At 36.0% G+C, this 144179-nt stretch overlaps 3 long non-coding RNA genes across 3 annotated transcripts; 2 read left to right on the forward strand and 1 right to left on the reverse strand.

Moving 5' to 3' along the window:
- The first annotated feature begins 27657 nt into the window (after positions 1 to 27657).
- LOC118681577 (uncharacterized) lies at positions 27658 to 28613 on the forward strand. Its single transcript, XR_011396926.1, has 2 exons — positions 27658 to 28075; positions 28132 to 28613. It is a non-coding gene; the product is annotated as an uncharacterized lncRNA (long non-coding RNA).
- A 1239-nt stretch (positions 28614 to 29852) lies between these two features.
- LOC118681582 (uncharacterized) lies at positions 29853 to 57873 on the reverse strand. Its single transcript, XR_004977292.2, has 3 exons — positions 56940 to 57873; positions 56659 to 56824; positions 29853 to 29946 (listed from the first exon to the last, which is right to left on the reverse strand). It is a non-coding gene; the product is annotated as an uncharacterized lncRNA (long non-coding RNA).
- A 34255-nt stretch (positions 57874 to 92128) lies between these two features.
- LOC138857787 (uncharacterized) lies at positions 92129 to 94725 on the forward strand. The gene is made up of 2 exons (XR_011396969.1): positions 92129 to 92905; positions 93914 to 94725. It is a non-coding gene; the product is annotated as an uncharacterized lncRNA (long non-coding RNA).
- The last annotated feature ends 49454 nt before the right edge of the window (positions 94726 to 144179 follow it).

Genomic DNA, 144179 nt, shown 5'->3' on the forward strand with positions numbered 1-144179 from the left:
CATTAACGTAGGCATTAACAAGAAGGAAATTATGAAGCGCAGCAGCAGGAAGCAAAGGATATGCACCAACACAAGCACACACACTCATATATATATATTTATGAATATACATATGTGCTTGTGTGCGCACAATAATTGTAGCACAAGCCAAGCCGATCGGCTGATGCGTGCAATTGACGAAAGGATCGACAGTAGGTGCAACACACAGAGAAGCAGCTGTCATAAAAACAAAGGAAGTGTTCGAAAAGAATATGAAGAATGCTTACAAAGACAATGCGAAGAAGTTACGCTTTTGCCCCTGCAATCGAGTAAAAAATTGATAAAGCGTGTTTTTCGAACGCAAACCGTCACAACGTCACTTCGCGAAGACCTGTGAATTCTCTGGAATTGCTTTTGCTGTTATTTTAATCTTCTTGCTGTACGTTTCCGTTGAAAAAAAATCCTGGGGTGCCTATTTTTTCATAACTCCACTGCATATGCTCAATATTTTTTCTAGCGAATTAGCTCTTAATTCGTCTGTACATAAGTATGTATGTCCATGTTGCCCCGCGTTGCACCGGTTGCACCCTGCGGGTTTTTCGGTCGTCAATGACGCCGTCAACGCGAGTATTCATAACTTTTGTTTGTCAGAATTGTTGAGTTATTGAAAAATCGAGAGCAAAAGTATTGTTTCGATATTTTTTGGATACTTGAGCTATATATTCCAGAGTAAAGAAGCTGATAGATTTGAAATACCGTTATACATTAAATATATGTGGCTGTGGTCCATGTTTAGACAATTTTAACTGTATTAATGTATTGCGTCATGAATAGCGCTAGATTCATATAGGGTGCTAAACTACTATAAATACTATACCTCAAAATATTTATAAAAAAGTATTTGGTCCTATTGAGATTTTCAGGAAAACTCAAACTTTCACTAGGTTAGGTTACTTGTCACGCCACAAGAGGTCAACGCTTTTGGCGAACTTTAAAAGAGACTTGATATCTAATTTTGATACTTCGTCTAGTCCTTTAAACTGCAAAGCATATATTTCCTGTACAATAGAATAAGGCACCAACTCAATTAGAAATTTATGATCCGTCTGGAAAAAAAGGAAAATTCACCTATCGCCAATCTTGTAGCTGATTTTGCTTTATCCGCTCCAATGTTTATTCTCTATGAGGTTTTGCTTACAACGGTTCAACATACCACAGCAGCGCAATGCAAGATTGAATCTTCAAACAATCCTGAGAAGTTTTCCCTGCTTGCAGCGAAAGCTATGGAAACATTAGTTTAGGAATTTCAATATATTAATGTCGTATGATTCTAATGATGCTGTGAAAACACGATATAGGTTGATGTCTTCATGTGGGATCTAAGTGAAAAACTGTTTTGCTTTGCTTGCCTGAACACATAGTGAGGTTATGGACGAGTAATTATGAGAATTTAAGGTAAAACTAAAAATTAAAAGAATTTTAGGATTTTACATATTTTAGACTAAGCCTCATTTAGCAATGGTCAAGCACAATTAGTTAAATCCATTCACAGTGCAATATTATTTTTTCAATATATGCTTACATGAGCTCTTTCATGCCAATTCGTGCTTCAGTTCCTTGCTAAATACACAGATTAAACTAGCGTTATGCCACCTAGAAATTCGCGAAATGATAATAAAACAAAATGTACTTCGACTTGAAAACGTACTAAAACTAAATTAATTTATTATTAACAAGATACTGGATGTGCAATTTTCAATTAAACCACATTGCCTCTTTTACTTTCACAAATTTATACATTCTACTATATTTTTATTTAACACGATCATGCAATGCATATGCAAACAACTAAAGAGAACTTAGACCCACAGGTATAATGGCACCTGATAATATTGCGATAATAATCTTAAAGCCCATTCTGCCACATTTACAACATTCTTATTAATAATTGAAACTAAAGATGCATTTAATAAAATAAACATAAACATTATAAACTCGTAATTTCTTCATTATAATTATGTTGCGCTATGCACCTATGCATTTCTATGCGGTCCTATGCACTCCAATATAAATTTTCGACATTTATATAACAAAAGGGAGAGTGCACAAAGGGTGACCGCATAATGAGACTCGTTTTTTTTTCTTCATAAAAATTATAGAAAATGGAATGAGGAAGAGAAAGCATAGACAAATTCTTACAAACGCTTATGAGTACATGAGTATGTATAAACATATGAGTATATACCAAATATGTTTGGAAAAGTAAAATACATATTATACTTAGAGATGTAGCAACTTGCCTTTGTATCCATATTTTAGAAGTAAAAAAAAAAGTTGCTTCATCTACATTGTTAAAACTACCCAGCAAGCAATTAGGAGTTACTCTGGACAAATATTATTTCACAACTAAATATAATTGGCCTAAAAAATACCACTAGAAATATCTAACTGAAAATGTTCAAGTCCGAAATATAAAAATTTTGTACAGATTTATGTGTTATAGATAAATAAACTACATATATTGACGATAAGTTGTAAATCTCTATTACTTCTAAGCTATTAGGCTGAAACCATTTCTAATTTCTAGTTTGAAACTGATATACTTTAGACTGAGCAATTTACAATTTAATGTGAAGTGTGAATTCGAAAAGTATGCATAGATATGGAAACTAAAATAATATTATAAATAATATATGTATAATATTTTTAAACAACAAGAGAGAAAAAACATTACTTTCGGCTGCAATGTAGCTATAATATTCTTCATTCATGCATATTTTTGTATTGTAGGGTATAAAAGGTTTTTGCTTTGATTTTCGTCGGTCAGTTTACATGACAGCTTTATGTTATAGTGGTCGGATCTAAACAATTTCTTCGGTGATTGCAGCGCTGTCTCGGAAAATAATCAAAATTTCATGAAGATAACATGTCAGAAACCAAAGTTTTCCAAACAAAGACTTGTTTTTGTCAGTTTGTATGGCAGCTACATGCTACAGTGGTCCAATACCTGTACTTCTGACAAATAAATAACTGCCTGGGGAGAAAATGAAGTGTGCAAAGTTTCAGATCGATATCTCAAAAACTGAGGGACTAGTTCGGGTATATACTTACTTTATAGCATCTCCGAAATTTCATTCGTATAAATATGGTAGCAAAAAAAAAATAGTAGAAAATGGTTTTGTGAATTTTCCAGAAAGTTCTATACTTTTCTCAGCCAATAATGTTCGCTGGGTTACGCGTTAACTTTCCATTCATTTCTAAGGGCATTTGTGTTGTTTTTGTTATTCATTGATTGTGCTAACATGGCATGGCACAGTAGTAAGCAAGATCAGCATTGTCGCTGCACAAGTCGTTGCGCATGCGCAGATACATATTTAGTGCACGCACATCGCGGCTAACCTTTTCACTCACCTTCTACGCTCTGGACGAATACATGCGCATATTTCTTTGACTGCGTTCACGTATTTGTTCATCTGTTCGCAGGCAGTGGAGTGTACGATGATTAGGGCCGCTTAGCAGTGTAATAAAAGTGATGGCAACGCCGTTCAAAATGTTGCACCCGGCCGATTATTTATGAGCATGGCCCCACAAACACACTTACGCGCCTACGCCGGGCACATATGCACACATATTAGTCCCTCGATGTATGTATGTATGTGTGGGTGTGTGTGCGTATTTGTTGTAGGCCAACAATGCATGCATCAATGAGCTGTGTTGCGCGTTCCGCTGCTGCTCTTCGAACGCACTGCTGCATTTTTAGACGCTCGCTGGTGTTGTTGTCAGTGTCAGCGGTGGCGTCAATTGCGTAGGTAGTTCGGTATTTAGGGTTTAGGGGCAAGCGGCACAATCAAGGGGAAAAAAATTCATAATAAAGTGGTTTTCTTATGCTACAGAACCTTTTTATCAAAGAAATACTATCATATAGCGCTTGCATATGTGTGTTTCTGCTCATGTATGTATGTATACATGTTTGTTTTTCTTGCCTACTTTGGCATAATAAACAGTTAGCCACTATATGACAGGTATGCCGACTTAGTCAGTTGTCAGTCAAAAAGGTGGAAATCGAACTGAACTCACCGTACTCCAACATCATTGTAACGCTACACGCGCTGATGAGCCAAACGCGCACATATGTATGTTTATATATATAGAGTTAGATCGGGGGAAATCATTCGCTTTCTTATGCGCATGCGCAGCAGTTTGTATGCGTTTATATAATTAATTAATAAATTTCCGCTCAAAAAGTGCTACGAATAAGCTACGCTTGTGTACAGCTGCTTTATTTAAATTTAAAATTGACCATACTTCATATTAATAAGGCTAGTAATTGCAGTTAAAATATATGTATAAGATCATCTTTGTATATTATGTATAAAAAATAAACCTTAAGGACAAGGTAATGGCAATAAAACCTTATTACCTCACCTCACCTTATATAAACGTTAATGTACAGTATTGACAGCGTATTTAAGTCTAGAAATTGGAAAAAATCAGCTATTCAAAGATATCCCTCTGAAATATTTTCATATTAATTAGAATTCAAAGCAATATTGTAAGGAGCCCACCTAGTGTGAAATTTCGAAAAAGTGTTTCTTTTTGGCATATTTCGATAGCCTATAGCTATAAAATTAACATACTAAAATGTTAGAAGAATAAGAGAAATTAATACTTTTTTATATAGCTCTCTATCACATAAATTTGTGAAAACTAGAAAATTCTAATTTTTAATATTTTTTTAAAAAAATAGTGAAAACCCAAATTTTTATTTTGGAAGAGCCACCAGTTTATAAAAAAATATTGTTTTTCACTTTGGTTCATACGAAAATGAGATTTGTACTAATTAAGAATCTCAAATTGTTTTTTTTTTAATTGACCACAAGAGAAGAAATCGCAACGACGAGGAGGCGCTTTTTCCCTCCACTTCTAAGACGCATAACTTTATGAACTTTGTTAAATATATTTTGTGTACTTTTAAAATATACATAAATAAGCGAGTGATAAAAAATTTACAGTATTTCTATTGTTCAATTTCTTTTTTATCACTTGAAACTCCTGGAATAAGCCCTTAATACATATACACAATATAACCAAAAAAAGGCTGATATGAATAACTTGAACAGAACCAGTGTTCACGGTGGACACAGTCGGTAGTTAAAAATTCAATCGAAGGATGTAAAGTTAGAGACTTTTGTAGTAGAATAAGCAATTTAATAACTTCGAAAGCTCTTTTCGAGGATTTAGGAAATTATTGATTAATATAAAGTCAAAAAAAATTAAAACTTTTTGTTAGCAGCCTTCTGATTAAATTATTGTATATATCTATTGCTTTATCATTATGTCTACTTATGGAATCAGGATGGTGCTTAAAAGCTTCATAGGAATCAGAGTGATATTTGGACTATGAGCGTTGCACCACGAAAATTAAAATTCTATATCTTAAGAACTATTTGATTAAGTTCAATAAATCTGATCGATAAAACTTTGCACTAAGCTCACGTCTAAAAATTGTCGAAATCAGGTCAAAAATTGTATGCCGCCAAATCCCGAATATGTGGACCCCAGTGCTTATGGCTGACTTTTTATTGAAAATATCAATCAATCTCTGAGATATATTATTAAAATTCAGAATTAATTTTTTGCCGATAATAACGCTTATACCAAAAATGGGTAAAATCGGGTCAAAAATTCCCTTAACCCCCATATTCCTAATATAAACATTTTGGAACTTCCGGTTGCCGTTATATCGCATATATCGTTTAGTATCTTAATAAAATTCAGAGGCCATCTTTTTATAAATAACTTTATTGTTATTTTTGCTAGAACCTTATTCTCCTGCACTTTGCACTAACTAATTTCATAACCTCAAATCTGTATTTAATCAGCTCTGCCTTTCTTGAAATGCCAAACTTTCGACGATAAGCTTGTAAAAACGGCTCCCCAGCAATTTCCAGCATATCACAAGCATCGTAACCCATTTACACACAATTTTCACTCAACGACGTCACTTTTCAGCTCCCAATTCCAGTGAATGGCACTCAATTACAGTTACAAAGCGCGCATACACTCTCCAACACCCACAAGGAGGCGTAGAGCGTTAAATGGAACATTGCGCCTGCAGAAGAACATACGTTGAATGCAACAACAACTACAACTAAATAGTACAGCATCAAACGAATCGAAAGGCCATCCTCTTTCGCCTCTTGGGCAAGTGTGTGTGTGTGGAATGTTGAGAAGCCAAAAGGCACAAAAGAGCCTTATCATTCCAGCGCATAGAAAATTGTCAACGAGACACAAATAGCAAGAACAACAACAGCACAGCATTACAAAAACATGGAAATTGTACCTGGAAAACGGAAACAAGATGCTTTTATCTCGCTCTCAGTTTGAGTCGGAATGTATTAGGCGCCCATAAATTGGCAGCAAGCGGAGCTGCCAGACTGAGTGAGCAAAAATCAAAAGAAGAAAAAAACAACAACAACAGCAACGGCAACAGGCGGCACAACAGAAATCAGAAATTGAGCTGTGGAGAAATGGCGAGCTGAGCAGCCGTTGAGATAGAGTAATGTGCCACTAACAGCAGCAGCAACAACACCAACAACAAAACCGTCAGTAATAACGAAATGCGACGAGACAGCAAATGATATCAGAGCGAAGTATGCATTTATATGTATATATACACACGCGTTTATATTAGCAGGTGTGTGGAGTGGTATTAGTGAGTGCCTCTGTGTGTGTGCGAGTAAAAGCAGCAATCAAATTTCAACGCTGCACGACAAACAAGCCCAGAACTAAACTCAAGCGATTTTCGCAAATTTACCCACAAACACACACACACACAGTGGCGCTCATCCGTTTTCGAACTGCAGTCACAAAGAGTGGGCCTTACTCGCACAAACGTCACTCGCTCGCTCAGAGTGAACCTCTGCTGCTGCTGCTGCTCACAGAAGCTGCCGGACTACAATAAACAATTGAACAGGCAACAACTGCAACAAAAATCTCATAAATGAAAAGCAAATCGATAAAAGTAACATTTCCAGCGAAGAAACTGCTCGGCGCGAGTATATTTCATCTGTGGAAAACAAATTTCGAACAAATCCCTTTCAACAGCGTCAAAACCTCTCATCCCTAGCGCTGCGCCGTCTAACTTTATTCCTCTAACATACTTGCCACACATAAGCGTAGTGACGACTTCTGGATTCCAGCGCTGCCCCACAACTTTTGTTGGCGCGTCTTCGCCTGCGAGGCGGCATCGCACCTCCGCCTCCAGCACGTGCGCCTAACCGAGTCAAGTAATAGACTTCCATACTTGACTCATATTTACAGCCGGGCTGCCACTCAGCTTTATTCGTGCAGTCTTCTCTTTGCCACAAAACACACACACACATATATATATATGTACATGTGAATGAACGAATATAAGTGTGTGTGGTTTTAATTCGCTGCCGTGGTCGCCACTCAGTGCGCCACTTTGAGGCACTCGACTCACTTCTTCACACTTGCCACACAATGCAATAAGCAAAGAAGCCTCCTGTTTGTTGTATATGTGTGCGTATGTGTGTGACCAGGTGTTTGGCGCTGAGCGCACTGAACGACTTGGTTGTTTGCCACCACATTCGCAGTTATTTGAAAATGCTACTTAATTGTCTGTGCCGCTGGCTTGTAGCTCACTGCAACTTGTGGCAATAAATTATGAAGCTCTTAATTTATACGAGAGGAAGCCACAGAAACACAAATATCGATATCTCAATTTTATTAGCGTCAAGTTAGATGAAACTAATATTGAATTCGAGTGAGCTGAGTGAATCAGTACTAATTGCGGAGGAGGAGAACTCGTATGTTCGAAAACCTATTTTTGTAAAATCAAAAATATTGATTAAGTAAGTATTTTAAAGAGATCGTACCTGGGGGAAATAATGTCCTATGTCCAAGTCTTTAAAAATTTAGTATCTATTCGTTAGCCTCCCGAGGTTTGATAATAAGTTCTTTGTTTGATTTTAGACCGAACTTCTATTACGAGAGGTGAAATGTTTCGATTAAATTTAGAGACCAACTCGTATTGAGAACTTGTATCACCTGAGCTTTTCTGGTGTTTTTATACAGAATATTTCACAAGTATAAACAGGGAATAGAAGTCCGTGTTTGGCTTCTACTTTTACCAAAACTTGCTCGAGAACTACTTCCTTAATAAATACAAATGTCCGGTTACTTAGTCAGAAAGAAAATACCGAACACAAGGTCCACGCATTAAAATAAATATAATATAAAAGTTTAGCTTGTAAAACACTCCACTTCAGCTTAAAGAAAATATCATAACAATAAATTTAGACTTAGGCCCCGCAGACTGCCACATAGTGTCGAATTTAAAATGAATCCAGAAAGTGAAAAGGAATTAGTATAAAATAATAAAATCCTGGCGAAAGAAGTAATCGAACACAACGCTGTTTTCCGATAACTTATTTTCATGAGATCGATGTTTCGGCGGTGGACTTATTTAGATCTCTTGAATGGATAATTCAATAGTTTGATTTAAAACAATATTTTGCAATTGGTAATACAAAATCGATTGATCGCACTTGGACAGATATGCGCTCTTTGTGTTACACATAAACTTCTAAAAGTGGATCACTAGATCCTCATAAATCGACGAAGAGTTTTGAGCTTACCGCAAATTTATTAAGGCAGTTAATATTAATACCAGCCACTTCATAAGGTTCACCAAAAGTTTGTCTACTGAGATATTTTAATTTCAATCTGACAAAAGCCGAGCAATAAAAGATAAATTTAATCACCTTTAGACCTCGTCTTCCTCCATACAGCTTTGGTAAAGAGCGTGCGACAAAATACGTCTGCAAAATCTTGGAAAAATTTTCATCTATTCGAAAAACACTCCATTCATGTTATTTTAGGAAAGCAACGTAGCAGAACTTGAAGGGAACAGCGTAGTCTGTCGAACTGTCCAACTTCCGGTTGGTTTGAAAACAATCTAAAGTGAGTTCTATAACACTTGTAGAGTGCCGAGAACAGAAATTGTAGAACATTCTTTCAGTTATCAAGATATGTTGTTAATATTTCTGAGGATTCTAAAGTCATTTTGTGATCTATGTATCAGTTTGGATAGATTCGATCAGTTCTTATTTGTTGATTATTTAGTTTTGGTTCCGGTCAAAATTGTTTTAAACTCTTAGGAGTATATTTAACAAGTTGGCGCCTTCATACGACAATACCTTGAATATTTTTATGAAAAATCCTAAGTAATTCCACTAACATTTCCTACCACTGACTCTTTTAGAAGTTAAGCAAGTGCTCACTACTCTACTCACTCAACACTGGTATGAGTAACGGTCTTTTTTTATACAAATAAATTGAACACGCAGAAGAGTAAAAGTTTCGAATGCTCCTCCTTGTCTAAAAATTCAGTGATGATATGATGATGATGCTCTCGCTTCGGCGTACGAACGCAAATAGCTTCGAAATGGAACAGGGAATAAGCAAGAGCAGTTGGCTGGCGAATGTCACAAGCAATTCTTAATAATAACCGCCAAATAAAATCTTTGCTTATCAGCGTTAAGCGACGCCAGTAGTATTTATAGCTCCAGCTTGCTATGCACTCACACATACACACACGCACTCAGGCACACACATTAATATTTGGAGCGTGAGAAACTGTGTAGTTGAGTAGTACCATATCTGGAGAGAAATATGCGAGGGAGATATGTACACACACATGTATGGGTGTATGTATATATATGCAAGCGATTGCATAGCGAAATTAACTGCTTACGCGTTGGAGTTGTAGAATTTTGACAATAAGCAAATCGCTGCGAAATTTCGTCATTCTAATTGAGTAAACAGGTTTCATCGTATATAACTGTGTTAAATGGGTTATTTGCACATAAGTATGTACATACATATGTAAATATATACCTGTGAATGTGTTAATCTATATGCAATTTATAATTAAAGTATGTTGCTAAATAGTTAGATCTGAACATAAATACATATGTATCTACTCATTTATGTATGTACGAAAATGATTGCTGATGTGAACAGTTCTTCAGAAAAACGGGTTTAGAAAGGTTTTATCTGTTCTTAAATTGGTCTTCTTTCACGGTGAAATATATACATATATCTCCTTGGTTTTTACACCTATATTTTTTTTACCCGAAGTTCGTGCGCTAGATTTCTTCTACTTATTATTACCTTCTGGAGAATTTTTTGACCTAAATATTACAGGATGATAATATGGTCCGATAAACATCTACAGAAAATTAGTAAAATGAAATTTTGTTATCAATCAATCCCTCGGTAGACTCACCACTTTTTTTTTTTCAAAATAACTTCTCCATCGTTTTGGAGGGTTTTTAAAAGAGAAAAATCGGTTATTTAATATTTAAGCAGACTTCGATGAGCCTGCAAACTTGTTTTGGCGCTCAGAATAAGGCCAGTTTATACGTTTTTTCGCTTTTTCTGAATTGATTTACTCTAAAGTCTTAACATTATTGATTTTTATTTCTTTCTTCCACGAAATATTTGATTTTCCAAAGGGCGAACTTTAAACATTTTATACCTGGAGTTAACCAACGATATTTAGTTTAAAGAAGGTAATTTCCGATTTTTTTTTAAGATAAGCAGAAGCTACTAGTGAATGGAACTGAGATTTTATTTAGAGATATAACTGAATATTATCTCCATACTATTGACGCTGGAAAGAGTCCACTAACTTAGATTAAGCCTAAGGAGCTTAATGATTCTTAATATATAACTCTATCTACAACTACATTATCTTCCGATTTGTCTGAGTGTACGTGTGTAACATATTTCGAGGTGAAAATCTTAAGCTGCTTCACTGTTCCGAAATCACAATTTATTCAAGCTAAGGTATTATACACATAAGTATATCGGTTTATGCTAGATTTGGAAGAAGCTGAATATATGTATATATATACTAGTTCATAGGTATGCTTCAAATGCACATAAGAGCTTTCTGCTGTTTACCCTTCACATTCCACATTCCATATAGGTATATAGAAAAAGAATCTCTATGTGTTCGGCCATATTAGAAATCTGCTGGGCCACTATCAGAACAACAGCTTTGCCGTCAAATAGAAATAAAATTCAGTCTCGCCACTACGCAAAGATACAAACTTACACACACAAATATAGTTGTACATATGCACATCTCAATATATACATATGTACAGATCTGCACAATTATGCATTCATTCAGCGGCATTCGTCGCGAGTTTCCACGAGAATCCGTCAGAACTCTATGACAGCCAACCACCAGACTCTCACACCCACAGCGCGGACCCTTTTTCGCGATGGTACATCGCCATCTCTGTTGCTACGCGTACGTCATCCAACAGCACAATAGTGCACAACAGCAACAAATGCAGCAGAAAAAGAATTTCGTCGCGACAACAGCATCACGAGTTCTTCATCATCGCCAGCGTCGTAGTCCTCTGCAGCCAAAACGTCATCGGCATTATTATCATCATCGTAGTCGACGTTGTCGTCGTCGTCGTATGACCGAACAAAACGCATCTCATCCAAGTGACTACAGTCGAATTACATATTAGGGACGAGAGTACAATGCAAGTGCTGCTGCTTGAGTTAGATTTAGTTGGCTATCGTTGTTGTTGCTGCTGAAATCCGCAGCAAGTGTTATGATGGCGGTAGTAGTGGTGCTGCTGTTAGTTTATTGTGCTTTCGCTGGGCATGATGGCGGGAGAAACGCATCCACCAACTGGCAGTGCAAATGCACCAACAGCAAGAGTCTGTTTGCCTGATTCCTGAAACGTCGCCGATGCAGATGCTGCGCAGTCTGCAATGGAGTCGATAACAATGGAACGCATGTGCCAATAGAAAGATGCTGCTATGGTGGCGGCGACTTGCACGCTGGCTTCACTTCCGGTAACGCTGATTAAACCAGTTTGTTTGTTGGCGTGTGTGAGTGTTTAAAAATGGATGCGCTGGAAGTGCACTGCGAGATCTGCAAGGAGAACTTAGAGTATGAAAACGCTGGTTAAAATGATAAGAAAGAGTGAACCAAATGAGGCAAATTTATTTGGGGTTAAAATTATTTTCATATTTACTTTCTTTGAAGGACCATCAAAGATAAATCTTTAAAATGGTAAGAAGAGAGTGAAGCATTGGCTTTATATAACGAAATTGGATTTACAAAGCTTGGTGAGACCATACAAATCTAGATTTAAGGAGACAAAATGGAAGCGAAACTTTCTTACAATAAACTCTACGTAATCGGACTAGACTAAAACCAATCTAAGGCGGACAGCTCAGCACCATACTCCAAAACTTTTCGAACCTAGTTGCTTCAGTAACATTGAAAACACTGAAAAACACAAAACGAAACACTATCAGCCAAGAACCGAAACTGGTTATAAAAGACGAAAATGAGAAAGACGAAAATGAGATCACAACGTCGAGGATAGCCTTGGTTAGAAACAACGAACTCAAAAATAAGAGACTAGTTATGCCTTAACAGCATAAAAAAGATATATCGGTAGCATCGACCCGAGGCAATATCAGTTACTAAATATTTGTGGATATAAGACTAACCTAGACGGGACAAATAGAAACTAAATATCATACCACTTTATCTTGTCTTTCCAACTGTTCTATTTCTCGCTACGCACTCTGAACTTTGGCTCGCATGACCAGTCCTGAAAGTACTCAGAAGATGCCTTCCGTGAACTCACAAAATATTTACCGTGTAAAACACACTATCGCAAAACAAAAATGTTGCATGGATGCAGTGTAATGAATATCTACGCATATGAAGCCTTGCTGACTCCCACTCTGCATAGATTGGGTGCCGGGCACACATTTTGGTGTTGCAACAGATATGAGTACATTCGCACCAAATAGCGGCCAGGGTTCATATCTGCAGTGGCGAATGCAGCAACAATGCGGTCATTGGCATTTGTTGCAAGCAGGAAAAAAGCAAATGCACACACACACACACATCAAATGAGAGTGGAGAGCTTTCGAGGCTACAAAAACCCTCACCACGCTAAGCTGCCTCTGCATCCACAGCTGCAACATTGCCACACTGAGACTTTCGCGCTTTGGACACCGTGACTTTTGGACGACGGTGCGGCACAACTGCTGCCAGGCGGCGGCGGTGTAGTTAGCACCAACACGGTCCAGTTGAGGGAAATGCGGGCATGTGGGGCATGACTGCGGCTGCAAGAGAGTGCCATGGGGTAGGCGTTGCAGACTTGGAGACGGTGGGGTTCGGTTGCACACGGCTGTGTTGCATTATAAGCCAGCACTGCTGCTCGTGAGTGCCACAATTGTAAAATTACCAATAACAATGCGGCAGTGGCAAGTAGGAAGAGAAAATATGCTGCCGTTTCGGCTGTGTCGCTGTTGCTTTGCTGCAATTCACTGCAAATTCACCATTTTTCGTTGCGAATTTACTGCTTTATTTTTGCAATTTTTGGTGGACTGTGTGTTATTGTTGTGTTTTTCTTCGCTGTTACCGGCTGCTGTTGCTGCCTTTGTTGCAAATCATTTTTGTTGCAATGCCATTTTGGCACACAAAACTCACTTTGCTTTGGCCGTATAAAGTGTGTTCCGTGTGAGTTTGTTGTTGTTGTTGGTTTTGTTTTGGTTGGCTGCTCTTATTGCTACTTCTCACTGTTTGGGTACATGCATTTGTCTGTGTGTGTATGTATGTGTATGGATGTTCGTGTTACCAACATTTGGCACTCATAAATGCAACAGCATTTACCGCTGTTGTTGTTATTGGTTTTTCAGTGTGATTGTGGTTAGTGTTGTGCCAGATTTTTATAGTTCGCCTGCTAAATATTGCCACACATTCGAATTGCGCAGTTTTTGTCTGTTTACTGTATGTGTTTGTGTGTGTATGTGTGCCAGTTGCGTCCTTTCCCACGCTGTCACCTTAGTTCTCTTGTGTGGTTTTACATATGTTTTATTTCGTTGTTCCTTTTTTTCTGACATCTTAAATTGGGTTTATTACTGCGCTGACAAAACTCTTTTTAATGACTCATGTAAACAAGGAAATCAAATTGGAGTCTCATAATGTCGTGATTTGAATAGAGTTGGAGCAAACAATGAGATAAATCAATTATAATAAATGCCGTTAATAATATGATATGGCAGACTCTTGGGAAAATATTTATATCCGATCTATATATGCTTATGTGTAACACATACCATCTGATCAAATTTTACACGGACTGACAAAAAAAATACATTTTCACGTATTTTAATACAAATATTTATTATCGCTTTCAAAGTAGGCTTCTCTTTTACGTCTTCTACTCAACGTTGTTTTTGCAAAAGACTTAAGTCTTTTAATTCGAGTATTGACAATACCCAAACATTTACCAAAATATGTTGAATCGATCCGTAAAAAATGTTGAGAGCCTCTGCTATCTCTCTGATGCCGACACGACGTCGACGTTGCATTGACTTTTTCGGTGTGGATGGACGACTCGCATGGTGCAAGTTTTCGATGAGTTCAAGACCTCAGATGTGTGATGAAGTAGACACACCAAAACACTTCAGCACCCGGTCCGGGTGACATTTGGTCAGTTGGAATATGGCCTGTTTCTAGTAATGAAAGCGACTTTGTATTGCTTTATTCTTTCAAAAAAAAATTTTCATACTCATGTTCTTACTCAGGTCCAATGAAACACTTTTCTGTGCTTGACGCATGAATATCTTAACGATATGTGGAAAAACACCTCCATGCTGCCTCCATTTATTGGTTTTATTACACATAGCACAGAACATTTTTCAATCTGGAAGTTCTTCCGTTATACTTGTTCACTCATTAACCAATGCATTTATCTTTAAAATCTCATAAAAGTAAGTAATACGAGTTTTGGTATTAAAGCAATGTGTGAATTTTGTTACTGTAATATTGAAATTGATTTCTATAAAAAACTTATTAAGGCTTAAAAAATTTTAATGACAGTCTTGCTAACAACTTCTTAAAAATATTGGAAGTTGTGTAAATTCAGTTTGTAAAATAAAACCCCAAGCTTTTCCTGACAATTTTATGGTGTAACCACAAAATTTTCAAATTTACTCGACATTTCGAAATTACTTGTCGAGGACGACTCCACCAGTACTTATTTCTCTTAAAACCTAATGTCTGTTATCAATGTTTTCCTTTGCTTAATTTTTAAATGCAAAACTCTCTTCCTTGATTACGAAAGTATTTGCTTTTTGTTTTACTATGAATATAAAGATTTATGCAAATACATATGTCTCAACACTTTTACTACCCAAAAACCATGAAATTAAACTTAATTAAAATGCTCACGACAACAACAGCTTTGTGCTCTTAAATCTAACTGAAATCATTTGGCGCAGCAGTAAATGTTCTTCCCAAATATAATGAAAATTTAATTTCTGTTTATTCAAATTGCTTTCGCTATAAAAGTGTCTGCGAAACGATCGGCTAGATCAATAACTACCCGAATATACTCGTTTGTTCGGTTGTAGCCCGCATTTGACGACCGCCGCGGAACTTTACGACCAATCCATTAACTCACATTCGGCGCATTTTTATCGACAACATTTAGGTACTACTGTTGCAAAATTAATTAAGAGTGCATAAATTTGCCAAACAGCAGCAGTCGATGGCGGTTCTAGCTATTGGACCTAACATAACCCAACATTAATTGTTTAAGCGAATGCATGCCTGCATAAATATGTATTGGTGTTTTTTACTTCTCACATTTTTGGGCATTTTCGCTTAATTCCTTGAGCAATTTGTCTTGTATTTATTGTTATTTTAAATTATTGTAGTTTGCAGCACCTGGTTTGAACAAATAGTCACATGCATTTACTGATTTGCAAATCTAAGAAGCTATGCTAATCGACGAACCTGTTCTTTGTTGACTGTAGACCACTTAAGCGCACCGAAACTTTAAGAGAATTAAGTGTATAAAAGTATATTTTTTAAATATTGACTAATGGCGACAAGTTCTTTGTTTTGCGCGAGTTGATGAAACATTAGATAAAAACTGGAAAGTGAGGTGATAATTCTTTTGTATACCAACTGTGTTGAGCAGACAAGTTTGAAAATTTTTAGAAAAAAATTTACTTTAATATTATTATTGGTAGGAGCAGGTACCAAAAGTTTCTGTCTAAATCTAGAAATAGGGTTCGACTGAGAATTGTCTTCTTAGTAGCATAGAAGTATTTATAATTAAATTGTTTAAACCTGAACCCTGTTATCGAATTTGTCTTGAACACCTCTGCGAGGCTAAGGTCATTGGCTCTCAATTCTTCAGCCATCCAATTAACTTATTTATTATTGAGATTTGTGATGATTCCAAGACGTAAAGCTGATATTTTTGTTTTAAATACAAGTAGCTAAACTGATTTACATAAGTGCATCATCTGGGTACAAATTATCCGAGATCGATAAACGCAATTCTAAAATTACTCTGCATCATCGACTGTGACTCGAAAAAATTACTTCGGAAACCCTGAAAATAATTATCTATCTAAACGAACTAAGATATAATATATAGTATATCGATGGTTCTAAATTTTGAATCGAACTTGTCGAGCTTCCTAAGTTTAATATCTTATTTTCTATTTATTACATATTCTAAATCTGTACAGATTGAACCACAAAAAGTTTATTGAACAATGCGCCTCGACAGTTGCTGTAAAGTTATATCCTCGACTTCTGTAGGTTAAAGTTCGGAATTAAAGCCTGAGGGAAAAATATCCCTTCGAGGAATTATAGGAAACAGTTCAGAATTTTATTGGATATGCTCGTATGCGCCGGTGACTAATTACAAAGTATTGAAAAGATATTTGATTTAATTTCGTAACAAACTCTTTCACATTTTATTATTATCAGAGATTTATTAATAAATATCAGTATATACTTGTATGTATGTATGTATGTGTACCTTTCCCATACCAAACCACTAAAAATAAATGTGGAGTCATAGGTTTGATGGAACGGCTGTGCAAAATGAAATTCCCTCTGTGTCATGCGTCTTTGTTGTTGCTGTGCTTAATATATTTTTAGTCGCGAGCATAAACGCCTCACTATCGCCATAACGGTATATACAATTTCACAGCAATTGACGATTGATGACCGACTGACGACTTTGACAGCGATTGCTGGATGATGCTGCCGTTTGTGGCGAGGAAGGCGTCGGCGGCGGTTGACGATGACGACAGTGCAACCAAGCAGCTTAAATACACATAAAGTAGAAACATACACATATACATGCACCTGAATAAGTACGTATGCATAAATATAATTATGGCATTGACAATATTGAAAGCTTCCACGGCACAGAAACAAGCAAACATACTCATTTACGTATCGCATGCAAGCTCTGTCTGGGCGGAGGGCGGTGTACGGGGGAGTTTCGACAGTCAAGTGAATAGCAAAGCAGCTAAGCGCGCATTCGTGTACACTGATTCGTCACAAGAAGCTGTCAACTGCAATTGCCTTCATCGTTGACTCGCAGATATGCACACACACACACACTCGTACATAAGTATGTATGCAGTAGAAGCACACCTAGTTACTTGCGGTACGTAGGCACAAGTATGTCGCCGCAAGAGCTACTGTAAAATTGGAAAATTGTGCAAAAATATACAACTGCAACAAATAATGCTAAAAATAAAATAGAGAAAAATTGCAAAAAGGAATACAAAAAAGGCGTAACGATAATTGCCGCATTTCATATGCCAAATGAGAACAAATGCAACAATTTAGCTTAGATTTTCTCGTATTTTTTAAGCGTTTTGCGGTTTTGTCATTTGCTTGCTGGCTTTTTTATAGATGCAAGATTTTTGCATTTTTCTACACAACGTTTGGATTCGATAGTGTAGTATACTCGTAGAAGAGCAAATTCAGTATAAAAATTAATTTGTTGCATAGTGGCAAATTATCTGCTTCTTCCTATATGCATATGTATTTATATGTGCATTTATGTACATATGTATTTTTATAATAGTAGTCTACATTTTATTAGAGCTGTTTAATACTCTCTCGCAAATAGTAGGGCCCCACAATTTCTTAGATGCACACGCGTTTGGTTTAAGACAGTATTTTATATCCAAATATGGATTTCTTTACTTGCATGAAATTAATTTTTCCATCACTTGCTTGCATGGCTATGTATGTGACGCTGTATATGCATATATATATGTATATGCCCAAACACTTGCCCATCTGGGTCAGTTTTATGCATTATGAAAAGTCAATAAGCTGTTATTTCTGCTTCATGATCCGTATTTTATTTAATAATAGGTTGCATTGTTTTATAATTAAAATTATTATTTCTTTAATTTATCATTTTCAAATATGTTTATAATATATATGTACATATATGTATTTTTAGGCTTCAGGATTCAGAATGTGATTATTCCCTGAATATAATGCACTTTAATAAACGGTAATTTTGACAAAATTAGGATTCTCTTGAACCCGTAGCCGAGCTCCAGGAAGACCACCCAAAACAAGTGTCTGGCGGAAAAAAAAGTTGTTCTGCTTAAATAATTTCAAATCCAAAATTTTATTCCTTCAATAATTTCCTGACGAATATACCTAAAAAGATTGTGTGAAAATTTCAAGTCGATCGGTCCAGCTGTTTCGAAAAAAAATTTCTCACCTACTCTAAAAACAATGTTTCGAGAAAATGCGTTTAATATATTGTGAACCCCTTGTACTAGGTCAAATTATTCTTACAAGTACGCTCATATCACCGAAACTATATGCTGAATCAAGTTCAAACTTTCGGAGAATTTTCTTATATATTTGATATATATGCAAAATTCGATTTATTAAAATTCACTATTTTTCAGAGCCGAAATGCGCTCAGACATTCGATATTACAAGTCAATGGGTGTTTTTCTAATGAATTAAGCCTAATTAAGCCACAACTCCAATTCACAGAAGAAAACTCATATATGGTTTAAAAGCTTGTAAAAAGTAGAGGGTTCACCATAATCTAAATTATTTAATTTATACATTAATTGCATAATCCTGAACTATGCATCAGACTAGGTCAGAACATTGCATTTCTGCTGTTATTACAGGGAATCAGGATAAATAAGCTCACTTGCTATATTGAAATATTGAATAAGAATTATATGAAGATTTATTGTAAAGATGACATAGTCATCTGCATATGGCTGTGGTTAAAATGCAATAGCATTTGGTTATAAATAGATGAAATCGATTTTTTAAATTTCATATACCGAATAAAATTACATCGGTATCGTCTTTTCTCTTTATATTTCAAACATTCCGCTATAAAAAGTATATCTTCTGTTGTTCCGGCAAATCGCATGTCATATATGAAAATTTCATAAAATTAAGAGTGAATATTAGACTTAGTTTGAGGTCATTTAGCACCAATAACGGATTAAATCTATAAATATCTTTCCCTAGCTCACATACATATAACTGGTAATCATAGTTCGTCTGGGCAATTGACTTCAAAACGGATATCTTAAATAATACATGAAAAATGAAATCAAACTAATGGTTATTGGGAAGCCATATAAACAAGGTAATAATTGTTTATATGTGCAGATACTGTAATGTGTAATGTGTGTAATAAATATATTGCCACACTTTTTAGACGTTTATCGTTTGAGTGAGCATGTAATGTACGATCCCACTCGAAGTAGTATTCATTCAATTCCTTATTACAGATTAAAAACTTTTCACACTAGTTAACTACGTTTTGTCTCCAAGACTTCTTTTTTTGACGGATCACAATCAAGTTCTTGTACGAAAAGCTTTTTAATTTGACAAGGTGTCTTCTCGAGATTTGACATAAATTATTGTCTAAAGCAACGCTACAATCTCTGAACCTATTATTCAGATCGGACCACTATATCATATAGCTTTTATACAAACTGTTATTCATCTTGTCTGTTTTATTTTTATCTTAAATGTATAATAATATATATAAATATATTTAATATGTTTTTACAGTTATCGATTTTATTTCGTTATACTAAATTATTTTTGCTTATTAACTTTAATTTTTTAATTTTTGTATACTATGAATTCCGTTGAACTGATGTCCTTAACTTAGTGCCCTCTTGTTACAGTTAAATTACCGTTACCACTTCAGCAGTCAATCTCGTGATTAATTTCTCACATCACTACCGTTGCAACCTGAGACTCAAAAATTTTGCCAAAGTTGCAAATAAAAAGTGAACTGTCAATAATTACCTTTAAGGTTCTTGCAGCCGCAACAGCTCTTGCCACTCGAAGACGGGGTCACAAGAGCGAGCGAGTATAACCAAATACTATACCTAAAACTATTGTATATGTATGTAAATATGTGTGTGTATTTAGTATCAATAGCTCAGCCAAAACTCGAACTAATGCCGTTGCAAATAAAAATATGTATGTGTGTATGTGGCAAGCAGTCTGGCAGTCGCAGATGCAAAGCGTCAGTCCGTCAGGCGGTGAACTCATTGAGTGTCCAATACATTGACAGATTGCGCGTTTAGGTGACGCTTTGAGTGACTGTCAAGATTTAATATGGCCGTTTGTGCACTTCGGTGTTATTGACGCTTAAATTAAACTTTATTTCATTTTGCCGCCTGTGGGGCCCAACAACAATTTGCCCCACAACAGCATGCATAAACATTGCAGTAGCAACTTGGGTATGACAAAAAAATCGCGCAACAAATCAAAGCAATGAATCGCAGCGTTTTGGAAAATTTGGAACAAGGTTGCGGAGCGTGTGCGCTCGGTTACACATGAACATGCCACCACACATACACACACACACATCCACACATGTACACCTATGTATATAGTGTATGCTCAAATAAATTGTAATATTTGTTTATTTGGACTTTTAAAGTACATACATTGTATGGGTGCGTGCATGTGTGTGTGTGTGTAGGTGAAAAATGCGGCAACGTAACAAATGACATCAATTGTTGCACAGCACATATCGCTGCGGCTATTTTTGCCTTTACTGCCACGTTACTCGCTGTTGCTTTGACGTTGCTTGTTCTTATTCTAAATAATTTATACTTTTGTTGCAAGTATGAAAATTTGTTGTTTTTGTAATTATATGACAAACTTAGTTTTTATGTAAAAATAAATATTTGTGTTTGAATATTTTCAGGTAGTTTTTTATACAGAGAAAGTACATTAGAAAAATAAGATTCCATAACTAGATTTGAAATCAATCTCAAAATACAGCACCATTTTCCCACATTAAGCTTTCACTGTATTTTAAACACTTTCATATTATCTTGCATTTTCCGTTATGGCTAGTGAGTTCATGCACTTCGAATAAACTGAATAATTAGCAAATTGTGACTACGCGTCTGCGCATGCGTATTTCTCGCACTTCTTATCAAGGGAGCATCACTGTCAAAGTTCCGCCCATACGATCGTGTTAATTGAATTATGCGCATAAAATAAAGTTTTTGACGTGATTTAGTAATTGCTGGAGCCCGCATAATTCGCAAGTTTGTACTTACACAAGCTAGGTCTAACAAAGAATTCTCGAAGATTTATAGCTTTACTTTAATTGGCTTGCTAATTCTTATTCTTTTCACTAATAACAGGCGACACGCATTTGAGTTTCCAAGAAGTTTTCGATTTAAAGAGACTACTAAATTATGAAAATTTATTCAAGAAGTCAATTTATTATAAGGGCCATAAAACTTTAGTAAATAGTAATATATTATTATATTTAAATAATTTTCTTACATTGTGAAGTAATATGACTGAAGAAAGGTGGTCGAGAGTTGGTTGCTGAATTTTGAGCGAGAGAAAATCCTTGCTACTTTGTGCTCATTTGCTTAAAATAAAAGAAAATGGATAGAAACTAGATGAAGTTGAAGCTTCAGTTTCTATTATGCATTGTCCCTGAAAGGTACACATTTATTTAAGCTAAAGACTAATTACTGCTTAAGAGGTTATATCCACTTGCAAGTCAGAAAAATCTCGTTTTTTTTTGATATTTTTTGAAGTGGCATTTTATTTATAAACAAAAAAAAAAAACAACAAAATTTCCACAATTTAATGTACTTTAATAATCGGTTATTTCGAAAAGTTTTGGATTCCCTTGAACCGCTATCCACACCTCTTACCAAAGGTAGTTCTTTGGCGCTATGAAACCAAAGTGAAGCCTATAATATTCTACAATATTTTTGTTCGGTAGAAGGCACTGGAGAAATCTAAGCTCGCAAAAAAATTTACGAGTGTGCAACAAGCCGCTCTCATCAGTATGGTATTCAACGTCTAGCTGAACCGGAACCGGTGGATATAGCCGCGAAAGCTGCCCTCAGACTTAAGGAATCTGGATACTCAGTTGACTACGAGCCTGTGCACTAATAAATCCTTACAAACTTTGATTTCATTACAAAATCCTTGGATTACCAGCTCGCCGAGCGTAACACTAGCTGTCGCAAGGCTGATGATCTTGTTAGGACAGGTACTAAAGCCTCAATAACTGCCGAATGGGAACGGGTAGGAGCTCCGTGTGTTTCTTGTGGATCACTACTGGACGGTTGTTGGACCTCAGACCAGCTATCGTTGGTCAACTACCAGGAGCTGTGCAGTCGCAAGGTCCGTCTTGCCCATAATAAATCGCAAAAGATCTAGGGAACTCTTGGCACTTAGTAAAGATCACCGTTCAATGGTTGTAGGAGTTCTAACTGGTCATTGTCCGATAGGGATTCACGCAGTAAGATTGAACATCTTACCGTAAGCCAGAAACATTAGCATTAAGAAGATAAGATAGAATCATCTCAACATTTTCTCCTCGATTGTTCCGATTTTGCCAGATCAAGGCTGGATCTCATACATACAGGTAAAATAGCTGAAATATAAATAAAACAACTTATCAGATTTTTGATAAGTTCAGGGCGTTTTGCCGATACATAGATTATAACCAAATACAGGAGTTTTTTCGTATGGCTTCACAAACGCATTACAGTTTTAGTGTAATATCTCGCCTTGATAAAGGAATCACCCATCCTTAACCTAACCTAACCTTGAAACCCTAGCCCATCTCCAGCAGGATCTCCGAACAAAGGTGTCGGGGGGTGAGGAAGATTTATCTGTTTAAAATTAACTCAAACCCAACAAAAACAAAATATTATTACTATAGATGAATATAGTTAATGTTCGAAGGACTAGTCAAATTTTCGGTTTCAGACCATATGGTGTGGTGATATGTAATATATGATATGTAATTGAAATCTAAGATGGCCGTGTGAAAATTTCAAGTCGATTGGTTCAGCTGTTTCGTAGAAGTCCTCAAGAACTCTGAAAGCAGTGTTTCGAAAAAAACGATTAAAGTTTGGAAAGCAGATTACATAAAGAAAAATTCTTAAAAATTAACACATATTTTTGAAAATATTTTTCGGTTTTACTTCGAATTTCAAGAGAATATTCTAAAATTTTCAGGGAATATTCTCCACTATACGCAGATTCGTTATAGGAGCAAAAGCAATCGATTTTTGGAAATTCAAAAGTAAAATTTGAATGACAATGGTTCCGATTTTATGCAGCATTTTAAGAAAGATTGAAATTCGCCACCTTTATTGCTAACAGTCACATTATCGCATGTAACTACTTGAGAGCGCGCAAGAGCGTGAAGCGTCTGTAAAGCGTTATTATGCTGTCATATTACCTACGTCTAGGAATTTGTGTATTTCTACTTGTAGAGTATTACTACTTACAATTACAACTTATTTTGTGTTAGTCGGTATGTCTAAGTAATTGCTCTTTCAAAATAAAGGGTGTCTTTGTAAGGTAACTTAAACTAACTTTTGTATAAAAAATCACTCAAAGTAAACGATAGTTGATTAAGGGTTAATATATCATATCATAAAAGGCTAAATTTTCAACACCCACAGCTACAAAAAATGTTCTTTTATTTTATTTTAAGAAATTAAACACCTGTTGGCACACTCTTCATAATCAAACATGTAAAAATATTAACATACACAACCATCCAGCTTATCGTTACAGATCGACAATTTTTCAAGCCATTTTCGTGCTCATCGCCAACCCTAGTCGTCAGCCAAAAGTCGGCAGTCGTCGGCCGCTGGGTAATTGTGTTTGCTTTATGTGTTTCAGATTTCAATTTATGCATTTTATTTGTGAAAATTGTGTGAGAAATGTTTATTGTACTCGATTTGTTGGCATTGCTGCACTCACTATCTTGTAATATCACACACATATTAATTTGCGCAAGTGTAGATTTGTATGTATGCATGTGTGTGCTGTTACACTCGTGTATGCGGACAGTAATCTCAACTATCAAGCATGACGCCTTGGAAAATCACTTGAATTTTGAATAATGGAACTAAAATCTCCATAAATAGCCATGCAAGTCGATTTGTGAGTATGCATGACTGTGGATATGTATGTATGTATGTGTAGATGTATATATGTACACATGCATTGAGATATGAATTCAGCATTGCTGCATTTAAAACCCTGGAGCTTTCGCTTTTGATTTATTTGTGCTCTAGATACAGATGTTGTGCTCACTAGATGTATCAAATAACTATAGTGAGTCCAATGGGCTGCAAAAAGAGAAGTCAAGGTGTGTAGACCTAAATACAAATTGGATAATGTTTTTTTGCGTTATTGTTGTTGTGAACATATTTTTCCGAGGATTATTTTAATATTATATTCGTTTGACCCTAGAAGACTTTACTTCCGAAATAACTACAGAGTCCATCTATTTTTTAACGAAAGTTTTTTCTACAATTTTGTAACTTTTGATGATGGGTTCTAATTATACAAAATTGTCTACAACTTTGAGCCTTCGACCACCGCTAGTTTTTAACCAGATCTTGTTAAAGAGCATATCATTTTTGAACACTAGATATTCGTTTTCTCTCTGAAACCTCATTCGGAAGTGAATCTATCGGAGAGATTTTAACCAATTATAATGGAGTTCAGTCAGTCTCATTACCTATAACCATTTTAGTTTTCTTAACCAGCTAAATTTATATCAAGCTCTATAGACTTCGTCGATCTAAGACCTCAATCATAGGTGCAAAATTTGCCTTGAACACTTGAATGAAGCGAATCTTAACCTTAATATTTTATACCCTGAACAGGGTCGACCACGAAAATTGTAAACCCAAATGAAACGTCGGAGAGCCTATAATACATAGGCATACATAATGATCAGCATGACGAGCTAAGTCGATTTAGCCATGTCTGTCTGTCGGTCATTCTGTCTGTACGAGTTTATACGCGAGATAATGATCGGATCCTTTACTCCCCAAGAAGCTGCTCATGTATAAGATCACTATAGCATATAGCTGCCATACAAACTGAACGACCGAAATCGAGATATCTTTACGAAATTCGGCATTGACTATTGTCCAAGGCACCGATGCAATATCCAAAAAAACTGTTCAGATCGGTTCACTTTAGCATATAGCTGCCACACAAACTGATCGGCAAAAATCAAATTCCTTAAGGAACATTTTATATTTGCGAACGGTTAAATTATAGGTCGTATCTAGTAGCCAATATATACATATGTATACAATTAAGCCATACCTTAAATAAAATTCGTAAACTAATAGAATTCTCATATTCAATAAACAGTATGACTTCTCTTACTCTTCACACATACTAAGGCAGAACTAAACTTGAAAAGAAAAAATAACATGCAAAAGTCAACGAAATGTTATGGAAATCATGAAGACAAACTGATTTGGTTGCCAAGATGATTTCCGAACAATTGTTTGCACTGTCTGTGAATTAGCAGATAAAGAAAAATTATGCATTCACTCACTGGAAAGTGTTTGCATGCGTACAAAGAAGTAAGTGAGTATGTACTACAAGCGCATTCATACATATCTACACGGATTGGTTTGTTTAGCAGCGACGTTTATAAAGTATTATGACGTTTACCCACAACCGACTCCAGACACAGCCAAGCATAGTCTTAACACTCGTTTTTTGCACGCGACTTTTCTCAATGCTTTCTGTAGATTTTGCGAACCCTTGCTGGCCAATTCGCGCAAGACGCCTACGAAGCGCAAATGCAAAGTTCGGAGGGCCCTACCTCCCCCGATTTTCTCTCGCTCGAACCAACGTCTCGGCGTTTGCTATTTGCAAAAAAATCAAAAATTGAAAATACCGCACTTTTTATGAGTGATGACGCTTCACCGACTCTCTCCCGTGCATGGCCTGGCCACCTCGTCGTCTCATGATCATTGAGGCAGCCATCCACCTTGAATTCCACGCTTGGTTATTCAATTCTTTGACTGTTCGGTGGGATTGTTGGCCCGTTTCGCTGCTTAAGTGGTTGACTGCTTGGTTGGCTTTGCTGTTGTTTTTGTGCCTTTCGGTTTGCTCTCCGATGGAACAGTTTGTATTGGTCTGGTTGGAGGATTCGCTGACATTCAAATGGGGGCGCGATGTTTTTCTTCATATAGTGAAATTAATTTTCTAAATATTTGCAAGTGTTTGTATGTATATATTTATGAATGCTATTATGAGTGCCTTTTGTGTTGCATGGTTGGACGACTGTGAAGGTCGCTGCACTTTGCGAACCAATAGCTTCCCTTTCGAGTACCTGTAATTATGTTCGTATTGTAAATGTGTAATAAACCCACGCAAAATTATTCAATGAGAGAGAAATAATTATGATTTGCATTCTTCTGAATTTCAATAAATAGTTTTGTAGTCAAACCAAAAGTGGTTGGAAATTATGTACTTGTTGTTGCAGCTTTACATTTTGCCTTCAAAACCCATAATGCTTCAACTATTTATTGTCAATATAATTGTATTAAAAACTAATATTATTATTATTCATTTTTATATTGGTTGCACCTTGCCGCCCAAAGTGAATTGCTATTAGAACAATTTCAAGCATATTTGTATCATATTCCATTTCATACTTCTCACACTTGGTAACTAAATTTGTATCCTCCCAAAATAAATCCTATCAATCAATGATCTATGTTCTTAATCTTTGACCAGTTTATAGCACTTTATGAAAAATAAAAAGAACAAACTTCACAGCTGTCCAAGTGAGATCCAGTTCCTTTGATTTGAGGATCAACCCTACAACCTTGCCTAACCTAACTATTTGAACTGATTAAAATTTAATTTGAAGAAATTTTCAAACCAGTTCCCATATTTCATTTGTTATAAATCTTGTCTGTCTTACAAAAATTTAAAATTTTATCTGAATCATTTGCATTAAAATTTAAAATATTTCAGGGTTTTCTTCTAGAGTCTGAATTGGAAAATAATATTAGTTGGACGTGAGCTTTACTGTAACAGCAACCTGATAGTCAACCACCAGCTCAGCCGACATTTTTTTCTAATCATCAGAAAAATTTACTTTAATTATTATCTGGTTATATAAGTAATAAAATCCACTGAATTTAATAAACATTTTTTTCGTTATTTTCACAGAAAAAAATCTTGAATTTACCTGCCTTTTCGAAGCTTTAAATGCTCGTCGAGATTAAAGTCGGGAAAGATTCGTTTTTTAGTAAATCAAACAACAAAGCACAATCGATTTGTAGACAAAAAAAAAATATAAAAATAGTTATTTAAAAAAACTAATGAATAATTTATTTTTTTATTAATAAAATATAATAATAATTTGAAGAAAACTTTATAATTTTTGCATAAAGTATAAAATACCTAATTAAATTCTCAAACTCTTTTTCAACGAAACACAAAAACATGAACAACAAACACCACTTTGATGTAAAACACGATTGCTCCCGAACTACTAGGCACTCATGAAAATTAGGAATGATGAAAAAATGCAAAACTATAAAAAATACCTTGACGATTTGTTGTTTTCCAAACATCAATAATTACTTGCAATAACAAGTAATATGTGCCGCTACATGAAAGTACTTTTGCCATTTACATGTTGCCATAGCGGCAACCCACAATCACATTGTTGTTGCGAAAATGTTCGCTACTTAGGACTGGTTTGACAAACGAAACAATTAGTCATATTTGAGAAGCCAATGGTTGGCCATTGAAGCTGGGTGAACGCTGATTTCACATACGTATTTATATTAACGAGAAATATTAAAAATTGTAACAAACTGATATAAACTGGTAAATACAATACATCTCTTTAACTTCAAATAATGGAATAACAATTTTATTTGCAGTTTGCGATATTAACTGATCCAGTCCAACTAAATAAAGAACATATGAAGCTTTAAAATATTTCTCATTTGGATTTGGCACTGACATAAAGAAAAATTTATTTATATTAATACTACAGAAGAGCGGGAAATTGATAACAAAGATTTTTTAAGTTAAACATGATAATGTAAGAAAGCTCATAACTACTATTTCGTGTAATTGTGAAATAAAATTTCTTTATAATTACTCTGCTTATATTTGCATATTACAATAAGTCTTAAATTAGTTAAAGAAATCCAAGTGATACACCCTGTGCTGGAGAAGTTTCAATTTAAACTACTTTGACTTAATTGTTGATTTTCATGAGGGCGTTTAGTTAGTTTTAACTTTAAGGTACCTCAACTTGGAAGAAGTAGTTGTTAAAGGACAAACGCTCTCAAATTTGTATTTTAAATAAAATTAAATTAATAAAATATAAATAGTTATATCAAAAATAAATATATAAATATATAATAAAAAATAAATAAAGTAGAGACACTTAAATTGAAGATAAATAAATAGTTTGATTGGGTGGTAACTATGGCGAACACGAGCCAAAACAAGCGTAACGGAACGAATATTTTTATTTGTAGCATTAAGCACATTTAAGATTTTATATTTACCATATGCCTTTACTAGACATTCTGCTTTTTTTTCATGTGCGTCTGGTATTTCCCTGCAAAAACTAAGGCCGCATGTGACATTCCTTTTAAGGGAAAAAATCTAAAATTTAAAATTTTTTTTTTTTTTAATTATTTAACGCATCAGTTGAGCAGAGCAGGCAAGCAGTAACCAATTTTACCATTAATACTTAATTTCTGCCCTTTTTCGACTAACAACATTGCTTTGATCACTTATTAACGTAAATGATTCGATCATCTAAAAACAGTTGTTGGGGATAACACGAAAATTTGAACGAATATTTTGTTGTTAAGGGCGTTCTAAGTAAACATTATATGGCACAACAATAATTTTGCAAGGCTTCTCATAGCCTACAGTATCATTTTGTGCGCCTGGTATTTAACTCTCTTTTTATACCCTGAAATGGGTATTAAATTTGCCACGAAGTTTATATATTATATAACACCCAGAAGGAAACGCCGGAGACCCTATAAAATATATACATACAAAAATTATCAGCATAATGAGCTGAGTTGATTTAGCCAGTTTAGTCTGTATGTCCGTCTGTCTGTCTATATATATGCAAACTAGTCTTTCAGTTTTTGAGGCATTGATCTTAACTTTATTGGTCGGAATGGCCGATTTCCCACAACTATAGCATACAAGTATAGCTACCATAAATACTGAACAATCGGAATCAAATTCTTGTACGAATATTTTTTTATTTGACGAGATATCTTCACGAAATTTGGAACGGACATTATCTAAAGCAATAATGGAATCTCTTAAGAAATTGTTCTGATCGGATCACGATAATATATTGCTCTCATGCAAGCTGAACGATCGAAATGAAATTCACGATCGGTTTGTTAATGTAATTTAGTGCGGAACTGTGACAGACACTTTCGTCCGGCATTGAGAGGTCGAACTTGTTTATTTATGAGTGACTAATAGAATAATTTTAAATGTATATGGTACTTACGATTATCTTGCACTTAGTTTTTGTAATTACTTTTATTAAAAATTCATGAATTTTACAACTAAATATTTATTTTCATATTGAATTTTGTTTTATTACTTCGCACCTTAACAAATTACATATAGTTCGCAGAATAATATTAATGACAAATATCCGCAGAGAAGTCAAATCTTCACACACAAAATATCACGAGGCGTCACTGGAAATAGAAAATACAGCATTAATCGAGGTTTAAACAATTTTAAATAAATTTATCGATAATTAAAGCAATTTCAATAAATTCTTTAATCAATCAAACATTTTAGAATTTCTTTTTTTTTTTTTGTGTTATTAACATATGAAGAGCTGATATAAAGCTGGACAATACGGTTTTTGAGACATACTGCAGACAATATTTGAGGGAATATGTTGCATTAACTTGCAAAGTGGTAACGTTTGAACTTTACATCACTAGGGATATACATATGTATGTACATTAGGGTGGAGCGAATATTTTTTTTTTTTGCTTAGCCTGAGGGTAAAATCTATAGATTATAAAAATAGAAAATTTTTGGTAAAAAAAAAATTGGTTGTGTACCAAGTTTAATAACTCGATTTTTACTCACGTTACAGCTTGCACGGACGGACAGACAGTCACCCGGATTACACCTCGTTTTGTCATCCTGATCATTTAAATATACATAGCCCTATTCTAACTCGATTATTTTTAGGTGATACAAACAACCATTAGGTGAACAAAACTATTATACTCTGTAGCAACATGTTGCAAGCGTATAAAAAGTTAATAACTCTAAACAAATTATGGTTTATTTAATTATGCTCAAATATATATGTAAGTATATCTCAAACAAATATTAATTTTATTTTTTCTTGATACCTTTAATAATATTTTCTTTTTCCGACAGCTGACAATTTTCTTAAAAATATAAATACTTGGAGCAATAAAGTTCAGTATTTTCGTAGCCATATGGGATAGGATACAAACATTATTATATATGCAAACCTATATTCATATGAATTATGGATCTAAATTCATCAAATTTGTAAATTCTGAGCACGTTTTGATATTTTTCAGGAGCTCACAAATATTTGCTTTTTCTTAGAAATGTTATTTTTTCAGAAGTTTTAAGTATATTTTCCAAAGAGCCATATTTGTTTGGGCAGAACGGTGGATATACATTTGTCGTACGACATGTAGCGCAGACTGAGAATTAAAAAATAAGAAATTATACGAAATCGAACCCCTCCATAATGACGACCAAAAATAACTATTTTGAGAGAAATCGTTCGGGGGACAAGTGGGGTTGCGACCTATTTTTAGAAAAATATTTGAATACACTTCCTTTTATTGGCAATAATGACGGCAGCAGCAGCAACAACAATGCCAAAGCTACAACAGATGTTTGGGCACAGCGAATAAGGGATATAGATTCAGCTGACGAAACGTGTGACGCACCAATGACACGCCCACACTCACCCACACGCGACAGGCGAGGGTGGCATTGATTTCAATGAATATAAAGTGTCGCTTGGAAGCTGGAAACACCAAAACAAAATAGAATTAATCACAATGACAGGGGGTGGGGAACGATGCTATGCGAGTGGGTCCTCGGTAAGTAGGCTGCTTCTTCAGCTCCGCAACACGTGTGTTGGAGTTTGTGGTATTTGAGTGCTGCGCGATACACGGAGGGGAGGGGACGAACGCCGCATAATATTACACTAAGGCATTCTTTATTGCCCCAACTTTGCACATGTGCGCGCGGCAATCACTGCTGATTGAAGAAGTTGGCGTGCATGAATATGTTGCTGCTGTCGTTGTTGTTGCTGTGCCACAGATGTGGCAAAGTGCGAATGGAAACGGCGACAGTGCCACACACACTCAAATGTGTTATTACGTAAATGTATTTTGGCTTTGGAGTTTTGTGGGAGCACATCAGCAGTTGCATGCCACACTACAACTATGCGGAAATGTTGCAAGCAGACTTTAACTGAACTGATGATGCATCAAAAATGCGGCGTGATGAGTCGCACACATGCAGAAGTAGCTGTAAATACACACATGCGCTTTATTGTTGCAGCGATGAGGTGCTGAAGGCTGAAGGCTATAAATAACGATTTTGTGTAAATATGTATGCATGAGTTTGTATTTGCACATATTTATCAAATACTTTGGGTGAGGGGGAGTAAGCAGCAGTCGCCGTTATAGGTAGCATATTGATACCAACAATGACACCACACAGCAGCCAACATGCATATGTGCAACATATTTGGGGCAAATGCAGATATAACATATACATATATTTTCTTGTATATATCGCAGGAATTTTTAAGCAAAAACATTTTGATTTAAATGCATTGAAGTTTGAAACAAAGATCTGCTTCATATCTAAACTTGTACAATTATTTTCAGACAATTCATGGCTTATTTAATCAGAAAAAAAGTGAGTAAATGTATATAATATTTTTCATTCAGAGATACCCACTTTATAGACCCCACAGATTTGCTCTGATTCACATTATTCGAAACATGAAGTTTCATAAAATTTGTATATGTAATAATATGAGTTTTTGGCGAGGTTTTTCATAGAATTTTATCAATTAATCTACTTCAAATATGAAGTTATATGTTCACCTTCGCCACCTTCTATAAAAACCTTGTCATTTGGCCAAAATAGAATAATCGTTAAATCTCAAAACATTTACGTTTTTCTTTCCCTACTCTGTTACTACAAGCGAACTTCGTTGTCGAAGAAATTCTAAATTTATAACTCAATTTTTCAATTTTCCATACATTTGTTAGAACCTTTGTTTAAAGTGGCCTTCAGTACCTTAAGCGAGTGCTGGTTTTTTGGTTTCGGCTCATTGTTTGAGTTTCATTCACTAGATCATATTTATAAGCTTACGTCTAATCACCAAAAATTATGGGTTTTTGCAAAATATTTAGGTATTTTATATACCATAACACTAACCAAAATGCTTGAGTAGGGTCATAAGAGCCGTTGAAATTTCCCGTTAGCTCTCTGATAAATTAAAATAACATTTTTCAGTTTGAAACTTTCATAGAGTGGTCTCTACTAAAAACTTCAAAACACTCAAGCCATCCGTCGAGTCACTTTGTGAAATTGAAATATCTTTTGTTCTCAAGACTTTAATTTCAAGTGAAGATATTGATACTGTATTTTTATAAAATCTTGCTTCTATTCTGCATATAACAAAAAAAGATTCGAATTGTTAATCAGTGGCAACCATCTTTAATTTTTGTTTAAATTATGCGAGTAATACTCGGATATATCGAACAATCCAAGGAAAGATTAAATCAGGTTCGACTTTTTTTATAATTATTTCACCTAAACACTGTTATTTAAATAAAGTGTAACTATGAACTATTCTTTCTTACTCTCGAAAAAATGTTTCATTAAAAATCGTAAATTGTTCTTTGGATATGGAAGCATTAACTTTTGGAAGTTTTCCAAAACATCAAACAGATTAAAGACAGCCAAAAATATGTTTTAGTATTGTTATAATTTTTCTTTCAAATTCAGGTATTATAATTTCAATTATTTTAAGATTATTTCGACATTTTTATTATTATTTCGTTATGTTTCTTTTTCCAAGGTCCGCGATCCTTTCCCTGAAGTTTCTTTCCCTCAGGCGGTACTTCAAGAGTGGGAATATGATGTTGCGGGAACTGAATCATATTTCGATTGAGAAAGGAGGAAACTGATACCCGTGCTGATACATTTATTTTATAAGCATATAGCATATAGTATGCATAAGCATATAGTAAAAACATACATATATATGTATGTTCGCTTAGAAGGGAAGTTTATTGGCACTACATACAAAAAAACTCTGAGGCGCACGCGATATTTCAAATGGAACTTTTTAAAATTATTGGGGAAACCAATGCAGGAATGAGAACTTTCCAGAGCAGGGAAATTCTTTAACACTTGAACACGCACCCACACATACTCTTACACAGGCATCCACCCCGCCCCGTTCAGCGCACAACTGTAAATAATTAAAATAGAAATAATAGCCCGATCGAGGGGAGCGTAATGCAATTGATGTGCCAGTGTTATTGTAACCAACAACAGTAAGTGTGGCAATGAACCGATGGGGTCGAATGGCTGTGTGCATGGTGTGGGCCACACTTTATTAATTGGCGGGCACACCACACCGCGACTACACATGTAAACACATACTCAAACGCTCGTATTTAAGGAGCCCCCTCCGCCTCTCCGCGTTCACTGAGCGATAGCAAATTTGTTGAGAAAATATTTTGTTTTACTAAAATTGTGTTGTTGCTGTTAGTTGTTGTTTAGCAAATGTTGATTTGTTGGCGGCTGTGGATGATGTTGCATGCCACATTTGTTGATTTTCGTCTTTTGTTGATGTACTTTTGTTGTTCTTCTACAACAAACACAGGCGGCAGGGTGCAGAGCGGCTGCTGCTGTTCTAACGCTGGTGCTGGTGCTTGTAGTGGTTGCTGCTGGTGTTTGCGCGGGCGCTGTTCTTGGCTCCTGCTTATTACTTGCTCTCTTAATGACTTATTCTTTCTTTAATTTTTAATTCATTATTGTTTTGTTACTTCGATAAATTTGTGCGCCGCTTTGGGTGGGAGAGTGTGTTAGATTTAGAAAATGCGGAGTGGCAGCTTTTAGTGCGGCAGCTGTGTTTATGTTTTTGTGCCCTCAAAAGGCCCGATTTAAGAATACACACATTTCTAGAAATTGAAATTGAAAAGTTAGAAATTGGGGAGTGTGAAATGCGTGCTCGCTCGCACGGCCGGCGGCGGGGAGTGCCATACTATTGTGGTATTTAGTTTTATGTTTCTCCATTCACATAGAACGATTTTCTAAGTATACTTTGTTTACATTTAATTATGTGACCCAAATATGTACTTAAGTTCGCCAAGCAAGCAGACACAGATGCTCCTAAGTCAGCATAAACGCACAATTTTCTGATTCACTCGCATTTCGTTTGCTATAAAAATATTTCTTATCAACATCTGGTGTTTCACAAAAATTGTGTGCTTTCTGGAAAACTAAAATAGCCTCAGAAATGTACAAATAGGTTTTTAAAATCCTTAAATAGAACCAGGATGATTAGGATCAGTAAGGATGAAAATTAATTCATAACATACATACGTTTTTCGAAAGGAATTTTCAATGGACTAATCAAATTGAATTCCTGGTTCTTGATGGTGTAAACTTTTTTAGATCTCAAATTTATAGATTCATATGCAAAGTATTGCATAAAATCGAATCAAAAGCCTTATGAGAGGACTTGGCTTTCAAAAAACAGAATCGCTTGAGACTATAAGAAATCGAACATGTACTATACTAATGTATGGAAGTAAAATATTTATGAAAAGGAATCATATGGAAATTCGAAAGTTTATCAAACGAAAATAAATAAAATCTGATCGATTTAAAGTGTGTAAAAACAATATAATTTTACAACTGTCTTTTTTCAAGTGCTTGATATGACATATGACTTTTCTATCTGATTATAAGAAAACAAAAAAAAAAAACGTTAACTTCGATTGCACCGCAGCTATAATACCCTTCACAGAACTTGATTGATATGGCATATAGCTATCCTGTAATCATCCGATCCATACAATTTTTTTGGAGATTGTATTATTACCTTAAATAATAATCCAAGCCAAATTTCATGAAGATATCTCGTCAAATGAAAGAGTTTTCTATACAAGCACTTGATTCCGATCGTTCAATTTGTTTGGCAGGTATATGATATAGTGATCTGATGTCGACTGTTCCGACAAATAAACAGCTTCTTAGTAAGAAAATGATAGTAAGAAAAGGAAAAAAACTGAGGGACTACGGTGCATGCTTATCACTTATATATATATTTTATAGGGTCTCCGACGTTTCTTTCTGTTACAAACTTCGTGGCGAACTTAATACACCCTGTTCAGAGTATACAAATAGAAAACGGTAAGGCGTAGGGCCTTCCCGTTACAATTAAGAGCTCATACTTGGAGATTTTTTTAGAGGTGTCTGAAAACCTATCACTCAGATAATTCATTTTGAAATATTTAGACTACCTTGATCTCATACCCGATCTCCAAGAGGATCTCCGAAAAAAGGTGTCTGGCGCGGAAGAAGATTTTTCTGCTTAAAGTTATCTCAAATCCAAAATGTATTGTTCCAATAGGTGAGTACAGGTAATGGTAGACGAACTAATCAAAATTTTGAGTTTTGATGAAATGGCGGCCCCAAAAAATTTTTCATTTTCAGAGTGACTTAATAAATCGAAATAATTATAAAAAATCTTATTCTTTCGGTTATTACTTGACAAATATCCCTAAGAAGGTCGCGTGAAAATTTGAAGTAGATCGGTGCAGCCCGAAAATTTTGGGAATCAATTGCACTATTTTTTACAAATATGATATTTCTGAAACTATTTGACAGATCGATTTCAAAATTTCGGACAATGCTCTCAATACATCGTATATGTAGATTAGATATATATACAAAAAAATCGTTGTTTATAATTTACAAGTGTATATAACCCCTTAACGGATCGATAATAAGTAAAATAGCCATATTTGGAGTGAGTAAAGTTTCGAAGAGACAATACAGGAATAAAAACTATATCTTGTCTGATGATGTTTGTACTCCTAAGGCATTATTAGTCTACAGTTTTACAAAACTGAAAATGTTACTGTCATTGCTGAGCTCTAAATGCAAATTATCCCGGACATTTTGGTTTCCAACAACAGTATGAATCGTTCAATAAGCCAATGTATCAAGAAATACTTCAAATGGAACCATCGCTTGTTGAAAGGACCTTGGGTTACCAAAGGCCTGTCACTCCTATGTCCTAGTTCATGCAATTAGACGCCATTAGACTTCTTTTTGTGGGCTGATAACAACATTTTTCTTAAAACACGGTCTCTAGTACGATTTCATTAATTTGTCTGCGTTTCATTTGAAAGAAAAATATTTTATAACTCTAAAAGAGACACCCTATATACATATATACGACTGTTAGTGATACATTTTATGAGGAATATTCTATTAATTTGGCTTAAGAGTAATGAAGTGTTTACATAATTATCTAGCCGACAAGTTGTTGTTTATGCTGTTGGTGCAGCTGTGGCTCTTCTAATACAATAAAATTGAGTTTAAAAGTAAAACTTGGCAGCAAATGAAAAGTAGCACGAAGAAAATGATAAGCCGACAGCAGCGGTTGAAATTTAAAATATTAGGCTGATTCACGCCATAATAATTATTAAAAAATTAAAATCAGTTACCATGCTATTGTGGTAACAACAACAACAACCGCCGAGGCAACAAAAACAGTTGTCAGACGGTAAAGTTGCATGTGTGTGTGTCAGCGCTTCACTGATTTTCACAGCCGATAAAACTTGAGCTTGCTACACGCACACACACACACTCCCACACACATAAACGCAGACCCAGTCTAAATACCAACATAAGTATGTAGCCTCACAATGCTCTCAAGTGTATTTTGCACTCATTAACAGCCACAGAAGCGTCTACTATGCCAGCAAGTGGTGCGGGGTAGTCAGCCAGCCGGTCAGCCGATGTGTTACTTCGCCATTTCGGCAGCTTAGTCGACTATTTAGTTACAAGTTAGTCGGCTCAAATATTAATAGCCATGAAACAACGCGTAATGCAATGTCAGTGTCAGACAATTACATACCCGTCTCAACGGTGCACTGCTGACTTGGGTCTCGGAGGCGGTGGTGTGTCTCGCAGCGACGAGTCACCCCTTGTAGACGCTGGCTTTGCGGCTCTTGAAAGGCTTCAGCGCATCACATCGCGTTTTCTTCACTTTACCGAAGATATCAAAGATAAGCTGCTAATTTTACATTTACGCAAACCCAACAACTACAGCAAAGAATGTTTAGTAAAATAACAAAGAAAAGCAGAAAACCAAAAAAAAGGCGTAATAAAGTCTGTGAATTGAAATTATGCGCAACAATGGAAAATTTTGACGCAAATAAAGTGGATTGTTTATACAAATATGCGAGAGACTCAATTAATGCTTGAGCGATTTTCTTAATAGCAAGGCCATTAGGGTGCCTCAACACATTTGTGGATTGCATAAATTTCGGAAACCCTTTAGTATGACGTTATTTATCAACACCACGATTTAGAAAAGAAAAATAGTACAACAAATTAAATATTTTATTAATCCCAAAGCACGAAAGCAACCACCATTGTATGTGCGTTTCGAAAGAGGTATCTTTTTCTAGGAAATTAGTTTCTCGCAAATTTTGTTTAAAGATCACACGCCCAGCAAACTGAGCACAAAGCTCATTATTTTTTGCAAATGGGAACCCCCCTTATCATCTATGTTACAACTTGACTCTTTTAAGAATATATAATTTTTTTTTGTAATTTTCTTTCTAAAAAAATCTATACCAAGATTTGCTAGATAATGATAAATTAAAAAGCTGCGAATCAACATTCAAAAACTACTCTATATACACCTTAAGCTCAAGCTTTAACGAGAGAGCTAACGGGTTAACATACATTTTTCTTGAAACAAACCTTGGAAAGAAATTCTCACGCACTGCTATTGATACTATATACAAAACCATTTTTACCTAAATGTTCGTATGATTCTAAAGCATTAAATGGACAGAATGCGTCGGTTGTCGAGGAAAAGGTATGGCTAATCAATTATATCTAATCTATCTGGGCCTAAGAATCCCGGGACTAAAATCTCTCTCTATTATGTCTGCTTTGAACCACCCTGTGCTCCTGATTAAGCTCATCAAAATAAAAAGTTTTATACTACGCTTACGAGACATCACAAGAAACTCTCGACTAATAGTTGCGATTATTTTTCTATCAAATCCTTGTACGTAAGTATACGCGTATAATATGTTCTATCTCTCTCTATTGTCTGAATCTTCTACTTCTTGGCAGCTTTCATAATAGTCGTTGTATAGTATCCCCAGCTTGCTGGCATGTCTGCCAATAAGACCTGTTAGCAATCCTACTAGAGTTTTGTATCATTTTTTTATATTCCATCCATATTTGTTTCGACTTAGTTTAAGAAGGAAAAAATGTTATTTAATCTAATTGAACTTGATAGATCTAAAAGGGCAATTGTTGCTATGTTTTGGCATCACATGGTTACTGTTCTGGATGGAGCCTGATCTTATTTCATCAGAATTTGTGCATATCAACCCAAAACCCCCTTTTTTGAGCCTTCTCTTTTTCAAGTGGAATTCAAAGCAAAAATAAAGTGTTATGGATACTCGTAATTATAATAACCACGGATCCATTAATTTGCAGGTAAGTGTTCTACGTACTTATTTTCCATGGGCGACTAAGATAAATTGTAGCAGATTACAACCAAGGCCAGAGGTATAAGTATGTACATATATATTGGAAGAATACAAATGCATTAAATACATTTTTTATAATTTTACGTAAAATCGAAACTGAGGGGTCAATATCTTTTTTATTTTTAGAAAGTGGAAGAAACTAATTACGACTGTTGCTTGTGGGGGGAAAAGCCGACTACCGGAATCATGACATAAGTGGGAAGCCGGAAAATGGAAATTATCGCACTATAAGAGCACAAAAGCCAACAACAACGCACCATAATTTCGAAAAACGCTTGTTATTGTTGGAAAAAGTCGGCGAGAAAACCAGAAGTAAATGAAATAAATTAAATACACGAAAATCATATGCCGAAATAAAACAATGGCAACAATTGTAACGAAACAAGAAATGTGCACGAGTAACATCTGAAGCGACGTTTGGGAGACGTGTTGTTTACACACGAGCGACAAAGCAAACAAATAAATTTCCCAACAATTGTCTTGGCATGCGGCGAGACGAGACGATGAGGTGATGATAACCGAGCAACACGATGTGGCAGAGCGCGCTGAAGGTTATGTGGCATGTCTTCATGCACATATGTCGCAGCGTTGACGCTGTTGCGGGCCTTGCAGGGGGAGTGGTAGGGGTTAGTGAACGAGTGACCGCACCCACATCTCACGCAGCATTTCTGCGCTGCGTCGCAGTCTTTTCCCTTCAAATAGCTACTAATTTAAAGCTTAAATGGAGTTTGAACTTCATTCTCTCAGCAGTCAACTCACACACATCGTTACACATGCTGCTGTCACTGCGCCTGCGCGGCTGTTTCCCTGGAACTGAGTGCGCGTGTGGCGGAAGTAAAATATAAAACGTGAGTAAAAACACTGTGCGGCAGGCAGTGTTTATATTAGTATATAAGCTTACATACATATATAAATGTATGTTTGTACGTGGCAAGTGAATAAAGTAAATACCTATGTATTTATTTGAATTTTTATGTTGCGTGGGCGAGTACATTAAACTCGCTACTTTACATATTTATATTTATAAATTGGTAATTTAACAGCTGTATGTGTTGGGCTGAGAGCAGCAAACTTGAGACGTGCCATCAAGAAGGTGACAAAAAATATTCAGTAAAATAAAATACTTAGCGGTTTTCCACAGCTATTTGCCTGAGGCTGCTTGAAGTTTACTCAATTTTCACTTAAAAACATTTACATAAGTATTTTATTCTAGCTATTTAATGATGTACGTAGGTACATATTTGTACAAAAATTATTAATTCAAAATTACTATTTTCCTTCCCTCAGTATATACATATATACACACATATATTATGATATGATTATCGATAGCATTGAGAGCTGGAACCATTCTTGCCAATTTTCCGCAAACATTTAATTCACAGTTGACAACTCATTTTCCAGTCACCGCACTGGAGAGCTATGGTAAATACCAAACGGTTTAAGTGTCAAGTACAAAGTTGTGTATCGTAAAGGCTTTCAAAACCACTTACAACCGATAGAATAAATAACCTTGTTAGGTTTAACGTTTAAATATTATAAATGAAATATTGATTGAGAATTAAAGATAAATTGTAGATTTTTTTTACAGCGCTGTTATTAGCAGCACTGCCTACTACAAATGTGGAAGGAGTTTTGTCCTTAGTGCATAAACTGGAAGAAATTTAACTAATTATTTACTACACAATAGTATAAGATCTAGTAAAATCTCGCATTAAATTCAGCGTTTCATTTAGCATAGTTTGAGTGGTCCGATCTAGGTAAAATATGCATCGTTTAGTTTCTCCATTTGAAGATAGTTAAACAGCCTCGCCAAAACTTGGCTAAAAACTTCGACAGTAGATTTCCTCAATCTTTTCTTGAGGCATTTTTTTTTTACCGACAAAATCGTTAGCCTAAAACAGGAACAGTTATTGGTGCCAGACTATAAAGTGTATGCATAAGAACATCTCAACCAAGCTCCCGAAACTTCTGGCAAGCCACTATCGATGTGTGTGGCCTGACGTTGCCCTGATGAACCACAATTCCCCTCGTATTGGCCAAAGCTAATTGCTTCTGAGCGATTACTTCCTTTAGACGGTCCAATTGTTGACAGTACAGTTTAGCCGTAAAGGAAAAGATCCTGGTAGATGATTTCTGACCAATCCAACAAACGCCCAATCCCATAGCAAACGCTTCCAGACGCAATTCTGTCTTGGTCACCATTTGCGCCGACTTACTAGTTTTTGACCACATCCGTTTTCGCTTGACGTTGCCGTAAGCTACCCACTTTTTTCACATGTAACTGTCCGCTTCAGAAATTGATCAATTCTGTTGATGGAAGTTCAGTCCGTGAGATTTTTTCCTTGCGTTAACTCGTGTGGCACCCCACCACCGAGATTCTTTTTGCATCAGCCTTTTTGGAATGTTTTCAAACTGCATGCTTGCATAACGATTTTACTCGACGATTTCCATTATTTCGACAATGGCTTTCCCGAACATAATGAAACGTTTCACTTTGGTGCAACGCTTGACAATTGTCTAAGGTTAATGCGCAAATGCACGTTCTCGAAAAAAACGTTAATTCTGGCTTAATGGCCTTATCATCAATAGCGAGCGTTATAAAAGGATGTTGACCGATTTTTTTCATATAATTTGATGAAATCTCTTCGTCGATCTCTATTTCTAACATGACGATGCGCCACCTCATGTTTCACGTCTAAACACATTGCTTGCGAAGTTAGGCGTTTGGTTAATTTCGAGAAATGGCCCAGTTAAATGGCCGTCAAGATCATGCGATTTAATGCCTCTAGATTATTTTCTCTGGGGGTATGTTAGATCAAAGGTTTACGCCAATCAACCAGCAACGCTCGTGACATTCGAAGACAACATTCAGCGCACTATAACCGAAATTCTAGCGGCTGATTGGCTTAAACGGGTGAAGATATGCAAACGGATAATCAATAGTAATATTTGCAACTTTAACATATCATGTTTTTTAACGACTTTTGTGTAAAGTGTTTTGATCCAACCTTATTTATGTATATACTTGTATATACATACATATACATACGAAGTGGAGCATTGTTTTATATACTTATGTATATATATGAAATTAAATATTGACATTATGATTCAAGCATGATTAATAACCGACAAACGCTTTTAAGCAAATGGGAAAATACAATGACATATGTATATATGTACATACATATCTGAATCATGATGCATATTTATATTACATATATTATATATATACTACGTAAACGTACATTTGTACATACATGTTTACATGTTGTTATATATGTACATTAGACTGCTTTTTTTTTGAACTATTTTTTTCGATCCCATGGTGAAATTTTGTTGGAAATACCAAAAAAAAAATTAGGTTTGTGGGCCCGTACTACCCCGCAAATTATAACTTTACCGCAATGGAGACTTTTGTAGAGCGTTCAATTCTGAGGAATACCTAATGACGGGTGAGATAATCCATCAACTGCCGCTGAGTTATAAAATTAAAAAGAAAAAAAATCAAGTTTTACGTTATTTTATATGGGAAATCTTTACAGGTCTAGGTCTAGTACTTAATATTAAAATTAAAGTCCCAAATTTTTAGGGAATTTTTTTTTGGTATTTCCAACAAAATTACACCATGGGATCGAAAAAAAAAAAATAGTTCAAAAAAAAAAGCAGTCTAATGTACATACCTACATACAAGTATGTATAATATATCAACTAATAATTGAGGGGATTAAACTGCGTACAGGAGAAACAGATGCGAACACAAAGTCTCAAATGCATTTACCTATATCTGCTTTGTTGTTGTTTGTGGAACAGCAACACACTTATGGCATCAGCATCAGCGGATCATTTGCAGCTGCCGCCGATGTTGTTGTTGTGTGGTTATGCCATAAAAGAGCGCGTGCACACGAGCGGTTATAAAACAAAATAACATAGTTCACGGTTGTTGTTGTTTTCATTATGACAATTGTTGTTTTGTTGAGGCGCAAAGTACTTGTTGGATTTTGCATCGCTGTGCACCGCAGCAGCAGCAACTGTGTGACATAATCAGTGCGACAACAACAACAACGACAACAAAGCACTATTTATGCGCCACATTTTTAGCGTAAGCTGTCACAGTCTCATAAACACTAGCGCACACACACGCACATACATACATAAACTCGCATGCAGTTGCAAGCGCTTAGGAGCGTGTGATGTCGCATTATCGCTCGGCATCCATTGTTGTCGCCGCCACTTGTGGTTTGTGGGGGTTGTTGGAGGCTGTGAAGGCAGACAACTTCGCTGACGCAGCGCTGACATATTGTGAGTTCAATGAACCAACAAATAATAACAAATGTGCCGCCGTCAAATTACTATTTTTCGACACAGGGACACGCACACACTCACACTTACACACATGCCCTCGCGTAAGCAGCGGCTGTGTTGTGCTTTTGTTGTGCTGAAGTGGTGGGCCGCAATGCCGCTCACACCCGCACCCCACATCCAACTCGGTTCACTCTGAGACAACAACAACAACAACAGCAATTGGTTGACGAAAAGCAGGCGCAGCGACGAAAAAGTGGTAGCGCAACGGCCACAACAACAACAAGCAGCGACAACAAAAAGCTGACACAATCATGTCAACCAGATATGTAGGCATCCACTTGGTGCTCGGTGTGTCGGCCAATTTGTTGACAATGTTGTTGCTGCAATTGTTTACAGCTTTGGTTGTTGCTTATGCTTGTGTTCTCTTTATTTATTTTTCTTGCCTTTTAAGTTTTATGGCTTTATGTTTGCTGCTCGCACGTTTACTGTGTTTATTGTGTCGTGGTGCGTGAATTTAATTTGCGCCTGCGCGGCCCATGCACCGACAAACAACTCGCTAACTCGGTATTAAATGTAGCGAATAAAGAAATCGAATTGTTTGGGTGGAATTGAAGCTTTTATACCCCACATGTGAATCGAAGCGGGTATTTATTTAGATCGATCTAAATAACAAAGAATCAAATCTGATTCGGAGCTTTCTTACAAAAATCAAAAGAACATTTTCACGGATTTTAAAACAAATCTATATTATCGTCTTGAAAAGCCAATACATACAACATGCAAAGGCTTAATTGATCATTCCATCTCATTTACGAAATCTACCCGACATCGTTTTTGCAAAAAAGTCAGGTCCTTTTTGTTACGAGTCTAGCATTGAAAAGCTTTATACCCAAAACATTTACCAAATTTGTTGAATCGATCCATAAGAGATATTGAGCTATCTCTTTAATGCCAACACGACGATTTTCAAGCACTGTTTCTTTAACGTTTTCGATATTATCGTCATTAACACTGGTGGTTGAACCTTGAACCTCGGATGAGACAAGTTTACCATAGCTTGACGACCTTCTCTGGATGTTTTATGCTACTTCGTAATAAAATGGACGCTCCAACACACTACTGCAACATTTTCATGGTTTTTGTAGCCTTGTTTCCATTGAAAACACAAAATTTCGAGCAAACGCCAGAGAATCTTTTCGCGTCGGAAGCAAACAGCTGCCAAACAAACACTAATTTCAAATTTCACACGAACGAATAAAAAATGGTTAAACCATACGGACCAGTCCGAGACACATTTGTATGATACTGTTTTAAAAGGTTTAGCAGGTGGTAACTCTTCAAGAAGATATTTTCAACCGCAAGCTTTCAGTTTGTAGAGCTTTCTAAATCACTTTTTTATAATTTCCCAAGCAATAGAAGTGATTCTCCGAACACAGATACTCAGATTTATTTTTCTAGTTTAAGCATTGGGTATAAAAGCTAATGCTGTGTTAAAGCACATCTCATTCAATGCAGTTGCAACAAAAACAATTACTACTAAATCGTCGACGCACGCTTTTCGCGTTTGACAATTTGTAATGCGACGCGATGTCTTCGCTGATCGTCGGAGCTTCGGATTTTAGCCGCCGTCGCTTGTTGGCGATCGATTGTTTTATTGTACGATTGCCTTTTTGTGTCACCTTTTTACGCTCAATTTGGCTTCGGTTTGAAACGGTTTTTATTTCTGAAATGTCGTTTGACATAATGGAGACGCCACAGCATTGTTTTGGGGCGTTGATAATTATGTTTGTAATGATGAAGCGTGAACCAACTCGAATGAAGGAGATGGATATTTTATGTAGTTTATGTAATTTATGGAGATAGGCACAAGGTTTTCAATAAATTTTGTAATATGTGCGTGCTTTTTGAGGTGTAAATCATTAGAAAAGAAGAACCAACTGATTAGATAGTGATTTTGTAGATTGTAAGAATGAGGTTTTTGAATGTGGTGAAAAATATCTTCATCAACTCTGTAAATCTTACCGAATATTTGTTGAATATTTGTGAAAGAATAGGCTGGACAACTTTTTAAAAGTCGTCGTAGTAGTGACGTTGAAGTGCAAAAATATGAAAATGAAAAATTCGTGTTAAAATTCGACTTTAAACATTATAAATTTGCAAGGCACAAACAACTTGGCGGTAGGTTGAATAAAAATATTGTAACAGGCATACTCGGATAATTGTCGAATTAGCTTTGAAATAGTTATACAAGTATGTGGCCGATATCCAACATTGTCACTAAGAAAAATTAACACCTGACCTAGCTTGAGGTTTTAGTATAATTACATAACCGATCTTCATAAGGGCCCCCGAAAAAAGGTGTCAGGAATCGAGGAAGAATTTTATTATTAAAATTATTTCAAATCCAAAAACTAAAAAAAAGTTATTAATACTGTAGATGAGGGCAGTTATTGATCGAAATAATACGGCAGTTTGTGTGAAAACATTTACGTTTCCGTTTCGGTCCATCCGTTTCGGATCGCACAAATAGAAACTATTTGCCAGATCAATTTCAAAGTTTCGGATAATATTTTCAAACGTCAGAAATTAATTTTTATTAAATTTCGTAAGTGGAATAGAGGCTATTCTAGCAGTGTAAATATGTTCTGGAGCAAAGCACGAGCAGATTAGACAAATCTCATCTAATCAATCTCCGAGACAATATGTTCAGATCGAACTATAGCATATAGCTGCCATACAAGTTGATCGATCAAAATCAACATACTGATTTTTATACCCCCTAGAACAAATGCACCTAAGAAGAGTGTTATATAAAACCGAAGTTAAAGACCTTGGTTGTTCACCACTGTGTTACTCTTTAATGTGGTGAAATTAAAAAAAATTCACTTTTGGGTTTTAAGGACCAACTTAATGTGCACATGAGTCAATAATTATCGCTTTGATTTTGTCGTATGCAGATTTCCGACAGATTAGTGCACAAGCGATTTAATTAATTCTTGTTTCCGTGCATTTATTGCCTATTTCTTATTTTACTCCAAACATAATTGAGCAACAAGTGCCGTTGCTTGCTCGTTATCTGGCTGGTAAAAAGCAAGTTGCGCTCAAGTCCGCACAATATATAAGAATCGATGTACTTATAGGTATGTACATGTTTGTGTATGGATGTGTGGCATGTGTGGCACAGCACATTTGCTCGTTGTATCTCTTTTATCTGTGCGGATTATCACACCTAGACGTTTGCTAAGCAGCTTACAAAATGCTTAATTGATTATGTTTGCAATCGCCGGCAGTAGCGGGCAACAAACATGCCAACAACAACGACAACAACAGCATGCAGGCCGTTGCTGAGCAAAAGAAATACAAAAATGCTGTGGCAAGCTTATTTACATGTACAATTGTAACGGTATGCGTGTGTGTGTGTTGGTCGGTGTATGGGTGCATGAGTAAGTGAGCGCGCTTAGGCCTAACGCCTCATTGCATATTTATCATGTTGTGGCCATCGATTGCGATTAAAATCAGGCCCAAGCCGGACCGCCGATCGGCGCCGCTTTTGGCCATCGAAGTCGTGCGAGTCAAGCGAGCGGCCAATATGTTTTGTAAGCGTTTTTCCTCCTGTGCGACCGTAGAGCATTGTGCATATGTGTGTGTGTGCGGTTGTAAGCCGCTAAGCATTTGCACATTTGTTGCAAGTTGAGCTGCAAACGCGCTCTGAATTCACACGCGCTTTGTAGCTGTGCGCGCCACATTTAGTTGTGGCGTTTGGCTTTTGCTTCGTTTTTGCCGCACTTGCGAATTTATTAGTTCATTCAATTTGTTTTTCTACTTAGTATTTATTTATATTTTTAGTGCTTGGCGGTTCAGCGGTCTAATCGATTGCGTTGCCAATAAAAAGTTGTTAAAAAGGCAAATAAAAATGTTGCAAAAACATGAGAAACTGCAAGCAACTTCGACACGATCGCTATGTTGCAGTCGCACACAACAACAACAAATGGACTTAGACACTCGCACATATGCCGGAGGCTTTGCCCGTTGCAGCAGCAGCAGTTGTCGCAGCGGAGGTGTGAACAACATATGCCGTTACTATTGCTTTGGCTTTTGCTCTTTGTAGTTGCTATGCTGGCAACAGCAGTTGGCTTGGACCTCTGCTTCGCGAAATAAACTGGATTTATTGATTAATCCAAATAAATAGTTTTATGTAATCTTGTTGCCAATAATATGTTGTTACCATTTTTATACGCTTTTATTTTATATAAGCAAAAGCCTTTACGACGTTTTCCTGAATATATGTACATATGTTATATGTGTACGAATAGAAGTAGATGCATATGCACGCGTGCGTGTGAGATATTACAAAATAGGCAGTAACTATGACGAATAAAAAATATTACAAAATACAAAGTCTGAATCAGGCTTAGAATGATAGAGTTATTAATAAGCAAATTGTGAATTGTAAGAGAGTTAGTTTCATGGAGACATAACGGAAAATATACCGTCTCAGTCAGTTAAGACAGGACATTTGTAGAAAAAGGTACTTATTTATTTTCCTTCAGCCTTAACGCATGATCTACGGTTTGACAATTTCAAACTTAATTAAGCAAAACTACAGTAAATGTTCCTCGGATGTAACTCAATCCATTAATTTCCTTAAAAAATCGTATGAAACGCATTCTTTCACAGCCTACATCTCTCTGGGAATCGGTTTTACGGTCGGATGATACCAAATATTGTGTATTTGGAATAAAAGGAAGGCAGATGGTGTGGCGAAAAACTGGTACGGCTTGTGAAGCACGAAATCTTACTTCAACCGTAACGCATGGTGGGGCGGAGTTGTATTGCGGGGGTGTATGGCAGCAAGTAGAGTCGGTGGCATTGAGTTTATCGAAAATATAATGAAAAAATATTTATATTGGTTCCCACAGGACAATGACCCTAAGCATACAGCAGAACTTGCTCGCCCTTGGCTATACAATGCTTCAAAACAGCTACATTCACCTCCATAATCACCTGGCCTCAATCCAAGTGAGCAGTGGGCTCTATTGGAGCGCAGAATTCGCACACCTACGATTACCAACAAAGAAATGCTCAAGACCGATTTATTGGATGAATTGAGTAAAATGTCGGCTGAAAATACGAGGATATTAGTACATTCCATGCTTAAACGTCTACCAGAAGTTCTAAAATTTTGAGGCTTTCCCACCAGCTATTAAACTTTTTATAATTACTTGATATAATTGTGTTCTGTTTGATGAGCGGAGACTTTTTCCGTTTAAGTTAATTGTTTTTAAAAGGACAATGAAGTCTGTGACTTTTGTTTATTTTATTATTTGAAATAAAAGTAAATTTTTTTAAATGAAAAGATATGGTTTAATAACACAAAAAAAATTTTGTAATCTCTTAATTGGTCAAACTTTTATTTAAGTTTAAAAAATTTTGTACCCAGTGAGCGGAGACTTTTTCTACCTAGTGTATGTATATAAAAAAGTGATTTAAGTTGACAAGATAAGGGTGGTCCTTAAAATTGAGTTAAGCTGTCATTCCTTCACCACTTGGTTAAAAACGAGTACCACAAAGAGAGGAGAGGTTTAAATATAAAATCTACAAAGATGTAGTATAAATATCGAACGCCTATAACCAAATAAAATGAATTAACTAAACTTTCCAACAGCAAAGTTTTAGAGTTACATTTATAACTCAGTGTTATTTACCAAATGAATTACCAAACAAAACAGTTTTAAATAAGTGGAAGTATTAATGTTATAAAAACTACTAAGCTAAGCTTGGAGATGATTCCACATCAAGGTGTGGGGATGCTTCTCCTATTACGCTCTGAGTCCCCTGTATTGAATAAAATAAAAGATGTAGAGATTTATTTACGTCCACATACTCAGTGAAGTAATGCTACCTCTTGCAGAGTGAAAGATGTATCGAAAGTGTAAGTTTCAAAAGAGCAACGAGCTAAAACATACGTCGTTCCTGGCACGAACTCATTTTCTTCATAATTAAATAAACGTTTTAATCCCAATCTCCGGACCTACATGCAATAGAAAACTTTTGTGTCAAAGGAAAGACAGAAAGCGTCAGTTCAAAACTTGTTGAGAAATTTCCAAGAAGCTTGATATTCCAAAACTACTTGTGCGGATTTAGTGGACTCGATTTCCAAAAGATGCCAAGCTGTGCTGAAAAACAATAGCTACAATATTTAACAAAATATTGAATATACAAGCAAATTTTAACTTTTGTTATTAATCGTATTCATCAATTATTTGAAATGTTCTTATTTTTTGTCTACTCCTAATGTGAATCATCATATCATTTAAGAGCAAATTCTTTTACAATGAAATGTTTTTGGTTTTGTTTTTAGTAAAAGTTAAACTTACCAAATGAGGCAACAATAATACATATCGTTAGAATTTTTCATTAGTTGGGATAGAACTTTTTTATAAATCTGAAATACAGATTACAAAAATATAAACGTAAGCTTGCGCATTTATTGAATAAGCACAATTTCTTTACCAAAAAAAAATTAATAAGAGTTTTCATGTTTATTGCTTCTATCATCTCACTCACTTTTTATTTTTCCAGGGTGAAAGTCAAATGTGCAACGAAAGATTCATTCACCACACCAACGGACACACCACAGATACACATACCTAAACACACTCGAATGTATGGTATGTATGTGGCGCCGAATGTTCGTTTAACAAATCAAATATATTTATTAAATTAAAGCGCCACATGAGAAATAACTCAATAATATTTGATAAACCGTAATGTGTGTCTGCGAATTTGTGAAGAAATTTTTATTTTCTCCAATTTTGTGATTTACCCAAATTTGTTTAATGCACAAGAGACACACACATACACATGAGTAGTCTTGTGAATATTTCTTCATTCAAATTTAAAAGAAAGGGAAATGGAATTTGTTGCAGGAAAATATATTTACATATATGTTTGTTAATGTGTTTGTTTGTGTATGTAGAAAAAAAAACAAAAAGCAAAAACTGAACTGAATTGATCAAAAATTGTGGCGAATTAAAAACGCCAAATGAAAGTAAAACACATATGAATAGATAAGTAAATAAGAAATAATGGGAAGTTGAGCAAAATATTGGCGGCTGGCATTTGGTAATCATCTACTGTGCCTGTGCACAATTCGCGCCTTTCATTCATTTTATGCAATTTTATTTTGTGGTTGCCTTTTATGGCAATGCAATTTTCAAAGCGTAAAAAAGGCATACATACACAATCGAATATAATATAATCACCTCCAATACTAAAAACTAATTATCTAAGCAACACTGATAATTAAAAAAAAAATAGAAACTCCGCCCCAGTAACTTTGACCAAAAAGCTTTGCAATTGTCAAAAGCGCTAAAGTTTTACTCTACAAAGCAATTTTGCTCAGCTTTGAAGAAGCTCTACAGGGATTGAATTCCTAACGAGTCTTCTGTTGGGACCATGAAAAATAATTCGTCAACTTAATTTGAAGCGCCTCATTGCATTAAGTTTTGAGAGTGAAAAAAATGGTTTATTTAAAAAATAAAAAATAGCTAATTTAAAAAACTGATCAGTTTGAACGATGCTAGAATAAGTGGACCCTATATTCATTGAAGAACCCACTTTATCATATTTTTAGTTCTTGTTCACGTAAATTTGCAAAAACTGTCCAAAGCCTTGCGAAAATAACTGATAATAAAGAGATTTGTCCAAAATTTTAGGAATATTTTTCGATTTCCTAACCTCAAATAGTTCAGCTAGGTAACGATTAAGGTGAGATTGGACCCATTTTGATGAAAAGTGTTTCGGGCTTAAAGAAAATATCTCTCAAAACTGTAGCAAATTAGTTCAAGCTAATCCACCCATTTCTTTAGTGATTGACTCCACCTTAAAAGTTAAAAGAACACAAAGCCAGTATTACAACAAAAAAACAAAGAGATTTAGATATTAAAATGCAATGCAAATAAGTAGCTACAATAATAGAAGTAGACAGGAATGCGAAATATAAATAAGAAGAATGAAAGAAACAAAAATGACAACAACAAAAGCGATAATCAAGAAATGAGTCGGTGTGAGTGCAACTATGTGTGCGTGTGTAACTATTTCTAAAAGATAAACTGCATCGGACAAAGACACGCAGAATAATGGCATTCTTGTTGCTGGCACAACTTGCGGTGGGAGGAGTGCGGTGGGGTATGCGCGTGGCATGAGTGTCTATAATAACTTCTGGGTTGCTGCCACTGACGGAGTATTGAAGGCGGATTAATAAATGTGAGTAAGCTGTGAAAAAAGATGATGAAAGAATGTTGCCAGACGCAGCAAAACAATCAAAAGAAACGAGTTAAAAGACACATAGCTGCAGTTGCCAATGAGCAAAGCACAAAAAAAAGACACACGGCCGACAGGCAACAGATAGAGAGAGGGAGGCACGGAATAGAGCACAGACTGCCTTTGCAACACTTCGCTAAACGAACAGACAGACAAAAAGACTATGAAATTAGATGGAGAGTCAACACAATGACTACAACAATGAGAAACTAAAATATAATATAAAGCAGAAGAATAACCGTCAAAGAAGCGCAAAAGCTGAAGGAATTAAAAAATAACTACATATACGCTTATACTCGTATATAAAAAGAGACCTGTGCGGCAGACGCAGTAACAGGTTGAAGGAAAAAAAAACATTATTAACGCTTAAAGATTACTCTACGTCAGCGCAAGCGGAAGAATGTAGCTAAATGAGAACTTGCCACAGCATTTCTTACTGTCCGGCAACTGTATCAAAGCTACTGTGCGGCGGCTAAATGGCTGGATGGCTGCCAGACGTTAAAGCGCTTTCTGGGTGGGGCAGAATAACCGCGCGCGCGCGAGTGCTCGTTAATTGGTCAATGACTGAAGTCGAAGTTGAAGAGTTAAAGCGGAGACGCTGGAGTGCTTTGTGTTCGCCCAAGAGCGGTGGCATAAATTAAATTAGACTGCGCTGCTTTGGAAAAACAGACCCAAGAAGATGGTCCCGCAAAGATGCTGCGTAGACAAATAATGAGATAGACATACATAGTATATACTTATATACATAAGAATTATTGATAAATAAAAAATGGACGAGTCACATACCTTAGCTTTACTCCAATGGATATTTTTAAGGTCTCTTTTAAGCTTGCCAGAGGTAGAAAGATGAAGTGCAGGGTTAGCTAATAACTTCGTGCCACATAAGCAAAGCTTGAAAACATATTCTGAGGTTGATCTTTGCAGTAATGTGGACAAATGCTAAAAGTAGTGATTCATTTGAACTTAAAGGCGTGCCTTAGTTTTGACAAAATCAAAAATATTTAGTCTTCAAAACTTTCTATGTTGAGTTAAATATATTTGAATATAATATTATATTTAAATTTATATTAATATTAATTAATAGAAAATTAAATTAATAGAAAATTGTATACAAATGGTTTAAACTATTTGATGTTATTCGATAAATTGCGAATACTATCGACTTTATACCACTTTAATGAATTTTTGGAATAAACGAAAAGCGCTTTCCTTACATTATTGTTGCATACCGAAAAATAACATATATTATGAAAAAAGCTTTCGCTGTTTGGTAGGGATTGAAGTCAGGTCCTGCATCTCTAATAGATGCGCTTCTTTCAAGATGAATTTTTCGTTTCAAGACACTTCAACCCTCTAACATCAATTTCAGAAATGAAACTATTGTGAATGACGGACTTTAATATAATTTTATCATTACAGGGGTCATGAATGTCAATCAGGTGACGCGCAAATTTATAACTATTCGTCTGCCCTTTCGGTCAAATTTTTTTATATACAAACGTACATACATAAAGCATATCTTATTACATATTATATATTTTCTTAATGATTTGAAACAATTCTAAGCCGTTCCTAAGAAGCAATAATCCATTGAATATTTTTGTGCTATTATACCTGCATGACGACTACATACACACGTACATATAATCGTTGGCTTGTGTTGCTGCTGCTTTTTTGGTTTATAATTAATCAAAGTGCACATAAACACAAAATATATATAAATATATAAAAGTGTTTACAAATTTTATATAAAAGCATAATCAATTAATTTTTATCCTTAGTTTCTCCCCACAAAGTTGCTTGCAACACAAACGAAGTGCCTCAAATTCATGAAAAATTTCATTATGAAATTTGCATATTTTGACACAAATTTATTAATTGTGGCGCCGCTCATGAGGGCTTAGCAAAATATGAAAATCATTCCGCTTTTATCACATTGTTGCTGCGATTAATACATTTGTTACAGTGGCAATCAAAAGTATTGCAACTAACCCTTGTTGACACTATTTAAAGGCTTCTGCTCACTTACTACGCAGTTGTTTGCTTTCGCAGAATGACTTTTCAAAAACATGCCTGTCAATATAAAAATATATATGTATGCATATTAGGGTGGTTCAAAAAAATGAAAAAAATAAGAGAGGCTCTCCAAGTATGAGCTCTTAATTGTAACCAGAAGGGCCTCCGCTTAACGGTTTTATATATAATATTTTTCTTATTTTCAGATAGAACTATCGCTTCCACCTACCTAAAAACATATCTTGTTTTGGAGGAAATTAAATGCTATTCGAAATGGTATCTTATAGTTTTATCGTAAACCTAACCGTTTGAAAGATATTACAGGTTGTAGTTTGACTACTTTAATACGAATTTGGTTTTATTCTTTTCAATTTTATAACTCAATGCAAGAAAAACAACGTTTTAAAATATAAAGCTCATAGTCTTGTAGGAAATTAACTGCCCTACAAAAATTGTTTTTTTTTTTTTAATTTTTGTTTTGTGTTTTCCTTTGATCGGATGTTTGACGGCGAATATCTCGTAAGCGCTCAACTTAATTGAAAAATTATACAGACTATTTTTGTAGGGCAGAAAATTTAAAATTAAGTTTTTTTATTGAGTTATAAAGTTTAAAAACCAAAAACCCAATTTGTCTTAAAATAGTCAAATTTTAACCGTTAATATTTTCTTAACGGTTAGGTTTACGAAAAAACCGTAACATTTTGTAAAGCATTCAATTACATACAAAATCTATGAAACGAGATATTTTTTCAAGTGGTTGGAAGCGAGACATAAATTTTTGGATCTGATAATAAGAAAAAAATAAGAAACTGTATGTTAAGAGCTCATACTTAGAGAGTTTTCGGTTTTTTGGAACCACTCTAATATATACATATTTGCATATTTGAGAGTTGTCAAATGTTTTTAGTTGCCAGTTCCTCGATTATTAATTCAATTCATACGATTTTTTTTACTTACTTTAATTTTCCACTAGAATTTATTTTTAATCATTCGCTTATGGGGCAATAAGTGATTACTCAACAATTTTGCGCGTGAATTTCCACAGCATTATTCTTTGCCGTTCTTTATTTATATATTTACTTATAAATATACAATACTTAGTTATATATATTTTTTATATATTCTCCCTTTATCGCATATACAAATGTGTGTATGTAAACAGATGTGATTTCATTTGCTTTTCGCTAACATTGTTGGCATTTTAATGTGTTGAGTTGAGCGATCGCTTGATCGATCGGCTGATCTTTTGTAACTCAGACTGTATGCGATTGTTTCATGACGTTAATAGGCTGCCTCAGGGACATTGATTGCTTTATTTGTAAATTCTGCATAACTTTAAGTGTTATTGTTTGGTTTTTTATGGGCTAATGTCGATATTTTCAGATATCCAGATAAGAAATATAACACTGGCACGCATATAAATGACTGACTACATAATTCTTAGATACAGATTTCCACACAACTGGTTGGATTTGACTGTTTTGAGATTTCCTTCTAAGAGTTTAATGTCTTGGACTTAATCTAATTTCTTTTAGGAAATATTCGTAGCAAAATACCGTTAGATATTAATTTTATTGAAAATTGTTACAATTTTTAACCACTTTTAAACTGGTCATACGTATGAATATCATCTCTATTTTTCTGCCAGAGGCAAACGCCTACATTCGCACGTACTTTTATCAATCAAAATATGTCATGTTATTGCCTCCGACTTCCGTAAACTCCCAACGACTTTAGAATTTGCAAACAAATTTCGTACACCTTTTTGAGCTGTGCAATATAGGAGCAGCAATAGCACAGTGCTATAATGGTCATTACTTGGAATTCTTCGAAGTCAACGCAAATAAGTACAACAAATGTACTTGGTTGTGATATGCTTTATATTGTAGTTCTCTAGTGTTGGACGATACATAATTTCTATATGTTATATATGTATGTACATATATACATATATGGATATGATGTAATATATCTGTTCATATAAATACAAATATTTATAGAAATTATTTCTGTATCTTGTTTTGTATTTGTTGTTATAGGTATTCGCATGGCCCACATAATTGACCCAACAGCGATACAATCACAATAGAGGACAAACTAACTGAAGTGACCAGAGAAAAGATACCCTTTAGGAAAAACTGAGAGATAAGAAATGAATTTTGGTTGGTTGTTTACATTCTGAATGATATTAATACTAAAGCTACGTATTGGCGTGGCAATATATTTTCACTATAAATACATATATGTATGTATATAAAAATATCATATGTATTGTTCAAATAATATCAGCTTTGTTATAGCATACGGATTATTTTTTACGATAGTATCCATTTTTATATTTTCTAAACTCATAAGGAATAATTTGCGATAAAATTGAATATCTAATTTATCCCTAAACATTTCCAATGGTTTTTCCTACAGGGTTCCCGCATCTACTTGCTATGAAATTCTTCCATACGATTGTATGTACAATTCTTAACCCAAGCTCCAACAAAATCTTAACTCATCAACTTCTACTCCCTGGCTGAGTTCAACAACCATTTCGGTCGAGTCATTGTTGACGAGCAATTTGTGCTAATTTCCAACAAGTGCCAACACGCCAATTCGCCAAGCAACCGAACGTATGGTCAAGGGTGTGGTGTAACGTGATGTTGATGTCGGGTTCATCACAGCTCATGTTGTGGAGTTCACAAGCAACAAAAAAAAAGAACACATAAAAGATTGGAAAAATATATCCAGAAGTTATGTGAATGCGCAGAGAAATGTGGAAAAAGTGCTATTTTTATAGCCTCCCCGCAAGTGGTATGTAGATTTGTCGCCAGCTGACATATTTATAAATACTTATGTTGTGTGTAGGGTTCTATATGCGACTATACATATACTTATATAAGTATCTGTACTTACATTAATTATTAGGCATGACTAAATAAACGATGACCCCGGTTCCACGGTGCTTGATTTGTAGTAATTGTATATAAATAAGCACAGTAAATTAAATATTTGCATGACATGAGTTTCGTTTGCTTTTACGTTTATGTATGTATGCGTTACATATACGTAAATGAGGAATCTGTTAATTAAAGAAAATATTTTTATGGGAGTTTTACAGAAACAAACTATAAATAAGAATTGATATAGTAAAGTATTTAAAAAATAAATGTATAAATCTCTAAGTAAAATCTTACCCTCTAAAAAGCTTTAATTTCTCAAGAACATCAAAACTCTTGGGTCTTCTTTTATCGTTGGGATCGAAAGGGTTCTCTCGATTATGCATCAGTTATCGCACGAAAGATGGTCTCACTTGTAGATGGCTAAATTGATAATGGTTATCGTAGAGCGAACTGTTATGGGAATTGAGCTTACTATTTATTCAATAAGACTATGGAAGGTATAGTCGTATACAACTCTAACACCTTATGATTATTAGTTTATTTTACCATCGAATACATCGTGAAGTGGTCGAAAACTTGTCTAGTGCGAGTCTTCCATCCACTTCTGTTAATGCTGATTACATCGAAAAAGTTAAAGAAACAGTGCTTAAAAATCGTCCTGTTAACATCAAAGAGATAGCAGAGGATATCGACATCTCTTATGGATGAGATGCATCATTACTGATAACTAAACGTGGGTTTAATTAGGAATACTGATCATTTATGTATATATTTTATAGGGTATCCGACGTTTGCTTCTGTTGGGCGACGTTTACTCTTTTGGCTGTTGGGGATATGTATAGTTGCAGACATAGACAAGTCCATAAATCTCTCTAAAAATGTTATAAATGGTAAATGAGTCCAGTGAAAAATCGTGGGTGTCGTTTGAAAATGTCAGTTTCGAGAAAATCACGTTTAATGTTTCAGATCCGGTCGAACCAGTTTGGATGTCGAGCCGGAGCGGTAAAATACCTATATCTCTGAAAATAATTTGAATTTTTAAAAATCCTTTTGTAGACATACTCTTGAATAGTTAAACTTTAAAAATAAAAATTTATTATATTTTATTGCTAGATTAAAATACCCCCTTAACCCATTAAAAGTCATTCGATAAAACTGGAAGCCATCCCAGCGATAATAAATATGTATGAAAATGCATTTGTACGTGAAAATTTAATTTTTTTGTCAATCCGGGTCATATTTGATCAGAGGTTGTGTATTTTTAAAAAATGATCGATAATACTCAATCTTTACATATAATATATCGATTCAGAAATTTTTTCCTATAAAATAATTATTTCCCATAAAAATATTCATTAGTGAAACAAATAAAAGTTGTGGAATTGCATTGAAACCCGGCAACGAATCAACATGAAATAATTTCACCAGCAAGCAAAATGTAAATCAAATTAAAATTGAAATTAAATTGAAAGCGGAGCATAGTGACGCCAAATTAAATAAAAAAAGTTTTTTTTTCGTAAAACATTGACGAACAACAAGCAATGGGTGCACAAACAATGAAATAAGTATCAACAGAGGAAAGCGTAAACGAGCGAAAAGCAGAGCAATTGCTTGTACACACAAACTATTTACACACACACATACGAAACCACACACACGTGCATTACGAGTTTGCGATAAAATGAGCGAAAAGTTGGAGCAAAAAATAAAAATCATAAAAAATAGTTGAGAATTAACAGCGCCAAATAGCAACACTGGGTGCAACAACAACAACAGCGAACGTCAACAAAACAGCTAGAGTTACAACAACGACAGCAACAACACTGGCGTGCATGTACTTGCTAAGTATTGGAGCCACAACAAATAGCGCGAGGCAAATATTCAAAACGAGGTCAACGGAGGTCAACTGATTTTTTGTACTCGCATACATACATATTATATGTATGTACGAGTACATAAAACAAGCGCAACAACATGAAACAAATAAGCGGTGAAGGAAAAGCAGCAGCGACAGCAACAACAACAAACAACAACAGCAACGGCGAAAACAATTATGCCAATCGCACGCTAAGCTAACTAGTGAATAGTCTGTTAAAAAAAACAACAACAACAATAGCAATAAAAAGTTATAAATACACAAACAAACGAAATGAAATGAAATAAAAGAAATTTGTTGAAGAAAGCACTCAAAACATGAAATAAAGTAATTCGAGCTTAAAGAAATGCGAGGAAAAATCACATCTTCAACTTCATACCCTACTTAGTAATTGTATCAACCATATTACATAAAGAGGTGCTGTAAAATATACATACTCGTATTATACAAATATATTTACATACACAAGTATGGAAATTTTACAGTCAGTTTGTTGGACGAGCCGGTTCGTGATTTGTCGCAAACTCGCCATCAATCACGGCGTACACTTCAACGTCAATCGTTTTTGAGTGTTTTTTTTTCTTGACTTTCTCGCTTCGTTTTATGCTCCTGTTGAGGCTTCTCAATTTTTATGCAATAAATTTTTTAATTTCACTCGCCAATAATATCTACCGTTAAGTTCTCAACCGGCTAATGGAAACTTGCATGTATCTCAGTCGAGCGGCTATTGGTGTGAATTTGAATTGAATTGGTGTGAATTTGAATGAATTTTCTAAAATTTACATATGTATGTACACTAGAGAGAGCTTTACTTCTTATTTCCATAAATGGAGCGACAGATGGATTTTATAAAAATCGGCCACTGAAAACATTACGCAAGTATAAAACTCTGGACCTTAATAATCAGCAAAAATATTTGTGAGAGTGAAAATTAATGACTGCGATAGACAAACTTTCGACAAATAAGGATTAAAGGCTTCACTAGACATTGCGCTTATGATCAATATTATTCAGGGTGCCGTATATAGAAAAAATGGAATACCTAAAAATGCGGATGCCAATCAGAAAGAAGACCAAGAAAAGCTATTGTGCTTTGATCAGATGACCAAGATTTTACCCAGAACTAAGCAAACATAATTTTTACATCTTTTAATACAATGCATTCCAAATAGGTTCTATTTGAGGCAATTTAAACATGTTGACGTTTATTCCAATAGTTGTTATAAGCCTCAGCTGAAGTGGTCTTCACTTTCACTGAATTTTGTGTTTTTCGACTCCGGCTTTTTGAATCCGCTGAATTGTTGGACAGTTTCGACATCGAATTCATAAAACCACGTCTTGTCACCAGTAATGATGCGTTTGAAGTATATAGGGTCCTCAGGTACATTGGTAAGCATTTCTTTGACGACCTTTACTCGACGTCGTTTTTGCAAAAGATTTAGATCTTTTGATATGAGACTAACTTTCACACGCTTCATACCTAAAACGTGAACTAAATTGTTTGAGTCGATCCATAAGAGATGTTGAGATTCTCTGCTATATCTTTGATGCCAACACCATGAATTTCAAGCACTTTTTCTTTGACTTTTTCGATTTTATCGCAGAGGTGGATGGTAGACTCGCATGAAACAAATTTTCATCTTTCTGACTTCTTAACCTTCAATGAATGCTGTATGCCTCAAATACTTGTGTTTGTGACAAAGTCGACTGCCCAAAAGACTGCAATATTTTCAAGGTTTTCATAAACGCGATTCTATTGGAAACATAAAATTTCAAGCAAGTTCGTGGTAAATTTTTTTCTCATGGTAAAAATTGCTAGACAAACTTTTTGCGTCGTAAACAAGTAGTTGTCAACTCACAAACTAAATGACACATGGAGATCAAACTACACATGTACATAAAAAAAAAGTTGTACCAATCTAGAAAACATTTTTTGATTGATTCTCGGTTAAAGTTGATCAAATGATATAAACACGTCGATCTAAAAAGTTCACATATCAAGCATTTCTAGGCTCAAAAAACGCGACAGGGGTGCCACTGACTTGAAGAAGGCTTTATTCACTAAATCACAGGAATTAAATTTTATATAACGTTAATCAGTAATAGAAATAACGTGAATTTAAAAATAAATTTATATTTATTTTATGAAAACAACAACACCAACAACAACCTGCAATATTTTGCGACAACGACACCAACAATCGACACAATAGCAGTAGGCGTTGTAACACCACCATTGATGGAGCACAAACATTGGCAACATTTAAGGAACGCGCAACGCACAATGAAAGCGTCTGCACACAACCGCCGAGTCTCCAAATCAAAACCCAATGAATCAAAAAAAAAAAAGTAAGCAAACAAAAAAATAAAAGTAACTATTGCAATAAATAACAGTCGCAGCAGAGAGCAACAACAACACGCCGAAGCAACAAAGAAATTGTAAAAATTGGAAAGTTTTGCGTCAAAAGCGTCACCTAAACCTTTGACTCAATACTTGCGCATGCGCACATACATATATACTAGTGCATGCATACATAATTACACATTAGACGTTTTATCTAGCTGTCGCACGCTGACATACCGCGTTTGGCCTCAAGTTGATCTTCACTTGACGCACAGGCGCAGCGGTTATAGCCTAAAGCTTACAGTATTAGTATGGTTGTGTGTGCGCATGTATAACATGCATGCTTTCATATGCATTCATTCAAAATTACGACAAAAGCCAGCAAAAAGAAGTAAACCGAAACAACTTGACCGCATTGCGCCGCCGCGGCCACTGTTGCAAGAGCGGATGCCAGCAAATGCGGATGTATGTTTGTATGCGCCAACAACAACATCTCAGACACAAAAATAGAGTTGCATAGCATGCGCCGCTGCCAAAATACGCCGCGCCAGCGGAACAGAGTAAAGCGCCACCCGCGCGGCACTGACACCGCGACGCGCATCGTCACAACAAAAAGTAGTGAGGAAAATAAATAACCGGCGGGCGGATGGCGTGGCAAAGTTTGGGTTTGTTTTTGTTTAATTTTTGGTTACACACTTTACCGCTTAGCGCGCCGCCCACACCCTGCCGGTTATCACATTAACTGTTATTACCATTATAGCTCTCATTGTTTAACAGTTGTTGTTTGTTTTTTTTCAAGTTTTTGCTGCCTCTTACGCACTCATATATCTTTCGTTATGAGCGTGATGAAAATTAAAATTTGGACCGGAATTTATTATGACTTTATACACGAGAAAAGTTTAACATAAACCAAAAAAATGTGTTGAAGAAAGTAGTTGGTAATTGTTTTTTCGGCACATGTTGGCTTATGTTTTTGCTTCTCGTCTTAACGGTTTTTATGATTTCTTGATTTTAGTTTCATTTTATAAAAAAAAGTCAATCGTATGTTTGAAGTGGGGCAAAAAGAAAGCGCTCTCTGCACGTTTTTGACGCTACAAGAGGTCTACGTGTATATGCATATTTATTAACTATAACAGTTATAGTATTTAATAAATACTAAAAAATAAGAAAACTCGCGAATGAGTAAAAATATGTTGGAACTTTTATAATTTATATTTATGTGAATATTTAGTGACGTATTGGTTTATAGCAATAATAATAATGTCGAATGAAAAAAAATAATTAAGTGACCAATGAATTTAGTGACCTTAAAGAGTAGCGAATAGAACGGACAGCAGGAATAAGTGATCAGTTGGTTGGTTGATTGCGCCAAACCGCAAGCGGCCGCTCTTAAGCCTGTATAAGGGCCACTGTGCTCCCTAAGTGATCAATTACTCTCTCTTAATTGAATTAACCTACACAACTTTATTTCTACTTTCATAGGTAATTTCTTGGGCTAGAGAGCAGAGGTTACGCATGGTGAGCAAAGAAGTGGCGATTCGAAGACTCATAATTTAAAGACTATACCAACGAAACTTTATCAAAAAAACATACTCATATATCAAAATTTCTACCAATAAAGAATAAACCTTAAGTCTTCTGCACAATTTTTAAACTAACAACTAAAGACTAGAAAACTTCGACCCGAGCTTTTTCTTCTGAGCTGCTTAGTAAATAGAAATCTTATCGTTTTTCTCGAAATATAAAAAAAATTCAGAGTCTGTCAAAACGCCAGGACTTAACAACTTAAAATCTTTACACAATATTTTTAGATATATTTATAGATCATAATGAAAAATGGTTTTTGATAGAAATTTCAATTTATTAAGCAACTACTAGACCTTCTTCGATCATTACTTGTATTTGTCTACAATTAAAATATTATTTTTTTGGTTTATAGTTTAGAGAAAATTTTAAACAGACTCTGGCCTCAGCGCCAGATACTTTTTTTGGAAGATACTCCTAGAGATCGGCTACGGGATCAAAGGAATCACAAATGTCTCTAAATCAATCACCGATTATTGAATTATATTATATTCTGTAAATGTACAGTATATTTATTTATTTAAATTTTTGATTTATTTATGAAATGCCTTTTCAAATAATAAAAAAATCACGAAAAACGCATTTTTCTGACTTGCAAGTGGATATAACCCCTTAAATAAAAAAAATTTATTTTAGAAAGTTGCGATTCCGATATTTTTTTTTTTTTGATAAAATAGCTACTGCGGTCAATAGCGGTACTAATGTACGAAACATTTCAAAATGCACAAATTGTAATGCCGTCGAAAATTTGGGCTTAGAGTAAATCATTTAACAGCTGATATTATTTCTCTAGTGAAGCTCACATATTCACTATGGAAATCTTGTCTCAGATGCCTGAATTTCCAATAATAAGCTGTACTCGCGCTTTTTACTTTACTTTAAAATCAAATTGCTGCAAAGAACTGCAAATAGCATCACCGATCGTCATACAAATGGAGAATCGTTAACTGATCGCTTGGGTAGCACCAATTACCACTTTGTTGTTGTGTGTAAGTATATGAATAGACTTCGATATGGTGGCGCGAACATAAAAGGGGCCAGTAGGAAATAGCTAAATCAAACCCTACAAACAAATTAAGGCCTATAATCTCAACAACAACTAGCAATCTGGTAAGTCTGTAATCGAGCTAGAAACCCGGACTTTAAATCGAATCACGACATTGGGTTTGAAGTAACGCCATACCTGGGGCTGGATTTTCAATTGGCCACGGTTAGTTATTATACAATACAATGAGAACAACATCGAATTTACAATAAATGATCTGTGTTAACCAAAACTCCGAAATTTTTCTTTGGTTTTCCATACCAGGTTTCGGAAGTAATCCACTCTTAGCCTGTATATCTCAGCATTGCTTATCTTCAATTATCCGCGACATTAGCGAACAATCTTCTGCTTTGGCAAAAATTAGTATTCGCATGCCGTCACGTCGTTTGCCCCACTTCTCGGTGATCACTTTCCAATGGGCCACATTCAAATAGGCAAAGTGGGAAGTAAATGTGACCAGTTAACGGTAAACCATCGCGTACTCAATCGCCGGCGTCAACTTGCAACCGAGTGCTTGTCTGCTCGTTAAGCTGCACTAAGCCGCGCTGATCTCAATTGAGCAACTCTATGGCCGCCCAGCCGAGCGACGCGGCGCGATGTGGCAAGGTGCTGAGTTTATCGCTTAGCTTAGCGGTTAATTCAATAGATGCGACAATACAATATACATTACAACCACATACATACATATGTACATTTATACAGTATGTCAGTTAAGAGTGTCAACAACAATAACAACAGCATATTGCGAGAGCAGCACAGCGCTCAAAGTCATTATTTGCCGACGCCAAGCTCAGCTTATTGCCAGATTGTTGACGCGTTTGCTGCTCTGTCGCCAGCACTGTCACTGCTGCTACTACTGTAGCCAACATGGTTTATTGCTGTTGTTGTGGATGTGTTGGTGCTGGCGTTGATGTTGCGCCGGTGCTGTCGGCCTCATTATGTTTCGAGCATATTTCATATGCCGCTTGGCTTTTATGAGCGTTTCAATGGCTTGTGAGCTTTGTTTGGTTTTCTTTGATTTTTCTGTTGCCGCTGCTGCTGCTGTTGTTGTTGTTGCTATTGTATTTGCTACAGTAGTCGGTTAATGATGTTGCATTTGCGACTATGGCTTGTTGTTTTTGTCGGTTGGCATTTGCTGTTGAACATTTGTTGGTGAAAGTAATAAGCGTTAAGTAAGTTAAACAACAACAATATCAATAGCATAGCAGACACTGACAAACAATCACTTCACTGACCACAAATCATTGGAAAATAATAAAATGTGAAAACGAAAAGCGACGAATAACGAAATCATGATCTCCTCAAAAAAAAAAAAAAATATTAGAGAAATTTGATAAATATAGGCGGAACACAACAAATGCGAGGTAAGCAAGAGAAAAAACACAAATGATATGCAAGTAAACACAACAATTGAATTAATGGATTTTTAAAGCACTTTGCCAAATAATATGGTGGCAACTTTGTAACATAAATCTATCAACTGTTCTTTCCAGCATCGAACACACTTTCTCAATATAATAATTTTGGGGATTTGACAATTAATTTTGCTAATTTTTCGAAGTGAATGAAAAGATGTCGACGCACTTTTTGGTAATTAATACTCCCTTAGTCACTTTGGACGTAAGGGACCCGAAAGGGTCGTTTAATAATTCGATCTGAGCTAGTAAGCGTAAGTCCATTACTCTTCATTCATGTATCCCTCGATACACAATGACAGGACTTTTTTAACACTTTCTTAAACTAGTCAGTTGCCGGAAGAATTTACCTAATTGGAACATATTCACACTTTACATCACCACTCAGCGATGATAGAAAATATTTGTTTTGTGGCACCGAGATATCCAACTTTTGTAAAAAAGTAATTGTTCCAATATTCCAAGCATACGTTGCAAAGCTGCTGTCCTTGTGTGTCTTTTTCAGTATAGTCATCAATTTGAAGCTTAAACAAAAATAATTATTTTTGCTTTCCTGAAGAAGTGTTTATGAAAAGTTCTTTTGCATTACTTCACAGTTTCAGCGGTGATTTTGGCTTGGAAGAGGTGAACCTTGTAATGGGAAACACTACCTAGAACTCAAATCAAAATGAAGCGAATGATTGAGGCAATAATTTTCCGTTATAACAACACTCGGCCTCAGGCTGCAAGACCGGTTAAAAACTATTTGGATAACAGCGACTGGGGAATTTTACCTCACCGGCTTATAGCCCAGATCTTGCCTTCTGACTACTAATTTGTATCGGCCGATGCAGAACACCCTCATTGGAATACGGTTCACATCAGAACAGGTTATCAAATGTTGGCTTGATTCATTCTTGACCGCCCCAAGCCCTATTGTTTGGGGATGAAATCCACAAATTGTCAGAAAGGTTTGACGAAAAAAACCGCACTCATATAGTCATAGACCCAATAGATTGTTAATTAAGCTCATGTAAAAAATTGTTAATGGACTTACAACAATAATAGAAGCTCAAATCCTTATTAAACTACAGTTACAAGCGGAAAAAATAACACTAACAACAAAAATTCAAGCGATTTGTCGGCGTTTATGTATTTGTATTTTTCACTCACTTTTTATTAACTCTTCCTATTGATTTTCCGAACACCAAAGCCGCGCAGCAGTTACAACAGCAGTAGGAAAAGTAACGGCTGTTTATTGGCTAGTTGCCACATTGATTCGATTTCAGTGATCATGGTATCAACACAAGCAAATGATCAGCAGCACAATTTGGCTGCCAACATTCACCAATTGCTAATTGTTCGTTGCAATTGTTGCTCATCACTGCAGCGCGTTGCATGCACCTGTAGCGCATTACTTGCAACTTGCAACAAAAGCAACAGCTTTATTGATTTATTTGTTGCAATTTGTTACATAGTTACACTTAACATCTCACCTTACTTTTTCTTTGTGTGTTTGAAGAGCTGATATTGCTTTTGTTGCGGCATGTTGCTGGCTGCTGTCGTTTGATTAATGAAAACTTTTACGCTAACATTAATTACACTTTTTCTTTTTAATTGAATATTTTGTGAAAGGCTACCGTTATGTGAGCTCATAGTATGTGTGCGCTAAAGTGATACGCAGATTACATGTGGCATATACCCATAAATTTTTTTTGGGATTTAGCGTTTGAACGTAAGTGATGCCATTGCAAAATAATTGATGCAAATAAAAAGTAATTCTCAGAAAAAATACACAATATTAAGCTGCCATAAAACATACCCGAGAGTATATATTAAACTGAAGTCTGTTCCAAGTTGAGATAAGCTAGAACTCGCTGAAAGAACCTTGATATCTTGTTATGCGATGCCACAAACTAGCTGAAAATAGTCAAATTGCAGACCACTAAAATAATTCGAGAATCCGATAGCATTAGATCCGCTTCTGCATCTTAAAAATTGAAGGATTTTCATACTCACAAAGCGTCAATACTGTTCCGCTATTTGATGGCAAGCCAAGCAATCAAATGGAGGCGTCAAAACTTCTCGAATTGTGAAGGAAAAACTGGGGGCTTTAGTACCGTTATATATAGATTATTCTTCAAAAATTTACAGCACACCATAACTCTCTCTGACTCTCGTATTTTTCCAGACTTCGCATTGATTAAAATTTTTTACACAAAAACTTCTCTACAATTTTGTATAAAACTTCGTAACAAAAAATGTATAAAAAAATATTTATTTGGTGTGCAAAGCATGAATAATGACCACTTTCAAACTAGAAAATTAAATTAGGCTCAATATTTGTAGTGGTTGTTTCTCCAAATTGAATTAGCCATTGTTTGACGTTATGGTTTGGACCTGTCACAGCAAACTCAACTTTACGGGTGTGAGTGAAATGCAGCCTAATGCATATTATAATTGTAGTAAAAACGAGTATATGACAGTACTAACAGCAACAACAACAGAGAGTAGAGACAATAGAACAGCGCGCAAGCGACTAATGTCAATGAAGTGCTGTTATGTTGGTTACAAAAATAGAAAAAAAAACAGCAAAACCGCGGTGTCAAATAATTGAAGAACCAAAGTGCAATTATGTAATATTTATATGCCTTAATTGGTGAGAATATACTTATGTATGCGTAAATATATTATATTTTACATAGTATGCTAAATGCATTTGGAATACTACATTTCAGTCGCGAACTCATTAATTTTTAAACAGACTAATTAATTTACGGTGTTGAGTTTCAAACACATTGCTGCATTGTAGCCTCTGTTGTGAGATGCAGTGTAACCAAATGAATATTGATTCTAAGCATGCGAACTTTACTAAGTCCACAGCATATTTAATGATGAACAGACAGATACGCAAGAAAATCTTAAAATTGTCAATGCAAAAATTAAAAATTTTAAAACGTGTTTGAGGAGCTTAGTTCTCATCAAAAGTGTCTAAGTAGTTCATTCTAAAGTACATCAAACTATAAGTTTAGCATTAAAATGTCTACTCCTTACATTTGCAGCTACTTTGTTTCGACAAATGGCAACACTATTATATAATATAAGTAGTTGGCGTTCCCGAATACTTTTTAATTTCGCACACATTTAACAATATTTTTGATTTTACTTTTTAAAAAAGTGGCAACTCTATATCATATTATTGGAAATATTTTCAATTTTACTTTTTAAATAGGTGGCAACTCAATCCCATATTATTAGCAGTACTTTCATTTTTACTTTTTAAATAGGTGGCAACATTACCCAGATTATTCTTGAAAGAGCATTATATTTATTTATAGAATTTTTTTCATGTCTGTATTATTTTATTTTTCATATAACTTTGATCGAAAATGGCTCTTAGTTTAAAGTCATACTACATTTCGACCCATTACGCGGAAACTACTTGAAGTCCTATAATAAATATAGCTATCAATATTATATTCTTAAAACTGTGGTAGCTCGTTTCATGAATATGCCATGATGCCATAATTTCAATTTAAAGCAATCATCAAATATATTCGTCAAGAAAATAGGTAAAATTAGTTTTCTATATCTGAGCCTCGCGTATGCATTCCTTAATACTATTGTTAACAGCTCTGCTGTCGTATAAGGAAATATCCTTTTCATCTCTGTTAAAACAAAACCATCAGATTGAACTAAGCTTGACGAGATTAGATTGCTGCATCAATGCAAAAAGCAAACATTTATGCTCTCAGTGGTAAGACTAAGCAACGGAAGTATTTCTGAGTTCAAAAACAGCATTCGGGGCGGAATTTTTACTCTTAAAGCAAACCCATTTTCCTTCCTACCGAAATCTGCTTAATCTCTGAAGTAAAATGTATTATCAGAACAGAGATTTAAAATCTTTGAATTGAAGTCCGGTAAGAAACACTTATTTGAAGCTATAGAATTTAACCACACTTTGAAAATTCCAGGATAGCGGGATGATTCCGGGATATATTTGTCAATCCCGAAAATTATTTACTCTGCATATATTATGTGTTGTTGTTGTGTTTTTGTCCAAGCGTCTAACGCACTCTTTAGAATTCAACTACCGAAAACCATACACACATTCCTATATAATCGCATGAAAACAATGTGCCACAAAGTAACAGCAATAACAATAGCAACAACATAACAACATCAAAATGCACAAATCAACAACAATGAGTTGAGCAACAACCACAATGCGTAACAAATGAAACTTTGCAAATGTGATTTGAAAAATAAACTTGTTTGCCACATGTAGCTGCAACATGTGTGGTATGTATGCATGTACAGTTGCACAGCCCTCACTCTCACCCACAGCCATTGGGCATCAAACCCACTACATGCAACACTGGTGCCTAACTACAATGCAGCCATCGCTGCTCCTGCTGCTGCATGCTACACAATACTATGTATGCTTTCACTGATACTTGCAACATCCTGACAGCGCTGCCAACAGCAATAGATGGCGATTTTAATGTTTCCTTTTTGGCGCGCAATTTTTCACTGCGTTTTTTTTCCTATCGTTAGCATTGTGAGCTCGACTGCCACTATTTTGTTGGTTTCTATGTACCCGTCCCCTCCGTAACCTTCGTCTTCCACGCACATTGCCGCAATTCGAACTTTGATAGCAAACACGAACGAGTGGAGCATTGCTTCCTCTGGCATCCGTTCTAACGAGTTGAAGTAGTAAAGCAAAAATACTACAAAACCAAAAAAAAATACCCATATGACAGCAACAGTAACGGAAATAATGGAAATCACCCCACTCCTACCAAAAAACAACAACATTCAGCGAAATTGCGGCAGCTTTGTGATCGGCGAGGAGCATGCGATTAGTGTCAGGGTCTTTCATAACACCCAGTGAATTTCCTTTGAAAAAAAAAATAATAATATTTGATTCGCCCAAATTGTACGTTTATGTGGCTCCAAAATAAAACTCCGAAGCGTCCTCACCACTCGGGTGATATTCGCGCGCAGCTCAGTTGAGTTAGAAGTCAGGCATAAACACCACAAAGAAATCGAAATCTCTTAAAACTCAGAGGGACATCGGCAAAGCGACCATTGCGACCACAGTACCACACAAAGAAAGGAAATAGTCGCCACAGTGATTAGAACATCTAAGCAACAAAGGAATTATGAAAGAGCCAAAAAATATGTGTTCGGTGGAGATACAATTTTAATAATATTGCAAAGCCCTTTGCTAACTAATTTATTTATAGGACAGAGGATAAAGGAATCGGCGAAATATATTATTAACGGTATTTCATATTCATATTATCCTCCAAGCTGCATATTGCTATTTGCCTCGCGCAAAAACACTTACTTAAAAACTCTGCCAGATTGTTTTCTACAGTCCCCATAAATTTCGACCGACTACACTAAAAATATTTTCCAATGATGGTCGGCCCGATACAAGTACCGCTGAAATTTCACATACATATTCATTCTGAAAGAAGCATTTCATAAGATACATCTGCTGTTCGAAGGGATATTACAGCTTTTGGGACCCTCACTTTGTCGGGCGACATAAAGGCAGACGCCACAAACTGGAAGTGAAGTTTGGTTAGGCATCTATAGCTCAAGCAAGGAGAAAGATTTATGACAATAAATCGTTTATTTCAGAAAGCATAAAATCTGGATTATAGACCTTGGTAAATAATTTTTGAAAGCAAAAAAAAAATCATGGTATGATAAAATGATTGGAAACGAAAGATAAAATAAAAAACATTTATATTTTATTTAAAAATAAAATAGAGTGTTAAGATGGTAGATTATGACAAATTTCGTGAGAGAAATTTTTTTATAGAAGATAAAAATAATAAAAAAAAAACAAAAAACTTGGATATTTGAATTTTTCACATAAAGTTTTAGGTTATATGATAAAGGTTGTAAGGCAAACTTTGTAAATCTTTTCATTACCTACAACTTTGTCATATAACTTTTTTCAATAGAGCTTAGTTGCTTCGGAAAACGAGCTAAAGTGTTTGGAACCCTTAAAAATGCAATCACGTACCTTCACTTCCTTTTCCGACCTCAGATCGCCCATAAATTATTTTTCCTTGTGGGTTTTAACATACTATGAATTTCTTTCGCTTTTTACCACTTTCAAATGCTCTGGTCTATTATTACTCCTGCAGTATTTAAATTCGAATCATTATATTCTAATGGAATAAACCAACTCTAATATCGCAGTTTCATAGGTTCCCCATTTCTGTCAATAGCTTGTTGAGCACTAAAACGTTCAAAGACGTAGACGACTTAATCCGAAAAAGTTTTCAACTGACTGTACAGAACTCTTATTGCCATTTTTCACCTTATAGTTTGTAAGTGAAAAATATTTTAGTATGGGTATTTATAGTAAAATCCCACTAGACGGTGCGAGAGTTGAATTATTACCAAAAGTTGAATTTATGACTCAATTAGCTTCATATTTGAGTTCAATTAACAAAAAATCTGCACTTGCAAAAAAATTCATCATAATTATAAACTCATAATTTGAACCTTGGACTAAAAGAGTATTCATTATACTGGATAAAGCATTAATACATACTTGCCACTTGTGTATATGTAAAATGAGAGTGAAAGTATTCACCGTTAGCCAAGAAATGCCATTTCCTTGTTTTGAAAGATAACCGAAATGCTGTAATTACTTTTTATTTGCTAAATGAGAATTGAGTGAACATTTGAAATGCCACTCAAAGCAGCGATTGCCATTGAGGCATGAGCATGTGATGCAGTTGCAGCAACATAGAGCAATATGATCACTCAACAACAGACAATAACTGCCAAACTTCAATTATAGCAATAGTACTGTGACAAAAACAACAAGTGCGAGTGTGTTGGCAACAAGCAGGCGTTTGATAAACAAACTGCCAGGAAACACATTGTGGCAGGGGCGTGTGTGTGTGTGTGTGCGACAAGCAAAACCTGTACACTAACAATGCCATAGCATTATTGATATGCAACCAAGTTGTTGTTGTTGCATTAGAGCATTCATCAAACTATTGCATGTAACCGACTCAGCCGCAAGCGTGCAACTTACAAGCATTGATCGACCATTGCGCCAATAAGAGTTGCTCAAATGGCGGACACCAACATACAGGAGACGACAAAAAGTGTTTACAACAACAATGCAGTGGTGCACACACAGCTGCCATGCGCCGCAAATCGTTCTGACTGCAGCAAAAAGACACTTGCAACCACAGCATTGAGTGCAGTCGCTGCTAATGCATTGTGGCACAAACGGACTGCCAGTGTTGTATGCGTATGTGCATATGTATGTGTGGATATATGTAGCATGTGTTATTTACTATTTCATACAATACCACCTAGTGCAGAGTGTCAGAGTGCTTTATGCTTTAGCTTGTGGAATGTTGCATGTTAGCTGCGACGGCTTCCTCTTACTCTTTGGCGCGCTGATGTTCAATTTCAATACAACAACACAACGAGGAAATGGTTGGCATATGTTCTACTCTCCGCCCCCCTTCCCTCCTCTATCTGCGCACACACACACACACAGCCACAACGGTAATAAATGCCGTTGACGTTGACTGCCACCGAGGCAAATGGCAACCAGGCTAGTCGCCAGAAATCATAAAATTCGAAACTTCGCTAACTCCTCCTGTGCGAGGCATTGACTTTTTTCATAAATTTGCGTTGCATTTTTTTCTGGGCACCAACCAACGTGCAACAGCAATCGTGTGGCACACATGTATGTACATATGTGTGCGCTTCAGCCGATCGCTTGAAGCGTTTGTTGGACCGAGGCGTCAAGCTCATCCCACATGAACGCTGGCCATATCAGCACACTAGCTACAATAAAGCAATAACTGCTACAAAAACATACAACAACAAACGGGACAACAAGAAATAGAAGCCACTAAAACACAAAATGCACATATCAGCAGCCTAAACCGCATAATAAATGTGTGTGTGTGCGTGTGGCACATTCAATGGCAATGACAACCAGCAGCAATGCAAACTGCCTACCATTTCCAGCACTCACACACACACACATACGCCACGTATGTACTACTAGTCGCCACACAAAATATCAGAAATCGTGCAAAGAGGCAGGGGGGCAAAGGAGTTAAGCAGCAAAAATTGATGATGAAAAGGAAAAGGCGTAAAAAATAGCAACAGATAAAAGCTAGAAATCACACACACACATGTCTACCCATAGATATTAGCAGTTAAAGCTGCAGCATGAAGAAGTTAGTGGCATGGCTGTCGTATTGGCAAAAGGAATCATTGCAAAGGATCCCAACTCACATTCACACACACTCACTCGGCGGGTCTGTCACATTGCCACATTTGTTGTATTGGTCTCGTGTGCTAGTATTACGCCGTAAAATGGGTGCAGTTGTGCCAAAAAGCATAAATAGACAGACCGACAAACAGACACACGGATAAATGGGAAAGCAGCTAGACAAACCGACAGGTAATAGGCAATGCTTTAATGGCAACAACAAAAATAACAACAAGAACTTTCAACTATGCAGACTTAAATCCACTGAGTTTATTTGGGTTTGTTAAGCTAAGTAAAGCGGTGAAGATTCACATATTCCCACACATATGTTTATAATTCGGATAAGAGACGTTTTGCGATGCACTGTGGGATGATTTGTTTAACTGAGCACACAAAAAAGTATTGTATTTATTTATACATAATTGCCTAAGCATCGCTTTACCAAAGCTCATAGGAGAGCATATAAATTGTAAGTCAACTGAACTCATATCATATTCGAACTCTTTGAAAAATTTCGAAACTGTTTTAGTAAATCTCCAAAAATATCCGGTTTTTTCAATATATGCAACAAAACTACTAAATTACTCAACCGTTATACAACTGAGACCAAAGCAATAAAAAAAAGGTATTTAATGATATTTTTAACCATGAACTCATAGCTAGAGACCTCATCTCCGAATAGCTAATTTTTATACATTGAACAGGGTGCATTAAGTTTGCCACGAAGTTTGTAACACCCACAAGGAAACGTCAGAGACCCTAAATAGTATATATATTTATGATCAACGTGATGAGCTGAGTCGCTTTAGACATGTCCATCTGTCTGTCCGTCGGAAGCTGCTCATTTGTCGAAACTGCTTATATCGGCTCAATATGCGATATAGCTGCCAAATTGATTGATCAAAGTCAAATCCTTGAAATACTCTTTTTATTTTAGGACATATCTTTACGAAATTTGGCATGGATTGTTGCCCAAGACAACGCTACAATCGTTTAATAAATTGTTTAGATGGGACCACAACCGAAGTTAATGTTTTTCCTGTTTTCAACCATTTTTTTGGCATACTTTGAATATACATGCATATATTTTTTTTATCATATATATCTGTATATGCATCTATTAACGCGTCCAACACCACTGTGCCGTATATCCTGCCACATCAGGTAAACTCTTAACCAAACCAAACGAAAGCATTGTCTGCTGACATTTCCATTGCCACCAGATCACAACTGCATACTCACTACCTTGTGTTGCTTTTACGCACCATTGTTGTTCCTTTTTACTGACACTAGTACTAAGCAGTCCTGCCCTGCAGTTGCTATAAATACCAGCATTTTTGTTGTAGGCTACTTTTAACTTTGATTGCAAGCTTACAAGGTTGCCATGGCGCACTTCAATACCAAAATGACATCAATGCTAGATGCAACAAAAGTAACAATAAAATTGACTACAGCAACAACAGTATATACAGCTGCTAAAGCAAATTTAGTTACAACACAAGCATTAAGCATTTTCGAGATTGTTCATGTTTTGATGTTGCATACATAAACGCACACACACAAATACGTGTACAAACTCACTCATATCTAAAGCGATCCTACGATTTAATTCATGCCTACATAGAAATAGATTTATAGCATAGGAGCGCACTAACATATACCGAGTTAAATATACTAGCTAGAGTGAGTCCAAACAGGAGTTTGCTTTCATGAAAATATTGTGCATAAGTATATTTATGGTACATAGCACATGATTATCCAGCAAACAAACTTGAGTCTATGCAAATCCTCCGATACAAAGCTGAATCAAAATATTTATTTTGTCCTGTTTATCTAAGTAAGTAGTAATTGAAACACAGAATCAAACATATGGTTAAAGGACATAAAGTTTGACGTCTTTGGAGATATGGAGAAATGGAGCTAAATCCGCAACTGACTTTACTTTATGATAAACGCTTATTTCAAATAAAAATGCTTCAAATCCCTCTATTTACCCCTACATAATCCTTAAAAGCCATCTTCACTCTCTAGCTTGAGACTTGTAGTAATTAGACCACTTTTAATCAGCTAGAAGTTTCAAATTTCAAATGCTTCAGTTGTTATATTATATGCTGTTTTCAGAACTACATCTCACAATGAAATTTAAAATTACAGTCGTAAAAGACACCCTACTATTGAAAGTATTGAATCGCTCTTCAATTTGTACATATTTTATTAAAAGGTGGAACTTCCCCTCCATCGAATAGATATCATGCAAAAATAAAAATTAAACTGAAAGTTTAAAGTTTTATCGAATATATACAAAATTCACACCACTGTCAAGAAATCTTTCATATCTTGTAGAGAAAAAACGTCGAAACCATTTAGACGTACTCCTGTCTGATTCCGGTTTTTGTTGAAATTGTTAAAGTGTGTTGTTTTAAAACAGAACGAAACCAAAACGAATTCGCGGTTCCCTCTATACCCCAGTCTAAAACGGTAAACGGAATGGATTTGAATTTATGTTCGTCCAGGAACTAATAGCTCAATAGCATTCATCGAAAATGTTTATAGAATTTCTTAATTTATTTAAGTATTTATAGAAATTTACTCAATACTCATACAGAAAAAAGAGGAACAATGTGACGCTATTTCGAGAAAACAAGGTATAAGTTGTAAGATAATAGACTGAGACATATAGTATAGGCCAGCTCGAATTATAAGGGAAATTAAAAAAACCTTCGAAATGGTCTATAAATATGGCATCACAAGTTTTGGGAAACGTTATAGATAAAAATGATTGATACCATGCAAGCTAAATGGATCGTTGAGTCTTGAAATATTATCATAAAGGAACTTTAACTTGTAAACTGGTACTTGAATTTGTTCTTTAGTATTTTGTTTTATAGTTTCAGTGACTACAAACACTGTGATTATGCTATATACCATACTATATCTGCTATTTTCAGTAGCTGCACTGATGGGTAAAAATTGGAGCGAAGTAGATGGCATTCGAAATTCGAAATCCGCCAATTTCGAACTTACTAACTTTTCTCTAATAAGGTTTAGAGGACTTCAGACCACGATATAGTTCACCTCATGAAATTATAAAGTGCTTATTTTCGGGGTCTCCAGACATTATTAGTACAAAGTCAATGATTTTTCATCCAGGATGGAACACACGTACATATTGCCAACATTAATGAAACACCAACAGTTGCTATGACGTTTACGACGCTGATAATGTACGAGTATGAAGTCAGACAAACAAAAAGACAAACTCAGCAAGGCTAGAGCCCGAATGACAGTCGCCAATTTTAAAACGCACAGAAAGCAACAACGAGCACAATAATGAAAGGATAGCTGGATGGCTGACGCGCCGGCTTATTGCTTTGGATTGCCTTAGAACTGCGAGAGTTCGAGGTGTAAGAAGTTGGTGAAGAGTGCATCGGCACATGAAAGCGTTGCAAGTTTACAACATGGCCAACAGAGACATGCCACCGCTTCAGGTGGTCGCTACTCAATAGCGACGGCAAATAAATAGGAGCTGTCTGGTCTGTTGTAGATATCCACAATACAAGCACACCCCGCTAACACCGCGCGCACCACACTGGGGCCGGTGAGATTTAGCAATTTTAGTGCTTTGTTCGTGTCACTGAGGAATGCGGATGAAAGTTCTAGCAACGTCGAAGGGTATAAAATGAGTACTATTGTATATTTATGTATGTGTGCTCATGGTGCAGCACCATTGTTGGTGGGAATGGTGTTTGCTTTTAATGTTGACAGTGTTGTAGGTGTTTGTCGCTGGGACTGGGTGTGTGCTTTTAGCCGTGAAGTGCTTACCTTTGATGTTGCAATGTGTTTACTTAAGGAGAAAATTACTTCTGAGTGCTTTCAATTGATAAATGATCATATAAATACATATGCATGGGTAAACAATTAACTATTTTAATAAATCTTTGCCAATTTCTCAATTTCAATTATCGGTTAAACTTCTCTTCTTCTTGCTCTTTACTTGTATTGAATTATGGTTAAAAATGCGCAGCATATAATTATTTACCTAGTTAGTTAGTTAAGGAAAAATTTACTAACTAGCTTTACCTGCTCGGTGTATGAATCCCATTGGTTATTTAGAAGCCTAAAATGTTATTGAAAATATATTATCGATATATAATATTTTATAGCCCTTTCTAATAGCTGGTAGTGCAATATTAATGGAAACCTGCTGCATATATACTGGGTTCCAAGCCACAGAGGCGTTCCGCTTAAATACCAGCTCAATAAATACTCAAGTCGTTAAAAACGATACACAACAAAATTTCCGTAAGGGCTGACAGACAGAGCTATGTGAGATGGAATACCTTAGGGGCATGCAGGATCGCCAAGATCATGTGCCAGTTAGCGGAAGGAAGGCACGCAAGCTTTCTACTCACACGGTCTCGAAAAACTGCATGACGGTTGTTAGCCTATTCACAGGTCACAACTTACTGGCATCACATGCGAGCGGTATGGACATTATTAACGATCACACATATGGAAAATGCTGAGAAATAGGCACAGGAGAGATTCTGAAACACCTCCTCTGTTTATGTTCTGCCTTATCTAGAACTCGGCTGAAATAACTAGGATCTTCAGAGTACAAGGAACTGAGGGAAGTATGAGAATTAGATATTAACTCTCTATTAAACTTCACAAAAAGAGTTGACGTCCTGCCGACGTATACTTCAACTCGTATTAATAATAAACCTCCATCTGGCGTTACAAAGGACATGTAGGTCTGTGTATAAAAAGTTTTCCAAACGAGGACATTATTTCGATCGTTCAATTTGAATCACCGCTATATACTACAGTGGTCAGATATCGCTGGTTTCGACCAAACAGCAGCTATTTAAACAAGTAGATAAGGAAGGGCTAAGCTCGGGTGTAGCCAAACATTTCATACTCTTGCAACTTACCAGGATCAAAACCCGGGAAATACCTTCAGGTTAATTAAATGGGATCTAGGCAATTTTTCATCCGATTTTATATATATATAGGTATATGGAGGCTAAAGGAAATATTGATTCGATTCAAGCTATTTTTGACATACAGGCATATTATTATAAGAAAAGGATTCACCCGAATCTCTATAACATATCACACGGCTCCTATAAAGCCATCTTGTATTATCCCGGGTGCAAAATTTACTGTCTCTGGCACAATTGGTTATAGATTTATCGTGCTTTAAGTAGTTTTTAACAAAACCGTTATATGGGGAGAGGGCGGGTTTATAATCCGATTTCATCCATTTTCACACTATCGATAGGGGTTTTTATGGGATTTGTCATGGCCGAATAGCGTAAGTGCTTTAGGAGATATGATCACTAAGCCTATTAGAGGGCGGGGCCACGCCCATTTTTTCAAAATTTTTAGTACACAGGTTCCTATTTCTTTGCAATCCCCTTTACCAAATAACAGTTTTATATTTTGATTTAGTGCTTATTTATGACATTTTATAGGTTTTTGATTAATTGCGTTTTGTGCGCGTGGCAGTGGTCCGATTACGTCCATCTACGAACTCGTCCTTTCGTTTTTCGCTAAAGAACACCAGTACATAGTTTCATTACGATATATCAATTTTTACTTACGGCGTGCACCGTCAGACGGACGGATTTACAGACAGACAGTAACGGAGACTCGGAATTCACTCGTCATTCTGATCATTTATATATACATAACTCCATATCTAACTCGATTATTTTTGATTGATGCAAACAACCGTTAGGTAAACAAAACTATTACACTCTGTAGCAATATGTTGCAAAAGTATAAAAACTGAGGGACTAGTTCGCGTGTACAAAGACAGACGGACAATCGACCACGAACTGTCAAAAAAGAATATTATTTGAGCGTTGTGCGTCTTTCATAATTATGGACGAACAACTCTTGGTTCCTTCATCGCGATAATGCACTATCACTGTCATACTGCATAGATTCTTCGCGACTTTTTTTGCCTCAACGCATATCGTTACGCAACCAAGTATTCGCTTGATTTGGTTCCGTGCGACCGTGGCTATTCAGGAAACTTAAACGGGCAATGCGGTGATTCCGTTTTGACACGATGGAGAAGATAAAAACCGTGGTGACGAACTTAATATGCCCTGTTTAGGGTATAAACATATATATATTATAGGGAACAATAAAAATTGTATTACCGTTTTAACAATAAGAAATTTTGTTCGAAGTTTAACTTAATCGACTTTACTTAGGCTAGATTTTTCGATTTTTTAAAGTAATTCTAAAAAGACTTCGTCGAACATGAGATTAGTTGAGGGTTAGAGATAAAATTATCGCCATTAATAATATTCGAAATAATTTATTCGACATAACTTTTTAATTTCAAAAATTTTTTTTACTTATTATATTTCATATGCAATTTTAAAAAACAAACTTTTTAACTTTATATACCCGAAGTTTTATTTTTTTCGGGAAAAATTATTTTGTTTTAGCATTAAGCAAAACCTTTAGGTACTATAAAGTATGCAAAACATTCAAGTACTTCCCTCACGCTGACTTAATAAATTTGAAAGAATTAGTTCTTTCAACAATTAAGCAAAACTATCAAAATCTTACGAGCAGGCAAATTTGAATAATGTTTTTGAAAGGAAAAAACTAAAGCGGCGATTTGTCCAAAGTCGTAAACATTGAAAGCTATTTATATTTCAATATTTTATTGTTTTCTTTTTTATCTTTAAGGGCGTGATGTGTTTATCCGGATTGACTCGCAGAACACCAAAACTATTTAGATACGACATAGCTACACACATACCTACATGCATGAAGAGTAGCAACATGAGCTGCTTAATTGATGGAATTCGATGTTCTTCGCCAAGAGTTGGTAATAAAAATGTCAGTAAATCGAAATGGCACAAATGAATGTTACCGCAGTAATCGCTCAAATTTTGATTTATGACAGCTTTTAGCGTGCCAAGAAATTTGCATACCCACATACGCGCACACGCACACACATGCACACACATACTCATATGAGCACATTTGCATGGCAATAAGCAATGCCACTACGGCTCTCACACTGTCATTTGCATGATAAGAGTTTGCTGAGCCACAGCATGAAATGATTCACTTCCAAGCGGAAAGCCAACAACAACAACACACACGCGCACGACTATGTGTGGCATGCGCTATTGCGAGTAGTGGCGGCAGCAGCAAATTTGCTAGTTTGTTTACTTAATTTGCACACGGATGGCTGCTCCTTGCTTATTGTTTGCCATCAACTATTTGCAACTTTCTGCTCCCTGCGCACTGTTCACCGCTTGTTGTGTGCTGCTGAGCGCTGGTTGGCTCTTGGCCTGCTGCTGCCTGTCAGGCGCTGATATTCGCAATGAATTTTAAGTTACACTCGAAATATGTCTGACATTTATCGTTTAATATAATTTACGATAAGTGGCACTGTGGCACATTGCCGCATTATAGCGTGGCGAATCCGGCGCGCTGTGTACGGCGAATTCCGCAAATTCCATATTTGCATTAATCCCAGCGCAGGCGGTGTGCGCGGGCGTGAGCATGGCTGTGGCAGTGGCAGCCGTCAATGCCGTCAGCGCCATTTAACCCTTAAATGGAAGACGCGCTGCAGGCATGGGGGAGCGCCGAGTGCGGGGAAGGCCCAATGGAGGCAAGACAACTCACAATTATAATGAGCAAAATCAGCGTAGCAATAAAAGAAGTGAACAATAATAATCACAAGGAAGAGCGCAACAACAACGACAGCAACAAGAACACAGCGAACGGCGTTGAGACTAAGCAGTTTGTGTTGTAGAGACAACATTGCAACGCGTCGAATGGCAACGCCAAAGTGGAATTCATCAAAATTCACTTTAACTTCATTATCATGGTTATTGTTTTATTTATTCCACCTTCCGTTTCGCCCCAAGACACTTGATCGCTCAATTGATTTCATGCCTCGCTGCGTTGCGTCTCGCCAAGACCAACATCATCACCGCCAGCACCGCCAACGCCGCCACCAACATCACCATCAATATCAGCACCAGCAGCGGCGCATTCTCCACGTCTGGTTAGTTGTTGTGTTTACTGTTTGTTGCCGCCACCAGGGATTGTTGTCGCTGCCGCGGATGTCTTCGTTTTTTACCTTGCCCTTTTCAGGGTCTTTTTGCTTCGTTTTTCTGCATTTGTCGTTGCTGTTGCTGTTGGTGGCATCAATGACAAGCCCGGCACGTTGGTGTGGAGGATAGCGACACAGACAACAACAACAAATCTGGTACTCTGCGCATTGGCGGAGTAAGAGCGTCTTGCCAGCGGTTGCGCGAAGCTTTTAGAAACTTTTAATTGGTACAGATGTACTTTATATGTCAAAAGCAATAGCCTAACCTCAAAACTTAGTATTCAAAGAAGTAGACAACATTCCTCCAATTTTAGTATTTGTTCTGTGAGGATGAGGCACGAAACTATTGTTGATTCTACGTATGTTCCCGCTTAACTTAAATTATTTACTGTCATCGTTCCTTCTATTTCTGAGAAAGCTGATGTATCGTAACTCAAAGCCGATGATCCCTAACTCATAATTGCTATATTCAAATGTGTACACGAAACTATTTTGATTTCATATGGGTTCCGCCATAGCCTAAGCTATTCTTGGCACATTTTTCCGTTTGGCTGGGATATCCGATAAACACTTTAATAGCAATTCCATTCAACGAAGATTCAGATTAGCTAGTCCAAGTAGATAACAAAATGAAGCTTAGTTCTGAAATTACCTTATTTGATCTTTCTGCACCACTCACGTACGAGGAGGGTATAATAAGCGAAGATATCGCAATTCAGCCAATGTCTTTGTCGTCTCAACAGTCTGCACAAACACTAAAGTACATATATAAAATATATATATGCGCATGCATATGTGTAAGCCGAAATGTATGGGAATTACTCGGATATTGACGGTTAGTGGTGGGGTGCATGTCTCTGCTTCAGTCGTCTTCTTGCGCCTGTCTGGCTGTCTGCTTGTTTGGCTCTTTGTACGACGGCTTCTCATGGTTGTCGCCTTCAATCGCACTCACCAGCGTCGAATGAACGAGAAAACGACATGAAAGGTGAACTACGGTGGATTCGTTGATGTCGCTTGCCGTTAAAAGTTTCGATTACATTTCAAATTGCATTGGAAAGTTTCAAAGTTATTCGCATTAAGAATATGCGTACAGATATGTGTCTTTTTTATTGTTCAGTTAATTTCTTTAGCAAGGAAAAGCAGCCGATAATTTCTTTGTTCATTTTCATTTACATTTGAAATCTTAACTCTTGAGTTTTCCATTTAAAAATCAAAAAAGGCTAAAGAAAATTTGTATTAAAGTATTTGGCATAAATCGCCCAAAATTTAACGTCTAAGACGAATTGTGACATTTATGTAGACATACATATTTTCGTGCTAAGCTTAGCGTTTAGTTTTATTTCATTCATTATGCATTAATTTTTCTAGCAATCCGAAAACAAAACCGGCTTCTCGGTATAATTTGTAGATGAAGGTTCTGACGTGAGAGCTAACTAATATAATAGCAGCCGTTGCGAAACATTTCGTTCAAGAGAAAGATCCTTTGAGTAGAAAAGATCGTGAGAAAGGTCTCTCTAACTCCCTGGAAATATAATTTGGGTGTAACATAAGGTAAATGTTCAGGACGCCAATGACGTCCTTGTCTATGGCAAACGAAATGTTGCAGGAGTAAAGTGGTTATGCGAAGTCCTGGTACACTGCAGAGAGGGAAACTTTTAATATACTTGTACATTTTTATCTCGCCATTTGTCCACGGGCGTTCGATTTGTCATTAGAATATTGTAGTTATTCGAAAACTTACAATAAAATTTGGAAGTCGACTAAGGAACGAATTGTGCGCTGGATTTTCTTCTTCTCTTATTTGTAGTCTTGTCGTCCGACAAATAAATGGACTTACACGTTTGAAACCAAATCATAACGATTAATGAATTTTGTGAAAAACCTTTTCAAAGTAGGATTATATAAACTATCGGGGATGATCTAAGTGCGCTCTACCAAATTAGTATTAATCAAATTTAAGGTGCTGTAGATAGATATGAGTTACGGATTCATCTCTATACCGGGAAGCAGAATGATCAACCGAGGAAATTAATCAAAATCTAAGTATATATGAGTAGCCTCAGAGAGGTTCATAGCCTTCGCTGGTGGTTTCAAATATCTAAGCTTGTAAGAGAAAATATATATGTATGTAGTTTATTGAATAATTGTTGTTGTTGGAGTGATCTATAACGCTATTTAGAACAAACACCTTTTCTATACTTAATCAGATAAAGAACCAATAGTTGTGGGATTTTGAAAGAAAAAAACCTTTTTCTTGTCAAAATACTTTCATCTCTCCCCGGAATTGCCAATTCATTATCTTTTAACCACAAACATCATTAATCTCTTAATAAAAATCAATATTTTAAGCAAAACTACAATAAATTCTAGACGTAAAAGTAGTCACAGCAAGAAATCAGAAATAATTAGCAAACCTAGTAAATGCCTCAAAGCCAACCAAAACGAAATCTACGTGCGGTCATAATAAACGATGGCTCATAATAATTTGCCCGAACATTTTAATATTCATTTTATAACAACAACACACGCCAAGCTAATTTTCATTTTTGAGTTAATGGTGGCGAGCAATTAACAAATAAAGCGCTAATCTTAATAACCGATAACTGCATTTTACGCTGGATTTATTATAATTTTTTACTGCGCTTTCGGAGCCCCTTCGTCAACACACGAAGCTCAAGCGCCGTCATTCATTGCCGAACGTGAGGAAACATTTTGCCTGAAGGTGTCGAAAAGACCATCAAAGCAAATGTGTGAGTGTGTGTGTGAGTGGTGATGCCACATTTAATGACTAAGTGTTGGCAATCAAGTAAATACCACAAAGCAAACATAAAGCAAAAAATGTGCAAGAGCAACAGTTGGAAGCCATGCAGAAACAGCGTCACACACAACCACACATAGATAGTAAATCGCTTTAAGAGCAAATTCTGAGTTAGCCGAACAAGCGTTCGGGTCAATCAGCTGGTCCGGTAATAAAAAATGGCAAGATCAGCAGCAGCAACAACTACTACTACAGCGGCGCAATATGTTTCCACAAATGTGAATGGCATACAAATGAGTAAGCAGCCACAAAAATGTACAGTTATGAATTAATTACAGGCACACACACATGCACACACACATGCACGCACACACAAATATTTATTTTTCATCGCTGATTGTGGTTGCTTTGGTTGCTGGTACGCTCGCAAATTCCAAGCGCACGCACATTTGCAAACCGCCGTGCCTATAAAGTGATAACGCCGCTGCGCATGCGCGTTGAAGTAATTAAAATTGTTAAACGCACAGCGGTAACAACAACAATCTGCATATGATTGTATGTAAGCACACAAGTCTCAACCCCGGCAAGTACTTGCAACTTTGGCAAACTGGCTAAACTCAAGAAATAAAAATCTCAAAAGCCAAGTAGCAGCGCAGCTTGCCGCAAAAACGCGGTCAAGTCATAGCCAACGCCAACAACGACAGCAAACAAATAAAACTTCAAGCAAAAATCTCAAAAGACAACGCCTGAACACCGCTGCGGGGCATGCTAATGCTGATGAGGCCACCAGCACCAATACAACAACATTAGCAATAACAACAATAACACTGCTGGCAAACAGTCGCTCACTCGTTGTCTTGTATCTCCACATCTTCGGAAGCGCACACTTAATCCACTTAAATGTAACGCAACCAGCTACTCCACAGCGAACGACAACAACAACAATTGTAATAAAATCGCATGAAAAGGAGTACAAATTAAATGAAAATAAACAATAAATAAAATGCAAAATAAGAAGTGGAAGCAGCAACAGAAACAGAAACAGAAAAAGCCAACGGTCAAAGCGATCAAGGCAATCGCAGGCAAAACCCACATTAACAACAATAACTATATTTATACCCACCCTGCCACAGCGCTGCTCGCGTCGTTATTTGCCGCCACTGACTCAGTGATCACCGGAGAGGCAACAACCGCGCAATCTGGCCAAGAAAATTCGCGGGCTGTTGGGGCAACTAGCTGACGACTGACGAACGGCCGATCGGTCGGTCGATGGGTAGGTCTGTCGGTCGGTTGGCTGGCTGTGACCGCAAAATCGCGCTTGCCAAACAAATTGAGCAAATAAAATTTCAATTTGCAGCCACGGCACCGAACAACACAGCGGCAGCAACAACAGAAACGTGAAAAACAATAACAACAAAAATAATATCTTTAATCACAGCTGAGAGCGGGAGGTGATGTATGCACACAAGCGGAACAGGCGGGAGGGGCAACACAATTTCTGTACTTTTGCACTTACATATATATACATATACATGCTTGCATTGGTAGTGGTGAGTGATCGCCAGAACACACATCAGCATATTAAACGATCAGCGACAAGAGCAATAACAAAGTGCAGAGCTACAACAAGCAACGAGCGACAAGTGGCAAGCAGGGGAAGCGAACACTCCGAAGTTGAGGAAAAGTCAGCGACAACATGACAACTGTAAATGTTGTGCCACAACAGCGCAAAGAAAGCAACGGCAAGGGCAACACAAGCAACAACAACAACGCGTAAAGCACCAGTAGAAATCAAGTGGCAAGATCAGCACTCCGGCAGCATCATAAAGAAGAACAACAACAGCAGCAACGAACACCAAGCGATCAGATTCCATTGCGCTAACTCCGCGCCATACCCAACGAGCGCATGTGAGCGGCACATCAGTGGCAAAAAATGCCAACAAAGAAAAAAATGAAAATCCTGTAAAAAATTCAAACAAGAATTAATCGTCCACAGCTTCGCATTCAAATCAGGTTTCGTACGCATGCGCGACGGTCAAGAAAGGCAAGAATTTAAATAAACACACACACATACTGAAGTATATGGTGGCGAATAAGAACAAAAATTGGAAGCAGAAAAAGTTATGAAACAAAAAATCGGAATATGCAGAGATGTAAACACACACATTTACATATACATGTATACTCACGTTGCCAGCCACTCAACGATATATTTACTTGTAATTTTGTAATAAGCGCGAATAGCTTAAGCGCAAATCATATCAAGATTACCGCCATTTACTCACAAGCACACACATACAAGTCTTTCCACATGAGCAGCGAGAAAACAAATTCGCGCCGAATACGTCGCTCTTAACCGTAAGCTTTCTTAGCAAAGTGCTAAAAATACCACAGAAGTAAGTGATTTTTATAAGATATATCAGAGAAAAAGAACGACGCGGGTCAAGGAACTTGCTGGATTTTTTCCCCCTACTTGCCATCTTATTTACGCGGAAGCGTATTCTTTTACTTAATTTGCTTCATAACCGCAGACAATACACTTACAGAGTTCAACAAAGCTCAGCGCTCTTTTTTGGTATTTCTGTTGAACCTTTAACACAGAGATTTCCCACGCCACGTTATGGGTAAATACAACCCTGAGAGGAGGTTGCGTACGTACAAAGTTCTAGTAAAGTTAACAAATGCTCATATTCAGAGCAACAATTTAATAATAAGCTCAAACATTGGATCACCTTCGAATATATCGGGCATTCATCTTCACTCAAACAAAAAAAAAAAAAAAATGACGGATCGTACAACGAAAGCTAGCAAAATTATCCAAGCCGTCTTATGAATCATTGTTTTGCGAATGGTACTCTGCTTAGATAAGATTTATCCGTCATTGTAATTATACAGCTATGTCTCAATGGCTGACATTTTCGACCATTGGTCTCTCACTTTGATATGCTTCACAGATTGATCTCCAACGCTAGTTTATTAATTTTCATAATGGGATAAAGTTGGTTGTTGTTGTTGTAGCGGTAGAATACATCCCTGAATTAATTTGGAAGCATGTTGCCAAGTTACCAGTCCTTGGTCTTTAAAAATCCGGGTCCGTTCCAGTTATGTTGACCCGACTGCCGTGGAAATGGAATAGAGCTGGTCTGAATCTCTGCTTCGATAATATCCAGTGTCGATCCTTCGAGTTTCCTAAAGTATTAATTTTCTCAAAGCTTGTAGACCAAAGTTGTTATCTAAGCTATGAATATGGTATGGTAATCTGTCGATCGATGAAAATTTTCGCTTTAGAATAATTATTTAAAAATATAGGTACATACTCACACACTTATCTACAGCCAAAGATATGATTGTCGTCAGCAACTTTGTCATAATTTTTAAATTTTTGATTATTATACTCTCTAGCAACATGTTGCAAGAGTTTTGTTCACCTAACCGTTATTTGTATCAACTAAAAATAATAATTGAGTTAGATATAGGGTTATGTATATACAAATGATAAGGATGAAGAGACGAGTTGAAATCTGGATGTCTGTCTGTCCGTCTGTGCTAACGATAAATTTGAGTACAAATTAAGATATCTTAATGAAACTTGGTACACGTGTTCCTTGGCAAAAAATTGATGGGCCTATACGCATCACTGCCATGCCCTGGGTACTGGGCATTGCAGTAGCACCTGTGGGCTAAACATTTTTAAAATTCGGGCGAGGCCCCGCCATCTAATAGGTTTAACGAACGTATCTCCCAAACCACTAAAGCTACAATAACCACATTCGCGTAGGACAATTCTTAACTGCTACTACGACAGTGTGAAAATGGATGGCATCGAATTATAATTCCGCCTTCCCTCATATAACGGTTTTGTTAAAAAGTACTAAAAGCGTGATAAATCAATAGGTAAATGCACCAGGGGCATTAAATTTTACACCCATAATGATACATCAGGGCTTTATAGCAGGTGAGGTCAAAATTGGACAATAGGCGTGGCATCGTCCACATTTAGGTAAAATCACATATCTCTGGACCTACTCAACCAATTTTAACCGAATTCGGTAAGTACCATGACATTATAAATTCCATATAATTCTTTCAGTTTCCAGTACTCAACCAAACACCTATGAATATATTCAGATGAAACGTTGCACAAAATAGTACTTTTAGGTATACCAACCCGAGTCTAATCGTCAAAATCGGACCATAACTGTTCAACGCCGCACATACCGAATATGTGGACGCCAGAACCTATGGCTGATTTTTTGCCGAAAATATCGATCAATCTAAAAGATATTTCTTTGATAATAATATACCCCTGGGCTGAATCGGGTCAATACTTTCCATAGCCCCCATATACCTAATATAAAGTTTTTTGAACTTCCAATTGACTTTAGTGTTTAGTTTAGTGGCGAAAGTGTGTTGTTTTAATATTAGTGCATCTTTGTGTCTAAAATGGATAAATTCGGACGAAAACCTGCTTATCCCCATATACTCGTAACTGATATTCACGATTTTGAAATATTCGGCTAGCTTTACTCCATATATATGTACCTATGTATGTTTAAAACTGAGTGAGCCTATTACCCTCAAAATAAGTTAATATGATTTCGTCAAACAATGAAGTTGGACCCTTTCGCTACATTTTTGAATATTGCCAACACCTGACGGTACTTCCCCGGCTTTGATACTTGCAAGTTGCAAGAGTATGAATAGTTCGGTTGCACACGAACTTCGACCTACCTTACTTGTTATATATATATATTTTTTTAACCATTTGCGACACCACTTCGTTGAAACCTGAGCTGTGTTCGCGTCGTCTCAATGTCGCAGCGCAATGCACACTTTTTTCTCAAAGCTTTTAAAGCGAATTCCAAAAACAATTTAGATCGCTCTTCTGTTCCAGGAAGACTGTGTCACATTTCTGCAAGCAACAAAAAATTTTGATTTCGCAGGTTTTGTTTTGAGCGATTTTCTGGGTGAATTCTTTACACTAAAAAAGTTTGATTTATGGAATATAAGAGGAGACCATATAAATACTACTTAATGTGTGTGCCGTTATGTACTGTACTATGGGCATGGATGTACATGCACATATGTGTCTGAAGAAATGCATCAAAATAAAAATAAGATGTTTATGTATGTATGTGTGTATTTGCATATACAACTTTAGCTGTCTTCACTGGAATTCTTTGGGGACAAATAAGTCATTTCCGAGGAACTGTCAGTTTGGGTGGCATTTCTAAATGAGCCAATAAACGAAAAATATTAATAAAATTAAAAAGTGTACAGATTTAAAAACAAAATATTAAAGAATTAATAAACAGAAGAAAGAATTAACGCGTTACAATAAAGGAGACTGCTTTTGAGACGTGAGATTTTGATGAAGAATGGCATTTCTCAAGAATCTCGGTTGAGTGGTAAGTAAAATAAAACTAAGACTACAAAATGCAGAACATAAACAGCAACAAAGATCAAAATGCACGTTTGTAAATATTATCAAAAGTGAGTGAAGATATCTGGTAAAGATTCCGACGGCTTATGCGCAGGAGTGGACAGCTTCAAGCAGTACCTCGCAACAGCTTTACATACCGAAGGTGAGCTTAAAGTCTGCGAAAAAGTATACCATATATGTACAGACATATGTGAGGCTGTAAACTCTTAGAAGAACGTTTTATATGCGGACAAGTTCAAAGTCGTTATTTAGTGGCAACTTTATTACCAAATATTGGCAAGGGCGATGGCCCTGGTTGGGTTGCAATCTGGTTATTTAAACTTTCTAAAAGATAATGTTGCTCCTAGAGTAGGTAAAATAGGAATATCAGGTTCTTGGATATTTCCAGCATGACAACGATACTCAATTTAAAATTTTTAGTAAGTCGATTTGTAAATTTTATTTTGATTTAACTTCATTCACTTTTTGAGGAGAGCTCTTTAACACTATCTAGAGAAAATTGAAAGTTACAAGAAAATTTATGATTCTATCTTTGAATTTATAGTCCTTAACTGGATATAAATCCGGGGCACCGCTAAATAATGACATTATGAGATATGTCTTAGGCACCAACTACAATAATTTCAAACACTTTTTGCACCACCGTAGACTTAAATGTATGAAAATCTATGCAAAGTTTGAAGTTACACTTAATTTTGGAATCTAAAACCGTAGGTGGTTCTTCAAGGTGAAATTGTCTTTTTCAACAAAATAAAACACGACAATTAAAACCGAAAGTGTTCTGGAAATACTTAAATATATTATAGGACCGGGCGCCACTCAACGAAAAACATGAACTAACAAAATTGTATGAAATATATGCCAAATAAAAGTTGTTTAGAGAAAGTATTTCTGAAAGTTGTCATGAAGTCTACTATTCAGAGATATTTTTGCATGAAAATTTTGGATATATGGATTTTAAAATGCTGGAAAACCCGTGCAGCTCCATGGACCATACTCTAAAATGAAGAATAATGTTTCTATACGATCTACAATATCTCGTCATCTTTGCTTATCAACTCTATATATCTATATCTACTCGTATATCTATTAGTATCTCTATCAATATTTTTTTGTTTGCCTTGCTTTTGTTGAAGTTTGTTGTTCTTTTTTCTTACGATTTTTGTCGAGTTCTTTAATTCCTTTATCGCGACTGCGATCTCCGCTGGACGCATAACTTTGACAGAACAACTTGGCGGCGCTATTTTAATCACAAGCAACAAGAATTAAAAATAATAATATTGAAATAATAAGTAAATCGACGACAACAATGACAGACGTCCAACGACCGACGACCGAAACGAAAAGGACACAAGCAAACACACACACGCAACTCATGCGCAGCTCGCAAACAAAGCGACATAATGAAATTGAAATGATTTTATTCTTCACTTGCTGTTTATTGTTGTTGTTGTAGTTAAAGTGAAAGAGAATTAAAACCATCCGGTTCACCTTCATCACGGTCAATTGCTGCAGCAGCGACAGCAACGACGCCGAGTTGGTCGCACCGCAGCTACCCACCACTTCAGATTGGCGGACGCATTGGCGAGCAGGCGACATGCCTTGACGATGAGTGCCGAGCACCTAAATGCGCGTACGTTTGCGCGTATTTTTGTGTTTATATGTGTGTGTGTCAGTGCGCATCTGATTCCGAAAGGCTTTGTCGCTGTCTAGGCACGTCTGCCCATTTGTCTGCCCGCCTTCTTGTCCACTCCGAGTCAACTCCCAACGAGGCGGACGCACCAAGTGGCTGGCCCAGCGGTGTCTTGATGCAACGCACACACACACATACTACTATGTTATATAGGTATATATGCATGTCGATTGTGTATATGCAAACGGCTAAGTATATATAATGAGATTGCTCGTGCCGTATCCACTCTGCATATTAGTCGCATCAGCGCGTCGGCTCGTTGTCCGCCTGGCTGCCAATACGGCTATGCGGCTGTGCGGCTGCCTGCTCACACGTAGCGCACGTTCGGCGCGGCTTGAATGCGCGCGCGGGCGTTAAAATTGCAATTTTTCACTTAAAATCACCCAGCCGCAGTGTTATTGCTCCTGTTGTTGTTATTGTTTGTATGCTTAATATTGTCATTCGCGTTTATTGTTTTTCTTATAGCTGTTGTTGCGCTTGTTGTTGTGGTAGACAAGTACGCATTTGTATTAAGTATTTCTGGCACGTCTTACAACAGTCGACATTTGACTGAATATTCCCGCCCCCTCGTTGCTTCAACTGCTGCTGCAGTTGACATTCCTCTCCTATTTGCTGTTGTTGTTGCTTATTGCTTTTGTTTGTGGCTTTTAGTTGTGTTGCGTTTGTCATTTTGTGGGCATGTTAATGTTAAGCGCTTTAGCACTTGGCCAGCTCCACCGGTGACACCATCATCGTCACCATCCATGTGTCCTTGAAATAATTGTAAATTATGCGTCACCGTGTTGTTGCGCTGATACCGATACACTTCATGTTGTTGTTTTCATTTGTGGTCGCTGCTGCGCCCACTGAAATGACAATGCCACTGACAACGTTATGAATAATGGGCAAAGCAAGCAGACAGCGCAAAAGAAGCAAATCGTTCATAATCAGCGATAGAGCGGCAAAACAAGGTAATCAACTTGTACAAGTTAACAATAGTTAACTAAGTCAGTCTCTTGAACTGCCAAAATTGCAACCTATGCAGTTTGGATTTCTGAATGACCGACAGCCGCAATTCAACACCTTGCAGTAGCCACCGACCGTGTGACCGGCGGATGTAACGCAATGCCTTACACAAGCTTAGGCGTCAGCAGAAACTTAGAAAAGCAGCGTCAATGGCAGTAGCGGCGATAGTAATAGTAGATTATAAATAAGAGAAATGTTATTTTAATAAAACAGTTTAAGAACGGAACTCAACTTGTGCTTATTTAAAATAACATCATTCCGTGGTAGTCGACAACACCGTCGCTATCGCATAATCGGAAATATTATTTAAATAGTTAGTGGGTAGTCGACAACACCGTCGCTACCAATCACAACGCACATAAGTATTCAAACTACTTATAGTAAAAGTAGCGATAATAAATAAATAACTATTATTTAAATAGTTCGTGGTAGTCGACAACACCGTCGCTACCGAATAAAGGAACAATAAAAGTTTAAAGATAATAGAAATATAACTGGCGCCCAACGTGGGGCTCGTGAAAAGTGCTGTCAAAAAAAAATAATAATAATAACAAAACCCCATCGTCATTGTCGCGGTACATGAAATTCGTCGTTACGAGAAAAGTACTGAATTTAATCCGCAAATTGCCATTCCAACGTGGAAGAAAGATTACAAGCAACGTGCAAGAAGGAAGATCGGAACCAAGGAGGAAGAAAGAAGATCACAATCAACGTAGAAGAAAGAAAATCTCAATATAATTATGTAAGTTAAACCCCTTTTCATATCCGCCATATATCGACTCTTTAGTAGTATTTGTATTGACTGTAACTGTATGACTGTGTAACTGTCGACTTAAACTAACGAATCAAACGCGGGCAAGATATGAATGAACAGCAGTTGCAAGGTATTATCTATGCGGCCGTTAGTGCCGCACTGCAGGTTCAAAGAAAAGAATTCGAAGCCAGGATAGAGCAGCTTACAAACCAATTCACAACTGTGACAGCCCCCGAAATCAAGGCCTACGAGCCAATAAAAATTATAGACGGTGTCGAATGTCATGAAGGGCTGGATGCAGTTAAGTCGGTCCCAGAGTTCGATGGCTTACAGGAACTATATGTGTCCTGGCGGGAGGCAGCATCTCAAAGAATGTCTGATTACAGACGCCAGAGCGTAAATTATTTGACACAAGAAAAAAATGATGTATCCCAATACAAAAATCAACACGATCAAGCTGCTTATGATGCAGCGGCAGAAATAGAAGCTGAAAATGTAGCCGGCTATGAAACAGATACTCTTAATTTGTTAGCGGAGAAGGCGATTGGAATCCTCCATGCCAGTTCACATATTTTCCCGAATATTGCTACGAGGCAAATAGATCGGAGCAACGCTTATCGCCAGAATATGGTCTTCGAAGTGGGAGAAAAATCCAACAAGAGGTTGGGCGACAAGGTCATCCCATTGCATATTGAAGAGAAGGTTGACGCTGATTTAGGAACAACCGTTCTTATTAAGGGGAGGGTGGTTCACAAGGACAACCTCAAATGAAAACTTCCGATACAGTTATTTTGATACAGTTATTACAGAGGCGGTTATGAAGGAGGGTTTTAAGAGAGTTACAATAACCCAATTGCTTAGGATAGCTAGAGTTAAGGTTTTAGCGAATAAAAAAATAATAATTTTTGTAATCAGCTTCCCTAGAACTAAGTTACTATGTAAAAATATTACTATTTTTTCCCATATCGCATGCTGGCCGTATATTGCACTTGTTAGATAACATCATAGCTGACTGTGAAGGTAGCATCACCGCTGTTACTTCTTGCGTTGACACGCCAATGATAACGTTCTGTAGAGATGCCGTAAATGGAAGACGACGGTATAGTGGTGGTAAATGATGCGCTGGTCGAGGTTAGCGTAGATGATGGCCCTGAAATTTTTGTGAACGGCCCTTACCTTATTACGTTTAAACGCACCGCCTTTATCAATGGTACAAAACATGTCAACTTCAATGACTATCCGAAGAGACTTCCCCAACTGGCGACTTCAGCGCGACTCAACGTAACCTACCATCATGCCTGCCAAGCTTACCATTCCTTCACAAGTTGAGTAAAAAGAACTTGCAACGCATCTCCGAACTACGCATACGAACAATTGCTACACCAGTCGTTACCGCCGTAATCTGTGCCATTATCTCCGTAACCACAATCGGATTAATCGTTTTACTGATGCGTCGGCGACGAAATAAAACTTCGGAGGCTGTGCGGCGAGTACTGGAAAAGTTGGGTATGGCCGAGGACGCCCATATTTTGGAAGAGGGAGTAGTTAACAATAGTTAACTAAGTCAGTCTCTTGAACTGCCAAAATTGCAACCTATGCAGTTTGGATTTCTGAATGACCGACAGCCGCAATTCAACACCTTGCAGTAGCCACCGACCGTGTGACCGGCGGATGTAACGCAATGCCTTACACAAGCTTAGGCGTCAGCAGAAACTTAGAAAAGCAGCGTCAATGGCAGTAGCGGCGATAGTAATAGTAGATTATAAATAAGAGAAATGTTATTTTAATAAAACAGTTTAAGAACGGAACTCAACTTGTGCTTATTTAAAATAACATCATTCCGTGGTAGTCGACAACACCGTCGCTATCGCATAATCGGAAATATTATTTAAATAGTTAGTGGGTAGTCGACAACACCGTCGCTACCAATCACAACGCACATAAGTATTCAAACTACTTATAGTAAAAGTAGCGATAATAAATAAATAACTATTATTTAAATAGTTCGTGGTAGTCGACAACACCGTCGCTACCGAATAAAGGAACAATAAAAGTTTAAAGATAATAGAAATATAACTTACATGTTGCTGGCTACATGTTGCGCAATATTTGCACGACCAAAAGATGCTACATGCTTGGTGTGCCATTTAAAAATAAATAACTAAAGCTGTTTGAGAATTGAAAGTATTGCATTCATTTTTTACAATCACAGCAAAAATATAGACTATTATTACAAAGGGATTTTTCCCGAATTTTATTAAGATTTCTTACATATTGACCGAGACATGCGGAATAAAGTCAACCGGATGTTCGAAAATATTTATATTAGGTATAGGAGGGCTAAAGGAAGAATTTATCCGATTTTATCCATTTTTGGCACAACTACATGCTGTCAGCACAATGTAGTACCTTAAAAGCTCGGAAATTTAATACATCGCTTATTTTTTGCGCTTTCAGATGAAAGCTTTTTAAACTCACAGAAACTTTCAAATAAATTTGAAATATGGCTTTTCACTAGAGCTTTGAGGCAGAAAATCTAAAACAAATTTGTAGTTTGCATACGAAAATGTTTCAGAACTATTTTGAAAAGGAAAAAAAAAAAATAAACTACCTATTAATATAGCGCTTAACTCAGAATGAAGTATGCTATGTAGTACTTCTAGTTTAAAGCCTTTAAAAGTTTTGATTTCATATCTCAATCGCTTACTACTTGCACTCTCATATGAAGACTTTGAAGCTTTCGAATTTATAGGCTTTTAATAGATCTTTAAGACACACACATAAACCAAGTCAAAAACCTTCAACCAAGTCAACAACCTTAAAATTGGGGTCCCTGACCGGTTTGTTCCTTTTGTTTACTTTTTATTAGGCCAATGACCTTTTTGTTTACATCTTGCCAAGTCAACAACCCTTGTTTACATTTGCGGTCACTAACCGCTTTTTTTTTTGAGGGCAAGGTGAATAAAACTATTATACTCTCTGTTACAGCATGTTGCATAGTATAAAAATTCTTTACAACGCTCGATATCTATATATCCTTCAGGATGTTTAAACCAAAATATAGTTTAGAAATAAACCTGTTGAGATTGCGTTATCTTCATCACAGTACATTAGCTAGCACTGATACCACTGAAAAATAAAAGATAAGTTCTTTAAAGAAGTCAAGGAGTCGTATTATTAAATTTTTTCCTCTTCTCGTAGCAGTTAAAGATAAATTCGATTATAAATAAAAAGATTGATATTGTCAAGTGTATAACACAAAATTAATTAAATAGACAGTTCGTTTAAAGAAAATGAATCCTTTAGTATACTTTTCGAGCAATAGTCACAAAATGAAGGCTATATGGTCTAATTATATGGGATACGGCTTTATAAATTTTTTTTATTTGAAACTACTTTGAGTTAATAAAAATTATTTTATCATTCATAATTTTTCGGATTTTTAAGTAATTAAAATTTTTGTTTATTTTAAAAAGTTAATGGATTGGACGCTGTAAATTTTGATCAAATTGAAAACATATTTAAATTCTCTCTTCAAAAATCAAATTATTTTTACCAAATTTTTATTTCAAATATTGTGTAATAGTGATTTTTGAAAACACTTTTATTCATGATGTGTTATCTATAGAAATTTCTTCCTCTAGAAATTCAAATATTATTACCACAGAATTGCCACACATAATTACATTTTATAGTCAAGTGGCTATGCCATAGCTCCCCTGATCCACATCTCTTATTTTCTATTACACGATAATTGTCAGTAGCTTTTGCCATTTCAAATTTTTGTGCCGGCATATAGAATGTATGCATATAGATCGGATATTGCACTGGCGGTGCTTAGGTCGCATAAATATTGCAAGCGCGAGTGACGTGTAATTTTGCCGCGTGCAAAATATTCATTAATTCATTTTAGCACAATAAGAATACATACCCACATACATACATACACACAATACTGTTGGTAAAGCAACACATATACTCACACATATATACACTCGCATGCGCGCTTGCAATACAATTGCCAATATAGACTTTGCTCAAATGTTGTTCGGCGCGCATTTCACAGTTATTATAAAAGCAACAACAACAAAAGTGGTAGTACAAAACGGTAAATGCGCAAAACTGTTATCATTGAACTTCCACCTAAGTCACTTGCGCCAACAAAGCCGCCCACTTGTCAGGCAATTTCACTCACTTCTCGATTAACTCAATCACACGAATAGAACGAGCAACAGCTACAAGCCGTGGGAAAAGGGAAGGGGAGTACCGTGTGGCGACCAAATCAAATATGCTGCGCTGCCACAACCGTCGACGTCAGCAATTTGCACCTGCAAGCCAGCGATAAGTGCGCGTTTATATGTAACGGCACATCAAATAACCAACAGCAACAACAAGAAATATATTAACTACATGAACAACACACACACTAATGCTATTAGCAAAAATAGATTTGCAACTACATATAATATTAATGTTACGTATACGACGCGTTGAACCAACAGCTCCTCCTCTCACATGCACACAAACACACACACATGCGTATGATTATGGCTAGGGCGGCATATGGCAACAGCTGCATTTGGTTGCCACAAATCCTTCCAACACCTGCAACCGATACGAGTCGCAATAATTTGGTTAGCATTTCATTTTTGTTGGTGTTGTGCCAGTTTGCCTCAATGCCCACAAATTATTTAGCGAGTAATTTTGCATTTGAAAAACTGACGCATTTTCATTTCGAACCTAGCTGCGATACCGCCACTGACAGCACAGCGACAGCGTTGCCAACTGCCACAATACTCCGACAATCAAAATATATATTTCAACAGCAGCAGTCACACAATAAACAACAGTGACCGCAGTAGTTTCATGCGGCAAGCGCAACAACAAAGCGCTAATAAGCGCAATCGACAGCAATGAAGGCAACCAAATTCAAAACAATCAGTTTAAGAAGTGAGGAGGGGAAGAGAAATGTGTGAGGGGGTGAAAATGCATTTCAGATATGCCTATTATGTGGAATGCATAAGTACAAGAGCGGAGAAAGGAGGGGTTTGGGTGCTAAGTGGCTTCCATAAATAGCAATAGTATTACTCAGAATCTTTTAGAAAACCTAAGTTAAGAATTAATCAATAAAAAATTGTTATTTTTGACACATTTTTTTCAAAATAATTATTTTCATTTAAACTTTGTACAATATATAGTATGTAAAAATTTATTACTTTTCTTCACGAGTTGATTTAGCCATGTAAGTCTGACCGTCCATCTGTATATATATACGCAAACTAGTCTCTCAGGTTTTGAGATATCGATTTGAAATTTCGCACACGTCCTTTTCCCTCCAAGAAGCTGTATAATTCTTGAATTTGTCTATATCGGATCACAATAGGTTATAGCTGTTATACAAACTGATCGATCAAAATCCTTGTATGGAAAACAATTTTAATTTCATAAGATATCTTTACGAAATTTGGCATAGATTATTGTTCGAAGCAGCTCTATAATCTCTTCTCATATTAATCAGTTTAGATCAGTATAGCCTATCGCTTCCATACAAACTAAGAGATCTTTTTACACCGCTTTATGTTGTAAAAATGCACCAGTTAATATAGCTTCGGTGCAATCGAAGTTAACTTTTCTTGTTTTTAGCTCAATTTAATACATTGATCACATAAGCGAAGTTTCACATCACTATGAGAAACAATATATTGCACTGGGTAGAAATTTTCTAATGTGTAAAAGGCCTTTATAAAATTCATTACAAACTGTGAAACAATCTAAAACTTAATTTTTGTAAATCAGAATAATGTAAATTGCATCAACAGCAACTAAACAATATTTTGAATTTAGCTGAGTCACACACCAATTTAACAAAAAACAATAATCAAAAATATTCAAACGCCAAAAATGCAACATTCGCTGTGTAATAATGCAAACACAACACCCCTCCTATCTCTCAACTGCCTCATCATCTAAATCCATATATATGTATGAGTGTATGCTGTGCATTCACAGATGCCACCAGAGCGATAACGAGTATGAAATTCGAATATTAAATCTAAATGAAATTGCTTGGCAGCTGTTGTTGTTGTTGCTGTTGCAGGCGTCGAGTGCAAAAGCGAAATAAAAGCAGCATAACGGTATAAGTGCAACATATGCGCACATGCACAGTGAGTGTGACTTTTGGAGGCATATAAAACATATCTGTAGACTCTGCATAAATGCGCGCTTATGCCAAAAGCAAAAAAAAAAAAAATTTTAATAAAATTTTCGCAGTGCGAACTCATGTGAGCTTGCGTGAAAATTAGTTTATGAATTATAACGTCACGTTGGCTGTCCACCAGCCGTCCACCGACGTCCGCCACCGTTCGCCGTCTCACACCGCGGGCGATTTATGCGGTTTTGACATTTCGCGATTTGTCGAAAATTTATTAGAAAATTAATAATATAAATTCGGAAAGCGTTGTGGTGTGATCTGCCGGCATTCATAAACACACACACACACATGAATTTGCAATCACTTGTGCGAAATTAATAAAATTACCGTTTCTCTGCGTGTTTGTGTGTGATAGGTTTTCATTTTGCATAGTAGCTTTGGGCATTTTAGGCTAACTGCCATAGGAATATGTATGTGTGTATGTGTTCGCGCTCTACACACTAAAAATAATAACAATATTAAACTTAGCCACCACAGAAATAAAAATATCAAAATTTATATCTTAATTGAAATACACTCACACTGAAATTTTTTTATAAACATCGAATTTTCACATTAGCCGACAATAGTTCATCGAGTGTGTTACTACTTATATACATATTTGCATACGTAATGTTATACCTATATTAGAAATGGCTTAGAAAATGAATACTCAGTTAAATATTTATTAATATATGCAATAGTAGTATATGCATATATAAGTATAGCGAAAGTGGATCTAGCTTCGAATTTATAAAACAAATAAACAAGAAAACATGATAACTTCGGTTGCACCAAAGCTAGAAAAGCCTTCACAAATAAAAATATTTCCTTGTAAGAATTTGATCTTTGATTTTGATCGGGCATTTTGTATAGCAGCTATATGCTATAGAAGTCCGATCTAAACAATTTCTTCTGAGATTGTACCGTTGGCCGTTAATAATAATTCCTGCCAAATTTCGTGAAAATATCTCTTCAAATAAAAAAGTAATTATATATACACTTTAAGGGGTCTCCGATGAAAATATTTGAGTGTTACTTATTATTATATTTGAGTTCAACTTCATGGCAAACTAAAAATGCTTTTAATTAATCCAACAAAAGCAAAAAAAAGCATAGTTTTCGAGAGAACGTAGTAATAAAATTCATTACCCTTCCGAAGGTAAAAATAGTAATAACCCAACGATTACCCTCCTCCCGCCCAACCGACGCAAGGGACCCAATCGGCATACGTGTCAGAAAAGGCAAGAGCGTTTTTTAAGTGTTGAGATCTAAAACTGCTCAGACAGGATAAAAGAACTGCAAATTGTTCCATTCAAGATTTTCATAGAGAATATTATGCAAAGCATTTCCTTACGACTAGAAAGGGTAGCTAGATTTATAAGTTTTAAACGACTAGTGTATGGAGGTAGACTTACCCTAGAATCCCATCGGAAATGCGCTAAAGCGAAAAATAAATATTGATTTTGCACAGACTCTAATTTGTCAGAATGGATTTGGTAGCTAGGGTTCCATACAACAGAGCCATATTCCAATATAGGTCTAACCAAAGTTATAAAAAGTGTTTTAATAATATACGGATCTCTAAATTCTTTAGACCAACGTTTAACAAAACTGAGTACACCGTTTGCTTTCGAGACCATAGTAACAATATGAAGACTAAAATTAAGCTTAGGATTCATATTAACTCTCAAATCAACATATAGATATTACATAAGGAGAGGGGTGCACAGATCTACGGGAAAAGCACATCGACTTACAATTATTGAGATTCAATGGAAAATGATTTCTTTCACACCAAGTAACCAGATTGTTTAAGTCTGTTTGCTACAGACATCATTCATCAGTTGAAGTGTATGATTTAAAAAGCTTCACGTCGTCGGTGGATAATAAAATTTTTGAGAATTCTATTACAGAAGAGATATCATTAATCCTCAAATATCACTCGTTGTGTTCTATTATAAATATATGAAGCTATCCATTGAAGAAACCTTGGCTGAAAGCTCAGCAGTTCACGTTTATATATGGGAGTCGAGATATTTATTTTATCGAAAGCTTTGCTAAAGTCCGTGTATAAAACATTCGTATGCTTATGTTCACTAAAAGCCAATGATATATGTTTTACAAATTTCAGCTAGACGGTTAGAATCAATTTCACTTTACGAAATCCATGCTGAGATGAGGAAATTAACGGAGAAATCGAAAAAGTTATATAGTTTGCGAAGATAGCTTCAAAAAGTTAAGGTATAACTGATAGTTTTACAAGAACTCTATAGTTTTCAATGTTGGACCTGCATCCACTTTAATGCAAACGAATTTTAAATGACTGTTGCCACATTGAAAAAAATAAACCGTGTTGAAAAGAGGAATTAAAAATCCTTGTCAAAGGCAAGTATAGAATTCAAAATTCATTCAAGAGATATTCGAGTTAAGCATCTGTTCGTCCCTCACTTCCACAAAAAAATATATATTATAAGCTATTTTTGCTATATGTACAAATAAATCTTACGGTGGTTACATTACTTACGGAAATTTAAGAAAACAAGCTAGTTTAGAATACAACGTTTGCGAATTATATGTAGGATCTAGACCCACTAGTCTCCAAAACTAGAACTGTTAAATAAAAAATCGCTTTAGTAAGGGCAAGTATTGGAAAACTGGATTTATTTTGAAATGAAAAATGGAGCGACCTAATAAATAACTTAGGGAAAAAAATATTTCTTTAAAACTTTTAAAAGTCTAAAAATACGAGAAACAATTATTAATGTATTTAAGTATATTGTGTATATAGCGTTGCTTCATTGAAATATTTAAAAATCGTTCAAATAATTACACGTATATCGCTCATACGCCACCGCCTCGGCCACACAACAACAATGCGCTAGACAAACAAAATAATCAACTAGCACTGAGCGCTACAGAGGCGAAAATTGAGATAAATTCGAAAAATAATTTTGCACACAATCAGCCGCAAACAAATTATTTGCGCACAAATATAATCTATGAAACTAATTTCTCTATTTTGATTATTTATTATTAGACGGCAGCGAAAGGCGGCAGCAGCGGTGGCTAACGGCAAGCGTCGCATACGGGTGCGACACATTTGCTACACTCTAATTGCCGCAAATAAGCGAACCTAGGTAAATGCACAAATCGGAAAATCTAAATGGTCAGAAAATTGCAATGGCTTCTGGCGGCAACAATTGTTGCAGCGCCACAGGCGTCGGCGGCCAATGCTACACCACACCACACCGGCCGTCGCATCACCGCGCCTGCCACAAGGTGGTGGAGCATATACCGATTTTGTTGCAAATCGCCTGTGCGGCTGTCAAAAATCAGCGACTGCAAAGCAGTGAATGATAAACACACACACACACGCACACACTTGTAAACAAGCAAGCAAAATGGCACACATGCGTTGGTGTGTGTGTCATGCACCGACATCAATATACGCGCGGTTACCTTTGCACACACATACACATACAATCAGAGTTTATTTTTTGTAGGTGTATATGTGTGTAGGTGTTGTTGGCGCTGCCGAAATAAATTTCAAATTTATCATTTTCAATAATTGCTTCAATTAGATGTGCGCTGATACTGACGTGCGCTTGTATGCGTGAGTATGTATGTACACATATGTGTGCGTGTGCCGAAGTGTTTTGCGCACAATTTATTTGCTGGCCAGCGCGCTCGCCCGAATTCGCAGCGCTTGGTTTTGTTTGCTTTTGTTTTCGCACAAAGAATTCGCCTAAAAATAAATTGTAAACGCTAAACCAATCATGCATATCAACTAAATTCAATTTTCAGCAAAATTTTCAAATTTTACTCGAAAATTACCGCAATATATTCGGCATATGGGATTTCGAGGGCTTACTTTTGTTGGCGTTTTTGCATTGTCAGTTAAAGTGAAATTATTTTAATACACGCAAATGTTTGTTTTTGTAATTGAAATTCATTTCCACTGTAAATTGTTTATTTTTCTCATTGTGTGCCCGATTGTTGTTGTGTTTGTCGTGGCTGCTTTTGATTTTAGTGTTCATTGAGTTGCTCTCAAGCGCCAAAAGCACTCGCATTTTGAAATACAGATTTTTTCTATTAAATTATCACGCAGTGTACTTGAACTGGCTAAAACCTTTTAGATTTACTAATTATCGACCAATTTTTATATTCAAATGAGAGAAGAGAGAGTAAACTGGATTTTCTTTAGCAAAAACCACATCTAACTTTTTAACACATTTTTGAAAATAATCGATGGATTTCCTTGTCTAAATAAAAAATTACTAGAGAATCTTTCCTCGCTTCTTCGCCGCTTTAATTATGTACTCACAAATTCTTTCTAGTAAATTAAGTAAACCGGACTTTTATAACCAAACAAATTAGATAACACTTGAACATACCCATCGTCCAACGTTTGCAAGACTGAGCTTGAAACATCTCCACAGCCTTACCTTCGGCGAGGCCAAGCAAAGTCTCGATCAAAATAAATGATCTCCTTAAAGGGCACACCTTATCTGAAATTTTCATTCATTTCATATTTCGAAATTTTATACATATAAAAATAACACACTAAAATTTCAAATCGTTATCTCAAAGATATTTTGAGTTACAGCCTTTTAAAGTTCAGCTGCTCGGTTCAATCAGCTTTATCAGTTTATCTTTAAATGCGTTTTCTCGAAACAGCATTTTTTGAATTCGCTGCAGTGATAACCCGAAGCAAATGAGCCAATCATCATGAAATTCTGTATATATATACAATGGCTTATCGGTTTTATCATCTGATCACTTTTGACAGGACAAAAAACGACGAAATTTTGGGATCAAATTCAACTTTTATTTTAAATGCCGCTACTTTGTCTATTTTAAATTTTATATCTTCTAGTTTAACTAGAATTTTTTATTTTAGGGTTTCATCGACGAAGAAAGCTAGAATCACTGCAGCAGTAGAAGACCTTTTTTAGCGCCAACGGAGATCTCGTATAACTCAAAAAACATTAAATTTTTTTTCAAAAATGTTCCTGTGTGTTTTTGAAGCATGTGTAAATATATTTGAACATTTCAAAACAATCCATATAGTAACTTTTTTTTAATTCCCAAAATTCTACGTTTTTTAGGCTGTTACACTAAGTGTTTTCCTTAAGTGTTGCTGTGGTCCTTATAGCGGCGAAAAGCCCAATTTTGTGTATATCCCCGAAGTGTTATATGCATAATAGATAAAAGTAAATATACTGATACCAAGTATTGGTAATGGGTTAATCAAACGTTTCGTTCTTAAAAAAGACTTGAAAAGTAATAATACATACATTTTAAAGATCAGTTTGGCCCTATCATGTCTTAAAGACACTATTTGTGCACAGCTTTAATCCAAGGCTGTAAAGTAAAGGAATCATGTGGAATAAAAATGTTTAAACAAATCGTTCTACAAAAACAAACCGGTCATTACTTACATGATGACTTAAACCTGTTGCCGCACAAAGTTCAATTAACAAGCCGGTAAAAGCCTTTAATTTTGCTTATTCACCTGGAATTTTGCGAAAAAAATTATTGAAATGGCCGAAGTAGACAATAACTTGATAAATTGTCTGTTTATGTCTGATGAGGCCCATTTTGATCCAAATGGAAATGTAAACAAGCCAAATTTCCGTATATGGAGTAAATCAAATCCAGAAATAATCGTTTAAATAGCGTTTGGTTCTAGCAAATGGAGCGACTGTATACATAGTCAGACCGGGTATTGCGGAGCTCCAACGAAAATTTGAAAACAAATTAATATCAAGAAACTCCACATTCCCCTGGCCTCAAAAGTCACCTGAACTGACTGCATCATACTTTTTTTTATGGGGTTATGTCAAGCAAGAGGTGAACAAAACAAAACTCAAAAATCTGACTGAATTGAAGCAGTCTATTAAAACGATAATTGCGGCAATCCCGGCTTCAACCCTTCCGACCGCAATGAATACCTTTTTAATTAGGTCTCGCATGTTCGTGGCTGAGCATAAAGGCCATTTACGGTCCATAATTTTTAAAAATAATTGATTATATAAAATAAAATAAAATTTTCTATACAATAAAAAAACTTAATTTAATACATTCATTTAAATAAAGTTATTACGGTTTGTGTTTGTGCGCCACCCTGGATATAAGAAGCAGGCGTGGTTTTATTCCGGTTTTGGCCATTTTCATAGCGTAAAATAATAAAAATAATTGCTTGAAATTGGTAAAGTGGTTCTTGAAAATCTCCCCTGAAGGTGGGCAGTGTCCCATTATTATATGAGGGATGCGCGCGGTTATCTTTTGATTTCACCCAATTTCAAATTGTATGACGAGAAACTAAAAAACTTTGTTGCCAGCAAGTTTCATTGATGCAGTTGTAGTGGTTTGTGAGACATGTACATTAAACTTATAAGGGCGCGTGGTCATGTCCACCTTTTCCACTTAACGGCATTTCGAAGAAGTTTCAGTGGTCCGATTCTACCCATCTTCATCGATTCCATCCATCTTCAATAACCCTAGGGAGGAGAGCTAAGTATGTACCATATTCCATCACAATATCTCAATTCTTACTCCATTGCACGGACAAACAGATAGTCACCCGGATTTCAACTCATCTCGTCATCTTAGTTTTGGGTATTAAAAACAATCGTTAAACATAATAAACATTAACTGAACCCTAATTTGATACCCGAAAGACCAGTGTGTCATTTCATCCTCAGTTTTATTCATTCTCAGATTTATGTTCCAAATATGAAATATTTCTATGAGCTCTATAAATATCCTTTAATTAATTAATTCTTTGTTTCCAATGCCTCTTTTACCTTATATTAACACACTAGAATATTTTTCATATAAAATCAGTTCGCTTCTTTTCCATAGTCAAAGTATTTAAATGCATTATTCGGCATTACCTTTGATTTTTCCATTTTCCAGTGACAAACGCCAAGTCATGGACCATTTCCTGTGTTAAGCAAAGAGCCAAAGCAACAACAACATACCGAAAAGTAAAAACTTAAATCACTTCGCAGTCTTTAAATACGCACCAGCAGCGCCCCAAAATGAGTTTGACTACTTTGCGAGCGCAAATGAGATTTTTTAATTGCGCCATTTTCGAAAATAGCAGGCAATTCGAGAAAATTTTTCACTTAACCAAGCAGCGGCAACATCGCTGATGCATATCAAAACGTCGCTAACTCATCCTGTTTGCTGTCTGCGGACTGTTGTCGCTATTGAGTTGCAAGCGCACGGACAGACAAGCCATTCAGGCTGGCGTACGGGAGCGTGAAGCAGTGGCGGGGCAACAGAGGGCGTTGAGCGGCGGCAATCTTTCATAGCGGCAATCAGTCACAACTGCTGCTAGTGTACCGCACTGCTTCGACTGTATGCCTGAGTGTCTGTCAACCGTTGCAGCTACCGTTGCATCGACGTGCTTGCCACTTACATTTACATACACACATGTGCGATTTATTTACACAAACAGACGCATGAAAGTGTATCTTGGCGAATAACGGATTGCGTGCGTGCGTGTGCGCGTCGCATGCCACATGTGTTTGGATGCACAATTTGGATGCCTCATTCGGTGTCATGCACAATTTTGTTGCTATTTTGTTGACAGTTTTGTCAACAAGCGTAGAAAATTGGCTAAATATATTACAAGTTGTTGCCGCTGCCAATTGCCATTGCTGTTGTTGTTGTCACAGCGCATCCATTACACAGTTGAGAGGCGCGCACGCCGATCGCGGTTTGTGATCTCGCGCGCACGCGACAACAACACGCACACACACGTGCGTTGCATGTAACTACATCTATATTACAGCGCATTCCTGGGCGCGTTCGTATCTGTTGCATGCCACATGCTTGCCACTTTGCCTTTTCTGCGCCGCTTTGGTACGCGTTGCAATTTGCAGCAGGCATGACTTGTAAATTTCTGCGCGTTAAGTATCTGGCAAAGTGCAAAGTAGTTGATATCTGTGCGTCGCGCACGTTGTTGCTGCTGTTGTAACAGCCAATACCGACAACAGCAGCCGCCTTTCAAGTGTTGTTATTGTTATTGTCAACGCATCACCCCCTCAATCAGCTCATCAACGTGACTTCGCCGCTGTCATTTTAGCATATTCGCACACACAAACACATACAAAGCGCATAAATATTTGCATTTGCCCCGTCGCTGCTGCTTCGCGTCTTCTAGTCGCCCGCTCGTAAAACTATTTCGTCTTGCGGATGTCTGTCTGGCCTCCGTTGAGTTTCTCTAGTTCTGTGTTTTGATTTCGCAATGATTTCTGCCTCTTCTCTTTGCGCTTTGGCATTTGCACTGCAAAATATCCGTGAGCGCATAATGAACTGGGTATGCGCTCCTGCGCTCAAGCGTGCCATGATGGATGGCATTTGAAATTTTGCATAGCATTTATTTTTATCTAATTTGTTCGCCAATTTATTTATACACTTCAACATGACTTACAAGCTTGCATACACAATCGAATATACACACATACAAATGTATATACTCGTATATAAATATATATTCTTGTATACTTGATGCATTTGTGAAGACGATATTTCAGACGTGCTGAGTAACGGCAATATTGCTGCAACAGAGTAATAGGTTGCGCATCTCATCAATGCTGGTGTAGGCTTCTTGTCTGGTAAGGGCTTCTTGATTATTGTAGGGAGACTTTTGTAATGAGAAATACGCTTGCGGATTGACATTTCTTGCAGAGATTTAAACACCGTCAGCAAAAATTATTATTCTATTTTCAGATTTTCTCATGGATAGCACTCAATCGCATTATCACTCAACTGACGCCCCACTCCTCTCGATAAGCAGTATATTTTAAATACTAAACGTCGTAGAGTGGTGAAACGAACAGACCACTAGTAAAATTAAATAAACCGGCATAACGAAATAGAGCTCATAATAAGCGGTTATGACATTTTAAATATAAATTAACATAAACTCACAATCAAATATGACTTGGACTGTAATCTATTTTAAATGTAGAAATTGACAAACTAACTTCTCATGTCGTTAACAAATATCTATCAAACACGGTTTTAGTGAAATATGGAGAGCAAACCTCAGACGAACGTAAAAAACGGCTTTACCAATCTAGGAAAAATCGTCGTTTCCTATCAGCTTGCGCGTAGTTGACCTGGTACTGATACATAACAAAAGGTAACAATATTAATAATTACGATTGTCCATGACCAATTATCAGTGTGGGGACTGGTTGAGGGGTTTGTTTGATTCCATAGGATTTACTTCTGCAGCTGAGCGATTTCAAATATAGACAGCAACTGAGCTTACAAAGGGATACTTTAAAAATCCGATTGACCAGAGACACATAGAAGATTTGGTTTCTGGGTAGTACAATAGCTTTAAGCCTTTTAACACCTGTTGCCTGATAGCAGCTTTCCGACGAAAGCTTTCATCCGTAAGAAAGCTTTCGTCGGAAACCCACCGTTTAAACAATTCTGATAGCAGTTTCCAGGCAGCTGTTTGACAGTTAGATGCTTGTCAAATGATGACAGTTAGAGGCTGTCAAATGGCTGCTGGCAGAAGCCAGCAGTATGATCTGTCACTTATTGAGATTATTCACTGTATACGTACTTTTAATAACAAATACGATGTTCAAAATGTCCAGCGACCATATAAAACACAGTTTTTCAATCACATATTTATCATTCAGTGAAACTTTTAGCTCACTTATAAAAAAAAACTGTGTTGAGTTATAGTAAATCATTTACCAGTTCGATGCTCTCGTCTTTATGTTGAGTTGTGGTATTGTAGCTTCTTAAGCAGGCGTATTATTTATACCTCAAACCCACTCATCATGTCACTAATTGTATAATTATGGTTTCCAATATTTATTTATTCAATCGCATTCATTTATTTGGAAATCTTTTTCATTATTTGATTATGAGTTTTAATGCTTTGGTATCAACATACCGACCATTTCGGCCTTTAATATTTTGTATCTTTAATGATGCAAGACTAGGTGAAATACTGGAACTTTAGGCAACTGGTAATCCCCTGTACATACCTACATACATATGTATGTTTAAAAGCCTGTGCACAATAATTTTGTATATACATAGCTGAAGCATATAGAAATTCATCACATACTTTTGAATGAATGTCAAAAGCTGTCAGCAATGCTAACAACTTTTTAACCTTGACGCGCGAGTTTTGCGAAGTCGCCGAGCAATGGCAGCGGCGGTTGCGGGCAATCAGTGTTAAATGTGCCCAGCTGAAATTATGGCGTTTTCAGAAAAAAATCATAATTATAAAAATTAAATAGGACATAAAAAATTGTTTCACATTAAAAAATTATTCGTTATTTTCGTCAATGTAGCAAAGGTAAAATATAATAAAATGTAATAACTTTGAAGACAAAGAAGGGTGCAGGTTGTTATGTATTTTTTGTACAAAGGATTCAAATACAACACAGCACAATGTATGAAATGGCATGTAGCTTATGAAGACCATCCCGTTAGTTATTTTCTCTTTTTAATTTACAGCATAGGCAGCTTCATTTCGGCAATAGCGTCCCGAAATTTCATTAACTTAGCCCCACCCAGTAGCGTATATCAGTTTCTCCATTAATAGGTTCACTTTTGGATGAGATTTGGTCACATAAGTTAACTCAAATAGCACTAAATAGCTATAACATTAAAGCTATCTTTAGCTTTACGCCAGATTTAAAAAATTAAGGCATATTGCGCCTTCGGCATGAAAACCGTATTTTATCCATGTAAGGGAGTCTCAAGCTTCTCTTTAAACAATCTTCGGCAACTTAAACCCTCAAACATTATGAATCATTATACGTAGACTTACCTAGCATTCATAATAGAAATTCCTGAAAATTAAGAATAATAGTTATAAAAAAAAGTTATTCACTTTTATAAAAAAATTTTGGCATAAAAGTTCATATAGCTCAACAGTAATGAAATTCTACCAGACCATAACCCTTCTGAGAAAAAAAATGTTATTGCAAATTTTCTCACACATATTAAATTTGAGGCTCATATTGTAGTGTATTATTATTATTTAATAAAATTTTTTTTTAATTTTCAAACCTTCATAAACATATACCCGAGAGATACCTCTCTTAATATAGCTTATGTGATTTTTGTATGTTATTACTAATTTTTTTGTCAATAATATCTATAGTTTTACGAGTATAAAATATTTGAAATTTTCAATCAGTGGTAACCCTCTTCAAAATATTTTGAACCTTAAGATTTCTGAAAACTTGGCATTTTACTGGTCATATTAATTAACTTAATATTATTATATTATACTTTCATATTAACTTACTTTAATCCATCGTCATCGTCCTATTTTACTAAATAATTTTAGACAGGTGGCATCATTGGCCATGTCCTTAGCGGGGACAAAATCATTTTTATTAAGTTATTCAGAAGTCAAAGCTATTAATATTTCGAAGAACTCTAATTAAAATATGTATTCATCACCTCAAATCTCTTTGAATAAAAGTTAGAAAAAATTAGAAATATCTAATCTTACATATAGCGAAGGGATTTCGTCATTACTTTCTGCAATACCTTTGATGGTAACTTGCCGTTTTATCTGTCATTTGTTCAGTGGCCCACGATTTGGCATTGCTGTCAACTTCAAGAAAAGAGCTTTTATGGCTCTACCGCCAAAGAAATTTTACTAAAATTAAAATTTTGAATCAGTATACGAGGTACAATTCAAAAGTTCCGGGACTTTTTAAACAACGCGGCTTCTAGAGGCGCCATCTGTCTGTAAAAGTCCTGAAACTTTTGAATAGCACCTTGTATGTAAAAAACATAATCAAGAAACGAAAAATATTTCCAAATTCATTTATTTAGGTTTCATGTATGTTTGTAGTATGTGTCGCTAATTTGCATATTTAAGTTGCTTAATCGCCAAAAAAAAAGCTTATCATTCATATTTATTCTTGGAACAGATATTTCTACAGAAAAGAGCAATGATCCTACTAATTCGGTGGGATCAATCGGCCGACCGACAAGCTGACAAGGCGAAAAAATCGAAACCCAAACCACAAATCAAAGAAACCAGCAGCACCATACATACATTTGCAATTTTTTTCTAATGCGCTGGCGCCCATGCGCAAATCAGCCGCTTCACGTCAGTTGAGGCATCGTGTACGACGACTCATCCATCGATGGCTCGTTTGACTTCGTTTTGTATGCGAGGCACGTCGATTCACGCCACTTAAAAAACAACCAAAAGTGCCATCATTAAGGCAGAGCGGAGGGTGCCTGGGGTGGGTACCGCGAGCTGCTTCTCTACCTGCGAGCGCGTTCACTGAGCCGATAAGCGTTTAAACGCCTGACAACCGCCTGACAGCTAATTAATTTTTGCCTTTCAATTGCGCCGTGTGCGGCGATATGTTGTTGTTTTTGGTATTGCCGTTTTGCACGTTGTTGTTGGGCGCTCGCTTGCTTTATGGTGGTTTCCAGTCGAACATAGATTTGTGAATACTACTCGTATTTTCGTTAATTAATTTCGCACAACACGCAATTTCAGCGGAGCTTAATCCAAGCGCTGACCAAGCGGAGTGTCGCTTTTAATTAATCTGTTTTGCGCAGACGTGTGTAGTTATTTAATAAAAGCTGATGCTTACTTCTGTGTGCGATAGTGTTTGTGGGTAAGTTTTCTGCTGCCGCTTTTGGTGGTGTTGTTGTTGTTGCATAAATCCTTTTAAAATACCACTATCAACGCGCCACGCCTCATTTAACAATTAATACGCCACAACAAAGCGCAGCGGCAAGCACTCAATTCGTTAGCAGGGATAACGTAAACAAGCACTGTGCACACAATTAACCCGTTGGTGATGCGCCTAATATTTCAGGTTTTGTTGAAAATTTTTAGAAAGGTAATATTTACAGATTTTCAGCAAGAATTTGAGCTAATTTGGGAAAACATATGTTTTATGTCCGTACAAGCCATTAAACTGAGCTTGAAAAAGCAGGAACGGTTTAAGGACTGTGAAGCTTTAAGTTTACTTCAGTCATGATCTACAGCCCTTCCCCTAAAAAGAAAATTCTAATTACTCAACAAAATCAATGTATTCCATTAACCATTATCTCGTAAAGATTTGGTTATAACAATGTTAAGGATTAAAGTTTAGGAAGCTACAACTTCTTTCGGACTACTGCTTATATTCCTTTTACGTCTAAAGGTTATAAGGGCTGGACATAATTATTAAAAAAATAATAATACTTTAAGTAAGATAAAACGATACTTCTTTTCAAGAAAAATAAATAGTTTCGGCGAAACCCAAAAAGCCTCAAGTGGGTTCTGATAATGACTTTAAGGTTCAACACAGATGATAAAAACTTGAAACAGTGGCTGCGAGTTTGTCTTTCTTTACCTTAAAATAATAATTTTGTCTAATTACCTGAAGAGAGGAACTGAAAGCCCAAACTAGAAAAAGCGAGATTTAATTCTTGAGTTCCGATTGATTTACATCAGATTAGAGCATCGGTTTTCATAAGGAATAGGTACTTTAAGCGTTGTCAGTTTTTTTGAAGACATTAGTTCAGAAGCAAACTGTTTCACAAGGAGATTGTAGGAAACTTCAAGGGCAGCTCTTGAATCATTACCAAAATACTCGATACACTTATTGATGATTCCGGCTTAATAAACCCTGGAATAAAGATCAAACCTTTAGTTGACTAAATCGTATCTCATTCATAGAATCATCTTTGTCGCATGGCGGATAAAACAGATAAAATTTACAAATGCATGCGCCTAATTCAGTTGAAAGCGAAAGAAAATATGACACCAGAGCTAAAATTGGCATATGACAAAATTTTCGATCATCTAAACGTAGTGACCTCAAGCCTTTTACTCAAAAAATTACGTTAGGGTTGTGTACAAATTCATATACACATCTCATTTTATTTCATGTATATATTACTTAGTTATTCATCCATGGGTTAAGACAGTGCCACACCAAACCATTTCACAAGAAGGCAATCAAACAGATCGTTCCACCGCCACCACACCGACCGAACTACCGCAATTCTTTACAAACGAGTGAGTATCAGCTTTGCGGCAGTGGCAAGCAAATTAGCGCTAGCAAATATATTAACAATAACAACAACAAACAAGCAGGCAAACTATCAACAAAGCTGCCGGAACAACAGGAGCAACAGCAGTGACAACAACAACAACAACGGCACTCGTAAACTTTCAGCAAATCGAGTAGGTGGCCGGCACATGTCGCATTAAAAGTAATTAATATGCATTAATAATGGGCGTGTCGCAACGTGGCTGATTGTTGGTGACTGCTGACTGCTGCCGGCAAGCGCTCGCACTAGGATCGCTCAAAGTGCGGAGGCTGTACGACGGTACGACGGAGCCGAGTAGAAGCGTAGAAGCGTGCAAGATCAGCAAGCACAACACGCACACATACACAGGCACACATGAGCGGTGTATCATTTTTATCGATGCTGACGACAGCGTTGGTTGTTGCTTTTCGATTCATTCCTTAATTTCTGCGCTCAGGTAGCCAAGCGCATGCGGGAGATGATTAGAGCGACGCTTTTGCCTTAATTTATGCCACGTAGCCTAAATACAAGCTAACTTTATTAGGAAATTGAGCGGAAAACAGCGCTTAGCATAGACAAAACAAGCTAACACAAAAAAAACACCAAAGAAAAAACTCGACGGAGCAGAAAAAGGCAAGCTACATAAATTACAATAACAACAGGCGACCACCAACAGTCGGCTATTAGAAGTGCCAAAACAGTCACGACTTTGAATATTTTAAATTCTGTTGCTATTTTTGTTGTTGCTTTTTATATAGTTTTCGCCTTTTATTTAGGTACCTTGTGGTTTATTTGTTTCTCTACTTCTATTAATATCATTTTATCGCCCCTACTGCGCGCTACTTCGTCAGCCAATATGCATGGCATTCAAATTTATTAATTTGTTAATTCGCTGTCATTTGGCGGCTCAAACATTTCGCTGTTTCGTTCCGCTACGTAGCGTTTCAAATTTATGGGAATCTCGAGGCGCTGCTAAGTAGCTTGAGAATCGTTCACATACATTGGCATGTGTGTGTGTGCGCTTGCTTAGCTAGTTATTTTATTTGATGTTTTTTATTTATATTTATTTGTAGTCGTGCTTTAACCGCTGAAAATGATTTCACGCACCTTCTTCTGCCTCTTCCTCCGCTTCTTCCCCGTCCAAGTAAGCTGGCTTGGAATTTGTGCTTAAGAAAATAAAAATATTTTGCACAGCTTTATTTCAGCAGCAAACTTTTGTGTTTTTTGTTGTTTTTTTTTTATTAGTTTTTGGCTTTGGTTTTGACTTTGTTGCTCGCTTATGCGATATTATTAGTTTATCTTGCTTTTGTGTGTGGGTGCGTTGGCAAATTAGCAAATTGCCTGTTTCTGTCAAAACGTTTTTGGATATTTTATTTCAGCTTTTGGAGCTTTATTATTTATTAACATTTTTATATTTTTTATTTTCTAAATTTATTTAATAATTTGTTTTTTGTTGTTGAGTTGGAGCGTTATGTCTCTCTATTTTGGCCACATGCTTCGCTGCTTTTGCCTTGATATTTGGCGCTTTTGGCATTGTAGTTTCGGTTAATAACAATTTATTATGTCTTAAGTTGTGGGTATTTGTGGCAAAATACCATTATAAAATCGGCTTAATATAGTCATTTTGTATTTTCATATTACTTAATAGGTGTCAGCATGAGTTATCTCACAAATAAAAACGTTTATGTGTGGGAATCGGGTGTTTATATTGTAATTAATTAAATAAATGCCAAAACTTTAAGTTTTTAACAAAGTGGTAACCTAAATTTCATTTAAAAACGGTGAGTTAATGTGCTCATAATAGATAATTTATTTTAGCTTCAAGAACTCTTTACTTTGTGTTTACGTAACCTGTTTACGTAACATTTGCTAAGCAGATTTCTGATCTTTTTAACGCGTGCTTTCTTCAGACAAAATGATATATTCTCATCCGATATGTATTAGGCCTCTAGTTTATGGTTTAAAACATGTAGCTGTGTTTTTCGTACAAGGAAGAGCTAAAGAAAGATAAAAACAAATATTAGATAAGCAGGTTTTGGTACTAAACTCGACAGCATTCGTCTCAAACAATATCGCAACAACTACAACAACAAAAGTCTACAACTGGACTGCAACGGGTCTTTTTAAACGTATGGCTTTCAATGAGGCAATACTTTTTCGAATTCGATCCTTTTGATTGCTGCTTAATTTATACTCTGTTTGGTTTGTCATTTCCCAATGAACAGACTTACTCCGGAACAACGTTTGCTAATCGAGAAATCTATTATCAAAATAATATTTCGGTTCGCTCGACCCAACACGCGCTGCGCACAATATTGGACCGACATAATCGCTCAGCAGAGGCATTAATTCGAGCAACCATGGATTGCTTTCGCACCATGTTTACTCTAGTGATTAATACGCATCCTCAGAGATGCCGTACACTGCGCACCGTAGACGCAATTACTGTTGTGGATCAGAGTATCGAAGAAAACCCGAATGAGTCCATCCGCCATCGCGCGCAACAATTGGAGCTGTGCCCATCCACTTTATGGAAGATAAAAAAGATCTTAGTTTGCAGGCTTACAAAATCCAACTCGTACAAGAATTGAAGACGAACGACCATCAAGCGCGTCCCACGTTCGGTGAATGGACCCAAAACCCCAAAGATGGCCACCGATCCCGATTTTCACAAGAAAATTTTGTTCAGGGTTGAAGCTCACTTTTGGTTGAATGGGTACATTAATAAACAAATTTGTCGCATTTAGTGTGATGGTAATCCACAAGCCATTGTTGAGACGCCGTTACATCTACAAAAATTCACTGTTTGGTGTTCTCCATGGGCAGAGCGAATCACTGATTCATATCTCTTCAAAAATGGAGCCGCTAATAATATTACAGTCAATTGAAAGTCCATGATTAATAACTTTTTCTTGCCTGAATTGAGTAAACGAGGTCACAGGTAAAGCAAATGCAACACAAAGACTTCGCTCAGGAATCTCGTTCACCAAACTTGGCTCCGTCTGCATTTGCTTAATTCCCGCAATTAAAATATCTCTGATGATGAATGTTTTTAAGGTCATAAAAGAAAAGCTCACTGGGCAAACTATAGGTGACAGACCAAAGAAGCCCATAACAAGTGAGATATTGAAAAATAAATTTATGTTTTTATTTTAGGATGATATTTTTGTAATAAAACACACATTTTATTAAATTAATTTAAAATAAAAATCCTGATTTTCTCACCTTATGTTCATATTGTAATACGGCTACGTAAAATTTTATATCCGCGGCAGTTTCGGCTGACCCCGATATTATCTTTAGTTCAGTAATAACATAGAATTTCTGACTTATCTGGTATATGAATACAATTGAAAGCAAATCACAGAAATATTATAAAGATTTCAACGAATTGTCTTACCTACTCTGCGGTTTAGGAGCCTATACAATAGCATGCATATATACACACATACCATCTACACTTTTCTCTTTATAAATACCAAATATACATACCATATATCAGTGATAGAAATCTTCTTCTTTGGCACTAAAAATCGCCAGAAAATACTTGTAAAACCACTCAAATGAAGAAAGTAGATTAATTAAGTGACTACTAAACTTACTTAGGTGCAAAATTAAGGCAGCTATTCATTAAGAAGAGGACGTCATAAAATCGAAGATCGCAAAACATATTACATGGTACTCTTTCTATAATATATAAAAAGATATTTATTAAATATGTTCTCGCAGGTTAAATCAGAGAACTAATGCGATTGTGATATTAAAAACAAATATAATATATATTAGTTATCGACATTAACCCTCAATGCTAATTAACTAATAGCTAAAATTTAGCTATTCATTTGAACACTTCACCAATTAAAATCTCTATAATATGAGCAACTAAAGCTCAAGAGTAGGTAATCTCAAAAAAGAAAGAAAACATGAGAAGTCATATCGATTTCCTTATTGAAGTCTTAAGTTACCTCCACGGCTGTAAGTGGCAATAAAAGAAAGAGCTGCGTGTGACTGCACATTTTCGAAATTGAATAATGACTTTTGCAGACATGCACACACATACTAACAAGTACATATGTACCATATATTCAAAGAAATCAATATAGAAACATATCTAGATCTGTGTGTCTTTCGCAACATTTGAAGCCTTTTAACCCCATATGAAGTCACTAACTAACAATTTTTCAAACTGAAACTGAGAAAAACACTTTCAACGATAGTTAAAACGTACATATGTATATATGCCTTTATATATTATTAAATTGGCTGCGATGCCACAGACCACTCTCACGGCAGCGAATAAGAAAAAATGCACACATTTCAAAAAGTACACACAATTATCGTACATAACCATTATATTATATATGGGTGAGTGCTGATGTATATACTTACATAGATTTATGATTTTACGTAATGGAATTTCATGCCTACCAGCCAAGCAAGTGGCACCTTGCAACATGCCACATGTGACTCACAATTGAAATGCGCGTGTTGGTGGCGACAACCGATACGCACGTAATAATAATAGGTGCACAAGTACCGGCCGTTGCACAAATAAATACATATAAAGTATATATGTACATATGTATATATAGACTTACAATATATTATATATGTACAGTTTTGCCAACTCATTCGCGTACTTGCCACCATTACTGCTGACGTTTTATTTTTAACCGCTGACATTTCTATTCGCGCACACAATTTTAAGCATGCAACAAATTTATTGCAATGTTGCACGCACTCGCATGTAAATTTATGGTGAATGCAGCGCCGGTGTGTGCAGTCTCTCATCCATGCGCCGCTTGCCCCTGTGCATGCTCCTCACATGGTGCTCATTTAATTATTACTCGCTTTTATGTGGTAAATAGTCACTGCTAATTCTGTTGTTGTTTTTGCTGTTGCTTCTGTTGTAGTTGTTGTGCGTACAAGTGCCACACACAGTAATTTGGGCTAATAAAACGTTGCATTTCGAGTGGCAGCAAAGCGGTACAGGCAATTGCATTGTCAAGGGGTTTGAGGCAACCTCACAGGCCGAGCGCCGCGACGCCAAGCGGGTCATGTGCATAAATGTTCACGCTTCTACGCTTTCACACACCATCATCGCCTGCGGGCAACCAGTCGCGCCGAAGACAAGTGCAATAAACAAGCGATCGAATAATGTGCACTTTTGCTTGTTTTAAAAGTGATTTGTTGTTGGGTTTTTGATTTGAATCTTTTAGTTACAATACATTTTTCAAGCATTAAGCAGTGAGAGGTGGCTAATTTTAGTAATTAAAAATTTAAATTTTCTGCGAAACACTTATGGCTTGGCAAAAATCGATAAATAGTTGAAATAGTATATCGATTAAACTTGAACATTTTTTTGTTTTTATTTTACTTTACTACAAGTATATCAAACAATTTCGATTAGGCTTCTGCCAGTTTGACTTGGCTGGAATTCACAGTAAGATTACGGTCTTTCACCCAACTAGTAATCAGGTTAAATTTCTAAATCCCCAATAAAAGCAGAGTGTTGGCAAGAGAATACTCTCCACATTTCTGTTTAATATCTAAAGATTAATTGGATCAGCACACAAAATCTCAACCAACGAATTCAACGAAATATTAAGATTTACGATCCTCCCAACAAAGTGTCGTTGAACGAAAATATTTGAGTAGCACAAAACATTCAGTGAGATGAAAACTTGACTCATGCGAGTCGCCATTCTACCTCTATTAATGACGATAACGAAAAAAAAAACAATGCCTGAAAATCGTCGTATTGGCATTAGAGTAAGCAAAGGACCCCAACATTTCTTAGGGATCAGCTCAACCCTTATGGTTAGTGTTTTGGATATGATGAGTGTCATTGCTAGAATCGTAGCAAAAGACCTGAATCTTTTGCAAAATCGAGGAGAGGTCGCAAAAGAGATGCTTGTCAACGTAGCTGAGAAACTTAAATTCATCAAACATTTGTAATTATGACGTCGAAGGCACTAAAGGCCATTCCATCTATTGGCTGAGGAGCATATTTTTAGGACGATAATAAAGAACTGTAAACGATGTGAAAATGTATAGTTTTTTGTGTGTAAGTCCGAGTCATATTTGATCAAATAATATATCAGTCGGCTATCCCATATTTTTAAGAAGAATAATGAAAGACTAATCGGTCTGAAGTTGGTAAACAATCTGAACAAAGCTGGCTGAACCAGCCGCCTGTTCCATGTGGAAGTTGTGCAAGATTTGACGTACTAAAAGCCTATTTAAATGTAAGAAGATTCAAATGAGCACTTCAATCGTGTTCGCATACTTTTAGTTTCAGACCTGCGTCCTTAATATACCCTGTTCAGGGTATAAAGTTGGCTAAGAAACAACCAGAAGAAAACATCGGAGACCCTATATATGTATTTATTTGATATAAATTATCAGCGTGAAGAGCTGAATTTATTTAGCCATGTCCGTCTGTCTATATACACACTAACTAGTCGCTCAATTTTTGAGATATCGGTCTGAAATTTTTCTGCTGCTCATTTGTCGAAACAACCGATATCGGCCTTTATAATATATATATTATATATATGCAAACAAACAAACTGAACCATCGAAATCAAGTTCTTGTATGAAAAACCTTTTTATTTGGGAATTTATATTTATGAAATTTCGCATGGCTCAATATACGAGATGGATGAGACCACTATACATGGTTATATCAACTTACAGCAAACGCGTCGATAAGAGCTAATAATTTAAAAAATTAAAAAAAAAAGTAAATTATCTGCTCCTCTCTCTAAACGTTTCAAGAAAATGCTACTCATTTATTTCAAGACGCGAAAATCTACATACATATACTTGTTCCATAAATTAATCGCCCCTTATCTCCTTTGTACAAGTATTGTAGTATCTGGAATACGCGCTCGTGCAATTTTTGGAAATAATAACTTGAAATTCATACACAATTACATATATACAAATGTCTATATAGATGAGTATTGAAATTCCATAAGCCTAAAAGTATAAATATTAGCTTTTGTTTAAACTATAAAAATGCGCGGTAATTAATTCACCATCACCTCAGTGCCCTATAAATAACTCAAATTGAACTTAAAAAGCATGAAATTTGTTATTTTATAAGAAAATAAAATACCAGAGTTGATTTCGAAAATTTTTATACTCTCGCAACCTGTTGCTACAGAGTATAATAGTTTTGTTCACCTAACGGTTGTTTGTATCACCTAAAACTAATCGAGTTAGATATAGGGTTATATATATATAAATGATCAGGATGAAGAGACGAGTTGAAATCCGGGTGACTGTCTGTCCGTCTGTGCAAGCTGTAACTTGAGTAAAAATTGAGATATCTTTATGAAACTTGGTACTGTAAGAGGGTTGGTATTGCAGATGGGCTTAATCGGACCACTGCCACGCCCACAAAACGCCATTAATCAAAAACAAATAAATTGTTATAACTAAGCTTTACATTAAGATACAAAGCTGGTATTTGGCACCCAGGATCGCATTAGGGAGGGGCCTCTGCGGTAAAAAAATTTTAAAGTGGGCGTGGTTCCGCCCCTAATAGGTTTAATATGCATATCTCCTAAACCGCTAATGCAATAATAACAAAATTCAGTGGAAGCAAATTTTTTTAGAACTACCTACAGTGTGAAAATGGGTAAAATCGGGTGGCAACTCCGCCCACTCCCCATATAACGGTACTGTTAAAAACTACTAAAAGCGCGATAAATCAAGCACTAAACACGCCAGAGACATTAAATTTTATCTCTGGGATGGTATAAGATGATTTTATAGGAACCACGTTCAAAATTAGATGGATCCCTATCTCTTGGGATCTGCCTAACCGATTTCAGCCAAATTCGGTACATAATATTCTTCTCATGTTTCTATGTTATAGTACGAAAATGGGCGAAATCGGATTACAACCACGCCTATTTCCCATATAACATCATTTTAAATTTCATCTGATTCTGTCACTTTCCACTATGCATATCAAGCAAAAATGATTGTATCGGGGTAAAACTTTGCGTGAATAATGTGTTTGAAGTATGCCACCTTGTGACCAAAAATTTTCTAAATCGAACCAAAACTGTTCAAGCCCCTAAGTACTAAATATGTGAACCCCAGTGCCTATAGTTGATCTTCTACCGAGAATATCAGTCAATCCACAAAGAAATCTCAAACGAGTATACCATATGACTTTGCGAGAGTATAAAATATTCGGTTACATCCGAACTTAGCCCTTCCTTACTTGTTTTCTTTAAAATGATAATAAAACTTTATTAATAGCCTCAGGAGTCTAGAAAACCACTGGCTAGATATCGGTTATTTTCAGCTCAAATTAATTAAAAAGTAATAAGTATGTATATGCCTGTAGCAGCGAAGTGGTATGAACTCAAACCAAAACTAAAATCAAAATAAACAAACCCAAAAATAATCTAAATTAAGTGAAAGCAAGTATACTTGTTTACATTGAGATATACACGAGTGTTTTCCGCACTCTTCGATGTATTTAAATAATATTACCAAATCTGTTAAATATACACACAAGGTGAGATATGAATATTTTTTAAATATACTTTCCAAGAAACTTATTTGTGTATACCCATAAGTACAGTAACTGCGTGATTTTCATATTTGTATATTTTTTTATACACGCTGCGCGAAGACACACGACCGCTCGTGCTCGTTTCAAGCGGGAAACGATATGTTAAAATTTTGGTAAAAAGCATATATTTAAAAAATACAACATATTATATACTTTTGTTCAATTCTTATAGCTAATAAGTACTCTTAGTAGAGGGCTTTCAGTAATATTTTTAGGTACGGTTCCTTTATTACGCGACTTTCAAATGTGGTTAATTTAAATTATTTAACATCGATAGAGTGAAACTTCACAACGAATATCTCATCATGCCAAAAATATTGCACAATTGCAATTAAGGGCCCAACGATGAAATTTTTAAAAAAGTTGACACCTTTTTACGGTTTTTAATACTTTTCCATTTTTGGTTCAATAAAAACACTTCTTCTTCTTTTTTTAGTTAGTTTAAAGTTAGGATACTAATCCAATCCAAAAATCCATTCTTTCAATGGAGCACCTTAATTGACGAAAACTTTGTTAGAAGAAAGTCTTCAAATAGAAAAGTAACGTTAATTCAAAAAGAATTTCTTCAAGCTATGCAACAATGAGCGTACTTAAACAGCTTTTAATCACATACTGTTAATGAAGCAAAAAACAGTTATTGTTATTACAACAATCAGTCTGGACACTCCACAATACTATTTTCTAATAAATCTAAATTGCCAAATAGACGCTTTTGAATCAAAGCCAAAACAAATAAGGCACTTGTGTTCTACCCGCACAGCAATAATACAACACTTTAAATAACTGTTAACAATGTTGTTTAATTGATCACAACAATACACATGTAAACATGACTGACAAAAGAAGTACGCATAATGGGATAATCTAACGAAATTAGAACCACAGAGAGATCAGATCAATGACTGGTCAGCGAACCACACAAAAACGAATGTCGAAACGGTTACAGCAATCAATCCAACTAGCGATCACAACTAAGCCAAGAGCGCACACCAATCAAAGCAACAACAATAATAAAACAGAAAAGACAAAAACAAAACGGTAAAAGAAGCTGTTGGCTTAACAAATAAATTTAAATGTTCTGCGATCGATGACCCAAAAATCACTGATCACTAAAAATGGGCAAACAATAGAACAAGAACAGCAACAACAGCTACAGACCAGACCATCCAGCAAACTCGGAAATGGGCAAAGAAATATTGACTATGGATAGCCGCACACGGGTGGCTGGATAGCCGCCTATCGATGGCACTGGTGAACGGCTGGTGATGAACGTCGAGCGTTGGGAATGAAAAATTGCGTGAATTTGCATGTGGCGGCTGCGATAGTTGGTTGAACTCACAGCGCATATACCTACATATCTATGTAAATATAGTGTATAGGTTTTCTGCAGGCCGTGGCAAATGAAGTTATTGACCATAGAGCGCATAAAAGAGCATAGGGTTCGAAGAGTCGTCGCCTGTTGTTCTGTCATTGGCTACATTTGGCAGTCGGCACTGATATATTGATTGCTCGAAATTGATTTCCTTAGATTTTTTTTACTGAAAAAAAGACACGTGTTGAAAAGTAATAAATGGATTTGTCCACTGGAGAAAGTAGTATCTTGTAGACACATCAAACATATATGAACTAGAAAATAATTTGGTTGAAACAGAAATCTATTTTAATGAATATTAAAATATTTGAACGAAAATGTTAGAAAAGTTAACAGAAGTTTAAGCAAATGACATAAGGCAGATTGAATTTACATTAAATTAATTTAACATACTCTTTCAGGCAACTTTGCCAGTGTTCGATATGGACACGTAACATTCACAGGAAAATTAATGAATATTGAATGAACTTTACTTAAGACGCGATCAAGGAATTCAAGAATAATTTCAATTGGCATATTATTTTTCCAATAGAAGACTTTAATTAACTCTCGGGTTGTATAAGAGCGATCAGGTGACGCCACATGGCGTTAGAAAGCTAAGATTTCTTACTGACTAAGATTTCTCAGACAATTTAGTGATTGCCTGACTCCGTACGTCACATTTACAGTTTTTCTTTGACAAAAGCGAAAACGCAAGCCCGGAGGCCGAAAATGCGAATAGGGTTTATAACCCTGTTACTATAACAGAAAATCACGCTCGTTCAATTCGTAGATACCGTACCACGCTCTGGAAGTCCAATTGTCGAAATAACGGCAATGGACGCGGCAGTGTTTCGATATCCCAGGAGCTAAACTTAGTACAAAAGATCGCTGGAACCATTCAAAAAGGGTTTGATACAAAAAGAATCACGATGAATGGTCCGAATTTCCTTTAACGAATCGCTGCTTAATACCAACAAAATCGATCCATTTCTGTAGTGGTTGGTTACTGGGGATGAAAAGTGATTGACTTACGGAAACCTCACCTAAAAACAGTCATCTTTGAATTGCAGTGAGCCGATGCAAACGGTGGTCAAACCAGAATTGACGGTCAGAAAGGTTCTTCTATGTGTTTGGTGGCATTGACAGGGAATCATCTGCTACCTATAACCAAACTCTTAATTTGCATCTGTAGTGTCAACAATTGGACGCTCTGAAGGAAGCAATCAGCCTGAAGCCGCCAATAGGAGAGGAATAAGTTGCTTTCGGATAACGCCAGGTCACACGAAAAGATAGTGACTCGCCAGAAGCTTCGGGAACTTGGTTGGGACCTTACGCATCCATCTTGTAGTCCAGACCTGGCACCAAGTGATTATTACATGTTTCAATCTATGGCGATTGATTTGATTGGTGAAAAATCGCCCTTAAAGAAGCTTGTCAAAATCGATTGTTTAGTTTTTTGCCAATCGTGACTAGGGTTTTTATAAGAGGGGTAATGAAATTACCGACAAAACGACAACAACTGTTCGATTAAAATTATGCATGTTGCACCCAAATCGGATTAACTAATTATGTTAGTTAAATTTAATGCAAAAAGAATGGATTTATTTTTACTAGACCTAGTATTAGCCCGAATATGGCATCACACCAACCGTTTTTAATCAAGTACGGAACTTTTTTTTGTCAATTCTCACCAAATTATGGTCGGTGTGTCGTTTGGTGTGTTTCTCTTGTACCTTAATTTAACCTCAAATAAAAAAGGCAGTGAGATTCAGACGTATGAGAGTGGAAATTTACTTGGACAGTTAATTTGGTAAACATAATATTACTGTTAAGGGGTCAGGCATCATCAAGCAAGTACAGCCTGACAAATGATGGACACTTTAATTAGTGTAAACGCAGCGCTGCAGTAAATAATCAGCTGAAAGGCCAGCAGGGAAAGTTCAGTGAGAACTAATTAAATTCAGTTGTTTAATGCGCCAAACCTTTGTACAACATTATCACTTACAAATTAAACAAGATATTATTTGTAGACTCGAAATACGAAGCAAAATCGCTACACGCTTAACAAATAAGCGTTGCAACAAAAAACGGTTAATTTCCCCCACGCGTGTGCTGCCATAGTTCAGCAGGCAAAATTGTGCCGTTAAATAGCCGATCTGCTCCACACATAAACTACACTTTTCTACACTCCACTGCGCCGCGCCGCTTTGCGTATGCGCAACGCACAGCGCTGTTAATAACTTGCGTCACGACCTCGTCTGCTGCGCCTGCGTCGAAACATTATCAGTACATTAATTGGTATTAGACAGCTAAACAAGTTCTAATGTCCGATTTAACGGCATCAGATAAGGCATAAAAAATGAGTTATTTTATTGTGAACTAAAAAATAGAGATAGACAACCAGCGCGCTTGCTGTACAACTGTAAAAGCAACAGCTACAGCAACAGCAACAACAATGCGCGTGGGGTGGCAACATTGTTGTTAATGTTTTAATTAAAATGTATGCCATTTTTGTTGTTGCTGCCGTTGCTGTAGTTAGTTCGCGCGTATGTGGCATGTTGGCCGAAAACACACACACACACAGGCATACTTGCACCTGACATAAACAATTTATGTTCGCCATTAATTTATGTGTGTGGCAAATTGCTATGGAGTCAGTATGATTTTGCAATAAATAATCATAATTCATCGCTCAAATAAACAGTGTTAAAAATATTACATATGCAAGTTAATTAATTGTAGCTTTTCAATAAAAAATCGCCTCTATGTGGGCAAATGGGAATTGGTAACTACTTTGATTTATTGTTGTTGTTGTGTATTGTTTTTGGAATTCCACAGATTAATCTATTTCACTTTATTAATTTTTTATTCAAGGCCTTTTGCAACTCTTTGATTTCAATACACGAAACTGGAAAATAATTTTATTACAAAATGTTACCAAAATTGTTCGTATTGTTCAAAAGGTTACGAAAAACGTAACACTTTGTAATACAAATCTAAGCGATCACCTTCGAAATATGCTGATAGCGAGTTAAGACACTCATAATGGTAATACATTTTAATTTTCTGTTCATTAAAGCCCTCTGCAAAGACGGTTCTATAGGGAAGTTGAATGTTCCTCGTAACGAAGGTTTCGGTAAATAAAAGAGTTCACAACGGATTAAATCTGTTACAGAAGTTGACCCAAAATTAGACATCGTTAGCAAAATTTAATGTTCGATTAATATGCGACGCTCAGCTCTGCTACTAAGTGCGCTTGATACCATATTCTAAACATACAGACATGTTGAGATCCTCTGGTTAAAGAAACTTAATATACCCTATGCATGGTATAAAATAATACTGAATGAAACAGACTTAATGTATCTTCAAAAACTATATAGTTTTGCCGAAGTTGCTTGACAGAAGACGAACATTTCCTAGATGACTCTCCCATTTTCGATGGGTTACGGTCGATAAAAAACAGTTTCCACAGTATGCTCTTCATATCGGAAATCAGCCTTAAAATCTACCATAACCTATAAAACTTAAATAAATTGTTACTATATTTAAGGAACATACATACATATAGTAATCCTATGGAAACCCCTTATAATTAAATGGAGTGTCTAACAAATCTTATTATACACAAAATTTCATTCAAATAAACAGAGACAAATAACATGCGCATAATTCAAGCCGGCCTCACCAATAATTTAAAAAATTAATTGATAAAATTTTAATTTCTAATATATATGTTAAATATATAAAATAATTCTATATATATAAAATAGTTTATTTAAAAAGCTTGTTTTATTTCCGTCAGCGTTTGTACCTGCACAAATATTATTTAAAAATGTCTGGCATAATTTTGAATATTTTAAAGACCTCACAAGACGGCTACTGCAACAGAATTAAAAAAGGTGATAAACGACGAACAATAACTGTAAATTAAAAGGCACGAAAATAAAAATAAAATATGCGCAGCTAAACAAAGCGGCAAATGCACAAATGCTAATTGAAACGATGTGTATTTGTATACAAATGTACAGTTAACACGAGTGCCAACAACTTCATAAATATCAGCCGACAACAATATGTACTTATGGATATTAGCATTTGCAACATTGTAACAAAACAACAACCACAACAGTAAATTCGAAAAATAAAACCATAAAACTTGTCTATGTAAATAAATAAGACAAAAAAGTTCAGAGAAAATGTCAAGCAAATGAAATGTTTGGAATGAAACACACACAAATTTGTCACTTTATGACACGGTCCACCGACGAAACGCGGCGCGCCACAGTGGCCAACGCTCAGACTGCAGGCGAACGGTGCTGAAATGTCAAAACGAGCGATCGCCTAATAAAACGACGCGAACGATCAACACATAAATCTCGCGAATGCTCGGCGGGTGAGCGACAAATCGGTTGGATGATCGCAGCGCTTAGCTGTGGGTATGTAAATGAGTAGTTGCATGCAACATTGTTGCTTAAATGAAATGGTGTGTATTTAAAAATATTTATGGAATTCGATGAATGCCAGTTCGATGAGCAATTGCGCCAAATTGAACAATACGAATTCTCAAAAGTTAAAATTGTGATAATTTGAGGGTACTGTATTATTACTTTATGCACTGAACTGGGTATACTAAGTTCACCACGAAGTTTGTAATACCTATGAGGAAATATCGGAGTGCATATAAAGTATAAACATATATAAATGAACAGCGTGACGAGCTGAGTCAATATAGCCGTGTCCGTCAGACTGTCCGTCAGTTTTTGAGATATCGATTTGAGGATTTGCACATGCCCTTTTGTCTCTCAGAAGCTACTTATTTGGCAGAACCGCTAATATTAGATCACTATATCATGTAGCTGTCTCAAGTTCTTCAAGTAACGCTACAATCTGCGAATAAATTGTTGAGGTTGGATCACTATGGAATATAGCTGCCATACAAACTGAGTGATCAAAATCAAGTTCTTGTATGGAAAACATTTTTACTTCTGAAGGTACCACCGAAGCTACATTTTTAAATTTATTAGAATTAGAGGTTAGAAAATAAACTAGCGAGAGAAGTTGCCTTAGTTATAATCTTGTTTTTTTTTTTTTTTTGAGTTTCCTCAAAGAAGATTTTCGCTTAGATGACACTAAGACACTATATTAATTAAATTTGTTACGTTTAAACACAAACTTATATAAGTCTGTATATATACATATTTATACATACATATAATCTAGATTCATACATGTTAGAGGAATGTTGCTGGAATTTCGCTTCAAACAATCCAAACGGTTAAGTTAAATTTTTATGTTTGTGGGAGTACACAATTATGTTTTGTTTTTAGGTATAATCGCAGTCAATAAACGATAAATAAATACACAATTAAATTTATTGCTGTATAAAGGTACCTTGATATGCAGACATATGTAAAATATCTAAATATAATATATTTCTACGTATACTCATATTATATGTCCGGTAAACAAATTTACCTACTTAAATGTATGTATCTATGCCTACATATAATATGTATTAAAGTATGAGCAACTGAGGGTAAGTAGCAACAAAAGCGCCGTATACAAAGAAAACTGGCACAAGGTCAGGCACATCACAGCAGTGCAAAGCAGAGCGGAGCAAAGCCGAAAGTTGACCAAAAAATACTTTGCGTATCGCACAAACAATTACTTATTTATTTATACCAACACTTGTTATGCACACTCGCACACACACACGCATACTAAAGTATTCGTCATACACTTATAATTACTAGCAAACATTTCGGGTGTGCGATATGAGCATATGAGACTTCAGAGATAGGTATATGTATATAAATAGTATATACGGATGTCATACTGAACAAACCTACTTATATGTTTACTACAATTATTCATTCATAACTTTGGTTATATCTATTTTTTATTGGTTTGAGGTCATTTGAGTTGAGTTAGCTAAAATAGCTTCAATTGCTTTTGAACTTTGTTAACACAACCGTGATATTATGAAATTACAGGTTTCTTAATACAGTCGATGAATATGTAAATTTTGTAAAAAAGAATAACGAGCTTTCTTAAGAGCTTACTCTAAACTAAGAGCTTTTGCTTTTCATACAAAAATATATGATAATGATATTCACTAATTGCTTAATATAATAAAAATTGTTAGCTTTCACTCAAGCTTTTTCATATAGAAGTCATAAAGCTTTCATTATTTATGGCTAAAAACCTTTAGCTCTTAGCGACTTACTTTTTAACTCGAAGTTTGCTTGATTGCAGAACTAAATTACATTTTTTTGTTTCCTCAAAATAATATTTATTTAACCGAAAGCTTAAATTCATTTTGTAACCTTGTTAATTTAAACAATAAGCGAAGACTTTCACAGCATTAAAACTTAATCAAGAGTAGAGACAATAAAGATAATTATTATATACAAAAATTATGAGCTTCCATATCAGCTCTATTCAATGCTTTAGAGCTTTCGTCTAATTAATGAAATCTGAGAAACTTACTTATATTACTTATATATTTACTCTAGCTCACTAGTTTATTAATATATATTTTCTCATCAACCCCTACGTAGTTAAAATTTAGACATATTAGGTAGACTATTTAAAATATATGATTAAAGTTTGTCTTTATATATTGAATTGTAAGCTTTTCGGGATAAAAAATAACCGTCACATACATGATACTTCAAAAGATACCGTGAATAGCTTGAATCTCTTCTAGATTTTCTTCCCCTAGACAACATAATGATCCTAGCAGTTCTTTAATCCACTCAACACTCTTCCAATACTGAAAAGCTTCATTAAAAAAAATCAAAGATTTACTATATAAATACCACACATTCTTGAATTTCTTAATAATAAATTCCACTAGTCCGCATTTGAGCTCATAAATAACGGCACTGAAGATTCTGCGCCCCAACTACAAATATTTAGACGGAAAATTTATTTAAAATCGCCACCGCAAAGACATAATTCTCACGAATGTCCCAGCTGAAGAAAGATTTTATTAGCTTAACAATCTATTAAGAGATATAAATACAATGAAAATTAAAAAATTAAATATAAATCAAGCAAAACAACCAAATGAGGTCGTTGGCAAGGCGTCGCAGCTCAGGTGGCCGCATACAAAACACAAAGTAGGCGACAAACTAACCAAAAAATTACTAAACACACACGCCAAGGCAACTAAACTGTATAAGTAGAGAAATATAATGAGAAATAGGCAATTTGACAACTGCGCGCCACGTCACTCATACGCCCCGCCTGCAACGCAGCTGCGTTGAACAGCGCCTAGCCAGCTGCCGCGACATATGGCAGCAACATGCCCGTTCGAACACGCAGCTAACTACACAATTCATTTTAAGTCGAAAAGTGAAAACAGTTTTACTTAAATGTGCGTGTGTGGGTGTGTGTGTGAACGCGCTGTGTTGATGTTATAAATAATCTGTAGCGAAGATAAATTGTGGGAGGCAAGCAGAAATGCTGAGAAGATTTTTTAAAATCTGTGAAATTGTTAATAAATGACAATTAATAATGCTAAACAAAATACTTTACGACTTGTGAGGGAAAATAAAATCATAAAACAACAATAGGAACAATGCGCTCTCATTTGAAATTGATGATATACAAGTTTATTCGTTTATTTCTTGAGTACTGCTAGTTCTTAATTTGCTTCCTTCGCTAATGCAACAGTATTTTTGTGCTATTTTTAGCAAATATTTGAGGTTATGTTAATTATAGAGCTTGAATGTGTCTATTTAGAGTACATTGCGTGCCGTTTTATTAATAATTCTAATTAAGTAGTTTTTTTAGTTAAACGTTGAGACAGTTAAATATTTATAGTTGCGTATTGTTGTGTAGAATTTTAAATTAAATTATTTAACTAATTAAATTAATAACTAAGGCTGCGTTCTATAATATTAAATAGCTCTACAGAAAATGATTTTGTTTAGCTTCTCAGAATACATAGAAGAAAAAAAGAGAAAAACAAAATCATTAATTCCTGCTACATATGCACCCTGAGTGAGGATAGACTCTTCCATACACTTCAGGCACTTAAGAGAAACTCGCAAACATCACTAGTTCATGTAGGCTAACCTCAAAGCTAACAAAACCTGCTTAATCACAAAAAAACGTATGATATTTAAGTAAGCTTTAAGACCGCGAAGAGTTGGAAAAATTCAGCATTGACATCCAATCAAATTTGACTCAGACTCGGATTTTTCCATACTGATATTCCTCTTTTATAGTTGTGTGCAATTTGATCACCATATGTCAGTTGGTGTGTGTTTGCCAGCTGTGTGTTTAAGTCGCGAAAAGTCTGTCTGAAGACATTTCTTGGAAAAAAAAGTGATGAAAAAACTTTAAATGTTGTTTTTCCAATGGATTGACGGCTATGGAATCGTGGAAAAGTTGCAAAAATGTTTTGTGGAGTCTTCTTTATCACTCACAGAAGTATTTGACTGGCCGTGGAATCGTTGGCTAGACTCATGCGAGTAGTCCATCTACCTCTGTTAATGACGATAACATTGAAGAAGTTAAAAAGACGCTGTCTGAAAATTGTCGTGATGGCATCAGAAATATAGTAGAGGATCTCAACAACGATAAAACCAAAATTCGCTGAAAGCACCGATTTTTATGAGTATTCGATAGACATTTGTAATACGATCTGAGTTTAATAAAAATGCCGCTATAACAACAATTTTATTATATTTAATATGCTGAAAATATCACACATAATATTTTAGACGCAGTTTAAGTGGGTCACATAAGAACCACGGTTTCGATTACTTTGCGAAAACTTAAGAATATTAAATTTAAAAAAAAATGCTTCGTTATCGAATAGTTAGTAGTTAGTATTAAGAGTATCACTTGAGGTTCTCATTGCGCATTATTCTGAGCTTTGCTCTCCACGCGGTATTACTTTATACCGGTTCCACAAAACAAAATATTTAATTTTAATTAGTAGAACATTTAATGAATATAATTTTAGTTGTTTGAAACTGTAATCTATTCTGCCTACCACAAGTGCGAGCCACCTTAATGCATAGCATCCAATTATGTTAAATATTACAATGCTTTGAAAACAATATTGCACTGAAATAAATCCACAGCATTTATCATAATATCAGTGGTAATTAAATAAAAACTTTCATATTAAATCCACACAAAATTATGTATTTATGTAAATATGTACATATCTGCGTAAGTTTATATGTCTATATGTAATGAGTGTAAATGTGGGGCTCATTGGAAATTAAAGCGAAATTATGAAACATTTTTACGCTTATTATCCGAGCATATTTAATTCTTTTTTGTGCAAAAATTTGCTGCGCAGAAACGCGACTAATTTGCTATTTCCCCCGAATTATTTTTTACGCATAAATTTAACATTTTCTATTATTTATGGCTTGTCAATTTTTTTTAAAATAATTTTTATCGCATTTTATGTTTACTGCTGCCATTGTTTACCACCAGCCATTGTAGGCAAACAATCGTAAAGTACAAAATTTCATAAATACAACAACAACACACACACAATCTTACATACTCTGTGGACAAAGTACAAGCGCGTTTGAAGCTCGACTAAATATTCATAACCAAATGCGAGTAACGGCATTATGTGTTGGTAATGCTAATGAGCTCGACTGCACAGCTGACAGTTTTAATTAATAATTCGACTACTTTATACGCGAATAAAAACAAAAACAAACAATTTAAATTGATAACAACGCTGACGCGTGTGTGTGTGTGTGTGCAGTTGCAGCAAACTCAATTCAGCACATATATTAAAAGGATGAAAATAATATAATATTGTCATATAGCCAATTTGAAGATAAAAGAAAACTTGTTTCTTCACATTTTCCAATAATTATCCGTTTATTTTTACTTGTATAATATATAGAATTGACAAAAAAAACTTTTTTGTCAGTGTAAAAATGATAATGTTCGTAATAACTTTGGTAAGCTTTAAGAGGTACACCTTGTGTGACATTTTAACAAACGAGATTTTTGGGAAACTAAACAAAGCCCTCTTTAACAATTGTACGGTATACAGATTTTAAGATTCACAGTTAAAGTTTTGAAGAAAAATTAAAAACTTTCGAATTAAACGGAGTCCTGCAAAAATCGAAAAAAAGTCAAAAGTTCACAAAAAAAAGGCGGTGATCGCATCATATGATTCTGGGCAATCACTAGAGCGTTTAACTCAAAAATTATTTGAGATATCGATTAATTATTATTATTATAAAATTATCACTAATTTTCTATCTGCTTTTATTGTTTATGATATATTTTTTGCAAAAGTTATAGAAATCAACCCGATTTGGACCACCTGATTTATCACCACCTTAAAGTTCACAATCTAAAATTATTTCTAAAATATTTAGTTTTAATGCCTAAGCTTACAAAATTAAGTTTAAGGACTAAAACAAACAGTTAAAAATAATTAATTACTCTAAATAAAACATATATATATATATATATATACATATAATATATATTTCATACTCTGAACAGTATTAAGGGGTTACATAGGTCTTGAAGGCCACAAACAAGCTTATTTTCTCTAATTTTTATAAAAGATATTAAATAAAGTATACAATTTATTTTGTTTACATATTAAAGTACAATATGTGGACAACATTTGATGAAAATTTAAATGTAAAATAGTATAAGTTAAGGCGTTGGCAGTGTCGTGAAGTAGACCGTCCACAAGAAAGTGCTTTCGCGGTAGTCATGATAACTTTTTCAATTTTTATCTGAAAAAAAATCCAAATTTTTTCTTAAAGTAGGTGAGCTTTCCTTGTCCCTGAACGAAGAAAAATTAAAAATTGAATTTTTTGAAGCGCTTTTTACAAAAAACGTAATTTTTTGCATAAAATTATGCCACATATTGGCTTGTAAAATAAGTTGAAATCAAAGATAAAATAAATCCTTCGTTCAGGGACTACAAAAATATGCTTAAAAGAAGTGTGGAAAATTTGAACTCGATCGCTTCAATAGTCGTTGAGAAATTTTGACTACCGATTTCGATAAAGTGGTTTTAGGAAGTTAAAGTTTTTTTTTTTGGTCAAGCCATGACAGAGACGGCGGGTTATAAAACTCTCTAATTTCTACAGTTTCGTCTCGAAACTTTGGGAAAATATTCTTGACACTTTGTACTTTTATACAAAAACTTATCAAAAAAATGAATTTTTTGAAGTTTCAAGACCTATGTAACGACTTAAGTGTGCCACGACGAAAGCCATGTCCGTCTGTCTGTATGTATGTACGCGATCTAATCCCTCAGTTTTTGAAATATTGATTTAAAATTTTGCACACGTTCTTTTCTCCTTCACAAGCTGATCATTTGCTGGAATCACCGATATGGTACCACTAAAGCTTTTAACTGATATACAATCAAGTTCTTGTATGGAAAACTTTTTTATCTGACAAAATATTTTCATGAAATGCTAAAAATGCTGCAATCTCCGCAGATATTGTTCAGATCCACTTTAGCATATAGCTGCCATACAAATTGGCCGAAAAAAATTATGAAGAAACTACTTTTATACCCTTTTATGCTATAAGAAATGCAGCTGTAAGGATTCGTTGCAGTCGAGGTTCATATTTGTATACCCTGAACAGGGTAAATTAAGTTTGCCACGAAGTGTGTAACACCCAGAAGGAAACGTCGGAGACCCCATAAAATACATATATATAATGATCAGCGTGACGAGCTGAGTTGATTTAGCCATGTCCGTCTGTCCGTATATATACAAACTAGACCCTTTGTTTTTTGGCTATCGATATGAAATTTTGCACCTGTTCTTTTCTCACTAAGAAGCTGCTCATTTGTCGAAATGGCCGATATCGGATGACTATAACATACAGCTGTCATATTAACTGAACAATCGGAGTTAAGTGCGTGCATGGAAAACTTTTTCATTCGAGGTATTTTCCCGAAATTAGACACGAGTTATTTTTTAAGGCAACAATGTATTCTCCGAAGAAATTATTCAGATCAGATCACTATATCATATAGCTGCTATACAAATTGAACAATCGGAATCAAGTTCTTGTAAGAAACATTTGTATTTGTGCAGGGTATTATAGCTTCGGTGCAGACGAAGTTAACGTTTTTTCTTATTCTTGTTTTAGTTGTAAAAATGAAAAAGTAAATGAGAAGTTAGATGGTAACTCTATTTACGCCATTAATTGAACTTGATTTTGATTTCATATCTTGTAAAACCTCAAGCCAAACTAAGTATAAAAAGTGTAGCTAAGGTGGCAACTCTACGCAAATAGACCATATGTACATTAACATAAAATTTTCTTATGAATTTAATTATTGTACTTTATTATATATATTTCAGTATATAACAACTGAAAAATGCAATTATTTCACGGAGTGAGGCGTTACTCTACACACAGTTACCAAATTGGCGATTATTTTAATTTTAATATTTACATACATACATATACACAAAATACTCATGCTAACAATAAATTCCACCGCAACTTACCAAAAACGGCAAGTAAGTGCAAAGCTTGGTCACTTTGGCGCGCTTGCCGATCAAGCGAATCATCCGCTGTCTAATTATAAATAGCTGCTGCATACCTTTTTCTCGATTTCATTCTGCTTCTTTATTTATCTAACGGAATTACCTAATTCGCCGACGCCGGTCTCGCTGCTGTTCGGTCAACAAGCACGATGACAAGAGCGCCTCGCGCATTTTCGAAAAATAAATTATATTTCGTTGCTCAATTTGTGATCGGGAGTATGAATTGTTTGCGCAAAGTCAACAATTAATTGAGCGCCATAGAATTTTGGTTGTTGTTTTTGGTTTTTGGTCGAATCAAAGCGAAACAGCAAAAATTCACGAAAACGAGCATATTCAATTATGTATAAAAAATTACATATAAACACACATGCAAATTATTCTGAACAAATAAATGCTATATAGTATACTATATATAATCTGGCGTTTTTTTCTAATTTAATTTATTATTAAATTTTGTTCTATTTTGCTGTTGCCAGTTCACAGCTACCAACAACAGGAAATTTATATTTGATTTTGATAGATGACCTTGCGCGCCCGCACCGACTTAAATTATGTGAATAAATGAGTGTTGTCTGTACATACACTCATACAAACGCTCATTTATGATATATAAAAGTGTATTTGGCAATTGATATATTTATAATACCTTTTATTTAGACACTTTTAACTAATTAGTTGGCAGGCGCATCAGCTATTATGAGCGTTGTTGTTTGCAAGTTGCTCTCCACTAATTGTATTGCCGCTAGTCGCATGTGTATTTGTTAGTATGTATGTACACATATGTATTTGCATGAAACAGGAAGTGTGTGTGTGTATTCTGTAGGGAACTCTCAATTTATTTTTTATTCAGACTGCAGAACCTAGCAATAGCATCAAGTCACTTTGTTACTTTGAGTGGTTTGGCTATTTGGTCACAGCGGAACGCTAGAAACTCTAAAGTCAAGGTGTTCCTCTGTACTGTTTCGTTCTGGCGCTGAATATATGAATCTCGCGCGATTGTAAGCAACCAGCACATGTGTTGTTGCTATATCTTTCTGGCTCAGATTGGAACATAAAAGGTCTGTTTATATGCTCTTAACAAGGTTTATCTCGCAGCAATGGTTGGAATTCTAACTGGACACTGTGATATTGGCATTTATGCGTTGAGGCTTAAGATTTTTGAGGACATAACTTGCCACATGTAAATATCTAGACAGTTTTTCATCAACTAACTAGCTTTCTAAGGCCTTGAGCCTATAGCCGAACTTCAGAAGAACCACCTGATATAATAAATGGTGTCTCGCGATCAGGAAGGCTTTTCTACTTAAAACTAACGCAAATCCAAAAACAAAAAAAAATATTATTACTATAGATTAATGCTTTCGATTTTTGACATAAGGGTGGCTTCTCAAAAAAAATAGTTTTTTGTCAAAAAATTCACAGTTCAGAGTGGCTTGAAAAACAAAAATTATAGATGGCAATTCTTATTCCCTCGAACATTAACCGACAATTACTCGTATATCTGGGATCCGATCGATCGGTGTAGCTGTAGAAATATTCCTCACCGACTCTGAAAACAGCGTTTCGAGAAAAACGCGATTAACGTACATACGTAACATACGCTCATAACTCGAAACTATTTGCCGGATCAGCTTCAAATTGGCGGAGAATATTCTGAAATTTGAGTACATACGATATATGATCTTTTGAAATTCAAAATTGGATACATACATAATACAACTTAACATAACTTATTACTACCTTATGATTACTTAACAACTTAATATCGCTAACCTATTCTAACAAACAAAATCCATAGAATGCCACAAAACAGCATAGCACAATTTTATTTACTTAATTAATCATTTCGAAACAATATTAAATGATAAAACTTAACCAGACTTAAACTTTTACATTGGTATTGGCATTAGTACTCGCCAAACGCACATATTTCATTTGCCAACTACTTTTTTTTTTTGGTTTTCTATTAAATCAAATGCTGACATTAGCAGCATTAATCGAATAATAAACTATTTTTAATCCGTTGCTGACAATGGCGATTAAAAATGGAAAGCCAACAGCCAACTTAGAAATACATATGCTAAAAAAGAGCATAGCACACGATTGATGTTTTAAATATGCATATTAAAGTGTATTAACAACGCACATTAAAAGCAAATGAGCGAGCTATTCCCACGAGCTAATTTATTATAATGTCACATAACTAAAAACTGTTATCGAACGCCAGCATCTAGTATCCACTTCCACATACACACAAAAATTCTATGAAATAAACGCCAGCAGCAAATTAACAAAGCGAAGGGATAAAGACACGAAGGGCACAGTGGATAGGACCAAATAATAACAAATTATCGAGATTACACACACACACACACACTGTATCATGCATGCTGATGGGATCCAATAGACAATTTCGCACGCCCAAAAGCTAATCTACCAGCTATTAAAATTATTCGCTGGCATTATCAGTTGGCGCTTAACAAATCATGTGGCAAATAAACGCAATAGCCCACACACACATACATACACGAACGTAAATGTTGACACAAGCATATATGTACATACATATGTGTGTGTGTGTAAGAACTTTTTTATGGCTGCATGCGTGTGAGTGAGTAGGAAATTTTTTAGATCGCACACATTCACCGTTGCTCGCGAAAATTTATCACACCAACCGTCTGGTTGCACGCTTCGTTGACTACGACCATTTTTTATCACTGTTGTTGTTGCTATTTTTTATTTGCTCTTTGCCGCCAAACGAATGCGCACACGCACAAAAATCTCTGACATTTGGGCTCATTCAAACTAATTTATGAGGCAATTCACACAATTATTGTTAAATATTCAGCGTTCAGCACCCTGTCAAAATATTAATGACAACAGCAACAACAAAAGAAAGAGCAATGCTGTAAGATAATAATGATTTACTATAGAGCAGTTGATTTGTTGACTTCAAGCGTGATGTGTAGTGGGGAGGCTCGGAGCAGATGTATGCATATAAATGACATGACTTAGTGAGTGAAAGGAAAATTAATTTGTGACAACCTCCACTATTTTTGCATTAAAATGAGAATTTTATTGAGCATAGTTAGAATAATCCCATTTAGGAAATTGCAACGTTTTATTCGATAACTTGTTGCCATTTTGAAGGAATTGAATTGAATTGGAAAATGAAATTTCCTCGCTCAAATGGGCGAAAAACAGTGACAGATGAATTTTTTACAAGCGAAACTATTCGCCATACACAGGAGCAGGTTTTAAAATAGGTGCCAAAACCTAACTACAAGGATGCATAAGAAACTCCCAATCAAGCCTTCGGAGCTTCTGGTGTGTCCCTATCGATGTATGGGACCTCCCGTTATCCAAAGATGACCGCTTCTGGGCGATTACTGTCTTCAGACTTCGGTGTTTACAATACAAATTGGGATTAATAGCACAAACAGTCATCAACATTCCTCCCTTCCATACTTACCGCCCGTATCAAACCAAATTTGTCAAAAGTTATGCCTGCCTTACTCTCAGCTCACTTGTTTCTACGGAAAAAATTCAATTTTCGCGTATATCCTACCGTGGGGTATGTTGAAGCTGTGGTGACTGTTCATTTACATTGTGCTCTCATAAGGTAGGTCGTATCAGCTGATTCGGTACACGGTTTTGCGTCGGTGACTGTTTGTGCCATAAGAGTTTGTCTGTAACGGATGAATCCCTGCTAATTTCACCAACCCTAAAGCAAAACTTTATAAACCACAGTGCTGGCTGCCCACGAGCTGAGTTGACGACTGACGTTGTCAGATGTGGCACACGTACATTGAACTTCTTTTTATATCCAACCTTTTTTAAATGGTTCCAAACGGTGTTTTATGTAATAAAGACCATAAAATATCACACTTTCAGCTCGATCTTATACTATTCGTTGAAGGAAACCATGTTGTTGTTTAACATTAAACATTAAAAAGTTGACAAAATAAATTTTCTGGCTTCCAGTGCAAGCCTATTTTCAGGGAATTTAAATTCATTGGAAATGCATTGCAGTATCGGTTTCGAAAACTTTCGGGAGGTACAAATAGCGTCCAATGCTGCCGAGTCTCAAGACTCGATTGGCATCCTCGAAATATTTAACAAGTCTCGTGTGGAAATTGTAGGTCTTTAATTTTAAGTTCATACCTTCGAATTCTCGTTTTAGCAAAAAGAAATACAAAACCATTTGTTTAACCCGACAACATATTTCAACTTTCTACATTACATACGGTTGAGACGGAAATTGCTCACACCACACTCGCACATATTGCTCATTTACGCGCCATACTCGTTATCGCCGACACAGCACTTGTCATTTAAGTAATCATAAAATAAATTGTTTTCAACGCAAAAGCGCAATACTTAACACTCATCGCTTTCGAGCCATTTCGAGTGGATAATCACGGTTGGGCGAACGACAACAACCGCAACAAGGAGAATACCAATCAACTGTCAACAGCAACACCGAAAACATTATGACTGCATGCCTGTCGCCGCTGCGAGCTGCCTTGAAGCGAGCGTGTGGCAAGTAGGAACCGACGCGTCGTAATCAGGCTAAGTACACGCATAAGTACCGATTCAAATCAGCGCCGAGGATAAGCATAATATGCAATAGCTGCCACAGCAACAACAAATAGCATAACAGCGTTGAAAATATGCACAACAATAACTATGGCAAGTGTATTTCGGTGAGCGTCTCAAGTACGCAAAGGAATGACGCGTCCAAAAAAGGGCGCATTGCAACTGACAGTCGCTGTCAGTGCTGACAGTTCCACGCAAGAGCTCTCCTCATCAGCATCTTCAATCACCAGCGCATGCCACACCTCCTGCTTGTGCCTTATAAGTGCGTCCTCTGAATCACTTGCCGGCTGGCTCGTTGTCTGACTGGCTTCTTCGATTCTTCCATTTAACACACTCGTTTTGTATTCGCATTCTTCATTCCAGAGCGCTAATAGTTATAATGAGTTTCGCTGCATGCATTAAGTGTCATTTGAAAGTGTCAAAATTGATTAAGAAACACAATGAATTTGACAAGTAAATGTGTCTGACTCTGTGTCAGCCCGCATGTCTGCCGCAGCCTGGGATGGGCTGCCTGCTTAACTGCCTGCGCTGCGTACAGCCAGACGGACGGACGTCGGGTATGTAGTCGGCTTTTGTAGACGATTGCCGTTGGATTTGTTTACGATTGAAGTGCTGTTGATTTGTTGCTGTTGTTGTTGTTGCTGCTGCTGTGACTGCGGCTGTGGTGCGCATGATTGATGAATGATAATGCAATTTGTAGTTGTACAATAATGTTGGCTTTCCATTGTTTATTGTTTCTTTGTTATTTTTGTGTCATTTTTGTTTTTTTTTTTTGCGTGTCGCGCCAAAATGAATTTGTCAGCACAAGTAATTGAGTTAGGCTGTTGTCTTTGAAAGCGGCCGGGTGTATTACAAAGCTGAAAGCGATTGTTTGGCGAACAAATCGAATTAGTATAATTTACATAAAAAAGTGAGATTTTATGAAACCAATTTGATGTCTACAACAACAATTAAAGAAACGTTTTAATGTTTAGAATGAAAATCGAATGCGATAAAACTGATTTTCTATGGATCTGCATATATTGAGCTACAATGAAAATATTTTTGGACTCTGTTTGACGAGGGTAGTAACAGAGTAGATTTGTAAATTCTAGTTCCCCAAACTCCAGCTTCAGTCATTCTAACGACAGGTAATAAATTCAAGCAAGCCACTCTAGAACCACATCGGCCCGTCCATTTACATTAAGCAAACATATGATATACCATCTGTTCAAATTTTACCCAGATTGGTCCATTTAAACTGCGCGCGCTAACCATATAAATACATTTTTTCCTTTCTGTCCAACAATTTAGCGAATAGCGCTCCAAACATAAGTCGAAAAAGACTAAAATTTATTGAAGGCACTGAAGGCTATCCCGGCCGAGGCTTATAATAAGTGTATAAAACATTGGATTGACATGCTTGTATTGGCTCATTGTGAAAATGTAGTTTCTTTTTTGGGCAATCCAAGTCAAATTTGAACAGATGGGGAGAAAGCCTATATTTGTTTTTGCCTTGAGGTATTATCGAATTTTTTACCCCAGTAAACATGTTTTTTTATTTTATGGCTACCGTTCCTTTGATTGAAAAATATTGTATTATACTTTCAATAACCTTTTATTCCTTCAATACGTAACTTAAATAGCAAATTAAGAAAAAACAAAGGACACACGATAACGCTTCGTGTCGAAACGAACGGTTGCGGATTGAGTTTAATTGACTTCGAAGCTAAGTGGCTTTCTTCGTATCGAAAGTCTAGGAATCATATCTAGTCAAACCGTTTTTTTTTTATAATTTAAAATTGTATGTTTGGGTATCCGCTCGTATCAGAAAAGCAAACGGAATTTTAATATATCTAGCTGGAAGTGGACTTAAGTAACAATAACCATACTAATCTCGACCCATTACACATCCTAAAATAACTCAGCTTTTTATCTAACAATCTTGTGGTATTTTAATAAATTTTCTGTTCGAAATAAATGTTCTAGATGCGGTACAACGATATATACGTGCATAAATCACACATTCTTAAACACTTAAACAACCGTCCGTTTACAAGTTAAGAATTTCGAACTCATTTCCTGTTACCTAGCAACTCAATCACTCCACAGTATCAGGGCAAGCGATCACAATGAAAATCATCCATTTTCTGCACAATTACAATTCGTTCAATAGCAGCGCCAGCGGGCGACGGAAGGCGGCTGTATTAAAAATACATAATTTAATTTAAGCTCGCAAAAGACATAATCAACACTTCCTTCACACAACTGCGGCGAATTGAAGTCATTAACTTTATTTACAGGCCGTACGGCAGCAAGTGTGTGGCACAGATGCATGTGTGTATGTCGACGCGATGACCGTGGCAGCGGCCGGCCGGGACGGAAAGGAGCCTCATTATCAACTCGAAATTATTACAAAGCGGCAAAGCGGCAGTCAATAAAAAAATTAAGGCAACAAAAACAAGAAAGAGATTGTAAATGTGCGCCGCCACACGAAGTCGAATGCGAATGCAGTATGGCGAAATGTAATAAAAGAACAAGCGAACACGCACACAGGACATAATTACATTTATTAACAACGACTTTCGCAAGGTGAAGAGCAGCAGAGCTTTTAGCAAAAAAAAATTAAAAATAAAAAAAAATACAAAAATTGCTGAGGATAAAAAGTAGTAAAAAAAAGGGAAAAAAAGAAGAAGAGGTGGCGCACAGCAACAAACCTGCGTAATTGAGGAATGAAGGCATACATAAATATTTTATGCTGCCAACTGCCACTTTACTTCATTTTTGTGTTCTTATTTCACTGTTTCAATGCTTTTTATTTTTTATTTTTTGTGCATTTTTGCTTCTTGTTATTTAACGCAAATTACTTGTAAAGTCAAAGAAGACGCGGTGGATAATGGTAAACAAAAGTGGCAAGCAAAATGAAATGATTAAAGGTGCTAACCTCACATATACACACACACAAACATACAAAAATAGCCACACTTATGTAAAGCTCAAGACAAACATAAGAAACAGCAACAAAAAGATATAAACGGAATTGGCGTTGAAGGCAGCAACATGGTTTTTTGGTTCAACACAGTGGCAAAGAAGCGGCGAAACGGCGAAACGGCAGCATAAATGTGGCAACACAAACGCACTAAATTCATAAATTATTAAAATTAATTTTACAAACGCGTAAGCAGTAAAGCGAAGGCAACAAGCATGAAAAGGACGTGCATATATGCATAAATATACACCTGACTTTATATACATAGATATACTATATACTCGTACATATGTATATAAGTATGCAATTATGGTGGCAGGTTGTTGATGCTTGAGAGTCAAAGCAGTTTCGGTCAGCTTGCTATACAAATACTGCGTAAAAAGGTATGTACGTATGTATGTATGTGTGTATATACATATATTTGTACCTTTCACGGACCAATTGAAAATGGGCGTAAATTAAGGTGCATAAATGAAAGAAAATTGTTGCAAAACGGAGAGCAAAAGTTAAATGTGCATTGGGGGCAGCAAAAAAAATAAAAAACAAAATTAATTAGTAAATGTTTTGTGTATACTTATGTCAAAATTTATGTATGAATATGTTACTGCTACCATAATAATTTTAGTAAAGCATCTGATCGAATTTGACCCGGACTGCAAAAAAAACCAAAAAGCATGCTAACGCTTAATCCAACTTTCCATACACTTGTTATACGCCCTGGCAAGGATAGCCTTTAGCGCCAGCGAATGGCTTTTAATAGCGCGAATGGACTCGTGACAAGGCTCCTGGAGCGAATTTTTCAGTTTCAAAAACAAAACAAAACAAAAGTCAAAGGTAGCCAAATCTGGTTAATACTGAAAAATCCATGAATTTTCTGCTCGCAAATCCGGTAGTTTAACGAATTGCTTCACGTAGAAATCTAAAAAAGGCCCAATAGTACTCCTTATTGACCGTTTGA

This window comes from Bactrocera oleae, chromosome 6 (genome assembly GCF_042242935.1).
Source record: "Bactrocera oleae isolate idBacOlea1 chromosome 6, idBacOlea1, whole genome shotgun sequence".
NCBI classification, from domain to species: Eukaryota; Metazoa; Arthropoda; class Insecta; order Diptera; family Tephritidae; genus Bactrocera; species Bactrocera oleae.